General features: G+C 39.5%; 2 protein-coding genes across 2 annotated transcripts; both read left to right on the top strand.

Annotated features, from left to right (window-relative positions):
• Positions 1 to 11,398: 11,398 nt before the first annotated feature.
• Positions 11,399 to 41,230, top strand: LOC310631703 (cytosolic phospholipase A2 zeta-like; the record flags this gene model as incomplete). Its single annotated transcript, XM_083348370.1, has 20 exons — positions 11,399 to 11,509; positions 14,017 to 14,089; positions 16,452 to 16,588; positions 18,300 to 18,425; positions 19,076 to 19,116; positions 20,026 to 20,068; positions 21,184 to 21,247; positions 23,890 to 24,059; positions 24,141 to 24,254; positions 24,606 to 24,643; positions 26,292 to 26,427; positions 26,622 to 26,758; positions 28,199 to 28,421; positions 30,988 to 31,102; positions 31,339 to 31,476; positions 32,373 to 32,480; positions 36,802 to 36,996; positions 37,296 to 37,462; positions 38,828 to 39,014; positions 39,775 to 41,230. The coding sequence occupies 20 exons, from the start codon at positions 11,399 to 11,401 to the stop codon at positions 40,011 to 40,013; spliced, it is 2,562 nt and encodes an 853-aa protein (XP_083204496.1). The 3' UTR covers positions 40,014 to 41,230.
• A 7,014-nt stretch (positions 41,231 to 48,244) lies between these two features.
• On the top strand, positions 48,245 to 84,743 carry LOC310636164 (cytosolic phospholipase A2 zeta-like; the record flags this gene model as incomplete). Its single annotated transcript, XM_083355718.1, has 20 exons — positions 48,245 to 48,331; positions 52,637 to 52,709; positions 52,945 to 53,081; positions 54,234 to 54,371; positions 55,350 to 55,393; positions 55,761 to 55,803; positions 55,949 to 56,015; positions 57,456 to 57,628; positions 58,180 to 58,293; positions 58,981 to 59,033; positions 60,188 to 60,329; positions 61,396 to 61,532; positions 63,108 to 63,330; positions 64,456 to 64,570; positions 65,614 to 65,751; positions 75,338 to 75,445; positions 76,591 to 76,785; positions 80,713 to 80,879; positions 82,643 to 82,829; positions 84,329 to 84,743. The coding sequence occupies 20 exons, from the start codon at positions 48,245 to 48,247 to the stop codon at positions 84,544 to 84,546; spliced, it is 2,559 nt and encodes an 852-aa protein (XP_083211844.1). The 3' UTR covers positions 84,547 to 84,743.
• Positions 84,744 to 116,164: the final 31,421 nt, after the last annotated feature.

Here is a 116,164-nt window from a genome sequence, read left to right as displayed (position 1 = left end):
GAGAGAGAGAGAGAGAGAGAGAGAGAACATCACTGTGTTTTATTCTGTTAAAGTTCTCCTATAAGCTGCCCTATTCCTGACATGTTTCTGGAGCTGCTTTTCTTTAATTGCAGCACTTAGCTAAAAAGTGCTTTCTGCAAGTTAACAAGCTCAGCTCTGCTTCCTTAATTAGTTATTAGAATCCTGAAATTTATGGGCCTTACTTTGACTAGTTTCACATTGAAGGTTTTTATTGTCAGGCACATGAAATTTGATCCAATGCATTGTTTGGGAAATGTTTTTTTTTTAATTGTCATATTTGCAAATGATTGATCACCAAGGAACTGTAATTGCTAAATGAGAAACTTTGTCACAGTTTTTTCAAATCTTAAATTGAAGTTTATGAAGTTCAGTTTAAGTTTATTTGCCTTCATTTATGAAGTTCAGATTAACTTGTAGATAAGGTTTTGTTCAAGTTGATCCCAACTCCTGATGGTGTCATTGAAATGTCTGGCCTTTTTCCCCTCTGCAGGAATACGGAAGTGGTTTGCCGCTGTCACCTTTTGGGATGGTTTTCACCTTCTCAGTCTAATTTATAGCCCGATAATCTATAGCAAACTGAATATTGTTATACAGATAGGCACACATAAAACCTGTCCTTTCCAATCATTAACTAGACTTGATTCTGAACCCAGATAAGGATAGCTACAGTATTCAGTTTGTATTATCTATATTTTAAAGCATGGTTTTATTATCTTTTTAGAAAGATGTTATCTTTGAAAATAAATTCTTAAAGAAACATTCCCTTTACATTTTTTAAACTAGTTTTATCATAACATGAAAGAGAAGGAGAAAATAACATTCTAGGCAGCCTAATAATAATAATAATAATAATAATAATAATAATAATAATAAGAAGAAGAAGAAGAAGAAGAAGAAGAAGAAGAAGAAGTTGGAAGGGACCTTGGAGGTCATCTAGTCCAAACCCCTGCTCAGGCAGGAAACCTTATACCATTTCAGGCAAGTGGCTGTCCAGTCTCTTCTTAAAAACCTCCAGTGTTGGAGCATTCACCACCTCTGGAGGTAGGTTGTTCCACTGGTTAATTGTTCTAACTGTCAGGAAGTTTCTCCTTAGTTCTAGGTTGCTTCTCTCCTTGACTAGTTTCCATCCGTTGCTTCTTGTCCTGCTTTTAGGTGCTTTGGAGAATAGCTTGACTCCCTCTTCTTTGTGGTAGCCCCTGAGATATTGGAACACTGCTATCATGTCACCCCTCACTCTTCGTTAAACTACACATACCCAATTCCAGCAACCCTTCCCTATATGTTTTGGCCTCCAGCCCCCTAATCATCTTTGTTGCTCTTCTCTGTACCCTTTCTAGAGTCTCGACATCTTTTTTACATCGTGGTGACCAAAACTGGATACAGTATTCCAGGTGTGGCCTTACCAAAGCATTGTATTAATCTAGTGGATCTGTTAATTCAGGGGAAAATGAGCTGAGTTCTTCAGGCAAAATACTATGATTTCTGTTTTCATGTTCAGAGCATTTGATGTGCATAAATATAGTAAATGTGTCATTTCTCCCTGTACTAACCTTATGTTCTATATATAATATTTAAAAAAATGAAGATCAGACTCTGTTTTTAGAGACTGAGTATATGTTGAAAGTAAAATCAGTGAGCCATTTTGAGGCTGCCAGGAAATACAGATCGGACCCAGCCTATTCATACCTTGCAATGAAGTGAGCAAACGGGAGCTTTTCTTCACTTGAAAAGTGAGATCTCATTTTATTAATTATTTTGGTTCAGGATCACTTTATTTTCTTTCAGAGATTTCCCCCCCCCCTCCTTTGGGTTATAAGAAGCAACTCAGTTTCTACTTACAAATATATATATTTTAAAAAACAGCTGATTTATGTTTCCCAGTCACTTCCCTAAGCTTGGGATATGCTGACAAAGAGGTAGAAGTAGTCTTCAAGTAATGACGGCTCATTTAGTGATCATTTAAAGTTATGATTGCGTTGAAATAGGTGACTTAAGACAAGTCCTCTCGATGGGAACACACGTGGGCAAAGGGTTTAAAATTTACATTAAATTTTAACTTAAAATTTTTATAAAATGATGTCCCGTTGATATTTAACACCTCATAAATTTTCAAAGATGCATAATGTATGCTGGAAATGTAAAAGGGCCATTCTGCCATCTTTGGTGGACTTGTGTTAAAGCAAAGATATACCGGGGTGAGATTCATATTTTAATACAGAAGATTCTTAACATGAATATACAAATAAAACCAGAGACTTTTCTTCTAGGCTTAATGGACAAAAAACTTGAAAAAAACAGAACGCTGTTATTATACCTGTGGATAGCAGTAATAATGCTTTATGAGGACCCAGATTGTTTGGGGCAATTAAGCTGACTTTATAATAATGCCGCTTGGGGTGTGTGTGAAAGCCCTAATAAGCAGGCATATACATAGAATGAAGGCTACTGCTAAGTTTGTAAGCCGCCCTGAGTCTTTGGAGAAGGGCGGCATATAAATGGAATTAAAATAAATAAAAAAAATAAAATAAAAAATATGTTTAAAAATGGAAAGATACATTAATTTCTATAGTGGAAGAGTGGTTGGAAAAATTGATGGAACTAGTAAAGGTGACCAAATTAATATTTTTAATAAAAGAAAAGAATACCGGTAAATCTAATTTTGTTTCTATCTGGAAACCGCTTCTGAATTTTGTGCTTGAGATAAAAAAAAATGAAACTTTGACTTTGGGATTTACATATTAGACAAAGTAATTGTTATAGAAATGGTTAATATATACTAAATATGCAAAGTAAAAAGTTGAAGCTACAATGTTATGACCATAATAACATTGTAGTTACTGCTTCACTCCCCCCTCATCTTACATTTCTTTTTCCCCCTTTTCCATTTTTTCACTATTTTCATTTTCATTTGTATTTTATACTGGGATACATTTAATAAAATATTTTTTAAAAAGACCGGTCCTCCTAATTATCACAGCATCCCTGCAGTTACATGATCAAAATTTAAATCCTTGATGTACGCCAATAGACACAGTGTAATTGTTATGTGACCTTAACGTCTGTTAGTGGTTTAGCTGTTCCAGTTTTTTCTATCTAGTTGAGAAATAGATGCTTAGAAAGTAGTGCAATAAATAGCTTCAGAACAAACAGTTTCTTTGCAATTAATGCTCTTGCTAAAATTATCTCACAGTTAAGACTAACTACTGAGTGGCTATATTTATACCAAAATAACTTAGTAGCTTCAGATGCTATAGGTACCAGTGAAGAGTATCAAAACAATTTTTTTTCTTTGATTTCCTTGGTATGCTTATAAATGACTTTTTTCTGCCAATCTAATAGCTAATTGAAAACTAAAGTATACTGTGCATTATATAGTAAATGTATTTTTCTAGTTTACAAAAACAATATTAATATATTCACATTACACACTATTAGATCAATACATCATGCTGAGCCATGTTTTTTGTGTGTTTAGCTTTGATTATCTTAACTCAGCCATTGTGGTTTAAATAAAGCTTTATAGTTTACTGAATTATGGTAACCCAGCCAATTGTATTTTGTTCAATAAACTAGTTAGCAAACTATTATTTAATATAGTATGGGAATCCAGGCACTACTGACTTATCTCATCTCTAAAATTAATTGTACCTATTATTTAAATATACATGTGAAATACAGAGTTCTACAAATATCTAGTCAGTTATAAGCAACATTTCATTATTTAAATGTAATTTAAATAATGAGGTAATGATTGCTTAAGGCAGACATGTCAAACACAAGGACCGGGGGCCGGATCCGGCCCATGAAGTGGTTTCATGCGGCCCACGAAGCCATCTTGGAAACAGTGAAGGAACGGCCCCCACTGACTTGGCCCTGGCCCAGAAACCCTCCTTCTGCCAGAGACCCTCAGATCTGTCCCACTCCTGCCCAGGCCCCCATAGGCACCCTTGATGTGAACGATGTAGAGCTGCCCATGCCCACCCAGTAGGCCATACGCACTCTAGCCACGCCCACCCAGTAGGCCATGCCCACCCTGGCCACACCCACCTGGCCCCTTGAGGGCAGCCGCAATGCTTATCCAGCCCTCAATGAAATTGAGTTTGACACCCCTGGCTTAAGGCCAATGTTAATTTTAAGCATAACAGAAGTAGGCCAATATAAGTGAACTTGTATAAATTATTCAATATAGTTGTTAAAAAAAAATTCTTCAGAATGTATTGACTAACTTGGAGGGTCCATCTTGTAATGCATTTGTTGTAACTTCATAGTTTATCTAATGTTTAGCAATGCCATCCCTGAACTTATCCAATGATGTCATTGTTCTGTATAAGGTGGGGATTCATCATATTGCACTGACATGGTGCAAGAATTAATAAGTACTTCTGTTCCTATGTCACATGGGAAATTCTTGAGCGAGGTAACAGTATTCCCTTTGTCAGGACCCACCCCAAACCACGTCTTAGGAAGACAAAACTCTTGGAGCCAATTCTAGTCCAAAAAGAAATCTTTACTATGACATGCTTGGCTGTGGGAATACAAGACAGGATCTAATATTGTTCTACAAATTGAAACCTTATAAAGAGTTCCCTGTTCAACCCCCTTCCCTAACCCCATTTGGTCAGCCCCCCCATCATTTACCTCGTGTCATCCCTTTCTTGGGAAAAGGAACTTTGGATTTTATGGTTATTGCTCTTTTCCTTCAAAGGAGACACAAGCCAGATGCCTCCTATCCTAGCCCTCCCTTTTGTTCCCCCAGTTCAAAAGGCTTCTCTGAATCTCTGAAATGCCTAAGGCAGGCTGAATCCACATTCGTTCCTTCCTCCTTGGGAGATGGCAGAATCCATGGGATAATGTTTTAAACATACATTTATCAATATGATATAAATGGATTCTGACACCCTTTAGTATTTGTATTTGCATTTCTTTGCATAAATTTTAGTTGTGAAATTATATGATGGGGCAAATATTTTTCTGGATAAGACATAGTAATAATGTTCTTACTTGATTTAATGAGGTGGCAAAGCACGAAAGTCAGGATTCAAAACAAATACAACAGTTTGATAAGGAAAGTAGAGAATGGCTTCTGTATAAAAACACAGCTTTGTTTATCGGCTTCCCCACTGCATTTGTAAGGAAAAGATACACTCTTCATATTATCGTAATAGTGTAGAAATGAAATTGGATATACTTAAAAAATTAAAGTAACCTTTTGCAGTCTCTAGATTTTTATATAAAATCATTTTTTATGTAAGCAGCAATTATTGCTGTTCTGGAGCTAAGCCACCCAGAATCACTTCAGGTAGTAAGATGGGCAGCATATAAATGAAATGAATGAGTAAATAAATTAAACCCTGATTAATCTTCATTTCTGATGTTTGGATTTTATTGACTAAATCACTAACATTTTATTTTGCACATTACGTATATTCTGTTTTATGTTGCTTTTGCTAGTTTGGAGTTTATTTACAGATTTTTAAAATGTTTTGTAAACCACTCTGAAGAAATAGGCATGGGTGATTTACCAGGTTTAAGCGGCTTGACGAAAGCTCTCTTAAACATTATTGTGCCAAATCACTTGTTGCCACTAGCATGAGCTGAGAATCTTTCTTAACCTCAGCAACTTTTAAGACATGTGGACTTCAACTCAGAATTCCCCAGCCAGCCATGCTCTAGATACGCTCCTTTAGGAGGAATGCACCTCCGTTTTTCTGGATTCAGCTGGCTCACCTTCATACAGCTCATTACTGAGTTGAAACACCAGCAGAAGGAATCGCCTTCTTCCGAGTTCTGTGGCTAGGAATAGTATACATGTGAGATATGTGACCTGAATCCCTTGGTGTTTGAATTGTATCCAGTTATGAAATCTTCTCCAGGGAACTTCCAAAGAAATTAATTGTCAGTATCACTGAAGAGAGTACATTAAAAAAATTGCAGCAATAGAAAAATAGCTTTGAAAATGACTGTGACTCATGGTGTATAATATCCAGTTTCACAAGAATAATGTGAACCTGTATGCCCTTCCAAAAATCCCTGAAAAATCAGGGCAGTGAGTTCACTAAAGAGGTTATTACCAATCCCATCGCTTTTATGAATGGCTGACTGAATCCAATCGCTTTGGGTTTTAAACAGGAACCTAACATTCAAGTGAAATCATTTCCTAAGATCTTAAGATATTTGCTATTTATAAGCTGATTAAAAAATTGTCCCAGGAATCCAAATAATAACATATTCTCTCTTCATTACCACAAAAGCATATTCAAACCTTTTAATTTACTTTTGGTCAATGTTCTTGGAACTCATACAGGGGTGATAATGTTTGGCTTCAATTCAATTTGGATTAAAAACAAACATTCTCAAGGATTGGCTATTTGCAAAGTATGTTTAATTTCCAGGCTGTGCTGTTCACAACAGAATCAAATTTCTGGTTAATGAGCAAGTACAATGCCTATTTTCCCTCTTATGGTGTGCAGTTCTTAGTTTAAGTCCCATTGGCAAGGCTTGTACTTAACAGAGTATGGTTTTCATAAACCCAAAATGGTGATCAGTCTGGATCTAGATAATACAATAAATCCAGGTTAAAAATCTCTACACAATGGAAAAAGAAGATAGCAGTGAGTACATACTTGTTAACTGGATATTGTGTAAACATAGCCTTGATCAATAAATGAAGATAATTTTTTGTGCCTTCTATTTCAAATAGTTTTCTGATATTCCCTAGTTGATTAGGCATGGTCCCCCACTCTCTATCTTTTCTGTTATAAAAATGGCAATATGTGTAATTGTTATGTGGCATCATGTGCTACATTCTAAACAGAGCCCCTTTTGTAATTTGTTCTTCATGTGTTTCTGTTTTCCATGTGAATAAAAAGTCATGGAAGTTTAATATTAATAGTTGCCTATTCTTACTCATTGTTTGGGGAGATGACATTTTGAGCTACTGAATATATTTATTTACAAGTTACATTGTGGATTTGAGCTGATGTTTTCCTAAAATAGGAAAGATGCAGTTATTCTTTGAATTGCATTTGCTCAAAAAGAAAACATGGTAAGATAAGAGATAAGATAACCATACTATGAGCATCCTGGCCCACATTAAAAATAAAATTCTGTTGTCTGCTCTCAAAAGAAAGTTTATATCTACCCATAACATACATAACACACATATACTGTACATGTTATATACTACATACACATACCCACATACCTACATACATACATATCCTGTTGTTGTTAGTTGCGAAGTTGTGTCCAACCCATTGCGACCTTATGGACAACGTTCCTCCAGGCCTTCCTGTCCTCTACCATCTTCTGGAGTCCATTTAAGCTCACTCCTACTGCTTCAGTGACTCCATCCAGCCACCTCATTCTCTGTTGTATATATAGGATACATATTATATATCCCTCACTCGGTCCAGACTTCACTCATGTACTCATTTGTGTGTGTTTGTAAATTGCGGAAACAACAATAAATGTCCCTAGTCTAAAAGAAGAGATCTCCTTTCTTATTTTTTTCGTCCTCGTAGCAGATTTTTAGTGGACTTGCCATCAGGAGTTGGTATCCCAGTATTTCTGGTATTGTGGCATTCTTTCACTCATGGCTTTTAGGTAATTAACATTTTACACTGAATTTAATTTTATGTTTCTTTTTGTAAGCCTTAGATGTAAACATTGATTAATGTAATCAATTGTCACTTAATAATCTGCATTCAGATTCCTCTGCTTAGATAATGTATTGGTTCTCAAACAATGCAAATTTACATTTGAGAGTTGTTGAAATGCTTATTGCTAACTTCACACAATGCTGTTTTATATGCAGTTTTCTTTTAGCGTCTGATATCTGGGCTGGTCTAATTTCAAATGAGGTCACTCAGTGATCTTCATGCATCCAAGTTCTTAGACTGCTTTGTTGCTGTTTTTCTCAGGCTATTGTCTACCATGCTACTATATTCAGATGGAATGTATACATTTTATAATATCTGCAATGCCCTTTCACATTTTAGGAAAGAGTTAAAAGAACAGCATAGCTTCTAAAATCAAATCCAAATCCAAATCCAAATATTTCTTCTTTTAGAAATTAGGCAGTGGTTAAAAGTTAGCATGTAAAACCATAAGATTTTAAAAACTATTGATATTTGCTTGAATGGGTTCACACATTGTGTTTTATTCCATAGTTTAACCACATTCTATCAAATCATGATTAACTGGGGTGGTCAGGATTCAGCCTGCTCATAGGACAGAAATAGATTGGTAGCTTTGGAAAACCTCTGTTGGGAAAGTGTGCCCCTTCTGGTCCTATTATACCATTTAATAGCTTTTGATACTGTCAATCATGGTATCCTTTTGGATCAATAAGAAGAGTTGAGCGTTTCAGCAGTAGTTATTGCAGTAGCTCTATTTTTATCTGCATGGGATTCCAGCTGATAGGGGGAAAGAGTGATTGAGCACATGATTGCTACACTGTAGAATAATTTAGAGCTTAAATCTTTCCTTGTATTATGTAATATCTTTTTGAAAGCACTGTGAAAGATCATATGTTGGCTTGGGGTGAGGTAATATCAGTGTCTGATGATATTCAATTACCCATCATCATCCCATGCTGTGTTGAAGATTCTTTGGGGACCGAACTGATAAGAGGTTGGATAGCAAGAAACAAACTCATCTGAAGTCTTGGCTCATCCATAAATATTCTTGCATTCCAGAAATATCAGATCTGGTCATTATTTACTTCAGTTCTCAAATCCTTGCTACCTAATCTTCAAGTTTCAAAATTTGATTATAACAAATTGGATTATTAAAAACACAATAAAATGTATGCAATAAACAAAAATCACACAATACCCACAAGAACAACCAATAATATAATAGCTAATGTTCCTTAGATAAGGTGTAAGTTAAGGTGTAAGTTAATAAACATCCTCTTAAGGGAAACTAGACCTTAAAAACCTCATCTCAGGTTTTAAGGACTAGTTTTTAAGGACTAGGTCATCACAGAGAGGGATCAGTTTATTTTTTAGAAGGAAGTGAGTTTATAATATAAACATCATGACCGAAAAGCATCAGCCATCCCAATTGTCAGCCATTCCTCCCTATCAAAAAAGTGGGATACCATGAGCTGTTTTTCTTCCGAGAACTTTCTTGGATCAGTTAAATCCTGTTGTTATAACCTGGACTTTATGAATAAAAACTATTTTGATTGATAGGTCCTGCATTACAGGACCCATGAAATATTATCACAAAGATTAGTATCAAATCAACAAGCAATTGCTATATTTTGAACCAATCCCAGATTCTGAGAGGTCTTTATCACATGATGATAAGATTACTACAGATAAATAACTTGGGAATTTTTTTTGGACTCACTCCTGTTTGAACAACAGATAGAAGCTGTGGCCAAGGGTACTTTGTCCAACTATGGCTGTAAGTAAATCAAGAAGGATCAGTGATGGCAATTCATGCCTTCATCACCATGACTGGGCTACTGCTACACACTTTTTATGTGGCTGCCTTTAAGATAACTTGAATTGTATCAACTGGTACAGAATTCATTAACCAGACCTCAAATCAGGTTTCCAGGGGGCTTCCAAGCCTAATTTAAAGGGCTATTTATCCCTTGTAGCAGCCTATATAATGTAGTGCCCAATATATCAAGGGCTGCCTCGGGTAATCTCCCTTCCTTATTCAACAGCCTCAAATTCCATTTTATGAAAGGTAAAAAAAGCATTTGGGTCAGAAGGCAGGTCTTCTCTAAGGTGGCTCATTCTCAGATACACTTATCCAGTTCAGTTCTAGTCTTCTGGAAGGCCCTGAAAACCATCCCAACAATAAATAATAACCAAGCTTTTAATTTCCTTAATTCTATTTAGTTGAGGTTTTTTTTTTAATGAGGGTGTGAGAATGAGCCTTGATGGAGCAGTGGGCTAATGTAACACCAGCTGCCTGCAATTAGTGCAGGTTCGAGTCCCACCAGGCTCAAGGTTGACTCAGCCTTCAATCCTTCCGAGGTAGGTAAAATGAGGACCCAGATTGTTGGGGGCAATTAAGCTGACTTTGTAATAATGCCACTTAGGGGGTGTGTGTAAAAGCCCTAATAAGCAGGCATATACATAGAATGAAGGCTACTGCTTAGCTTGTAAGCCGCCCTGAGTCTTCGGAGAAGGGCGGGATATAAATGGAATTTAAATAAATAAATAAATAAATAAATAAATAAATAAATAAATAAATAAATAAATAAATAAATGCATGCATGCATGCTCCGTGAGCTGCATTGGTTGCCAGTTGTCTTCCGGGTGAGATTCAAGGTACTAGTAATGGTGTTTAAAGCCCTACATGGCAGGGGTCCGGAGTACCTTAGGGAACACCTGCTGCCGGCATCAACTTCCCTCCGCCCTGTGCGTTCCCACAGAGAGAGCCTCCTCAGGGTGCCACCGGTCAGAGAATGTAGATTGGTGGCCCCCAGGGGGAGATCTTTCTCTGTGGGCGCCCAAGAATTATGGAACCAGCTACCAGTTGAGCTCCGGACGGCGCCCAATCTCCGCTCCTTCCGCCGCGACCTAAAAACATACTTGTTCGAACAAGCCGGCCTGGCCTGAGGGGGGATTGGGGGGGGGTTATTATTATTTTATTGGGGTTATTTATTATGTATTAATTGTTCTTTTAACGGGCATGTATTTAATTACTTTTAACTTTTGTAATTTTGTATTTTATTCTTGCCCTGTACACCGCCCTGAGTCCTTCGGGAGAAGGGCGGTATAGAAATATTAATAAATTAAATTAAATTAAATTAAATTAAATTAAATGACGATTGATGCTGCGATTTATTGATGACGCATTGTACAACGTTCCGTTCAGAATCTGTTGATCCGGGAAGTTTGGAAAGATGGATTGATTGATTGCATGAATGAATGAATGAATGAATAAATAAATAAATAAATAAATAAATAAATAAATAAATAAATAAATGGCATTCTTCTTCGTGTGCGGGCGTTCGTGCGTGTGCCTACGATAACATCTCGCAAACGCTGCAAACGCTCCTGTCATCTTGAATTATAATCTCACGGCGCTCACGAATCCCAACTTCCGGGGAGTTGGCTGTTTTTCAGGAAAGGTGAAACACCGCCGCTACTAAGGAAAGTCGCCCAAACTGGAGGAACAGGCTTTACCCGAGAGGCGAGAAAGTGAAAGGGGCCTCCCGCCGCGCTCCGTCTTTCCGCGCGCTTCCCCGCCGAAGCCGAGCGGCCCGGCCAGAGCCGACCCGCACTTGCTCTGCTCGAAACCACGCCCCATCCCCCGCCTCCCACCTGTCCGTGCCTGGAGTCCGGCCGCCAAGTGGAGCGAGTTAATCGCAGCTCCCGAAGACGGAGACGACCCAAATCTCGTCATGTTCCGCCAAACGCTGTCGGGCCGGCTGTCGCCCCGAATGTTGCCCCTCGTGGCCGCAGCCCTCCTCGAAGGGAAGGAAAGGAAAGAAACTGGCCTCTATCACTGGCGGGTAATGTGGGCTGGGAAGCGACGGGCAGCTTTTCCCAAGCAGAAGTCCGCACGGGTGTAAGAAGTTGGCGGCCGCGTCAAATCTTCTTCCTTTTTTTTTTCTTCTCTTCCCCCCCCCCCACCGAAAGCCTTCGCCTTTAAAAAAAAAAAATCGAAGGAAGCGCATAAAACTGAGGTAGCTCGAGAGAAAGGCAATCAGCTTTTAGGTTTAGGTGTAAGCAAAGTTTTTTTTTATTAATATGGGAGAATGGATTATAACGCAGTCGGTCTCGAACTCACCTTGATAATAATAATGTTGGAAGGGACCTTGGAGGTCATCTAGTCCAACCCCCTGCTCAGGCAGGAAACCCTATACCATTTCAGGCAAATGGCTGTCCAGTCTCTTCTTAAAAAATTCCAGTGTTGGAGCATTCACCACCTCTGGAGGCAGGTTGTTCCACTGGTTAGTTGTTCTAACTGTCAGGAAGTTTCTCCTTTGTTCTAGGTTGTCTCTCTCTTTGACTAGTTTCCATCTGTTGCTTCTTGTCTTGCCTTCAGGTGCATTGGAGAATAGCTTGACTCCCTCTTCTTTGTGGTAGCCCCTGAGATATTGGAGCACTGCTATCATGTCACCCCTAGTCCTTCTCTTCCTTAAACTACACCTACCCAATTCCAGCAACCGTTCCCTATATGTTTGAGCCTCCAGTCCCCCAATCATCTTTGTTGCTCTTCTCTGTACCCATTCTAGAGTCTTGACATCTTTTTTACATCGTGGTGACCAAAACTGGATGCAGTATTCCAGGTGTGGCCTTACCAAAGCATTGTAAAGTGGAATTAGTACTTCACTTGGTCTTGATTCTATCCCTCTGTTAATGCAGCCTAGCACTGTGTTGGCTTTTTTGGCAGCTGCAGCACACTGCTGGCTCATATTGAAGTGATTGTCTACTAGGACTCCGAGATCCCTCTCACAGTTACTACTATTGAGCAAGGCACCACCTATACTATACCTGTGCATTTGATTTTTCCTGCCTAAATGTAGAACCTTACTTTTTTCACCACTGAATTTTCTTAGCCAAGGGTTGAGCCTTGAAGAAATTGGGCTAATCCCACTCCCCATTTTAGGTGAGCGACTCTTCACCCCAAAGAGATTGGTTGCTTCTTTAGTTGATCAGGTTTTGTTTGCTCCTAAAGATCACATCTTGAGAAGCAAACATTCTAAAGGTGTAACCTTTACATCTAAAGGTTGCATCTTTAGAATTTAGAAATACCTCTGAAGAATTACATCTGATACATGTTTTGCATGATGACTGCTGTTGAAGTCAGCATGTCCAAACCTGGCTTGGAGTCTTCCTACAGCACTACTTGTTCATATTTACAACCTGTGTACTGTGAATACTTCATTTTGTGCCCAGCATAGTTTTTGTTAGATAAATTGGGTAGCTTCATAATCCTTCATAATTCATAATGGTCAGTATAAATTTCCTTTTTTAATGCTGACTTCAATGAAAGCTACTACTAACCAATAGTTTTTAAGGCAGATTCCAACATAAATTGCTGCTGGCCTGCCAGTTTGGCCAGTGTCATCACTATTCTTCTCAGTGGATGGGTGGACACCAAAAGGGGGCCTTGGTGTATTTGGTATTCCCAATAATTGAAACATCTAACTGGGGTAAGGAGGCTTATCTTTTTTCAAACCTTGCCCAGGATCATAAAAACTTTACAAAAACAATGGAAAGATTTCCATCTACCATATCTGGTAGCGTTCAGTTTTGTTTCGGTAAAATGGTTGACTAATCGTAACTTTCATTATAACTAATCAATATATATAAATGGCAAAGTGTTCCTTAGCTTGAGATTGACTTTCAACGATTGTATGAATGGAAGTATCCTTGAAGTTTTCTTAACAGCAATATAGGACTGGTTTGCCAGTGACTTTTTCAATGTTCCTGTCTAGTTTCAAATTCTCCCATCCTCAGTGCTTTTTTTGTAAAACAAAAAGGTGCCGGAACTCACACATGTCATACAACCCGCCTTGCCTACCCTACAAGGTTCCATCCAAAAAAGGTGCCGGAACTCCATTCCGAGAGTTCTATGAGAAAAAAAGCCCTGCCCATCCTGATATCAATGTGGTCCAACTATTCTTACCTTTATGGGGGTGGAGGGGATTACTTAAATCTGGCAAGATATCGTTACCTGCTGCAGCAAATTCTTGAGAGAAGAAAAATAGATATGGGAAAATATAAATAGATTTAGTGACAGGAAAGTAAATGTTCATGACTATTATATACCATATAGATTTCCTTGCCTGGGAATTTAAATAACTGGATTTTAGAAACCTTTGAAGGATGTGTACACACTTGATCTATTTCTGCTCAGCATGAGTTTAAACTTCTGATGGTAGTAGGTAAAAATAGCAAGGGGTTGATATTGCCATGTGTGTTGTTTTCTACAGAGAGGTCGTTAAGATAATTAAGGTCACCAGATATAGTAGCCCTTGCATGTTAATATTTGGATGAATTATTTTTGCAGCGGGAAAAGCAGCCTTATTACAATCTCACTGTAAAAGTCCTCAGAGCCAGGAACATTAAGGGAACAGATTTATGTAAGTATCTGGAGATGTTTGCTTTCTCATTTGGATGCACCTTTATAATACATTTAGTAGAAAACCAACCGACACGTGATGAACAGTCCCTTAAACCAGTAGTCTGAGTTATAACTAATAGTAAGGGATAAGCATTTTCCTGGGATTTCACAGCTGTTGTGTGACCTCAGGAAAGGGTGAAGCTTTTTTAAGAAGGATTAAGAGGTGTTCCATGTTTGCCCGTGTGTGTGTGTGTGTGTGTGTGTGTGTGTGTGTGTGTGTGTGTGTGTATCTTTGAATCAGTTTTTAATTTCCTGCTAATTGCAAAAGTGACTGGCCCACATTCACCCAGCTGGCTTTGTGGCCAAGGCAGGATTAGAACTCATAGTCTCCCAGTTTCCTTAACCACTACAACCAAACTGGCTCTTTGTTTGTTTGTTTGATAGTCTATATTTGCTCTGAAAGCTTTCTTTTGGCATAAGATCTGAAGTATAGTATAGGAATAGGGAAGCATTTTTAGCCTGAGAGTTGGTTGAACATAAAGGACATCGGATACAGGATTAAGCATGGTTATTATTCCCTAAATGTAGTCTGGAACTTGAATATGGTGTAATCACCAAGAGTCAGCCTGGCTCAAGGCTATCTTTATCTTTACCTTTTAGAAAGAAGTGGAAGTCCTATACAGAGAATTCTTTTTCCCAATAATGATGAGGGGGCTGGCTATGGTCTTTCTTTTCTTTTAGGATGTTCACACATTGTATACTTTTTTAAAAAAATATTTTTTTAAGCTATGCCCTTTGCTGTAAGAATAATCTGACATTTAAATATTCCACAAATGTACCTAAATACAGAATAAAGTGAATAGGTAAAAAACAAAAAAATGTAAATGTGCTTTATATAAGTTTGATTACTTGAATATGCCTTTGTCTGATGCTCAGTATAAGCCATGGTGAATAAATGATAATTAGAGGTATTTTTTCTGTAACAGAGTCGCAGTATCAGAAGATATTTGTATTTGATTACTAACAATGAGAATTTCAAAGAATATATTTTAAATCTTTAAGAAAATTCCTCATCTCACTGTGGCCTAGAATATACAGAAAGCATAAAAACAAGTTTAATACTAATGAAAAGCAGTAGCAAAAGCAGGGAACTAAAATTATGAGTGATAATTTTAGTGATAATTTTTTAGTGATAATATAATCAATGCTTATTTAAGGAGAATTATTTTCAAATGTCAGTAGAATACAGCTGAAGGGGAAAAAAGATGGATTTAAAACTTTTGAAAGATCCACTAGAAGCAGGAGATAAGTAGAGTTCTCTCCTTTTCTAGCTCTAGAAAAAGATAATCTTACATGATTTGAAAACGAAACTTTCATCTAAATTGAACAAAATCCAGAAAGTGTGATATAGAAATTAATGAGAATTGAATCACCATCTACTTAAGCATCATTCGTTGATAGGGCTCGCAACTTGGGCGTCCTCCTGGACTCATGGCTCAATTTTGAAGACCATATAGGAGCCGTGACCAGGGGAGCTTTTGCCCAGGTTCGCCTGGTGCGCCAGTTGCGACCCTACATGGACCGAGATGCCCTACGCACAGTCACTCATGCGCTCGTGACCTCCCGTTTAGACTACTGCAACGCTCTCTACATGGGGCTGCCCTTGAGGACCACTCGGAGGCTTCAACTGGTGCAGAATGCGGCCGCGTGAGTTGTGATGGGGGTTTCCCGATACTCCCATGTAACACCTCTACTCTGCGAGCTGCATTGGCTTCCGGTTGCCCTCCGGGTGAGATTCAAGGTGCTGGTGATGACCTATAAAGCCCTGAATGCCTTGGGTCCGGGATATTTGAGGGAACACCTGCTGCTAGCATCAAGTTCCCTTCGTCCAGTGCGCTCACACAGGGAGTGTCTTTTCAGGGTGCCGCCGGTAAAAGATTGCCGGCGGATAACACCCAGGGGAAGGGCCTTCTCTGTGGGTGCGCCTGCCCTCTGGAACCAGCTGCCCGTGGAGCTTAGAACTGCCCCTGACCTTCGTTCATTCCTCCGGGACCTGAAGACCTGGCTCTTTGAGCTCTCCGGCCCAGGCTGAGAATTTTTAACTGGGGTTTTTATTTTTAGGGATAATTTAATCTTTTTAATTGTTTTTTAACTTTTGTATTTTGTATTGGTTTGATTTTAAATACCCTGTAAACCACCCTGAGTCCTTCGGGAAAGGGCGGTATATAAATCTAATAAAATAAAATAAATAAATCATTCACAAATAGAATGTGGCTGCAAGTTATTTAAAATGGGATTGTACAAGTTAGGAAGGACCAAATGTAAAAGTGGATGACTTTCCTAATTTAACAAACCTGTCCATATCTGTTCTTTCCATTTAGTGTCCAAAGCTGACTGTTACGTGGAATTGAGTCTGCCAACTGCATCACCTCTTGTTTATCAAACTCGAGTTATTGACAACTGTAGCAATCCGGAATGGAATGAAACTTTTCAGTACAGGATACACGATGCAGTCAAAGTAAAGGATTCCACTCTTGAAATGCAACAATAAGTAGCAAGAAAAAACTTACATTTTTGGAAACCAAAAAAGTCCTAATAGCAAATCATAAGTCAGTAAGCTCCAATACACTCCTCTGACTTTGGTCTCTTATGACTGTTTCTCACGTTCATTTTTCTACTACAAAGTTACTCTTGGTGCCTGTCATGAGTTGTTATAACTAAGTCAGACACTTAAGTCAGAGCTGTTCTTAAAATCAGAAGAAAGAGAATCAGAATCAGAATTTTGCCTGTTTATCCTGGCAAAATTAATCCTGTGTTACATACACTATTTGCAATCTCTTATTTGCCTAATTTGCCTTGTCAGCCTCAACTCTCAAACTGGACTATGACCAAGCAAAACAAACCTTGCATCAAAGGGTAAAGGACATCGAGAGGCAAGTGGACTTAGATATAGCTCTGCTGTTTCTGGCTCTAGATTCTATTAGATACATGGTTACACCTGTCAGGTATCTTAGTCAGTTGGAGTCAGTAAACCACCCGAAAGCATTCTCACTTGCACAGTGCCATGCGTTTCCATTGGCTGTCCTGTACGGCAAGTATAAAAAGATACCATTGGCTGAATGGCTCTGCTCCTGTGGCTCAGGAGAGGTGGAGACCATTGGACACATACTCCTTCAATTTTCCTTCTATCGAGCTATTCGGAATAACCATATCCTCCCCATAATTGATAGGTATCCTGGTCATTCGGAAAGTATTTATCTCCAGTGGCTGCTTAAGGAGGAGCAGGCAGTGATCACAGCACAGGTGGCTAGATTCTGTGCAGCAGCATTGGGGATTTGCCAGAAACATAAATAAACGTTTTAGATCTTTTTAATAATCTTTTATAATTAATTTTATTACATGTTTTTATCCAGCATTAGACTATACTCAATATATTTTTATTGTCAGGTTAGCATGATCCAGTTTTTCTGAAGCTAGCTGGTTTTTGTTATACTGTCTGTAAAACTAGGCAGACCTTGGTCACCCATTGATTACATCATTAATTGTAATATAATGCTATGTCTTCTATTTGCCTAATGATTTCTTCTTTCATCTAAGTCCAAGAGCAAAGCCACCTTACATAAGTGCAAAACCACCTAACATAAATGCAAACCCACCTTACATAAGTGTAAAACCACCTAGAATTAAACAAAGGAGAAGAATTTATAGTATATTGTGTGTCTTTTAGAAAAAAAATTAACAGAAAAGTTATTTAACACACATTTAAGTTCACATTCTGATAGCATCATATTCCATCATGATAAAATAAGCTAACAAAAAACTTCAAATTTTGCTACAAACCAGAAAAAACAAAAAGTTTTCCAAAGAATGACTTGCCTAGTTCATCTCTTTAAACATACCTTACTGCAGATAATCAACTTGCCATACAGTTAATATAGGAATGCTTGCCTACTTCTAAGTATGACCTGCAATGCAGAAGTGCAACAATTATGATTTAATTATTTTCTTATTTTTATCCACTCTTACTTATCAAATTCTGTTTCTGTGGAGTGGAATGGCATATTGAAATCTGTTCTATTAAAAAGCCCAAAACTATAATGGAGTAAGTAAAACTGGTAATTCGTATATTTTTAAAACAAAGCATTTTAATTTTTTTTTGTGGCGCATCCATACTGTACTTAATTCTTTCTCTACTTGTTAGCTTTTGTCTTTTTCCTGTTTTTTTTTAGAACACGCTTGAACTGAGACTGTTTGATGAAGATGTTCTTATAAGTGACGAGCTTACTTCTGTCGTGTTTGATGTTACAGGGATTCAGGCCGGCCATTCACTGAAAAACACTTTCAAGCTAAAAGAAGTTAGTTGTTTTGGTTTCTCCGTGCATTAAGAAGTCAGGTTTAAACTTGTTTTTGCTTTTGAATACTTACATTGGACATAAATAAAGAATATTTTAATCATTGCATTAACTGTCTTCCTCCTGTTGCAGGGAGCAATCTATAGCTGAATAATGTAATTTTTGATGAGTTTTGATGCTTGAAGAACCGAATGGAATCTCTCAATTTGGATGTTCATTTGCATTGTTTAGAAATTATGGAGCCCTACAGATTTTTTTCTAATCTCTCTATTGTTGGTAGCTCTTGGGTTGACTTAATTTTCAAGGAATGTAAAACTGGAAACAACACCTCCCTTATTATGTCAAGTTTATTTGCACTTTTTATTAACTTTGCAATTGATGGTGTACAATATATTTGGCAGACAATTGAAACTTCTGCTGGAATGTTTTTTACTGCAACCTTATTTTGTCAAATTTATTGTAATGTTTGGATCAGAGCAGCCTGTGAAAATTATACAAATATGTTCTGAATTACGTCTACTCCTTAATTTAATAATAATAATAATAATAATAATAATAATAATAATAATAATAATAATAATAATAATAATAATAATAATGATGATGATGATGCTCACAGATAATGTATTAATTTAATACCTATTTATTTCCAGGATAAGGAAGAATTGGATGTAGAATTTTTTATGGAGAAAAGGTAAGGACTGTTGTATTTTCTAGTCACATAATCTAGAGTTCTAGATTTAGGTCCTCTAATAAATTCATTTAAGACTTGCATCTAAAAGATGAGTAGGACTAATATATTTTGAGGTTTTTAAAAGTCTCCTATGGTTTCCCCTCATCCCCAAAAGGTGCTTAATTAAGCACACAACCTTTATAAAACAGAATTGTGAAGTGATGCCACACTTGAAAACAGAAAGACAGATGTGTTGCTTTATTGGATAGGAATAGTTTCTGTGCAGAAGAAGCTCCTATTATCAAACCAAAGTACCTTGTTGAAATAAATTGGGTTTGTTTTGATCTTTGCCAAAAAAAGATTGCTGAAGTAAATCCTGCCTGATATACGCAGGCATAGTTAAAATCCAGTGTTTGCCAAAGTAAAATAATAGGACACAAATGCTTATGAACAATATACCTTGATGTTGCCTGTGCGGATAAAACTTTGTCTGTGGAAAGAATGGAAAAAGAAATAATACTACCGTTCCTTCCTCTTCGGAGGCAAAAATAAGTATCTTAATTGCTTGCAAATAGCATATGACTGCTTGTGGGTCTCCCACCACCCCATGTTATTTTTTCTGGAGGAGAAGTAAATAGATGATTGGTCCATTCATAGAAAACAGTCTTAAGGTTTCATTTGTGCTGATCTTCAATATGCAATATCTGTAATTTTTTAAAAATTGTTAATGGCAAAACAACTGTAGGAAATGAAGGACTAGAATTTTGGACTACAATGTGTCATGTATGCTGGCTGGGACTTAATGGAGTTATCATTCATGGGAAACAACTATCGCAATCTTGAGATATAAACTAAAGAGCTCAAAAAGAAAGAGAATAATTAATGTAAAATATTTTGTTGCTGTTCATGGTAATACTTTTGTATTCATAGTTCTGATCCTCCTGGTGAAATTATCACAAATGGAGTCCTGGTGGTGAGTATTTAATAAATTGGAATAGTGCATACTTTATAATTATCATTTACTGTGGCATTGTAAAGTTAGAGCTTGTAGTCTTGAAAGTAGAATATTTCTCAAATTCAAAGCATTTTCATCTGCTGCTGCTATTAAAATCTTTTTGTCAAGGACTCTGAAATGTATAAAATTCATAGAATATTTATTGTCATCAACAAAGAAAAACTTGAAATTTTAATAAAGTATCACAGAATATTAAATTGATCCCAAAAATCCTCTCCAGTTGTTTTATATCTTCATATAACGTCTTCTAGATTGACTTCTCTGTTCTAGAAAACTTCTGTACTAATAAAAAACTCTGGGACATGATTTTTTTTTTAAAATTCCATTTATATCCCGCCCTTCTCCGAAGACTCAGGGCGGCTTACAAGCTTAGCAGTAGCCTTCATTCTAGGTATATGCCTGCTTATTAGGGCTTTCACAACACACCCCAAGCGGCATTTTTACAAAGTCAGCTTAATTGCCCCCAACAATCTGGGTCCTCATTTTACCTACCTCGGAAGGATGGAAGGCTGAGTCAACCTTGAGCCTGGTGGGATGCGAACCTGCACTAATTGCAGGCAGCTGGTGTTACTTAAGGAGGCATTAGCCCACTGCTCCACCAAGGCTCTTGGTATTTGAGTAGTCAGTTCACTTAGAATGGTAACCTCATTAAACTTCTCAACAAACTCAGCTGCCACAAAGCACAAGGTGAAAACCATTGCTCTATAAATGAATTTTCCAAGAAACTGAATTATATTTCATACAGACACAGAGGTAAATATCCCTTTCTCTGAAGTGAATGTTATTTTAGTAGGCTTTTTCCAAATGCAAGGCATTGCATCGTGTTACCTGTGCCTGATAGCTATATTTTTTTTGAAGTGCAAAAAACATGAGAACAGTATACACTATTTTTAAATGATCTTTAAATATAATTAATTAGCTAGCCAGTGGAAAAACACATGTACCATACTTTACATTCCCAAGCACGACAATTCAAACTATTTTTTTTCTGCATTAACTATTCCAGAACTTAATCGAACGGAGATCCAGTTTCCAAAACCAATATTTATTCCTGATTATTTCTTTCCATCTAGGCTTATCCTTGCCTTTACTTGCAAGGGACAATTAATGATCAGAATACAAAGATGAGAGAACAAGGTAGGTCTATTTTGTTATGTTTTCTCTTTCCTCATAATTTTATTTCATTACTCTACTTGCATCTAGGAACTCAGTGAATTAATAGAGGTGCAGCACTTTAAATGAAGTGAAATTCAAGTGAGGTGAATTTAAAAAGGAACAGTGGAATCAGACCAAATGAAGTATAATTTTATTGGTTACATAGTTTTCTCAGACTAAAAGAAAGCAGGGGTGTGAATGAATGAAAATTAGAAGTATGTGTAAGAAAGAGAAAACAACTTGTGCTCAGTTTTGTGGATATGTGAAATTTTCTTTTGAATCAAAATTATGTTTGTTTTGGTGGGCTTCTTCCCTGTTTGTATGATGTAACTGGGTGAATCTGCATGAATTTCTTCCCTAAAATTTGCATCATGTCGTTCTTCCCCCCAATCTATAAAACAGAGATAAACTTATTTTGCTATTTTGTTTTGCCTGGATGTGTGGTCTTCTTCAGGAATTTTCTTCCCTTTCCAGGTGATGTATTCCCCCTCCTCCACCATTTAGGAATTAATGAAATGCTATATAAACATGGAAGAGAGATGATAATCCATTTATTTTAGAGAAAATCTCAAAATTTATAAGTGTGATGCTATTTGTTTCTTGACTATAATACTCTTAGAAAGAAAAGTTAACAGAATTAGCTTCCAGATTTAATTAAATTTAAATGTTGTTTCTTTAATTCAAACACAATGAACATTTCAATTTAATAAATTGTCAGTTATATATTTTATGAATTAATGTTCTGCATAATGTAACAGGGTGCCTCAGGAAGCCTTTCTCAAAGTTTTTACCCTGAAGGTACACTTGGAATAATATTCAGGTCACAGCAAACCTCTGCATAAAAATTGCAAAAAAATACGAATACTTTGCAATACAATTCTTACCTCCTGTAGAATGTAATTTTTTTTTACAGTTACAAGAACTACAAAGTGGCAGGCCAGCAGCTGAGTTGTGGCATGTAAAAATTCCCAGCATTGTGAGTGCTAGCATTGTACATTGTGTGAAGTTCAATCCCCCCCCCAAATTACAATCTCATAGATCTCCTAGCCACATTTTGTTGAATCCCAGTTGAAAATGCTGCCTCAGGTGATCCACACACCTATTCCACTTTCAGTGGAAACGTTTAAACAGAGGCCAAATGACGTGTCAGGGGTGTGTATTAATTAGCGTAGACATTGGGCAGAATGTTAGACTAGGTCACAGGTCTGCAACCCGTGGCTCCGGAGCCACATGCGGCTCTTTCAGCCGTCTCCTGTGGCTCCCAGTCCTCTGCCATGTGCAGTCCCAAAAAAAAAGTGGGACTAAAAAATTTCAACCAATCAATTCAAATATGCAGGGTCAGTGTATATCTCACCTTGGCTCCACTCTTCAGTGAAACCCTGTTCTGCGCATATGCGCATGTACGCGCATGCACACATATTTTTTTGCGGCTCCCAGTTTTTCCTTTTGTGAGGGAACCGGTTCCAAGTGGCTCTTTCACTGTTTCACGTTGCTGACCCCTGGACTAGGTGATCTCCAAGGTCTCTTTCCACTCATACATCTATGATTCTATAGTCAATTAAGCAGAGGTTAAAATCAGTTAGTTTACTATAGAACTTGGAATAAATTTTATCAATGGCTAAGACAAACGAATTAGAGAGAAAGGAATGTGATACTTATTTTTGATCTTATTTTACTAAGAAAAATATTATAGATTGAAAATTTAACATTGTTTACTATAATTTGCTATATGTACTATTGTTATCAATCATTATTCTTACCACTTCTATAGGTATATATCAACCCAGAGAATACGCTATTTGCTAAATATTGAATATAATTGGGGGTAACCCCAGCCCCTCCCCCAACTTTCCCGCTATCCCAACCCCACACCCTATCCCTTCATTTTCCTCCCCACCCTTATAAAAACCAATAAAATTTACATTAAAAAAAGTCAGCTATACAATAGACAGTAAAAGTGTGCCATTTTGCTCTTCCTTCTTTGGATTCCCTCCGGTTTATAGTCTTATCTTTTTTATTTTATTTTATTTTTATTTTAATCCCATTTATATCCCGCCATTCTCCGAAGACTCAGGGCGGCTTACAATCTAAAGCACAAATCAAATGTGCTTAGCAATAGCCTTCATTCTATGTATATGCCTGCTTATTAGGGCTTCCCCCCCCCAAGCGGCATTATTACAAAGTCAGCTTATTGCCCCCAACAATCTGGGTCCTCATTTTACCTACCTCGGAAGGATGGAAGGCTGAGTCAACCTTGAGCCTGGTGGGATGTGAACCTGCACTAATTGCAGGCATCTGGTGTTACTTAAGGAGGCATTAGCCCACTGCTCCACCAAGGCTCATTCCATTTGGTGGAATGTAGTCTGGATTCCCAGGAGAGAGGGACTGCATTCCAGACGACCAATAGATACAAAGTTTAGATAGTTTGGTTGAGAGAAAGAGGTCAAGATAGCCCCTCCCTAGAAGTTCTTGGAGTATGTCTTTTAATGATGCAAGTAGTTGCCTTAGTTTGGCAAGATTTCTGTCAATAGGTGAGGGATGATAAACTACTCAGAAGAAACTTTGCATGTCTGTCTTGGTTTTGGAGTCTGACAATCCTGTTTTTATTCTTACTGTCTTTTTAGAAAGCAGTCAGTTCAGGCTTTCACTTCCTGGATCTTATGAGAAACAGTTAAGTGAGCCATGCAAGTCAAACCCCGATCAGGCCTGTGGGATCCCATTTGTCTTTCACGTAGGCAAACAGATGTGCTCACAATTGAGCGTGGAGCTGGAAAGAACTATTACAGTCCTTCAGGTGAGGAATGCATTGCACATTCAGCTTTTAGGATGCTTACAAATATGCTTTCCATATGAAATATGCTGTGTCTGTTTTCAGGATGGAGTGAGTCCTGAAGTGGAAGAACACAGTACTGTTCTTGGATCAGGGACTGTTCCATTGAATTTACTACCTCTGGGAAAGGAAGTTGATATAACTGTGCCACTTGGAAAGGTAACATTTTTTTCTACTATAAAATATTTCATAGATTGCATCACCTAGTCAGTGATTCATTTATTTATTCATTTATCAAATTTATGTGACTTTCCCCCTTAACCAATATATTCTGGATGGTGAACAGGAACAGGAAAAAAGACATAGCGAACAGACAAAAATCAATAAAAAGGTTATTTTTTTTTAAAAAAATATCCAACAGCATAAAGCATATGTAAGCTGAGGTTTGTTGAAATTTTGGCCCAGCCTCTGGGGGAAAGCCAGGTCAACAAGGTCTTTTGTAAAATTAATTACTGAATCAGTGTTTTTTTTCTTGTAACCTCTTTCAGAATATTTTGTTTTTCCTTTTAGGAACTAAGTGTGGATCTAAAGGTGAAAGCTGAAGAAATGTGAGTGAATCCTTCTTTGCAGATGGGGACTGGCTTGGGCTTATAAAATTTCCTTGGACATTGTTCTGGGACTTCATTTTCATTTTTTTCTATTTATACCTCCTAAGTCAAAGAAAGGTCACTAGGAGTCAAGTGACATTTAAATAATACTAATACTAATAATTTATTTATTTTATTTTTTATTTTTTATTTTTATTCCATTTATATCCCGCCCTTCTCCAAAGACTCAGGGCGGCTTACAAGCTTAGCAGTAGCCTTCATTCTATGTATATGCCTGCTTATTAGGGCTTTCACACACCCCCAAGCGGCATTATTACAAAGTCAGCTTAATTGCCCCCAACAATCTGGGTCCTCATTTTACCTACCTCGGAAGGATGGAAGGCTGAGTCAACCTTGAGCCTGGTGGGATGCGAACCTGCACTAATTGCAGGCATCTGGTGTTAATTTAATTAATTTAAATGTCACTTGACTCCTAGTGACCTTTCTTTGACTTAGGAGGTATAAATAGGAAAAAAAATGAAAATGAAGAAATAATACTAATACTAATAATAGGGATGCAGTGGCTCAGTGGGTTAGGACACTGAGCTTGTCGATCAGATGGTCAGCAGTTTGGCAGGTGGAATCCCGATTGCCGCGTAACAGAGTGAGCGCCTGTTACTCATCCCAGCTTCTGCCAACCTAGCAGTTCGAAAGCACATAAAAATGCAAGTAGAAAAATAGGGACTACGGTGGGAAGGTAACAGCATTCCGTGCACCTTTGGCGTCTAATCATGCCAGCCACATGACCACGGAGATGTCCTCGGACAAGTGCTGGCTCTTTGGCTTTGAAACGGAGATGAGCACCGGCCCCTAGAGTTGGAAACGACTAGCACACATGTGCAGGGGAACCATTACCTTTAATATTAATAACACTAATACTACTAATAATAATTGTATTTGTGTTGAAGCTGAACATTAAAGATTTTGCAACAAAATCTCCCAATGTCACTTCTTTGCTTGTCAGATAAAGATATTTTCCTTTAGATCGATAAATAGTTCAATAGACAAATGGATATCCTTTCTCTCTTCCCTCTTTTCTCTCTCTCTCAGTCTAATGTCCTGTCTATATGCTTTTCGCTTTGTTTTTCCCCTCCTTTTTGAACATTGCCATGATTAATTTTAGGATTTTTAAACTAAGCCTTTGGGTTTTTGTCTTCTACTAATTAACAACAAAATTTATTTCCCTTTTATTATTTACACCTGCTGATTAAGAATCTTATCCAAAATGGAATCTTATTTTTTATAGTTTTGTCCATGATTCAGCCCCCAATTTTTAAAGTTAGAATGATATATTGCAACATATTGAAAATATATGTGTATTGCTGTTACTTGGAATATTTGTTACTGATGTTCTTTTAGTAGTAAACTAAAAATGTTCATATGATTTCATTCGGTCTAGATTGGAGTGTATAAAATCAGACTTGCTTGATTCAGTTCACTATTGTATATCAGCTGGATTTAGGAACAAGGAATTTTTATTTATAACTCCCATTTTCTGAATTGAGAAATAATTGAGAGATTTTTCTCCAGTGGTATTGCATGGAGTATGAACTTTTAAAATGCACATTCTCATTTCCTTGCCTCTTTTCAACACTATTCTCTAAACCAGCACACAGGATCTTGATGTACGTCTTGGTTTTGATCTTTGTAAAGAAGAGCGAGAATTTTTGGAAAAAAGAAAGAAAATCGTATCTAAGGCACTAAAGAGCATACTCAAATTGAGAGAGGACCTCAGTAATAATGAGGTATGTCACTTAATCAAAATGAGTATGTATACTCATTTGTAATTAGACATAGTTTAAGTGAGACACTGACTCTCAAATATACTACCTTTTATGAAAATTCTTCAAATATACTAGCATAGTATGTTAATAAGTGGTGTCTTTATTGACTTTTTTCCATAACAATTTAAGCTCCCCCCCTCTTGTTTTTCCTTAAGGTGCCTGTTATAGCAGTCCTAGGATCTGGGGGAGGGATAAGAGCACTGTCATCATTTTATGGAAGTTTGCTTGGTCTTCAGCAGCTAAATCTCCTGGATTCCATTACATATCTTTCTGGAATTTCTGGTTCTACATGGTATGTATATATGGTAGGTATTTCTTATTGTGAAACTATAGTAACAAGATATTACTTTGATCTTTGGAGCATTTGCTAAAATCATGTTTCATTCTATTGCTCCAGCAAGTACATAATTATTCAAAAACATAGATTCTTACAAAAATAATGTTCCTTTTCTTGTCTAACTATTGTTTGGATGTGCTCTTTTGGATTGCACTGTCTACCTCTCCTTGAGTCTGGAAAAGTTATTAATTTTCTTTGTTTTTATGCCTGATCTATATGCAACTCTATGAGATCTTTTGAACAAAGCAGATTTTTCAAAATTTGGTTATTCTCCAATGATTCTGCTATTTTTATTTTCTCATTTTGGAGGCCAATGGTGTGACAGATAATATGGTACCCATATATATTATGCCGGATTGCATGACTGGAACAGCCCATAAATGGCATAAATCAGGGATGGGCAATTAATTTTCCCAAACGGCCACTTGAGAATCTGTGACTGCTGCCCTGTCCCCATTGCTGCCGCTTCTGCCACCTTGCCCCTCCCCCCCACTATGCCCCACTGCCTCTGCTGACATATCCCACTTCCTCTGCTGTCCTGTCCCTGTCGCTACCATTGCTCTCTCAGCGATGCCATGGGCCAGACTGGGATTGCCTGCAAGCTGTAAAATGCCCAGGTCTGTCATTAATATATAATGCGGTCAACCTCATGTTAGCCTTTCCTAGCCTATTTTCTTCTTAATACAACTATAGAATATGATTGCTTAGCATTTAATTAGAGGTTGATGAAATTGCCTTGAAATGATGCATGCCATGCCCTGGTCTAAAGCAAGGCTCACCTTGATCTTTGGTCTTGTAACCCTATCTGTTTACCACTGAACAAGTAAACATGTTTATTGTCTATTATTCAGAAAATAGAAAACAAGAAAAACTGCTTCTTGTATAAACAACTCAAATAAAACCAAAAATGTAAAGAGTCTCACTGCCACATCAAGACATGGGGATTTCCCCCCCCCTTATGAGACGTTTTGGACTTGGGAAACAGGTTTTGAACTATACTTAAATCATTTTCCTGCAATGTTTCAGAGTGTACCCATCTAATGCTAAAGACCTGAATCAAAATAAAAAATCCCTTAACATCAAACATACACAAGACCTGGCAAGGACATTGTTTTAATGCATAGTAAAAATTGAGTCTGAGATGTCACAGTTTTTCAGAAGCTCAATAATAAACAGAGCAAGTATAGGTATACCAACAAAAAGTTAAAATAGTTGTCTGGATTAATTTTATTTCCTCTTAAGAATCCTAGGAGTAGTTTTTCAGCTTGGACATTGTTCTTCACGAGTTTTTTTTTTTAAAGAAGACATTTGTATCTCTCCAGGATTTCTATTTTTATCTATTAAATAGTTAAGCTCAATGCTGTTGTACTGAATTTGTCATCAACATTTTTGTAGGTGTTTATCAGTATTGTATCAAGACCATGAATGGTCACAGAAGGACCTCAAGGATCCAATCAGCAATGCGCAGGATAAAATATCCAGCAGTAAAGTAGCAGCTTTCTCCTCAGAACATATGAAGTACTATTTCCAGGAACTGAATGCTATGGAAAATGCTGGGCGGAAAGTATCTTTCACCGATCTGTGGGGCCTCATTGTTGAGTACTTCCTGCAACAGAAGGTGAGACTTGTAGATTTGGAATCTTTATTATTTACCTTCTTAGAGAACTTCAAAATTTGTTCCTGCTTGAACCATACTAATACGCTTTTCTCTTTGAAATCCTAAAACAAACGGAGATTCTAGTAATTGCTTATTTTAAAAGTACTAATCTCAAATATCAATCCAATTCTGAATTGAATATTTAAATGATTGAAGGCAGGACATAGAACATGAATATGGAAAAAAACCCAGCTTTTGCCTTGGAGCATGTTTCTTCTTTTGAGACAAGACATTGTCACTACATGCCCAAAGAGGGTAAAATAAGTCAGGTGGAACAAGGCTTTCTTTTGAGAACTGCCTGTTGAAAAAGGGCAGATTTTCATTAGAATAATAATAATAATAATAATAATAATAATAATAATAATAATAATAATAATAAATAAAGTTGGAAGGGACCTTGGAGGTCATCTAGTCCAACCCCCTGCTAAGGCAGGAAACCCTATACCATTTCAGACAAATGGCTGTCCAGTCTCTTCTTAAAAACTTCCAGTATTGGAGCATTCACCACTTCTGGAGGCAGGTTGTTCCACTGGTTAGTTGTTCTAACTGTCAGGAAGTTTCTCCTTAGTTCTAGGTTGCTTCTCTCCTTGACTAGTTTCCATCCATTGCTTCTTGTCCTGCTTTCAGGTGCTTTGGAGAATAGCTTGGCTCCCTCTTCTTTGTGGCGGCCCCTGAGATATTGGAACACTGCTATCATGTCACCCCTCACCCTTCTCTTCATTAAACTACACATACCCAATTCCAGCAACCGTTCCCTATATGTTTTAGCCTCCAGTCCCCCAATCATTTTTGTTGCTCTTCTCTGTACTCTTTCTAGAGTCTCGACATCTTTTTTTTTACATCGTGGTGACCAAAACTGGATGCAGTATTCCAGGTGTGGCATTACCAAGGCATTGTAAAGTGGTATTAGTACTTCACGTGATTTTGATTCTATTACTCTGGTTTTTTTTTGTTTTTTTTAATTCCATTTATATCCCGCCCTTCTCCGAAGACTCAGGGCGGCTTACAAGCTTAGCGGTAGCTTAGCGGTAGCTTAGCGGTAGCTTATTAGGGCTTTCACACACACACACACACCCAAGCGGCATTTTTACAAAGTCAGCTTATTGCCCCCAACAATCTGGGTCCTCATTTTACCTACCTCGGAAGGATGGAAGGCTGAGTCAACCTTGAGCCTGGTGGGATTCGAACCTGCACTAATTGCAGGCAGCTGGTGTTACTTAAGGAGGCATTAGCCCACTGCTCCACCAAGGCAGCCTAGCACTGTGTTGGCTTTTTTGGCAGCTGTAGCACACTGCTGGCTCATATTTAAGCGATTGTCCACTAGGACTCCGAGATCCCTCTCACAGTTACTACTATCGAGCAAGGTACCACCTATACTATACCTGTGCATTTGATTTTTCCTGCCTAAATGCAGAACCTTACTTTTTTCACAATTGAATTTCATTTTGTTAGATAGTGCCCAGTGTTCGAGTCTGTCCGGATCCTCCTGTATCTTAAGCCTATCTTCTGGAGTATTGGCTATTCCTGCCAGCTTGGTGTCATCTGCAAATTTGATGAGTTCCCCATCTATCCCCTCATCCAAATCATTGATGAAGATGTTGAAGAGCACTGGGCCCAGAACAGAGCCCCGGGGCACCCCACTACACACTTCCTTCCATGTAGATGCAGTTCCATTGAGGACCACACGCTGAGTACGGCCTGTCAGCCAGCTACGAATCCATCTGGTGGTGATGCTATCTAACCCACATTTTGCTGCTTTACTTATAAATGCAGAGAATATTGCAAAGCCTAAATCTCCAGATATTTTTTTTCATCTAAAGGAATATTCATAGAGAACTGTGCTTTTCTGTCTAAATCCAAACAAATGTTGACCGTTAATTGAAAAGAGTCCTGTTCATAGGCATGATTAGCAATAAATCACTTTAATTGGACCTTCATGTGTGGACTTGATCTTTTATGCTTGACAACAGCCATCTAATCAGGAGGATTATATTGGGTGTGTCTTGTTCTCTCATTGAGATGGTAGGTGTCTAATATATCCCAAAGGTGCTTTTTCAGGAGGCAACTGGACTTTCTTGTTTTTCTTTGAAGACATTTCACTTCTCATCCAAGAAACCTTTTCAGCTCTGATTGGGTGGTGGGGAATGGAAGGATTTATATTCCTTGCAGACGGCTGGTCATTTGTATTCTTTTAGAGAGTTGTTGAGGCCACTTGGAGGTTTATCTGTGTCCTCAAGGTCACCAGTTGCCTCTTGAAAAGCACCTTTGGGACCATGACCTGGATGACTGAGAATCTCCATAGACATTTATCTATGCACAGAGCTGAAGAAGCTTCTTGGATGAGAAGCGAAATGTCCTCAAAGAAAAACAAGAAAGCCCAGTTGCCTCTTGAAAAACCACTTTGGGACAACCATGACCTGGATGACTAAGAATCTCCATAGACATGTTTCTAATATATATGCATAAGATAAGAGCTCTAACGTCACTGCAAAAATGATATATTCTGTGATTCATTTCTTTTGTTTAGGAAGACCAGTCAAAATTGTCTGACCAACAGGAAGCTGTGAAATATGGGCAGAATCCCTACCCAATCTATGCAGCTGTTAATGTGAGGCCCAATGTTCGTGGTGATGACTTTGCAGGTATAATAAGGCAGGTGTATTTCTTTCTTATAAAATCCGGGGCAGATTTCATCTTCTAATCTAGAATGTCTTTAGAATTAGCACTTTTGCAGCAGTTGCACAATATTGCAGAGTGGCCTTGTTGTGTGGTCTTTATTCTAATGATCATGTGAATGTAAAGACTGGACTTTTTGATTGAATTGGAACACAGTGATTTCGCTTAATGTTTTCACTATGCTGGGTGTTTTTCTTTTTAGAGTGGTGTGAGTTCACACCATATGAAGTTGGATTCCGAAAATATGGTGCTTTTATTCGAACAGAAGATTTTGATAGTGAGTTTTTCATGGGACGATTGATTAAGAAGCATCCTGAGCCCAGGATCTGCTATTTGCAGGGTATGTATTTCAGAGCTTATTGTACTTAATCCAAAGGCAAATACATAAATAAACCATGGGCTAGTATAATGTGTGGAAATAGCATGATATTAAAATCTGAAGGCTGAATTAATCCCATCTATAACCTCTGAATACTTTTAGCACTTTAGCAGCTATTATAAATGAACCTTCATCCACCCTTCTAAATTTAAACCAGGGAGCATTTTTTACATTCCACATTGTTTTATAACAGCACAACAATAGCCACATGTTTCTAATGGCCCGAATGGTAAATAGATGCTGTGTTTGAGAATAAAAACAATTTATTTGAAGTAGAAGTTTCATCTCACGCACTAGTGAAACTTGCACAAAGTATTTCTTAATTGATTTTAAAGCTGTCCTTTATTAAACAAAACAAAATCCAATATGTGAAGATGATGAGAGTTGTAATTCCAACATTTGGAGAATGAAATTGAGGAAAGGTATTAAAATTATACAGCTGTCAGAGGTAAATCTCAGATTGAGCCTAATTCTTTATATCACTTTTTAAAAAAGCTTGAATGTTTCACTTTTAATAATAATAGCTTCTGGCAGACTTTGCTATCTCTTAACTGATAAACAGTACAGCATATTTTAGACAGAAAGTGTAATTTTCATTTTTTTGAAGTGTAAATATGGTACACTAGGATACATAATCTTTTAAATTAACCAAGCAACTAGTTACATCTGGTGTCAGGCATTAACAGTATTTTTAAAGTCCATTACCGAAAGCACAAATGTGTTCTAATCTTTCTGTTATAACCTTGCATGCTAACTCATGGGGCCACTGAAGGACATGTATAAATTAAATTAAAGTCTAGTTCACAGCACCGCTTATAACATGCCCAGGTTCAAACTCTGTTTTGTGAACTCTATAGGGATGTGGGGAAGTGCCTTTGCTGCTAGTCTGGACGATGTCTGTCTGAAGGTAGTTGGCTCAGGATTCAGCTTTCTGGAATCATTGGGAGATGTAGTCAAAGTAATTGGTAAGTAAGGCCAATTTGCATACTAATTTATTTATTTATTATTTATTTATTAATTTAATTTATATACCGCCCTTCTCTCAAGAGACTCAGGGCGGTGAACAGGGCAATACATAAAAATAGGATACAAAAATTAAAATTATTAAAACATAATTAAACCATGCCCATAAATAATACAGATTTAAAATTGAAGTAGTAATAAAATCCCACCCCATCCCATCAGGCCAGGCCCGCTTGTTTAAAAAGATGGGTTTTAAGATCGCGCCGGAAGGAGCGGAGATCGGGCGCCATCCGGAGCTCTACCGGAAGATGGTTCCATAAATCCGGTGCACCCACAGAGAATGCTCTCCCCCTGGGGGCCACCAGTCGGCATTCTTTGACTGGCGGCACCCTGAGGAGGCCCTCTCTGTGGGATCGTACTGGGTGGAGGGAAGTTGACGCCGGCTGCAGGTGCTCCCCAAGGTATTCTGGACCCATGCCATGGAGGGCTTTGTAGGTCATAACCAACACCTTGAACCTCACCCGGAAGACAACTGGCAACCAATGCAGCTCGCGGAGCAAAGGTGTAACACGGGAGTATCGGGAAACCCCCGATACAACTCTCGCGGCTGCATTCTGTACCAGTTGGAGCCTCCGAGTGGTCTTCAAGGGTAGCCCCATGTAGAGAGCATTGCAGTAATCAAGACGAGAGGTCACGAGCGCATGAGTGACCGTGCGCAAGGCATCCCGGTCTAGATAGGGCCGCAACTGGCGCACCAGGCGAACCTGGGCGAACGCCCCCCTAGTCACAGCTACAATATGGTCTTCTAAGGAAAGTTGTGCATCCAGGAGGACTCCCAAGTTGCGAGCCCTATCTACAGGAGGTAATGACTCACCCCCCATAATGAGGGGTGGGATATCCTGAATATCACGGGATGCCGGTACGCACAGCCACTCCGTCTTGTCAGGGTTGAGACGAAGCCTGTTCCTCCCCATCCAGACCCGGACCGCCTCCAGGCACCGGGACATCACGTCGAGGGCATCACTGGGGTGGTTTGGGGTCGAAATGAAAAGTTGGGTATCATCAGCATACTGATGATACCCAACTCCAAAACCACGAATGATCTCACCCAGCGGTTTCATGTAGATGTTGAACAGAAGGGGCGAGAGGACCGACCCCTGAGGGACTCCACAAGCGAGAGGCCTCGTGGTCGACCTCTGCCCCCCTGCCAACACCGACTGCGAGCGTCCCAGGAGATAGGAGGAGAACCACTGAAGAACCGTGCCTCCCACTCCCAATCCCCTGAGACGCCGCAGCAAGATACCATGGTCGATGGTATCGAAAGCTGCTGAGAGGTCTAATAGGACTAGAACAGAGGAGTATCCTCTATCCCGAGCCCTCCAGAGATCATTCACCAGCGCGACCAATGCCGTCTCCGTGCTGTACCCGGGCCTGAAGCCCGATTGGTACGGGTCTAGATAATCCGCTTCATCCAGGACCAGAGGGAGCTGATGCGCCACCACACTCTCAACAACCTTCGCAAGAAAGCGAAGGTTGGAGACCGGACGAAAGTTATTTAAAACAGCCGGGTCCAAGGCAGGCTTCTTGAGGAGGGGTCTCACCACCGCCTCTTTCAGGGCGGCGGGAAAACTACCCTCGCTCAAAGAAGCAGATATAACCGCCTGGAACCAGCCTCGTGTCCCCTCCCGGGCTGCATAAACCAGCCAGGAAGGGCACGGGTCCAATAAACATGTGGTGGAGCTCAGCCTCCCCATGATCCTGTCCACTTCCTCCGGAGTCACAGGATCGAACTCCTCCCAGGTGACATTGACAAGATCGCTCGCGTCCTGATCGTCCGATACTGCCCAGTCGGAGTCCAAACCGGTCCGAATCCGAGCGATTTTGTCCGACAGATGTTGACTAAATTCCTCGGCACGCCCCTGCAAGGGTTCCCCACTAACCTCCTGGTTAAGGAGGGAGCGGGTCACCCTAAACAAGGCGGCCGGGCGATTATCTGCGGACGCGATGAGGGCAGCGAAATAGTTAGATCTCGCTACCCTCATCGCTGCGAGATAAGACCTAATATGGGTTCTTAGTCGCAATCGGTCGGAATCAGATCGGCTGGACCTCCAAACGCTCTCTAGGCCCCGTCTCCGACGCTTCATCTCCCGGAGCTCCGCGGAGAACCATGGAGCCCATTGGGATCTGCGCCGGGTCAGGGGCCGCAAGGGTACAACTCGGTCAAGTGCCTCCGTGGCCGTCCTTTCCCAGGCTTCCACTAAGGCATCTGCCGAGTTGTGAGCTGAGGAGGCAGGTGGGGGTCCCAGCGCTGCCTGAAACCTCTCAGGGTCCATTAAGCGCCTGGGGCGGAACCATCTAGTTGGCTCAACAACCCCACGGTGGGGAGTGGCAAAATGGAAGACCAGCCGCAGGAGATGATGATCGGTCCATGACAGGGGCATAACAATTGGGGAGCCCCCACCAAGATCATCTAACCACCGACCAGATAAGAAAACCAAGTCAAGGGTGTGACCTCCCTCATGGGTCGGTCCATGAATTACCTGCGTCAGGTCCATGGCCGTCATGGAAGCCATGAACTCCCGAGCTAACTCAGATACTCCTCCCAGGGATGGTAGATTGAAGTCTCCCAAAACCATAAGTTTGGGAAACTCAATCACCAGCCCTGAGAGGATATCGAGAAGCTCAGGCAGGGCTGCTGCTACGCGACTAGGCGAAAGGTACGCAAGCAGCAAGCCCAACTGCGCCCTAGGACCAAACCTCAATAAGAGAGATTCACACCCGACTATCTGAGGAACGGTGGCCTCCTGCGGACATAAGGTCTCCCTCATAACCACAGCCACTCCCCCACCCCTGCCCTGAGTCCGAGGCCGGTGTAGCACCCGGAAGCCTGGTGGGCAAAGATCAACCAGGGGGATACCACCCTCTGGGCCCAACCAGGTTTCCGTGATACTGTAATGCTAGATTTTCTTTTTAGGTATATGAACTTTTCCATAACCATGACTTTGCCATGGATATGGGCTGATGTGATCCAAGCAGAATGGAGGCATATATGCCTATGAGAGGGGTAGGCAACCTCGGCTCTTTTATGACTCATGGACCTCAACTCCCAGAATTCCTGAGTCAGCATAGCTGACTCAGGAATTCTGGGAGTTGAAGTCCATGAGTCATAAAAGAGCCGAGGTTGCCTACCCCTGGCCTATGACATATCTGACCCTTCCTTTCTAACAAGTAATCCAAAGGGAGCTTATTCCCACCTAAGCAGGTCTGGGCTTATGATTTTGAAAACAGAAATTCCATTCTAAATAATTACTCCCATGTTTGTTTTCTGACAACTATTTATTTTTTATCCTACCTTTATTATTTTTTATAAATAATTCAACACAATAATAACTCAAGACCATACCTAATACTCCTTCCTTCCTCCTCCTATTTTCCTCACAACAACATCCCTGTGAGGTGAGGTGGGCTGAGAAAGAGTGACTGGCCCAAAGGTACCCAGCTGGCTTTCATGCCCAAGGCAGGACTCCTATAGTACTCCTGGTTTCTAGCCTTAACTGGTGCCTTAACTGCTGGGATGAAACCGTGAATTTTGTTTCTCTTTATTTAATATCTTTCTTGAAAAACTGCTCCCTTTTACCTCTAAATCCCTCACCACCCCTCATGCTCCCAAATACATAGCTGAAACATGACATTTTCATTGTGTATTCTTCACTATTTTTGAGGAGAACTTTTTTGTTTTTGAATTTTGGTGTTATAATTTTGGGTCATGTTTTTCCTCCCATTTTAACTGCCAGAGGACTTTTACTCCTATTTTTTTACAACTGGCCAAAATATGTGTCTGTGTGTGTGTGTGTGCGTGTGTGTGTGTGTGTATGTCTGTGTATGTTTGGGGCAAAAGTTTGAAAATTTGATTCCAACTCAAGTTGGTTGGGGAAAGATGTTGCCTTCATAAACCCAGAAATTGCTGATCCCTGCTATGCTGAAATCCAGTTGTTGCAATCCCTCATAAAAATCTTCACATTAGCTCAGCATAAATGTTTGTAAGATATCCAGGAATATGGATTTTATATCCCAGAGTAGCCTTTAGTCTTGCTTCTGTCTTGGAATCAGATCCAAGCTTAGAGGGTCTGCTAAGCTTCCATGTCCAGATGAGATCAGAAAATGATTTGCTCACCAAAATCATTATAAAGGACGAGAAAATGCAAATAGTGTTCATAATAGTTGAAATACCTGATTACTCCAAAGCTGTTAATATCTCACAAGGTAGATTCAATAAGTAGATTTGAACTGTTTAACCATATTTAGTATTGTCCGTGATTGCAGATGACAGTCGACGATTCCATTTCCGGGATCCTATGAGGTTGAAGACACGTCTGGTTATACCAGGTGGACCCTTACTACAGATTTTCCAGGACTTCTTCAAGTCTCGTGTAACTGCTGGTGAAACATTTAATTTCATGCAAGGTTTATACCTCCACAGAGATTATATTAGTTTCAAAAAGTTTGTCATCTCAAAAGGTAATTTTGGATTAGTGAGCCTCTGTCAGTTTGTAGTGTAAAAATTACGTTTTGGGATATGTGTGTATAAATGGGAGGAAGAGAGCAATCTGAATAACACAAGGTTTTCAAATTAAATATGAAATACATGCACATTAGGCAAATCAACCTATTAATGAGATAATTAGATCTAAAATTTAGCCAGTTACTCCATCCCAATATAAATAAATTTCAGTTCTAAAATATTTTTCATTATATAGAGGGTTGTAGTTTTTGTGCCACTTCATTGGTAAGAATGAAATATATTGCTTTTTTTTCAGAAACACACTTAGATGCTTTTCCTAACATGTTGACTCCGATGGAAGAGAGTCTTTACTTAGTAGATGGTGGCTTTTCTATAAATTCTCCCTTTCCATTGCTAATTCAGCCAGAAAGAGATGTTGATGTGATTTTATCATTTAATTATTCTTGGGAAGCACCATTTGAGGTAAGACTCATAAGTACAAAGTGAATTGTTCTTTGCTTTAGTCTATGTGTTTCCAATGTACATCCATCCCAAGGTACTTTTATCTCAAAGACCAACTTCCTTCAATATGCTAATTTTATTTTATGCATATATTAAGTTGGGTTAAAGTTAGTATATGTATGTATGTATGTATGTATATATATATAAAACATTTTGAATTGCACTTATTTGGGGGGAATAGGATGAGCATTTTTATTGTTTTAAAAACCTGAAAATCACTATTAAACTGTAATCATAATACAAGAATCAGGAGCAACGGATGATAAATTATGCCCATACTAATTTTAATCTTTTTTATAATGAATACTACTTATAATATACTTTTAGTTTAATTTTTCTAATTTGGGTCCCATAAAACCAAAATATTAAGACTTTTCTGGAGAGGAGCCCAAATTTTGAATGTGGTACAAATTCATATATTAAATGGTGCATAAAATATGTTTGTAGCGCTACAAATGTATGTAGCCAGTTCAGTATATTTTATAGGAATATATGATTTAATGAAACTTATTAAGAATATTGCAGATTTGAAAAGTATGTTCAGTTTTTATGATTACTTTTATTTTAGTATTAATTATTCTTCAGTACTGTTGAGCTTGGTGTACCGTTGTTTTGTGCTTCCTTTCTTGCTTAGATTTATAGGAGGTATTCAAAAAATAATTTATATTCTAGTTGTATTGTAGTTTAGGAGAATAATATTGGTTGCCTCCTCTTTACAGACAGTCATTAATATTGAAATCATCACTTTGGAAGCTAGATGATTGTGGAAAGGACACATAGTTATCAATAGGCGAATTGAAGTCCTTTTTAAAAATTCTGTCCCATTACTTTCTTTGGATATTATTTATTTATTATATTTTTTTTATACCACCCTTCTCCCGAAGGACTCAGGGTGGTGTACAGGGCAATAAATACGAAAACAGGATACAAAAGTTAAAAGCGATTAAATAAATGCCCAAGGTTAAAACAATAATTAAAATGTATTAAAACCCCAACCCTAACCCATCAGATCAGGTCAGACTGCTCAAATAGATACGTTTTTAGATCGCGCCGGAAGGAGCAAAGGTCGGGGGCCGTCCAGAGCTCAACCGGCAAGCGGTTCCATAGGTCTGGCGCGCCCACAGAGAACGCTCTCCCTCTGGGGGACACCAATCGACATTCTTTGATCGGAGGCACCCTGAGGAGGCCCTCTCTGTGGGAGCGCACTGGACGGGGGGAAGTTGACGCCGGCCGCACGTGTTGCCGTAGGTAATCCGGTTAGCTTGGTATTATGGTCAGATATGGGGAAAAAACTCTAATGATTGCTTAAAAACTCTGTGACTACAGATCTTGGAGTTAACTGAAAAATACTGTAGAGAACGAGACATTCCTTTCCCACAAATAATTTTTAATAAAGAAGATGAAGAAAGTCCTAAGGAATGTTATATGTTTATGGATGCTGAGAACCCAAAGGCTCCCATAGTCCTTCACTTCCCTCTGGTTAATGATACATTCCGTAAATATAAAATGCCAGGTATGAATTCTTTAAATTTTTAATGTATCTTGCTATCAATTACAGTAAAATTCTGGATTGGTTGAATATTTTGAAGTTACACCCTGATATTGTAACAAATTTGTTGTACAAAACATCAAAAGCTGTTTATTTGGATGAACTGGAATAAACGGGAATAGAAGATGATCATGGAAGCGTCTTTGGACAATGCTGTCTCCCTCAGTTAAGAAATGGAGATGAACACCGCCCCCTAGAGTCGGACATGACATAATTTGCCTTTTTAAATTAATTAATGAGATGTTCCAAAATAACATTTTCCAAACTTTAGCGTTCTATTGATATTGCACTACAGCCCCCCATGATCCCATCTTCCCTGTGGCATGCTGATTGGAAATAAAATTGTAGTTCAATATTTGGGGTACTGAGGTGATGAAAGGCTGTTGTAAAAGCAGCAATATTTGCACATTATACAGAATTTATCCCATGTGCCTTTTAACATTGTGAACAAATTTGTTTTATAAAGCAGAAACACGTATGGGAGACAGGGAAATTACTTCCTGACAAAGAATGATGTTAAGAGATTTTTCACAGGGGTGTTTTATAAATGAGGTGTACTTGTATTGTGCTTTTATCAGGCACATCATTGTCTTGTTCCACTTGGAGTAAACATGGTTGTGCATTGAGGTATAGATCTACGTAAGCACTGATAATAGCCACCTCTCAGAGAAAAGCTAATATTTAAGGCTCACAGAATATATGTTCTTCCCTCCACTATTTACAGGAATAGAACGTGAATCAGAAGAGGATAAGACTTTTGCTGATTTTCAAATTGAAGGAAAAGATTCACCATACAGGACATTTAATTTTACCTACACAGCTGATGAATTTGACAGACTTGTACAATTGAATTGCTATAATGTCCTTAATAACATGGATGCTATTTTGAAAGCATTACGACTAGGTTTAAGCAAACGAAAGGAAAAAGCAGGATCCAAGTGCTTCCTTGAAAACTTATTATGAAGGAATTTCAGTATTTTATGGAAGATTTAAGAAGGCTTAACAAACTTATAAAATACCCTTTTATGGAGATTACAGATTTATTTATTCCACTGGTGTAAGGGGTCCTTATATATATTTAAGAAAATCCAGAGACATACTATGTCAGTTGCAGCTGGGTAGATGTACAGTATATTATTCAGCCATAGTTTATTTTAAAGTCTCCTAGAATATTTCTTTACTCATGTGATCTATAGAGTTTTATTTTCTAATGAATTGGTAGTTAAACTCTAATGAAAAAGTTTCTAGTTTCCTGAACTTCCCATGATCAAAATGTGAAGAAAACTAGATGCTGAATTAAATTTATTTTTGATTTTATACATGAAATGGGTTCTTCCAAAAGATATTCTTCCCCTCCTACCAAGATGACAAGGACAGTCTCCTAGCTGAACTTTGCAGCTTATGTTTTTTAATTAAGAAAAGAGTAGAATTTTATTTTGATTTATTTATCTCAGAAATTATTACTTTCAAGGAATTAATTTGGTATTAAGCTTTATTTACAAAAAATTAGCTCTCAGTGCCCACTCTTACACAGGCAGACATCTCCCGAGACAATGATATGACATAGGGCGGGGGAGAAGAAAAATTTGCAGTCTAAATCTGAACAAACCAACCTAAATGATTTGATTCCAGAACAGGACTGTGTGCCAGTAAGGACAAAGAGAAAATGGATTGGCAAGACCAAATTTGGAAAACATGAAGGCTATGCTGAAGATTGCATGGATTTCTGTTATTTTTCCTGTGGGGGGGAAAAGTAATTCTTTAGTAGGAAAAAGAAAAAAAAATGTTATTTGAATTACATACATTACTCTTTATTATATATTTTGTTTAAGGCAGTTTTAATGGTTAGCAAATTCTGTGTAACTCTGAACAATCAAATTATGGTTGTGATTTGTGGTGATGTTATTTGTGTTGGATTAAGGAGTACAATTAGTACTCTTTGAAGACTGAAATCATTAAAGAAGCATTCATCCTATCAAATGTAACTTTACAGATGGTTAGTTTAAGCAATTCATTGATTCTTAAGCCATTGGGAGAGAAATCTTAACACTTTTCTTGAAATCACAGGAATTGATGATTTTGCTTTTTATAAGAAGCCTTAATTCATGTTTTCCACAATGATTTACTCATTTTGTTACAAAAACAGTACTTTTTCTACATAATAAAATTATTTTTTTATGTGCCAATTGTAGTTGTGAACATTTGATGAAGTTGAATTTTCATTCAATGGATTTATGTCAGAGTTGTACAGTTCTGAAGCCTTAATCCCGCAAGTGGTTTGAGGGCAATGTGTTAAATACTTCTGGAGTGTGATTATGTGAATTATATTTAATTTTAATTAAATGTAAATCAGATTTTGTTTGGGTTCCACCCAATACATTTTGGAATATGGCTCCTAGCAAACCAATCAAACCCAAGTGAAGTTTTTTTTCACTCAGAAAAAACTGAGCATCCTTGATTTATTCCAACTGCAGCTTTTAATGCTTGTATTAATCTTTGTCAATAACGGACATTACTGTTCAGATATGCTGGCCTGCGACCCTGTGAGATTTGGCAGCTGAGGCTGGGAGCAAATACCTTTCTACAGTAGTCAATCAGTGATTTGACTTGGTGAATCTTAAATTGGAGCAAGCAGAGAGTCAGCACAAAAAAACAACAACAAAAATTGTAAAATCAAGTTTAATTACTAATACTGGGGAGCGGGGGAGACACTTTTTACACCATTAAGCTAAACATTTCTTCATCCATTCACAAGTTAGCAGAAAACTATAGCAGCATGAATTCACTGCTTGTGTTGCCAGTTCTGTCCTGCCTATATTGTTTTTATTCTAATACAGCCCTGCCTCTTGCCTGCTACCTAAGTCTGTTCCATGCTCCAGGGACTTGTAATTCAAGATCCAGTTTCCCTTCAGTCAGGAGGAACATGGCCTGTATTGAATCTCACTGCCCAGTGACCTGTGAGTGAATTTAATAGGTGTGGCAACTCCTAACAACAAGAGAACAACAGCAAAATAATATGTTCTCAGATGCCATCATATGTTTTACTTGCTCCAGCCCACTGCTTTGCTTTCTGGGGTGTGAATTAATTCATTTTTATACATTTAAATATTCATACTGTCTTTTGGTCTTTATGCAGTTTTATTTATACAGTTCTTTGTTGCTTACCCTTTTCAACAAAAGATACAAATTGATTTACTGTCAGAAGACTTCGTCAAGTCCCAGCCTTTCCCACCTCTTGCAGAGTACGGATACCTGTCTTCATTGGATGGAGTAGGTAAAAAGCTGAGTGGGAAAGGTGTTCCCATAGAAACTCTGGCACCCATTCATTCAGGGCTTTAAAAGTGATTAGATTGCTTTATGGTAATAACTGTCATAAAATGTTTTATAATATTTGCCAAATTTCAATTCTAAGCAAGTCATGAGTCACAGATTTTGAACACGTTCCATAAGGGTAGCCCATTTGAGGTACTTGGTTCAAAATATTTTGCTCTATGATAGATTGTTTTGCCCAATTAAAGATTACAAGAATCAGTGTATTAATAATATATAGTTTATCAGCATCTTGAATTAGACTGGGAATCGGAGTCTATCAATGCAGGAACTTCATTATGTAACACTGCTGAATCTGTTAATTCTAGTTAACAGACAACCTTGCATTTTGGGCTTATTTAAGTTCCAAGTCATCTTCAAGGGGAGTCCCCACGGAAAGTAATTACTGTCAGTTTTGCGAAGTAATCCAGACAGGCAGCTTGCCCAGATGAACTAATTCTATTTTATTGTAAAGTTGTATTAACAAAATCTGAAAATACATTTCCCCCCCCATCACCTTTCTACCCAAGAGACTAGGGAGGAACTTTTATGAAACATTTGCCAAGCTGACATTCCGGCTAGTGTTAATCTGCCTTTTATCTGAGGTTCCCATGGCTCTGGCTCTTTCGTCTGTCTCCCAAGTTCATTCCTACATATCTTTACAATTACTGTATAGTGGTGTGTACAGGAGGGGTCAAGGGCAGGAATTCCTGTTGCCAGGGCATCTCAGGTAAAAAAGGCTGCAATTATTGCATCAACTGGAGCTGGAAAAGCCTCTTGGCCATGGCTTCCACCTGCTGTTTTTGTAAGGGTTTAAGTGAGAGTGGAATCCCATCCAGAGACAAAGTTAGAACCAGGATCAGGTCAGACTGATTATTTTAATGACAAAGAATTAAAATGTCTTGTATTTAATGGGATTTAATGTGAGCTTGTTTCAATCAACCCAGGTTATTCCTGTTCAGTGATCTGGGCCAGGACTTTCACAGTGTCCCCAATCCAGCCCTGTGGTGAAATTATATACCAGGCTATTATCAGCATAAGAACTTCTAACTGGAGTAACAAGATCAGCTAGAAGTGTCTCATATTCCAACTCTTGCTGGTAGTCCAGAAGGATATTATGGTGGATAGCACTGAAAGCCACGAAGAGGTCTAATTATATTGTAAGGGCCTTAAGGCATTTCATTAGGCACCTTAAACCATTTAATAGTAAACATCTATTCTAAAATTACAAAGAGAAATACCATATTAAATACTAGCCTCAAAAAGCACTCCAATCATAAGATAAAAGTTGAGAGTGACAGTTATGGTGACAGTGGGAACCAAATAATTTTGAGTGGAATGTAGTTTTACAGAGAGCACCAATAATGCTGCACTTGCCTTCCAGGAACAGAGCAGTGTCAGGCTCCTTCACTGGCATTACAGTGCAGAAGAAAAGATGTTAAGCAGAGTTACTCATGGTGCAATTTCAATCCAAATCTGATATGAGGATTGCATTTAGCTGCAGTTAATTGGAATATATGAAGGTTTCATACCACCTTGGGTGGGCCTGTCAGAGAGCACTGATTGAAAGTAAGTGGCGCATAGCAGATCCTGGGGAGTATTGGGCCTACCCCATTCTTCACAATGCGAGGTGGTCTTTTGGAATGGCACTGGTGGCATGAGGGCTGAAGCCAAGGCTGGGCCTTTAGTTCAGGCCCAGCCTAATAAATGCCACTGTTCAGGATTACCCAGATGATGGTGGTGGGTGAATAGAGAATTAGTGGTGGGATAATAATAACAATAACAATAACAATAACAATAACAATAACAATAATAATAATAATAATAATAATAATAATAATAATAATAATAATAAAAATGTTGGAAGGGACCTTGAAGGTCATCCAGTCCAACCTCCTGCTCAGGCAGGAAACCCTATACCATTTCAGACAAATATCTGTCCCGTCTCTTCTTAAAAACTTCCAATGTTGGAACATTCACAGCTTCTGAAGGTAGGTTTTTCCACTGATCAATTGTTCTAACTTCAAGTTGGGGCATGAAAACTAATTTGGGGCAGGAATAATTTCCACAGAATATTCATTCATTCATTCATTCATTCATTCCAATTTCTATAACCGCCCTGATGGGCTGGCTGCCAAAACAAAGCAAGGTTATGGCATACACATGAAAAGAGACTGGGAAGCCTGTAATTGGGGAGTTTGTCTGGCAAGAACAAAGAATGCTTATTCACAGTAAACATGCACGTGTAAAACTTGTAACAAATCTGGGTAGTTAGAAACCTGATAACAGTAACAAAGAGTCAGGCATCTTGCAGACCTCAGCTAAAAGTTAGGAATAGAGATGGCCTGGAGCAAATAGAATGCGTATTAGATAACTCCTGAAGCATTCATTAGCCAAGGCTTAGGAACAGGGAGGGCTACAGACCAATAGAATAATTGTTAGATCATTATTAAAATGTATGTTAGATATTTCGTACATATCCCACTTTATCCTGCCTTTTGCTCTAGTGAAAATGAATAAGGCTTCCTTAATTCTGTGGTTTAAGGTTAAATGTCAATAAATATTGTAATTACAAATATGACCAGTAGAGGACAACCAACAAATAGTATTTATTTTTTAATATAGAAAATGGCAACATTCATTGTTACAATCTACTACTTGATCTAGTGTAAAGATCCCTGGGTTCATCAAAAAAGTTCATCTCATTTTAATTTATTTTGAGTTGGTTTTTAGGAAACAAAAAAGAACAAAATGCAATTTTGCAGAAATAATATACCACAGTTCTTAAAGCTATATAATAGTAACAGGACATATAATTAATACATTTTATTTTGGATTCCCAATAGTCCAATTGAATAAAGGTGATGCATATGATTATTATTCCAAATAGTCCAGGAAGGAGAATTTGTAGCATATGAAGATATCCAAAATTTGGTACTAGTGAAAAGGTATTAATAATAATGGTATAATTCAAGATTTAAAAACTGAAATCCCCATCCTTAAGTGACAATTTCATCTTTTTAAAAGATATTTTTGGAACTGAAGAATCTATAGGAATCTATGAAAGGGTATACTGAATTATTAGGATCATGACTGGGAAAGAAAGAGTTACATTCTTCCTCTTACTGTAATGCAGTAGAAATTGTCTTATAACTATAACCTAGCTTTAATACTTCCTGATTGGTCTGTATTTTTACAATTGGGATAACAACAATAACAAGTTGTAGTTTCAAGGTCTTAAAATTGAACAATATTTGCTCTATACACAGGGCCACCAATGCAGGGACCACAGAATTACTTTGCAAACAGTTCAACCATTTTATAATAAATCACTTTTACGACCAAATCAGTTTCATATGGGAATGGCAATCTGGTCTGGGAAGCAACAAATTATGAGGGCACCTACAGGATAGGAAAAGTGGGGCAAATGACCACATGTGCTTGATGATTTCATCACTGAAAGGCAGTGACCAATATAGTTAGATCAGATATAATGATATAGGTATACAATTGTTATATTTGCATGATGACAATTTCCCCTCATAAAGTCTTTTAGGTTACATTGCAATTTGTTATGGATGATTTACCAAAGAGTTGGCTACACACAGTGATTTGGTTGACTTTGCCTATGTGGTCCTTTGAAGCTTATCCAAATTATTAAGAGTAGGATATGTTTATTATTTATGCTTTTCATAACCATAGCCAATGTTCCATTATTCCATTGACATTTGAACAATGGCAGTTAGAATTTCTCGTAAAGGTAGTATTCTATTAGAACTATCTATTGAAAATCCCTTTCACTTTCAGTTAAGGAACTGAGCCAGCCCAGTTCCAACACATCTCTCTTAAGGTCTGTTGTTTTGCTTTGTGGTCTAAACCAGGTTTACCCAATAAGAAGTGTACTAACAATACTGATATTGTAAGGAAACTATTCATGATAAACAATTCGAATAGTGGTTTTTATTCAACTCAGTTTTTGTGATTGCAAAGTATTCTCTCTCTTCAAACCAGGATTGTTGGTTTTTTTGCTGATGCCTGTCTCCCACTTATTGTAAACCTGCATGCCAAAGCCCAGACTGCAGGAACTCCTTTTGAATTTAATGGGGATAGAACTGAGTAGGAGAAACAGGAACCTTCCATTGTAAAAGTAGATTGTTTTCCATTACTACAGAAGCACACTCAGTTATGAGGCTCCTCATTTGAACAATGACTATAGTAAGCTCCATTAGAAATTTTTGTGAATGGTCAAGTCACTGTTGGAAGTCATGGGAAAATTCAGTTTATCTTAACGAAAGTGACTCATTGAATAAAATACTTGAAACCAGCTAGTGCAGCTCTGAAAAGTCTGAGAGTCCAACAGAATTTCAAACTGGTGGTTCTCAAATTTTAATTCTGTCTGTACCAAATCTTTTTAATTTCAGAACTATAGTAAGAAGATTCCACAAGAAACTAGTCTATCTCCATGAAAAAGTCTGGCTTAACCTATCAGAAATAGATATTAAAGTGGCCCTGTGTCCACATTAATTGGTATTCTACAATTTAATTGTATCTTAGCTTAATTTTGATTTCTGGCTTGCTGTGGAATATATATTATAGTTTTATCTTCTTATGTATCCTATTTTTATAAGCAAAAATATAGCCTTTGCTCCAAAACACAGCCATTAAGAGTTTGATCTTAATATACATGTAATTTATATACTTTTAAAAATTGTAATAGTGAGTTTACTTATGTTGAATATAAAGGCATGTGAAAAGATTCAGTTAGATATATTTCAGTCTATTTGTTCAATAATAACACACACACTTCTTGTGAACAGAATGTCACCGATTCCTTCCTTTTCGCAGTTTTCAGTTCCCTTCCACTGAATGATCATATTGATTGAAAAAAGGGTCTGTTGGATTATTGATTGAGTCACATGATACCAACACAAGGAAGTTGTGCATCTGGCTGGGAGAAGGAATGGCCCAAACAGCAACGTCATATGAACATGACTAACATGTCTTACTTTCTAGTTTTCTCCTATTCCTCTTAAATAGGACTACAGTACTAGATTAAGTTTTTAGTTTTTTGCACATGCTTGCACACTGATTGTGGTTTATTTACACATGAGAAACAAGCCTGCTCCTCAAGGCACTCTTGAAAATAAATGTACTTTTCTAATATCTGAATCAGTTCTAATTTTAATTCTTGAAGGATGACTAGCAACATGCTCTGCACATATATTTTAAATATCATAACTCATACCATGCAGGAAATTCACAGGTTTTCCTTCCCTCCTTGATACCAATAGTTATTAATTGTAGCAGGAAATAATGGGTGGAATGTTTTGAGACAGGTGAGGCTCTAAATCTGTAAGAGAAATATAAGTAACTTGGAGATTTCTCTGTACCAGTATATTTACAATAGAGAAATATGTGTGCATTGTGACATTGTTTTGCACTATACTTTTGTAGTTTAAGTCTGCTGTTACTGTTTCAATTTGGAGACTAAAACTGATTTTTTTCTTCTTTCAGAATTACAACAGTTATTTCCTGTTGATATAGAAAATAGCTTATATGGAGTAAATTGTGTCCTAATTTAAAAAGACAGTCTTTAGTCATTCTCTGACTAAAGAATGTAGGATTAAACTGGCATTTTCGGGTTCAGAACACAAATATTTCACTCAAGTCCTTAAAGCAAAGCTACAGATCTCTGTAGGTCATTTTCATAATTACTGTGTTTTTATTTTTAGAGAGGCAGGAGTAAGAGCAAGCTGCATAAGGTAACTTAAATGATGGGATAGGACATAATGAGATAGCTACTGTTTGGTGGCATCAAAAGCCTTTGTGTTTTCACTGTGTTTTTACCACAGGCTCAGCATGCTCCTCATCCTGGTCTCTTGTTGATGTTGCTTTCAGCAATGCTCGGCAGGCTATCGACTCGAATGCTGCCACTTCTGGCTGTTAACATTATCAAGAAAAAAGACATGGAAGTATGTGAATATAAATGTACTTAATATCCTTAATAAATCCTTAGGCAAGTATTGACTTAGACAAAATAATATGTTTCCTATTATAATAAGCAGATAACTAAACGCATCTCTAGAATCAAGAGTTCGATGGGGTCATGTGACTCATCTCAGCCAACTCCTTATTCGATGCAAGAATCCAAATTTATTCTTTCATGACAGATAGATATTCATATTTTCTTGAACACAACCAGTGAAGTGGAGCTCACTATCTCCAATTCCACGGCCAGATTACCCTTAAAGAGCTTAAAGAGCCCTGGTGCCGCTGTGGTTAGAATGTAGTACTGCAAGCTAACTAACTACTCACTCCAGGTGTTCGATTCTGACTGACTCAGGGTTGAGTCAGCCTTTCATCCTTCTGAAGTCAGTAAAATGAAGACCCAGATTATTGGGGGCAGTATGCTGAGAGAGGGCTGTAAGCCCTGTGTAGCAGTATATAAGTCTAAGTGCTGTTGTGCTGCTAACTGCTTTTTTTACATCTTCATTGTAGCATTTACAGCAGGGCTAGCTCTTAGCTGACCTTGGTTGATCTAAGAAACTTAGAATGGTTGGGTCTAGTTAGTGGCTGGATAGAAAATCCCAATGGTGCAGTTAGAAAACCATTTCTATTTTGTTAACAACCCTACAAATGACATTTCTCTGACCAAATGCTAAACTTTACTATAATATTACTACTGTACTATTCATACCTAATGAAATTAAGGATCTTCAATGATCTGTTCCAGTATTTTTAACATTATAAAATAATGAATTTAATTAGTTTAAAGTACCTAGGAATAGACCCAGATGTATTTCAGATATTTTGAACTAGCACTCTCACAGTTCTTTGCCATTGGCCTTGATGATGGGGATCAGGTCAGAGTTATCTGGAGGATATCAGATTGTCTACTCTATACCTTCTTTACACAATACTGTAACCAGCAGTGCTTTTTTTCTAAAAAAAGTGCTGGAACTCTCATCTTGGCGGGTGCAGGAGGTGGGGGTGAGTCGGGTGGGGCGGTGCTGCTATGGTCACGGGTGCGAGGGGTTTTGGCGGCAGGCTCCCCCTGGGGCCAGAGCCGGCACAGCTGGTGCTGTGGGAGCAGCAGGGCCTGCTCTATATGGTGGGGCTATGCGGGGCGGGCAGTGGAGGCAGTGCAGGCCAGGCGATGCAGGGCGGCCACTTATGCACACAGGGCAAGGCAACAGTGGGGCAGGTCCAGCACCAGGTAGGCCACCAGCCTGGCTGACATGGGTGAGCACAAGGATGGAGTGCACATGGACTCCGTAGAACCCACCTTCCACTCCTTGTCCTCTCTTACTTACCTAGTTGAGATGGTGTAGTTGGGCAGCAGAGAGGGATGCAAAGTTCCTGCCTACTTGCTTTCACTAGCTGGTGCAACGTTTGCTAGCCAGGTCTTTTGGTGCGCTCAGCAGCAATTCCTATTGGCTTTCGAAAGCCAATAGGCTTTTGAAAGCCAATAGAGGGAGTAGCATAGCTTGTGGAAAAGCTTTTTTTTTGTGTGCAAAAAAAGGTGCCGGAACGCCATTCTGAGTGTTCTATGAGAAAAAAAGCCCTGCTTTTATGTTTTAATCTTATGATTTTAAATATATATATATTTTTCTATTGTAAATTGCCCCAATATGTAGTTCCCATATTCAAAAAAGGGAAAAAAATAGATCCAGGAAACTACAGACCTATCAGCCTGACCTCAATACCTGGGAAGATTCTGGAAAAGATAATCAAACAACAAATCAGCGAACACCTTGATGCAAACAAAGTTATCACTAAAAGCCAACATGGGTTTGTCAAAAACAGAACATGCCAGACAAATCTTATTGCATTCTTTGACCAAGTGACAAAACTAGTGGACCAGAGGAATGCTGTAGATATAATTTACTTGGACTTCAGTAAGGCATTTGATAAAGTAGATCACAACCTACTACTTGATAAGATAGAAAAATGTGGGTTAGATAGCATCACCACCAGATGGATTTGTAGCTGGCTGACAGGCCGTACTCAGCGTGTGGTCCTCAATGGAACTGCATCTTTCAAGGTTGACTCAGCCTTCCATCCTTCCGAGGTAGGTAAAATGAGGACCCAGATTGTTGGGGGCAATTCAGCTGACTTTGTAATAATGCCGCTTGGGGTGTGTGTGAAAGCCCTAATAAGCAGGCATATACATAGAATGAAGGCTACTGCTAAGCTTGTAAGCCGCCCTGAGTCTTCGGAGAAGGGCGGGATATAAATGGAATAAAAAAAAATAAATAAAAATAAAAATCTACATGGAAGGAAGTGTGTAGTGGGGTGCCCCAGGGCTCTGTTCTGGGCCCAGTGCTCTTCAACATCTTCATCAACGATTTGGATGAGGGGATAGATGGGGAACTCATCAAATTTGCAGATGACACCAAGCTGGCAGGAATAGCCAATACTCCAGAAGATAGGCTTAAGATACAGGAATATATGGACAGACTTGAACACTGGGCGCTATCTAACAAAATGAAATTCAGTTGTGAAAAAAGTAAGGTTCTACATTTAGGCAGGAAAAATCAAATGCACAGGTATAGTATAGGTGGTACCTTGCTCAATAGTAGTAACTGTGAGAGAGATCTCAGAGTCCTAGTGGACAATCACTTAAATATGAACCAGCAGTGTGATGCAGCTGCCAAAAAAGCCAACACAGTGCTAGGCTGCATTAACAGAGGGATAGAATCAAGATCACGTGAAGTACTAATACCACTTTACAATGCCACACCTGGAATAAGGCCACACCTGGAATACTGCATCCAGTTTTGGTTACCACGATGTAAAAAAGATGTCGAGATTCTAGAAAGAGTACAGAGAAGAGCAACAAAGATGATTGGGGGACTGGAGACTAAAACATATAGGGAATGGTTGCTGGAATTGGGTATGTGTAGTTTAATGAAGAGAAGGGTGAGGGATGTCATGATAGCAGTGTTCCAATATCTCAGGGGCTGCCACAAAGAAGAGGGAGTCAAGCTATTCTCCAAAGCACCTGAAAGCTGGACAAGAAGCAATAGATGGAAACTAGTCAAGGAGAGAAGCAACCTAGAACTAAGGAGAAACTTCCTGACAGTTAGAACAATTAACCAGTGGAACAACCTGCCTCCAGAAGTGGTGAATGCTCCAACACTGGAAGTTTTTAAGAAGAGACTGGCCAGCCATTTGTCTGAAATGGTATAGGTTTTCCTGCCTGAGCAGGGGGTTGGACTAGATGACGTCCAAGGTCCCTTCCAACTTATTATTATTATTATTAAACCTCGCCATGTGGATTGCATACAAATATTATATAATTGGTAAATAAAGGTAGAACATACGTTAAATATACATCAAATGATTATATGCTTCCCTACAAAGTCAATTCTTGCTCAATGACAGACTTGGAAAGGCAAGAGGAAAATCTAGAAGAGATCTGTGCAACTTGTAGAAGGGAAAGGCCCACACTGATAAATTAAAAATCTTTGTGGTCTGCAAAGGAATGCTGGTGGGCTAATCAATGATTTGGTGACTAGAGGAGCATCTACAGTGTTGGAGCTTGTGGTCATGGTAAGCCATGGAGGCACTAGGCAACATGACTTTCAGGGCAGTGGTGGTGATTTTATTACTTTTTTTAAAGTCTGTGCTCTGTCCAAGGTTGCTTGGTAGGCTGCATGTACAGGCCTGGTCTAGAATTTATTTTGGAGCATTCAACTATCAAGAGCAGGCATGTCAAACTCATTTTGTTTGAGGCAACTTCTTATAAAAGAATTGCTGTTAATTTGTTTTAATAAAATAATTTAAATCAATTTTTCACTTGATTTCAAATTAAATGAATTATATTGGTTGACAATGAGATTTTTTTTAGTACAATTGCCAAATGCAATAAACTGGTTTTAGGTATATGTTACTGGAAGGAAAAAGCAACCCTGCTGCGTTACTGATCCCAGAGAAGCATTTGCATGTATGCAGGTATCCTTAGGGTGCCATAGTTATGGATGAGAAATATTGGTTGCAAAGTTGGCATTTCTGGATGTAATACAGATATTTTGGACTTATTTTTGTTTCTTTGCATGTTTGATATTTTTAAAAAGGCATATGCTACTGACTACGCTTATGCACATATGTAACATCTTTTGCTAGGATACATGATCACTGCTTGTCCAAAATTTTAATATACAGATAATATCACCAGAAATTATTTTAGCCTTTTTAATAAATGTTGTTATTGATGTTTAGCTCACCAGGGAAAACATCATATAAATTAAAATAAATTATTTATCTTGTTTCAGTTTGAGGTGCATCCTTACTATAATCTCACAGTAAAAATCTTGAGAGCCAGAAACATCCATGGCCTAGATATATGTAAGTAATCTATTTAAATTGGTTGTGGATTATGTTGTTCAAGATATAAATGATAATTATTCTTCACAGCACACCAATTCATTACGGTATTGGTTGTATTGTAGTTTAGGATTTTGGCCTTGATCTCTCTTCGTAACTACTGAGTTGAAAGAGGCTACAAAATACTGTTGATAGATGAAGAAAAATAGCTTTTTTAGGCTTTTTCTATCCTTGCATTTTTTTCTGATTACTATAGTGTCTAAATCAGATTGTTATGTGGCCTTGAAACTTCCTACGGCATCTCCATTAATAAAAAGAACTCCAGTTGTCTATAACAGCAGTGATCCTGAATGGAATGAAACTTTCCAATACCGAATCCATAGTGCTGTAAAGGTGAGCTTGTTCTTTTTCACTCCCATTATTTATATCAGCCCAGAGGAGCAAAGCTTTGTCACACAAGGTCTACTCAGCTATATCATACGACAAAAATGTGGCAAAAATGTTTTTTTTCAAACTCTTCAAACTCTGCTACAAAACTATGATGAACAAGGTAGCCAGCTGAGATTTTCACTTCTGCGTAACATTCTGAATGAAAATACAGAAAACATAGCACTGAAAAATCGGATAATATTTAGATTAGAACTAATTCACAAGCACCTTTGCTTTAATGACTGATTTGAACACCAGTGTTTAGGGAAATGACAAACTTTCACTGCCCAGTCCATCAAATTTGCCCATGGTCACTAACCCAGCTGGATGTATCTTTTGAATAGCTTTCTGTCAGACTATCTGTTACGTGCAGTGGTAGTTGGTCACCATGTGATAATCATGCTCCTGTTCCTTTCACCACTAATAAGGATGAAAGTTTGATATTAATCCAAGGTGTACTTAAAATCATTTTTCTTCAGTTGGAGAAGAATTTTGATGCATTTACTGTAGGTCTATGTGTGGGTAAAGGTGTAGCAAACTGAAAGACAAATGAGCTGATGAACCACCAGCTCTGTCTGCCAGTGTCAAAAATGACTAACTGCTAAGTTGAAAGAGTTCAATATACAATGAAACAGCTATGAATAAATGTTACCAGGTGCCTAAACTCATCAGATGTTTCATAGCATATGATTTGGCTCTGTCACTCTTTTACTTTTAAGCAAATTGACTCTTTTCCTGAAAGGCAGATATTGCAAAAGAAAGGCTTTAAAAAGAGTGAAAAAGTATGATGTGTAGGCAGTGGTGGGATTCAGATATGTGAACAGCCGGTTCTCTGTGTGGATGCCACTTCTGGAAGTCCATTCTGGGCCTGAGCAACAAAAAAAAATTAGCTACTGGTTCTGCCGAACTGGTGCGAACTGGCTGAATCCCACCACTGTGTGTAGGAAAAGGTATCTTTACTGAGAAAATCTCCGTAGCTTGCATGTGTTTGAAATGTGATAACAGCAACACTAACAGAGCCTCTGAGCAAGGACAGGAAAGGAGTACAATGGACAATGGTTTAAACATGAATACATTTGTTACTTGTTAAAATAGGCTCTCATTTGCACTTTGCAGAATATTCTGGAGTTATCATTCTACAACAGAGGCATTTTGCTGAGCAGTCTGAACAGTTATGATACTTCTGTTGCTTTTGACCTAAGCAATATTGCCCCAGGACAGAATCTGACACATACATTTGTGCTAAATTCTGAGGTGAGATATTCTTTTATATAGGTATTTAGCCTTCTCATTTGGTAATGACTTGAGTTTCGTTTTAACTTGATATTAAAATACTAGAGAGTGGTAACCAGGTAATGTCTTCTAAAGTAGAGGTCCCCAACCTTTTGGGCACCGGGAACTGGTTATGTGGAGAGAGGTTTTCCACGGACCAGAGGGGGTGTGGTTTTGTGTGCTGCCTGCATTCTGTGGATGGGTTTTTCCTTGTTTGTGTGGACCGGTTGCTGGCATTCCGCAGCCCTAGTCCACGGACTGGGGGTTGGGGACCCCTGTTCTAAAGTATCTCAGATATTGATATTTCTATAGTACAGACTTTCCATATATTCCTTCCACATTTGTTCTTGAAATCAGTTACTATCTGTCCGTTGTCATTCTTAATATGTTAATTTGAGGTTAGGACTTCCTTCTGAGTGAGGTTAAATAAAAAAGGGTAGTAATGCTACATTTTTCAGATTCCCGGGATCTATGCTTTTATAGATCACAACATGGTAACCCATTTTATACCTATAATGAACCCATTTTCACTATAATGAAACATCATTCTAAATAGCTGAACTCTTATTTGTGAGCCAGACAAGTTTAATTTGTCAACCTGGTGTTCTTGAGGAGTGTTGGAGCACATTATTCACTTATTGCAACATCTGGAAAAACACTCAATATTTTCAATAGAAGATGATGTGATTTTTCTTTTTTTGTTTTTGTTTTGAAATAAGCTATATGGTATGAATTAGTCACAAGATGCTAATTAAGTAGTGTAGTGTATGACAGCACAAGAAATTAAGTTGTGAACAACTACATTGATAGAATAAATACCTATTTATTTGATTTAGTTAACACTGATATAGACAGAACTATAGTAAAAATTAATTAAGGAAGCAGAGACATGCATAAGCATTTGTGTAGCTGTGAATATCTTGACACTGTTTTAACTTAACTTTTGTCTCACCGTTCAAGGAGCAAAGAGCAGAACTGGATGTTGAATTTTCATTGGAAAAATGGTGAGGTGTTTCCTTTCCTCCATCATGATGTAATAATATGCAGACATATTCTTTAATTCATGTTCCATTTAAACCTAAGCTATTATTGGAGCACCACAGTTATTTGTCAGCTCTTCATGGTAGCCAGATTGAGAAACAGACATTACAGGAATTTCATGAATGCTTTTTTTGTAAAGTTTATTAACAGAATCTTGAAAACCTCTCCAAAGCCTTTCTAATGTAATACCATTTATTCCGACTATTTTTATATTTTTGGACTAGAACTGCAATTTTTACAGTTTATGTACTTATGGAATGTTATTATTTTAATTGTACTGTTTTTTATTTATATAATCAGAAAATTAAGCAAGTATTTTTATTTCAACAGCAAGCATCCTTCCTCTAGGGTCATTACTAATGGAGTTCTTGTGGTGAGTAAAGAGAATAATAATGGTTATTGAGACTCTTAATAGATAAATGATTTTTAAATATATTTTTAACCCTAAAAATAAAAGAATAATTAACACATTTGCATGGCCATTTCCCATTTTTTGTTTTTTTGTTTTTTTCATGTAGGCACAACCTTGTCTGTGTATTAAAGGATCTATCAATAAAAGTAAGATGGCCCCATGGATGATAAAGGGTAGGTCCTTTGTTAACCACAGATCTTGGAAAGAAGGCAATCCCAACTTCCCCTGTCTCATAAACCTAGTGCTAATATGAGTGAAACAAATATGGTTAATCAAGTACATATTTTTCACATGTACTAATCTCTGAAGGTACAGAGGTATATATGGTACAGATACACTGTGGTATTGCACAATAATTATTACAGAAAGTTTTATCTCTAGAAAGTCAATTATTAAGCTGTGTCTTTGCTCCAGGCCCCATAACCAATGGAAAGCAAACCTGCAAGACTTAAACTGGTCTTCTTTAGGGCTCCTAGATCTGGGTGGCAAAAATTTGCTTCTTTGCTGTTATGTTGCTGGGATTTTTGCTGCCCTGTTCTGGAGTTTTTACTTTGTTGTTTGTGCCACAGTGACGTTTCCCAGGCTGGCATTCTTAGCTAAAATTCTGAAAATCCTAAACTAAATTCCCAAAGAGTGTCTTTAGCCAGGAACTTTGTTTCTTAAGAAGAGACTCTACAGATTGTGTTTGATGGGCTGCTGCTCTTGTTCCCCCCCCAGTTCTTTGACTTCTGATTTTCTGATTTATTTCATATTATACTAATCAGCCGAAGTCTCTGCTGCCTTATAGTTTTGAAAGGGAAAATATTTGCTTACTGTAACAGGGTACAGTTTGCTTAGAATTGTTTCAGGTGATACAGTACAATTTTTCGAGAGAGATAGATTTTCTTTAAAAATGTTGAAAATAGGCTCATGTATGGGAAAAATAATAGTCTGGATTTTCTTAATACCCTGCTTTTGCTTAGTATTGTTCAGTTCTTATGTTCAGGTTACTTCAATAAGGAATTATTTCTTCAGCAGAAAATGTATTTGTTGGCTAGAACTTAAATGCCTGTCCAGTCCCCAAAGGTGTCTGAGTACCTTAACTCTTGTTATAACCAATCAAAGGAACATAACAACAAAGCAATAATTCATTAAACTTGCATTACATTGTAAACACAATACCTTTGGCACTCGAGGAACACTCATTATTTACACACACACACACACACACACACACACACACACACACACACACACACACCACTACCACCACCACCATCTCCTCTATCACCAGACAAGACGGTTGACTTATAAACATTCTGTTTCTAAGGTTCTGTGGAAAAGTCATGTTTTTATGTCTATGGAGATTCTCAGTCATCCAGGTCATGGTTGTCCCAAAGTTGCTTTTTCAAGAGGCAGCTGGACTTTCTTGTTTCTCTTTGAAGATGTGTTGCTTCTCATCCCAGAGCTGTCAGAGCAGTCAGAGCTGAAGAAGCTTCTTGGATGAAAAGCAAAACATCTTCAAAGAAAAATAGGAAAGTTCAGTTGCCTCTTGAAAAAACACCTTTGGGACTACCATGTTTTTATGGTGTTCCTAAAAGCCAGTTGGTTTAAATGCTTCTTTTCACTTTTAGACAATTGCCAAATTAACTTATCAGTACCAGGGTCCTTTGAAAATCAGTTAACGACGTTCTGTGGAGTAAATTTAGAAGAAAATCAGGAGGAGATTCCATTTATCTTTCATGTGAACAAAGAAGTGTCTTCTCACCTGAACCTGAAATTGTTACAAACCATAGCAATACTAGAGGTAAGATGGTGCATTTGCTTGCTAGAGCCTCAGTTATTAGAGCAAGCATCCCCATTTCAACAAATGGGCATATATAATGGCCACATAATAATTAAACATAAATTTGATACAGATTCATAAGGGGAAAATAAGTAAATTGATCTGCCAGCAGTGGCTTTTAAAAGATACCTATTAACTCTGCCTTAAACATGCAATTTTATTTCACTGAGTCCTGAAAATATTTTTAAATGAACCCATAATAAAGTTAAGTGGTGTAACCCCATAACTGAGAACTAGTTATCATTATTTCTCAGTGGTCCCTGATCCACCTGGAATAATTTTAAAGAAACCAAAAAATCCCCTGCATCTGTAAAAATTTTGGATGGGCAGTAGAAGCAGTAGCTCATGAGAAGAACCAATGCTTGTGTTCTAGGCATCCCAGGCATTTTGCTGCTGACATTGGCCTTCTGCTAAAGTTTGCATTCCCATTTTCCTCTTTTTGGATGGACTTCCTGCTGGCATGTATGTAACTTTGTATAATATGATTTACAGCAACTTTGCTTGGTTCCTAGGAAGGATGGAGTGAGGATTTAGAGGTGAAGACGTCAATGGTTGGGAATGCAATTATTCCAGTCTCCGAACTCCCTCTTGGAAAGGAAATTGAACTGACTGTACCTCTAGGAAGGGTAAATGTTTAAGTCTTTGTGTCAAAATGATAGGCATGACATAAAAGCTGGTGCTGACTGTAGTGTACAATGTTGCTGGGAAAAGTACTTTTTTATATCACATATTCTCAGACTTCAGCATCTCAGAGAGAGGACATTCCTCCATTATATTTCATCTCATTCCAGTAAACAAACTTTGGTTCTTTTTACTTAGCATTCTATTCATTTTATATTGATATCTTTGTAATATGTGCAATCAAACATTTATTCAAGAGGTTTGTATATATTTTCTCTTTCAGTCCATTTCCCCCCTTCTATTCAATTATATCTGATTCTCAGAAACTGCCTGGATAAGCCCCCAAAGCCTTCATCACAAGGTTTTACAGGAATGGCTTGCTATTGCCGCCTTCCCAGGGTTGAAAGAAAGTGACTGGCCCAAGGTCACCTAGCTGGCTTTATGTCTCAGATGGGACTAGAACTCACCATCTCCTGGCTTCTACCCTGATACCTTAACTACCACACTAAACTGGCTCTCTATTTTTTCTTATTATTGCATACTTATTGTCTTACTTTATTAATTGGTAATTAATTGATAACAAAGTTTAATTTTTTATTTTTGTTCTCCTTTTTTTCTCTCTACGCAGCTTGGAATTCCATATTATTGTTATCACTAGGGGGTTTTTTTAATCATGCTTTTTATAATTTTAGCCAATTCAAAGCAGCAAACATATTCCTGCCTCTGGCTTTCCCCACAACAATAGGTAAAGGTAAAGGTTCCCCCGCACATGCGTGCTAGTCGTTTCCAACTCTAGGGGTCGGTGCTCATCTCCGTTTCAAAGCCGAAGAGCCAGCGCTTGTCCGAGGACGTCTCCGTGGTCATGTGGCCGGCATGACTAGACACCAAAGGCGCACTGAACGCTGTTACCTTCCCACCGTAGTGGTCCCTATTTTTCTACTTGCATTTTTATGTACTTTCGAACTGCTAGGTTGGCAGAAGCTGGGACGAGTAACAGGCGCTCACTCTGCTATGCGGCACTCAGGATTCGACCCGCCAAACTGCCGACCTTCTGATCGACAAGCTCAGCGTCCTAACCCACTGAGCCACCGCGTCCCTTTCCACAACAATAATGTACCTCTATTATATTGGCCAGCTCTTGACTCTGGAATGGTGGTAAATGAGGACAAGTGATTTGTACCAATAATTGTATTATGAGATGTTAAAGAATTAAAGTGTTGTCTATGTGAAAGTCTATAGACCCTTTTTAGCAAACAATGTAAAGAAAAGGAATATTTTCACTTAATGCTTCCTGTTTTAACAAACACATTAGTATGAAGGTTTGGATCATAACAGAGTTAGAAAAAGAGCAAGGGAGTTTTCTTAATACCAAAATAAAGTTAAACATTATATTTTGCATTAGTAAATTTAGTAGGATTCTACTTCTTCCAGGGTCACGTTTTGGATCTGACTGTGAAAGCTGAAGAAAGGTGTGTACAACAGACAATATTTCTGAAAATCAAGATTCACTATTATACATAAGATCAAGTACCAATTAAAATATCTGTGTTGAAGAAAGGGATACCAGGGTTGTAAGTTAGAGCGGGAAATTGAAAAAAAAAATATTCCAGAAGAAGGATGTGGTAAAACATTTCCAGGAAAGCCACATGGATGTATTCATGAAGACACCAGGAGTGAGTTTGACCTGAAGGAGATTTTATATTACCTTAATTTACATTATAATGGAATATATAATGGAATAAGCTGACTTTCAATATTATGGATTTAGGGAAAAAATATGCGCCTGCTGGTTAAAACAAAGAATAATGATGTGCAGTTGATTTTTCACTATACACTAAAGTCAATTAAATGGAAGGGTAAAATCTGGATTCTTTTATTCTTTCCCCCCCTCCTTTCTAGGAACCATCCTATTGATATGGATGTACGTATTGGCTTTAAACTTTCTAAGGGAGAGCAAGAATTTTTGGCAAGGAGAAAGACTATTGTTTCTCGTGCTTTAAAGAAGGTATTAAAACTGAGGGTGCCACCCTGGAAAGAAGAGGTACAAAACCCATTTGTCTGAAATGGTATAGGGTTTCCTGCCTGAGCAGGGGGGTGGACTACTGGTATATGAGCTCTAAGTTCCCTTCCAACATCATCATCATTATCATCATCATCATTATTTAGTTTTATTCTCTATGATGCAGTTCTTGTTCAGGGGTCAACAAAGCTTTCTTTTTATCCTCTCAAAGTTTTAACTTGAGGAACGGAGAACATGTTCAATTTTGGAAAAAAAAACACAAGTCTGATCTTTTTCCTTGATTAGCTGGAATTGACATCCTCAGGCAATGTTTTGTTAAATTTGGCAACTTTAAAATCTGTTGATCCAAAACCCAGGATTTCTCAGGCAGCATTGGGAGCAATGGGAGCACAAAGAGAAACTGAATCCCTCCTTGACTAGTTAAATTAGCTGAGCCCAAGAAATCCTAGCTAAATTCACAGTTATTTTAACAATGCAAAATTTATTTTTAAGGAAGAAAATGCTGTGGAACAAATGCTTTCTTCTTGTTCTCATTTTATTTTTTTTTGTCCCCCCCCTGTAAGATAACATTAGAAAAGATACATCCAGGTACTCCTTGACTTATCACAATGGGGACTGGTACTTCCATTGCTAAGCCATATGGTAATTAAGTGAGTCACATCTGATTTTATGACTTTTTTGCCATGATTGTTAAGCAAATCACATAGGGGTTTCCCTCATTGCTTGATGCACAATACCCATGTGATTTGCTTCTCAGTAGTCTCCTGGTAGGGTCACAAATGGCAATCACATAATCCCGAGACACTGCAACTGTCATTTATTTATTTATGCCTATCTCATATCCATTAATACATATTAGTTGCCAAGTGCTCAAAGTTTGCTCATGTCATCAAGACGATGTTACAACAGTAGGCAGACTGCAAGAACCAGGCATAAGTCTCTTTTTTCAGCACTGTCGTAACTTTGAATGATTGTTAAACAAATGGTTGTAAATCAAAGACTACCTGTAAATGTATCATCTAAAGAAAAAAGAGAGAGACAAAGGACCACTTCTCCCTGTCTTAAGAACATCTCTTCATTTTTCTAGGTTCCTATAGTGGCTGTAGTAGCTTCTGGAGGAGGGATGAGAGCAATGACCAGTTGTTTTGGCAGCCTGTCTGGTCTACAACAGCTGGGTCTCTTAGATATCCTCACTTATTTTAGTGGCATTTCGGGGTCTACATGGTATGTAACCCAAAATCTCTGTCCCTTCCAACCTGGGTTAAATGTCTGTTTAGATAAGATTTGCTATCATAGTTTGATGTTGACACCTTCATGGTTACAATAGGAAGAGATGACCTTGATTCTTGTCACTTAGTAATTGGCTTAACTGTTATGACGTAGCCTGTTAGACATGGTGTAGCACTTAAGCTATTGGAAAATGTAAAGACTGTATCTGGCAAGTGTGAACAGAATAAGGTTGAACTTGGCAAGAATGCTGCTGAGATGTACAACACCAAAACAGAACGAGGATGGGCCTTCTTTGAATGGAGGTTATAACTGCATGCAGAAACAAATCCTCTCTTAATCACTTTATAAGGCCTTGGTAAGTCTGTGCTTGGAATATTGCATCCAGTTTTGGTTGCCACGATATGAAAAAGATGTTGAAACTCTAAAAAGAGGGCAGAGAAGAACAACAAAGACGATCAGGGGACTAGAGGCTAAAACCTATGAAGAACGGTTGCAGGTATTAAGCATGGCTAGTCCAGTGAAGCAAAGGACCAGGGGTGACATGACAGCAGTGTTCCAATATCTAAGGGGCTGCCACAAAAAAGAGGGGGTCAACCTATTTTCCAAAGCACTAGAAGGCAAGACAAGAAGCAATGGATGGAAACTAATCAAGGACAGAATCAACATAGAACTTAAGGAGAAATTTCCTGACAGACAGAACAATTAATCAGTGGAACAACTTGCCTCCAGAAATTGTGGGTGCTCCAACACTGGAGGTTTTTAAGAAGAGAGTAGACAAACATTTATCTGAAATGTTATAGTTATTCCTGCCGGAACAGGAGGATGGACTAGAAGACTTCCAAGGTCCCTTCCAACTTTGTTATTCTTTTGTTTTGTCAAGTGAGCCATGTGGATAGGCTTAAACTATGAAGATTTTTATATGGAATTACAATAAAATTGTAATAAATGGGGGGATTGCAATTCTGGGAGGCCTCTTTAAACTGTGAGATTTAGGCAGTGTTTCCCAACTTTGACAAGTTTAAGATGTATGAATTTCAACTTCTAGAATTCCCAGCAAGCACAATCCCTAAATCTGCTTTTATTTTTGAGGTATGTGACAGAGGAGCCATAATAAATAGTCCAACTGATCATGAAGTTGGCATTCTACAATAGAGGAACTGTATTTGGTAATTTCATGTGGTTTGTTTAGTACTGGAAGAAAGAGTTTAAAATATAAACTCTACAGAGAAAACAATTATTTTGTTCTTCTCTAGATTTTAGTGAGAATGTTTCATTGAAAAAAACTTTTTATCATAATAGGCTTAAACCACACTCCTTACTATTACAATGGCTTAAATGAGCTTAGAATTTATCCTAACCCAATTCTTTTCCTAACATATTTCTCTTTCTTGCAGTATAGCACTAAAATCAGAGGTGCAGTATTTGACCTTACTCCAGTCATAATGGAATATGTTGTGCAAGAGAAACTATGCCAGGCAATTCACTTACTGCCTATTAAATATTGGAATTAGTTGTAGATATTCCATGTCTTATTTTTTTTACTGATATTCAAAATTATGATTTTGGTAGGTGTATGTCCATGCTCTACAAAGACACTTACTGGTCCCAAAGAAATCTCCAGAATACGATTGACAATGCTCAGAAAATTGTAACAAGTGGAAAAGTTGGGGCATTTTCTGCTGAACAACTAGCATACTATTTTCAGGAGTTAATTGCCTTGGAGAAAATAGGAAGGAAAGCCACCCTTGTGGATTTATGGGGCCTTATCATAGAGTACATCCTAAACAACAAGGTAAAAATTTGAACCCTAAAATTTGTGAGTTACAATATTAGGAGGTAGCTTGTTTCTAACTTTAAGACTAGAAATAAATGCAATACTGCAGTAATAACTAAAATGTTTTATACTAAGAGAGGTAGTGGTGATAGTGGTGTAGTGATTAAGAATAGCAGGGTAAAACAAGGAGATGTGAATTCTACTCCTGCCTTAGGCACAAAGCCACCTGGGTGAATTTGAGTCTCTCTCTCTCTTTCTCTCTCAGAGGTAATGGCAAACCACTTCTGAAAATCTTGCCAAGAAACTGCCTGAACTAGTCCAAGTAGCTGGCAGATGTCACTAATGGCTCAAAGGCACTATAGATTAAAAAAAATACTGAAGTATTATTATAAATAGAATAAATATAGTGGTTATAATTTCTTGATTGAATAATACTTTTTGAATATGTCCCAAGTTGCAGAGAAAACATGAAAGTATGTCATTGTGTATTGCTTAATAGGATGGGGTTGAATGTTTAATTTTATAGTATTAATCCTGTAGGGGATTGATGGACTAATTATGTGATGTTTGAAGGTTATGATGGCTGAGAACACATTAGCTATCCAATAAACTAAATGACCAAAATATGAACAGTATTTATTTTCTATAGGAATGATACGTCTTAGATACTAGTGGGAATTGCTGTTAAAGGTGAAGGAGATGTAAATCTAGGCAATTTAAATGGGCAGAACTATGGATTAACTTTTAGTATGGTAACACGATTCTTAATATTTAACAAAAATTAGGGTTTGTTTAATGGGTACTTATTTATTCATTTCTAGCCAGGTGCTACAGTATTATTCATTCTTAGCATCCCCGAATGCAGTATTTCTCAACTATGGCAACTTTCAGATGAGGACTTCAATTCCCAGAATTATCCAGCTGGCATGCTGGCTGGGGAATTCTGGAAATTGAAGTCCACTCAATTTAAACTTGCCAATGTTGAGAAACACTACCCTAATGTGTTGAACTGAAACTTCTATAATTATCAGAGGGCAGCAAGATTGAGGAAGGTATAGCAGAGTATAACGCTGTTAAGAATTTCACTTGCAAAACTTAAGCGTGCATCAACCGACTGTGATGTTTTACTTTGTTTCTACCCAGATGGACCCAACAAAGCTATCTGACCAACAGAAAGCAGTCATAAAGGGACAAAACCCCTATCCTATTTATGCAGCTCAAAATGTGAGGATGAATATTAAAACCAGCGAATTTACAGGTCAGAGGATTGGATTGAAACTGGATTGCAAGGTAGCGAAAATCAAAAGTAGTCTGAAACCACACAAAGGTGATTTTTCTCCATCTGGATAAAGCAAAGGTGGAAATGAAGTCAGAGGCAAAAAGATATTCTCTAAGTTTTTGCTTTGGGGAAAATGGGAGGCGGGAGTACATCAAGCTGAGCTCCTGAACAAAAGGTGGGAATAATAATAATAATAATAATAATAATAATAATAATAATAATAATAATAATAATAATAATAATGGTGGTGATGATGATGATGATAATAATAATAATTTAATTTCTATACTGCCCTTCTCCTGAAGGACTCAGGGCGGTGTACAGGGCAAATACAATAAAAATACAATGTACAAAAGTTAAAAAAGAATTAAATAATACAGCCCAATTCCAATAAAAATTAATACAGATAATATTAAAATACCCATCAGACCAGGCCAGCTTGTAATAATAATAATGATGATGATGATGATGATGATGATGATGATGATGATGATGATGATGATGATGTTGGAAGGGACCTTGGAGGTCATCTAGTTCAACCCCCTGCTCAGGCAGGAAACCCTATATCATTTCAGACAAATGGCTGTCCAGTCTCTTCTTAAAAACCTCCAGTGTTGGAGCATTCACCACTTCTGGAGGCAGGTTGTTCCACTGGTTAATTGTTCTAACTGTCAGGAAGTTTCTCCTTAGTTCTAGGTTGCTTCTCTCCTTGATTAGTTTCCATCCATTGCTTCTTGTCCTGCCTTTGTGCGCTTTGGAGAATAGCTTGACTCCCTCTTCTTTGTGGCAGCCCCTGAGATATTGGAACACCGCTATCATGTCACTCCTAGTCCTTTTCTTCATTAAACTAGACATACCCAATTCCAGCAGCCGTTCCTTATATGTTTTATCCTCCAGACCTCTAATCATTTTTGTTGCTTTTCTCTGTACTCTTTCTAGAAAGGTATATATGGTCCCGGAGAAGAAAATAGTAGTGTGACTAAGAACTTTAAGAACTAATGTTCTTTCATTCCTTTCTTTAGAATGGGTTGAATATACACCCTATGAATTTGGTATTCATAAATATGGGGCTTTTATACACATGGAAGACTATGGCAGTAAATATTTCATGGGACTGTTGCTTGAGAAACATGAAGAGCCCAGAATCTGTTTCCTCCAAGGTAAGATCAGATGTTTAAGCTGGTGATGAGGTGGTTATTTTTTTTTTTACTAACTAACTGAAAAAAATGTTACCTATGTAACATTTTGTTTATAGGGATTATATGCATTGTAACTTGTTTAAATTTATTGTACAGTGTTTTAAAGTGCTGTTTCTGTACTTTGAGGTTTTTTATTAATAAAAATGGGCTGTTGTTGTTAGCTGCGAAGTCGTGTCCGACCTATCGCGACCCTATGGACAACATTCCTCCAGGCCTTCCTGTCCTCTACCATCATCTGGAGTCCATTTAAGCTCACGCCTACTGCTTCAGTGACTCCATCCAGCCACCTCATTCTCTGTCGTCCCCTTCTTCTATTGCCCTCGATCTTTCCCAGCATTAGGCTCTTCTCCAGTGAGTCCTTCCTTCTCATTAGGTGGCCAAAGTATTTGAGTTTTAGCTTCAGGATCTGGCCTTCTAAAGAGCAGTCAGGATTGATCTGCTCTAGGACTGACCTGTTTGATCGCCTTGCAGTCCAAGGGACTCGCAGGAGTCTTCTCCAGCACCAGAGTTCAAAGGCCTCAATTCTTTGGCGCTCAGCCTTTCTTATGGTCCAACTTTCACTGCCATACATTGCAACTGGGAAGACCATAGCCTTGACTATACGCACTTTTGTTGACAGGGTGATGTCTCTGCTTTTTAGTGTGCTGTCTAGATTTGCCATGGCTTTCCTCCCCAGGAGCAAGCGTCTTTTAATTTCTTGGCTGCAGTCTCTGTCTGCAGTGATCTTGGAGCCCAGGAAAATAAAATCTGTCACTACCTCCATTTCTTCCTCATCTATTTGCCAGGAATTGAGAGGGCCAGATGCCATGATCTTGGTTTTCTTAATGTTAAGTTTCAACCCAAGTTTTGCACTCTCCTTCTTCACCCGCAACAAGAGGCTCTTTAGTTCTTCTTCACTTTCTGCCATTAGAGTGGTATAATCTGCGTATCTTAGGTTGTTGATATTTCTTCCGGCAATCTTAATTCCAACTTTTGATTCATCTAGCCCTGCCTTTCTCATGATGTGCTCTGCATATAAGTTAAATAGGCAGGGCGACAGTATACAGCCTTGCCGGACTCCTTTCCCAATTTTGAACCAATCAGTGGTTCCGTGTCCAGTTCTCACTGTTGCTTCTTGACCCGCATATAGGTTTCTTAAGAGACAAATAAGATGGTCTGGTACTCCCATCTCTTTAAGAACTTGCCACAGTTTGTTATGATCCACACAATCAAAGGCTTTAGCATAGTCAATGAAGCAGAAGTAGATGTTTTTCTGGAACTCCCTAGCTTTCTCCATGATCCAGCGTATGTTGGCAATTTGATCTCTAGTTCCTCTGCCTCTGCCTCTTCGAAATCCTGCCTGTACTTCTGGTAGTTCTCGATCCACATACTGCTGAAGTCTAGCTTGTAGGATTTTAAGCATGACTTTACTAGCATGAGAAATGAGTGCAATGGTGCGATAGTTTGAACATTCTTTGGCACTGCCTTTCTTTGGAATTGGAATGTAAACTGATCTTTTCCCATCCTGTGGCCACTGTTGAGCTTTCCAAATTTGTTGGCAAATTGAGTGTAGCACTTTTACTGCATCATCTTTTAAGATTTTGAATAGCTCAGCTGGAATACTGTCACCTCCACTAGCTTTGTTGTTGCTCAGCTTTTCTAAGGCCCACTTCACTTCACATTCTAGGATGTCTGGCTCGAGGTCAGTGACCACCTCATTGTGATTATCTGGGACGTTAAGCTCATTCTTGTATAGTTCTTCTGTGTAATTTTTCCACCTCTTCTTAATCTCTTCTGCCTCTGTTAGGTCCCTGCCATTTTGGTCCTTTATCATGCCCATTTTTGCATTAAACGTTCCCTTCATCTCTCCAATTTTCTTGAAAAGATCTCTGGTCCTCCCTATTCTATTGTTTTCTTCTATTTCTTTGCACTGTTCATTTAAGAAGGCATTCTTATCTCTTCTAGCTATTCTCTGGAATTCTGCATTCAATTGGGCATATCTATGTTTTTCTCCCTTGCCTTTCGCTTCCCTCCTTTCCTCAGCTATTTGCAAAGCTTCCTCAGACAGCCATTTTGCTTTCTTGCATTTCTTTTTCTTTGGGACGGTTTTGGTTGCTACCTGTTGTACAATGTCGTGAACCTCTGTCCATAGTTCTTCAGGCACTCTGTCTATCAGATCTAATTACTTAAATCTATTTGTCACCTCTACTGTATATTCAACAGGGATATGATTTAATTCATATCTGAGTGGCCTAGTGCTTTTCCCTACTTTCTTCAGTTTAAGCCTAAACTTTGCAAGGAGAAGCTCATGGTCTGAGCCACAGTCAGCTCCTGGTCTTGTTTTTACTGACTGTATAGAGCTTCTCCATCTTTGGCTGCAGAGCATATAGTCAATCTGATTTCTGTGTTGACCATCTGGTGATGTCTATGTGTAGAGCCGTCTCTTGGGTTGTTGGAAAAGAGTGTTTGCTATGACCATCGTATTCTCTTGACAAAATTCTATCAGCCTGTGCCCTGCTTAATTTTGTACTCCAAGGCCAAACTTGCCTGTTATTCCAGTTATCTTTTGGCTTCCTACTTTAGCATTCCAATCCCCCATGATGATAAGGACATCATTTTTTGGTGTTAGTTCTATAAGGTGCTGTAGGGCTTCATAGAACCGGTCAATTTCATCCTCTTCAGCACTGGTGGTTGGGGCATAGACTTGGACTACTGTGATATTGAATGGTTTGCCTTGGATTCGAACTGAGATCATTCTGTCATTTTGGGGATTGTATCCCAGTATTGCTTTTCCTACTCTTTTATTGACTATGAAGGCTACTCCATTTCTTCTGAGGGATTCTTGTCCGCAGTAGTATACCTGATGGTCATCTGAATTAAATTCACCCATTCCTGTCCATTTTAGTTCGCTGATACCTAAGATGTCGATGTTCAGTCTTGTCATCTCTTGTTTGACCACGTCCAGCTTTCCTTGATTCATGGATCTTACATTCCAGGTTCCTATGGAGAAAAAATCTTTACAGCATTGGACTTTCCTTTCACCACCAGACACATCCACAGCTGAGCGTCCTTTCGGCTTTGGCCCAGTCGCTTCATTCTTTCTGGCGCTACTAGTACTAGCCCTCTGCTCTTCCCCAGTAGCATATTGGACGCCTTCCGACCTGAGGGGCTCATCTTCCAGCATCATATCGTTTTGCCTTTTGGTACTGTCCATAGGGTTTTCATGGCAAAGATACTGGAGTGGGTTGTGTTGTGTATGTAAATAGTTAGCAATAAGCCATGGAAGAGATTGCAAACACAGTGCAGCTTTGCAAGGTTTAAAGCGGGAAAATAAGGTGCAATCATTGGACGCCACAACCAAGGAGCGGGAAAACAGACTGCTTGTATTGGTTACAGTTCAAACGCTTTCTCTATAAAAGGGTTGCAACATTTGACAGTTGACAGTTGACTTTGTGTATTCAATAAACTCGTTCTGTGTTAACCACTCTGAGTCCTCGTCAATTCGAACCAAACAACTGGCGACGAAGGTGGGATTGACAGAAGACCAGAGATTAGGAAGAATTGTCGTGAAGGCGGCAAATTCAGAGCGAGTCACAGTCAACCGAGCGGCCGCGGCAGAATAGGAAAAAAATTCTCCGAATGGCGCAAATCGGGTCACTGAAGGAATTCGACCCTAACTTCCCCGAAGATTGGGAAGAATACATCGGTCAGGTCGAAGGATTCCTGTTAGTGAACGGAATCACTGACGACCGAAAAAAAGCGGCGGCACTTTTGACAATTTGCGGCACTCTGGTCTACAGAGTTGCTGTCGGGCTGTGCCAGCCACAACCAGTCTCCAGCGTGCCCTATGCCGACCTCCTCGCAAAATTAAAGGTTCACTTTACTCCCCGAAGGTCCGAACTCTTTTGGCGGCGCATCTTCGAGAAGAGAAATCAGAGACCGGGGGAGTCCATACAGAAATTCGTCGCTGCCGTCAGGGAAGCCGCAGTACGTTGCAAATACGATAATTTAGAAATTAGAATTCGGGACAGAGTCGTGCTGGGCTTACGTGATGAACAATTACAAAATAGAATAATCGCCAAACCTACCGGCGATTTACAGGAAGTGCTCGACGAACTCCTAACGTATGAGTCAACCGGGTATCGCGACCCCCCCCGCAGTAGCATGGCGGCAGCACCCGAAATTAACCAAGAGGGCTATGTGGACTGCGGGGAGGTGGATCAGCAGTGGGAGGAAGAGATCGCCGAAGTCTCCAGGCGATTCGGAAAGATGGCACCAAGACAACTCAGAAGCGAGGGGCCTGAACCTGGCCGCCGGCAACAACCCGCAACACCGCAAAGACCACCGACCGGGGCACAACGACCGTGGCGGGACACCGCAACCAGACCGTGCGACAACGACACCCAGAACCGATGTGGCAGCTGCGGCGGCAACCATCCCCGCGCTTCCTGCCGATTCCGCACCGCCAAGTGCAGGGCTTGCGGCAAGACCGGCCACATCCAGGCCATCTGCAGAAACCGCGTTCAGGACACCCGTCTGAACGAAGTCGATGTGTGGCCAGAGGGTAAGGTAACCCCCAATGCTAGTGGCAAGGAGACCCCTAGAACCCGGGTGAAATTTCCAAACCTAAGGGAGGTGGCCCGAGTCAATCGGAGACGGCGGGGAAGGGGGCACAATTTTCCGGACGGAAAATTAAAAATCACAGTCCTTCTGCAAGGGGTCCCTTGCAGAATGGAAATCGACTCAGGGGCTTCAGTGTCGATAATTTCCACTGAAACCCTTGAGAAAATTGAACAACTAAGCGGAAAAAGAATTCCACTTAGTCCAACAAATATTCAATTAATGGACTTCCAAAAAAGTCCAATAATCGTAAAAGGAAAGACCAGCCTTAGAGTAAACTTTAAGGGGTTTAAGGGGGTCTTAGATTTGATAGTTACGGAGGGGAATAGGACCAGCTTAATAGGGCTTAATTGGTTTCCTGCCCTGGGAATTTGGATAGGGGGAATAAATTCAGTGATTAGAAATAAGACCCTCGAATCCGTCTGCAAAGAATTTGCAGACGTATTCGATGGATCTCTAGGCAAGTACAAAGGGCCCCCCATTAATTTTAACCTAGACCCCTCAGTAAATCCAATCAGGCTAAAGGCCCGGAGGGTACCTTTTGCCTTAAAAGAAAAAATCGAGGCCGAGCTCGACCGGCTTGTAGGCCTCGGAGTTTTAGAACCTGTTGAGGGCGGTTTGTGGGAGACGCCGATTGTCACACCCCTCAAACCCAATGGGGATGTGAGAATCTGCGCCGACTACAAGGCGACCCTCAACATTGGAATGAAAAAGCATGCTTACCCGGTCCCGACGGTGAAGCAGGTCCTCGCCACGATCCAGGACGCCGCCATCTTCGCCAAGCTCGACTTGGCGCATGCGTACTTACAGTTGACTGTTTCCAAAGAGGCTGTAGAGGCACAGACAATTGTTACCCACAAGGGGGCGTTCCGAGTCCACAGACTGCAATTTGGAATTGCAGCAGCTCCAGGCATCTTCCAAGAAGTGATGGAGAGGACCTTAAAGGGCATACCTGGAGTATGTCCTTACTTTGATGATGTCCTAATAGCTGGAAAAGATGAAGGAATGTTAGTAGAGCGGCTGGAACAGGTACTGGGTAGATTTAGAAAGGCTGGATTAAAATTAAAAAAGGAAAAATGTAGCATAGGGGTTAAATCCACTGATTTTTTGGGGTTCAGGATTGACAAAAGCGGAGTCCACCCTACCCCTGAAAAAATTAAAGCAATAAAAGGGGCTCCTGAACCAAGGAACAAGGCTGAGCTACAGGCCTTCCTAGGCTTGGTAAATTTTTATCACACTTTTGTGCCACATAAGGCTGCCATTGCAGAACCACTGCACAGGCTTTTAGATAAGAAGACCCCTTGGCATTGGCAAGACAAGCACAAAGCGAGTTTCCAGACCTTAAAAGACATCCTTTCCAGTAGCTCAACTGTAACCCACTTTATAGAAAACAGACCAATCTACCTGGCGTGCGATGCTTCGCCTTATGGCGTTGGGGCAGTAATCAGCCATTTAGACACCCAGGGAATGCAAAGACCCATTGCTTACTACTCCCGCACACTAACCAAGGCAGAGCGGAACTATGCTCAAATAGACCGGGAAGCTTTAGCCATAGTGGCAGGAGTTAAAAAGTTCCACGACTACCTGTATGGCAGGAACTTTACAATACTGACAGACCACAAACCCCTGCTGGGACTGTTTACCACAGATAAACAGACTCCCCAAATTATGTCTCCCAGGATGCTGAGATGGTCCATTTTCCTCTCAGCATATTCATTTTCCCTCCAATACCGACCAGGTAAGGACATGGGTCACGCAGACGCTCTTAGCAGATTGCCCCTTAGCACAACAGAGGAGGACCCTGCCCCAGTGGGACAAGTAATGTCCCTACAAGATATTCCTGATCTGCCCCTAACTGCTAAAGACATAGCTGAGGCAACCAATAAGGACCTCATCTTAAGGAGAGTAATGGCCTGGGTCATGAGCGGTTGGCCCAACGCCAACCCGGACGTAAAATACAGTCCATTTTTCAGAAGGAAAGATGAACTATCAGTTCATATGGGTTGCTTACTCTGGGGAACTCGTGTAGTAATTCCAGAAATCCACAAATCAGCTATTCTATTTGAATTGCATGAGGGACACCCCGGAATAGTAAGGATGAAGGCCCTGGCTAGGAGTCACTTGTGGTGGCCAGGATTGGACCACAACATTGAGGAATGCGTTGCCAATTGCCATCTGTGCCAACGTTCCACGCCTGAACAACAACACATCCGCACACATAAATGGGAGCTAGCTAGGAATCCTTGGTCCAGGATTCATATTGACTTCGCTGGACCTTTCCAGGGGTTAACGTTCCTTGTAGTGGTCGACAGCTACTCTAGATGGCTAGAAGTAGTACCGGTCAGTTCAGTAACGGCAGGCAGAACAATACAGGCATTAAGGGGCCTCTTTGCCACTCATGGGTTGCCGGATTTAATAGTGTCTGATAACGGGCCACAATTCACATCTATTGAATTTCAGGATTTCCTCAAGGCCAACTCGATTAAGCATAAGACTTCTGCACCCTTCCACCCCTCCACCAACGGATTGGCTGAAAGGAATGTGAGGACCACGAAGGACGCGCTTAAAAGAATCATTCGAGGTGACTGGCATCAGAGACTAGCTGAGTTCTTGTTGGCTCAGCACACAACCCCTTGTTCGGTTACAGGGAAAAGTCCAGCGGAAATGAGGTGGGGCAGGAAAATTTTGACCAAGTTGGACAGACTACACCCTGACAGACTCGAACCAAACATTGAATTAGACATTCCTAACAGAACATTTGAAGTGGGGGACTTGATTTGGGCCAGGAACTACGCCCAAGGGGACAAATGGATTCCAGGGGTGGTAACTGAAATCTTAGGTCCCCTATCATACATCATTGAGGGGGAAGGGAATAGGATCTGTAAAAGACACATAGACCAGCTGAGGAAAAGATCTAGTGGGTGTGTGCCTGTTGAGGGGGACCAAAGCTCAGTAAGGGGAAACAGTACAGACAACATTAGGCCAGAAAGCGGTGTAGGGGTTGGGCAAGATGACACATTCCCTGATGCCCAACAACAACAATTCAGTCCAATTGATTGGGAAATACCCCTGCGAAGTAGGCCAGTGACCACTGAATCCCAAACACAACCTAATACACAAGGCAGTACATCTGAAGCCAGTAACCCAGAGCCCAGGTCTAGTAGTAACCAGCATAGTAACCAGCAGCCAAGCAGTCAACCAGGAAGAAGGGTCCCTAATAGCCAAAGTAACAGATACCCGTCCAGAATACATAGGCCACCAAAATACCTAATGGATTTTGTAAAGAAATGACACCAACTGGGGGGTAAGGGGTGTTGTGTATGTAAATAGTTAGCAATAAGCCATGGAAGAGATTGCAAACACAGTGCAGCTTTGCAAGGTTTAAAGCGGGAAAATAAGGTGCAATCATTGGACGCCACAACCAAGGAGCGGGAAAACAGACTGCTTGTATTGGTTACAGTTCAAACGCTTTCTCTATAAAAGGGTTGCAACATTTGACAGTTGACAGTTGACTTTGTGTATTCAATAAACTCGTTCTGTGTTAACCACTCTGAGTCCTCGTCAATTCGAACCAAACAGGTTGCCATTTCCTTCTCCAGTGGATCACATTTTGTCAGAACTCTCGGCTATGACCTGTCCGTCTTGGGTGGCCCTGCACGGCATAGCTCATAGCTTCATTGAATTACGCAAGCCCCTTCGCCACGACAAGGCAGTAATCCATGAAGGGGAAAAATGGGCTAGACATCTTATAAATGGGGACAGATGGAGGTGAATCCAATCAAGTGGCTGATTTGCTGGCGTGGTTGCTGCCATGGAGGGCTTTTTAATGGGTTCTTATTAGATGGTGGATTTTTAAAATTTTGTAAGTTGCCTGGAATCACCTATGTGTGAGTTGGGCAGCTGTATAAATTAATTTAATCAATAAAAGAAATAAATGAAGTGATTTTTGGATAAAGACCTATATAAAAGGACACAAATTCTGCATTCCTTAGCTCCCAACTATTCTCTTAAATCAAACTTACCAGCACTGGTCTTCATCACTGCTGATTTAGAAATCCAGAGTGCATGCTATGATCACCCTATCCAACAGGTGGGTTAAAAAAATGTCCAGTCATCACTCAATTGCTAGTCTATAATTATCACAAATTTATTACTTTATAGGTAAGCCTCTGATGCAATGTGTTATTCCAATACACAGTTATTAAGTGCAGTGAAATTGTGCAATCAAGATATACCTGATCCACTTCTTTATTTCAAATAATGCTTGTTTTGCTTTTCATTGTGAGTTTGAATGCTTGGCAATTGGATAGCTGATTCGATTCAGTTATCTGATAATGATTATATTTTGAAGAGTGTTGTATGGCATGGCTATAACTGTTTTGCCCGTATTACCATTTTCGATCCTGTGATCTGTACTCAAATGTCAAGAGGTGTAAGCCCTACATATTCCACAATAAGAAAACTCACACCAGGTATTAATGAATCAAAGCAAATCTTCTTAATTTGCTTCATCCTGTGCCTTAAAGTTTGACTACTGACTTTGTCAGAAGGTCGCAAAACATGATCACATGATCCCAGGACACTGCAACCATCATAGATATGAATCAGTTGCCAAGCATGCAAACTTTGATCGTGTAACCATGGGGATGCTCTAATGGTAATAAGTGTGAAAAATGGTCATAAGTCAATTTTTCAGTGCCATTGTAACTCTGAACAGTCACTAAATGAATGGCTATAAGTTGAGGACTACCTATATAGTAGTTGGATCTTGGTGTCATTACTGTGAATCAATCTTTGCTGCCTCTTGACTTCACAGTAGTGTGCAGGGATGGGAAAATGCATAAACTAGTAATAATAGGGATCCATAAATGATGCTCAGCTGAATCCTCAGAAAGTAGTTGTACTTTCTAATGATCTGAAAAATCTCTTCACTTCACTTCTATTGCAGGAATTTGGGCCAGCGCCTTTGCAGGCAATATAGATGACATGTGGGAAGATGCAGAGATTTCTCAGCTGAAATTCACAGAATCTGTGAAAGATGCCATCAGAATTGTAGGTAAAGAATATTATTTTCAGCATTTTTTTAAAAAAAATGTCTGTGAAGCATTTTCCTAATTAGGATTTCTCTTTTTTTACTGACCAAAAAGATACTGCCTGTTGCAATTATTATTTACTGTTACAAGCTCCTTTCCTGTGTTTATATAATATACAATGGAAGCTGTTCCTGTAAACATTTGGGGTTTGTTCCTACCACGGTCAAAAGTTGCTCAGGATAAAAGTCCTTTATTCAATATATACTGGAAAATGGATCTCTAGAACAATTCTAAATAACAGAACTAAGAGTATGCATTACAAAATGCATTACAATACTGGAATATTTAAAAAAGCATTTATAGAAACTGCTTGCATAAAGCCAATATTTTGCATTCCAGAAATAATCCAATATTTACTGCCATTTAACTTGTTTAATCTAAGGGGTGCACATTTTCTAACAGGTCAATGTGATTCTGTGATTTTGAAACCAAAAATAATTATAGTTTGTCTGCCTGCTATAAACATACATGATCTTATTTTTGAACTAGAGTATGATCAATATGAGACTGATACAATGACATACATATATTAAACATTTCACATATAATTTGGATGTGAAGTGTGGTAATTAATGAGAACCTTGATGGTTACCTTCTAGTACTTCCTGCAAAATGCATTGTATAGCTATTCCATCTTTCCAGATTGTCTTTGGTAAGAAAAATGGTAGTAGAAACTATTTCTTTACAACTAAAACATGATTTCCATAAAAAGTGCATGAATGCAGAAAGGAGATTGCTTGGAATATTTTTTTCCTACTGTTACATTTTTTAATGTTCATTCAAAATTTAAAAAAATCTGTCATTTAAATTTGTGTAGGTTTCCAGCCTTGTGTATACTTACTGAAAAATTTTAACTGAAGTTTTTTCTGAGATTCTTGAAAAAAGAACCATGTTTTCTTGAAAACATATAAATTTCAAATATAGCTTCTTAGTATCTCTTTTTCATTAACTTTGGTTCCATGAGGTTAAGTTGGTATATCTGCACGGCTAGCACAGTTTCAAGCTAATGTAGTTTATTCTACTCACAAGTGATGAAATTGGCTGTGTGTAATGGAATAATGTAACAGAGGTGACTTCAACTATGCAACCTTTTGTCTTCATTTTGCAGATGAACTGTTGGGTTCTCAGTCTCTTGACCCTTCACTGAAACAATCTCAAGGTATCATGCCAGGAGGAGTCTTTACACATTTATTTAGCAATTTAGTTAAATCACGAATCACCACAGGGGAAAATTTTAACTTTCTTCATGGACTGCGTCTTCATCGAAACTATGTGAATGATCAAGAATTTGTAGCATGGAAAGGTAATGCTGTGCATATGAATTTTTGCTGTAACGTGACTTTTGGGTCACAGAATTTCAAATATGAAATAGATGCTACCCAGGTTTATGCTGCTTTATAAGGACAAGTAAGGTAGTTTGTATTCTGCAACCATTGTAGGAAAAATTCTAAGATTAGAATCTAAAGAGGCTTTAACTTTATTGTACTTTGGATAGAGTGAATTGAAGTAGTAGCGATACAAGAATTCTGATTAATTCTATTTTCCAACTGAGAAACCTATATATAGACAAATCATGGCATTTTATTATTGAACTGGTTCTTTTGATGTAAGGGGGAGGATGTCCACAATCATCACAGTCAGTACAATCTACCTGTGAGTTACTGATGAAATCCTAGAAGGAGAAATACTTCCCTGGCTTTTAGTAGCTCCTAATCAAGAAAGAAAAGGAGTGGGGAATTATGAAACAGGTGGAAATCCAGACAAGGAAGAAAAGCAGATGGAAGCTGTGAGTTTGGAGGTGGGAAGAGTTCAGACATGGAGAAAGGATGGAAAAGAGAACCAGAAGAAGGGAATGGAAGAAGCACCTGAGTGTTCCAGAGAAGAGAGGAAGATAGGAAATGGACAAGGGGTTGGTGTGAGGGTTAACATGTGAACCAGTGATTCCCAGGCCAGAGATGCCCATTATGTAAGCCACCAAACATTGCATCAGGGAGCAGTTTAATCAGAAGACTGGGCAGAAGAATTAAGTTTAAATCCTTGATGTTTGAAATCCATTTATATCTTCTCACTGGCTGTGGGAAATATGACATCATTCTAGATTAATCACGGCTCAGGTGGCTAGATTCTGCTCATCAGCATTGGGGATTCGCCAGAAACAGAAATAAACATTTTAGATCTTTTTAATAATCTTTTAACTCAAGAAAATAGGGAAAAGCACTAGGCCACTTAGGTATGAATTAAATCATATCCCTGTTGAATATACAGTAGAGGTGACAAATAGATTTAAGGAATTAGATATGATAGACAGAGTGCCTGAAGATCTACGGACAGAGGTTCGCAACATTGTACAAGAGGTAGCAACTAAAACTGTCCCAAAGAAAAAGAAATGCAAGAAAGCAAAATGGCTGTCTGAGGAAGCTTTGCAAATAGCTGACGAAAGGAGGGAAGCGAAAGGCAAGGGAGAAAAAGAAAGATACGCCCAATTGAATGCAGAATTCCAGAGAAAAGCTAGAAGAGGTAAGAATGCCTTCTTAAATGAACAGTGCAAAGAAATAGAAGAAAACAATAGAATAGGGAGGACTAGAGATCTCTTCAAGAAAATTGGAGAGATGAAGGGAACATTTCATGCAAAAATGGGCATGATAAAGGACCAAAATGGCAGGGACCTAACAGAGGCAGGATTAAGAAGAGGTGGCAAAATTACACAGAAGAACTATACAAGAATGATCTTATTGTCCCTGATAACCACAATGAGGTGGTCACTGACCTCGAGCCAGACATCCTAGAATGTGAAGTAAAATGGGCCTTAGAAAAGCTGAGCAACAACAAAGCTAGTGGAGGTGACAATATTCCAGCTGAGCTATTCAAAATCTTAAAAGATGATGCAGTAAAAGTGCTACACTCAATTTGCCAACAAATTTGGAAAGCTCAACAGTGGCCACAGGATGGGAAAAGATCAGTTTACATTCCAATTCCAAAGAAAGGCAGTGCCAAAGAATGTTCAAACTATCGCACCATTGCACTCATTTCACATGCTAGTAAAGTTATGCTTAAAATTCTACAAGCTAGACTCCAGCAGCATGTGGATCGAGAACTACCAGAAGTACAAGCAGGATTTCGAAGAGGCAGAGGAACTAGAGATCAAATTGCCAACATACGCTGGATCATGGAGAAAGCTAGGGAGTTCCAGAAAAACATCTACTTCTGCTTCATTGACTATGATAAAGCCTTTGATTGTGTGGATCACAACAAATTATGGCAAGTTCTTAAAGAGATGGGAGTACCAGACCATCTTATTTCTCTCTTGAGAAACCTATATGCGGGTCAAGAAGCAACAGTGAGAACTTGACACGGAACCACTGATTGGTTCAAAATTGGGAAAGGAGTCTGGCAAGGCTGTATACTGTCGCCCTGCCTATTTAACTTATATGCAGAGCACATCATGAAAAAGCCAGGGCTAGATGAATCAAAAGTTGGAATTAAGATTGCTGGGAGAAATATCAACAACCTAAGATAAGCAGATGATACCACTCTAATGGCAGAAAGTGAAGAACTAAAGAGCCTCTTGTTGCGGGTGAAGGAGGAGAGTGCAAAAGTTGGGTTGAAACTCAACATTAAGAAAACCAAGATCATGGCATCTGGCCCTCTCAATTCCTGGCAAATTGATGGGGAAGAAATGGAGGTAGTGACAGATTTTATTTTCCTGGGCTCCAAGATTACCGCAGACAGAGACTGCAGCCAAGAAATTAAAAGACGCTTGCTCCTGGAAAGCAATGGCAAATCTAGACAGCACACTAAAAAGCAGAGACATCACCCTGTCAAGAAAAGTGCGTATAGTCAAGGCTATGGTCTTCTCAGTTGCAATGTATGGCAGAGAAAGTTGGACCATAAGAAAGGCTGAGCACCAAAGAATTGAAGCCTTTGAACTGTGGTGCTGGAGAAGACTCCTGCAAGTCCTTTGGACTGCAAGGAGATCAAATCGGTCAGTCCTAGAGGAGATCAACCCTGACTGCTCTTTAGAAGGCCAGATCCTGAAGCTAAAACTCAAATACTTTGGCCACCTAATGAGAAGGAAGGACTCACTGGAGAAGAGCCTAATGCTGGGAAAGATTGAGGGCAATAGAAGAAGGGGACGACAGAGAATGAGGTGGCTGGATGGAGTCACTGAAGCAGTAGGCATGAGCTTAAATGGACTCCAGAAGATGGTAGAGGACAGGAAGGCCTTGAGGAACATTGTCCATGGGATCGCGATGGGTCGGACACGACTTCACAGCTAACAACAACAATCTTTTATAATTAATTTTATTACATGTTTTTATCCAGCATTAGACTATACTCAATGTATTTCTATTGTCAGGTCAGTATGACTTAGTCTCTGAAGGTAGCTAAGTAAAACTAAGTAGACCTTGGTCACCCATTGATTACATCATTAATTGTAATATATTGCTATGTCTTCTTGTGTTTGGTTCTGTTTAGTTTTATTTGAATGTTTAATTTATGTGTTGGCCTTTGGCTGTAATAATAAATTGATTGATTCTAGATTAAAGATTCTAATCTGTTTGAACCATGCCTAAGGGTTGAGCTAATTAACTGAACCATGCCTCTTGCCAAGCCACCAGTTCAAAAGCATGCAAATGTGAGTAGATAAATAAATAAGATTTTGGTGGGAAGGCAACAGCATTCTGTGCACCTTCTAATCTGTTTGAACCATGCCTAAGGGTTGAGCTAATTAACTGAACCATGCCTCTTGCCAACCCACCAGTTCAAAAGCATGCAAATGTGAGTAGATAAATAAATAAGATTTTGGTGGGAAGGCAACAGCATTCTGTGCACCTTGGCATATAGAATTGTCATGCTAGCCACATGACCACAGAAGTGTCTTTGGAAAGCACTGGTTCCCTTGGTTAAGAAACAGAGAGATGTACTGCCCACTAGAGTTGGAAACAACTGGGCAGATGAAACCTTTACCTTTATGTCTTAGGGTTGAACTAATTAGCTGTTCCATACCTTAGGATTAAGCTAAAGTGCAACTCAGCAAAGCTGTGATTAACACCTGAGTACTGGTTGAGAATCCTAATAAACCCAATCTAACAAGGAGCAGCCTGACTTCCGGGCAAAACTGTTTCCAATCAGTTTTCATTTTTCATATGAACACACAGCACATTGATTTTCTTTTTCAGTTATCCTTTGACAAATCTGTTTCAATAATAATGATTTTGGGATATTTCAGGGACACATCTGGATGCTGTACCCAATCAACTGACGCCTGAAGAAAGCAGTCTGCATCTAGTGGATGGAGGATTTGCTATCAATTCCCCCTTTCCATTGGTGCTTCAGCCAGAGAGAGATGTGGATGTGATCTTCTCATTCAATTACTCTTGGCAAGCTCCTTTTGAAGTGAGCATTATAAATAAACTTAAAAGTAATGGCTTAGAATCCTCTGAATCTGCTATACCATATGTGAATATTGCTCTTTAATTCTAGTTTATGACAAGGCTTTATTACGGGACCATTGATAATTTCTGGGTCAATGCTCGAGTAACCCAAGTGCAATGACAAATATAGTAATTATTTATTAATTAATTTGTGATGCCAAGGATTGTGCCTGAGACTTTATATATACAAAACAGATATCCACTGAGCTATGGCTTTCTTCTTTTAAAGTTTTATTAAAGTTGCTTTAGCTTGGCTAGTTAGGTCTTACAATAGTTCCAGTTTGGGGTAACTTTAATAGAATTATAGAGTTGGGAAGGGTTAATTAAGCATCAAGTCTAATACTCTATTGATTGCAAGAATAGGTGAGAGAACCCACACCTTTCATGGTAGTTAATTCCACTGTCAGATATGCACTTTCTGTTAGGGTTTCTTGCTTTTGTTTTAAAAATCAGTCAGAATCTGCCTTCCTGTATGATAATCTGTGTAATATCCTTTTAAAATTAGATTTCCTTTCAGTCTTCTCAAGGCTAAACATTCTCAGTTCCTACAACCTTCAAAGCTTTTAGACCCTTGATTATCCTAAGTTCTCCAGATTTTCTGTATTATTATTGAAGTTTTGCACGCTGGATGAATTAATCAGGAGTCTGAAACATAGTGGAATATTATTACTTGTTATTTAGGAACTGTATTTGCTTTGATACAGTTCAAAATTGCATTTGCCTTTTTTGCTACTGTATCACACTGCTGAGTGATATTTGGTTTATTTATTTCTTTATATTTATTTTTTCACATTTTTGAACCGCCCATCTCCTGCAGTGCTATCTGCTATGTCACATTATTTTTCATACTGCCACGCCTAACATCCTTCATCACGCAGGTAGTCCTCTGTTAATGATGACAATTGGGATCACAATTGCCATTGTTAAGTAACAATGTAAAGTGCAATGTCATGTGATTGCACTGCTTACAGATTATAATTCCAGCACTGTAGGCTAGGGATCTGCAGTCTTGACAATCCTGGGAGCTGAAGTCCACATGTCTTAAAGTTGTCAAGGTTGCAGACCACTGCGGCAAAGAAGGTTACAGATGGGAATCACTTGACTCTGTGGACTCTGTGATGGCTGGTTGTTAAGAACCACTTGTTCAGCACTGTTGCATGGTAGCTGAAATGAGTAGTTATTGACTAAGGACCACTTCTGTTCCCTGCAACTGGTTTGTTTCCTAAATAAAGAACTCCGCATTTGTTTCTGTTATTTTTGAATCCTTCTTTCTTTTTTTTAGGGTATTAGCCACGGTGCTCAATTTTCTCTCATATGAAAAGTTACAGATTAACTGATATTCACTGCTTGGGACTGTACTACACCAAGACTGTACTACTTATGCTACAGTGACATATTGAGTGAACACTAAAGTAGTATCTGCTTCATTCTGTGAATAGTTCTCAGTTCATTCTCAGTCTTACCCTGGAAATGGTCTCTTCGGCAACTCTTTCTGCTGATGCTCATTACCTGAGTTCACTTTCTCAAAGAATTGTGGCAGTTACAAATACTTGGTTAATACAGTATTGGTTCAACATAATGTATTATTTCTTCCGCCAACTGGGAGTTTATTGTATTGGAAACTGTCCTGCTAAGATAAAACTCAATTGTGTTCATTTTCAAAATGTCAGCATAGCTGATTTTTAATTTAGTATATATTTGGAACTTTTCCTTATCTCATATCAGGTCTTGCATCAAGCACAGAGATATTGTGAAGAAAGAGGCATTCCTTTCCCACACATTGCTGTGACTGATAGTGATAAAAAGCAACCAAAGGAGTGTTACATGTTTTTGAATGCTACAGATCCCAGGGCCCCCATTATTCTTCATTTCCCCTTGGTGAACGAAACTTTTAAAAAATACAAAGCACCAGGTAAGTAATGCCTTGATTGACTGATTGATTGATTGATTATGTGCCATCAAACTGCTATCAAATTGTGGTGGCTTCACAAATTGATAGGACGATCTGTCCCCAACCTGCCTGTTCAGGTCTTCCAATGGTGCACTCACTCATCACTGCTATAATTGAGTCCATCCAATTTACTACTGGCTGTCCTCTTCTGTTTTTTTTTTTTTCTAGAAAAGTTGGGACTCTGAATAATGTGTTTAAATATGATAGTTTTAGCCTGGTCACGTGGGTCTTGAGTGAAAACTCTAGATTTGTTTTGTGCTCTGTTTTCTTGGCTATCTATGACATTCTCAAGTGTGTTTTCTAACACCAATGTTCAAAAGTGTCAATTATCTTGTTTTTTCAAAGTCCAAATTTTACTTCCATAGAGTATCACTGGGAAACCATTGCTTGCACAATTCTGTATGATTCTGGTCTTGTAAATTGATTATGAGCTATCAAGCCCTTTTTGATTCCTAGCATCCACATAGATAGAGATTCACCCTGATGGTCTAACTTGAACTTTATGGTACACTCATTACTACTGCAAGTGAACCCATCTATCTTGTTGTTGATCATTGCCTTTTTCTGTTTCCTTCCATCTTTCTCACCATTAGAGGTTTTTCCAGAGAGCTACGTCTTTGCATAGTGTATCAGAAGCATAATAAATTGAGCCTGGTGATTTGTTCCTTGAATAAGAACTGGTTGATTTATTCAATGACACACAGTATTCTCATGGGTCTTCTGAGCTCAAGTTTAAAAGTGTTAATACTCTTGTATTGTCTTATAGGCCATAGGAGGAACAAAATTACAATGAATGGCACAATTATTTCCAGTTTACTAAAATCACGGAAGGTCCAAGTTATTGATGTATTAAATTACATTGATTAATTAGAGGTATTAAGTAAAATGCCATACTACATTATAAATTACTTTTCATTAATTCTAATATCTTTATACATAAAATATTTTTATACATAAAAATAAGATGGAACTAAAAATGCAAGATTACTTTGTGTTGTTTTCATGTTTTGAAAAGTATAAGGAATACTCACCGGTTTTCTTTATCTATTTTCACAGAATGTGCAAATCCAATTCTATGTTATTTTAAGGGGTATTGGTGTACTGTATCTGCAGTATATATATGTTTATACAAGTTAGTGTATAAGGCCTCCATGAGAGAGGTAAAAAAAGTCAGGAATGGCAAATGTAACACTGAAGATTTGTCCCTTGTTATATATGCCACATGTAAGGTGCAATTAAAAGAAAGGCATACGGCTCTGATTGTACAGTCAACCATCTTTTTTGACTCTCTGTTCATCCCTGTATGAAAATGTGTGTTATGCATTCCTTTTTCTAAAATACTTTTAGAATCTTGCAACTTTCTTAATTGCTATTTTTCAACTTGCTTCTGAGTTAACAAAAGTAATGATTCAGTGGCAAATCTAGGCAAACTGCTCACTTTTCTTCTTCTCTTGTTCAAGGAATAAAACGTGAGACTGAAGAGGAAAAATCCTTTGGTGACTTTCAAATATATACAGAAGATAGTCCTTATAGTTCCACGAACCTCACCTATGACCCAATACAATTTGATAGATTGCTGCAATTAAACTGTTACAATATTATCAACAACAAGGATACGATTTTAAAAGCTCTCACTATGGCCATGATGCGAAAGAAGTTCAAGAAAAAGAGAAAATGACACACACACACACACATACAAACACATATAATTAGACTTGTTGGTAAAAGATGGATGACTAAGCACCAAAATGCTTAAGTAGTTGAGAAGACATATGGAGCTTATACTTTTCTAAGAAAGTTTAAAATGTGGAGTTTTTGCCCTGATGGCAGAGGCAAGTCAACTGTATGAGCAAGACTGATCAGGTGCAATTTTAATAGTCGCAATATTAAAATGTGTATTAATTTGTGTCTACTTTTCTTGTAAGTATCCTGTTTTGACTCCTCAGTTTTGTGTCAAAGAGAATTCCTTCCTGAAAAAAAGAGAGCAAAAGATAGCAGTATTTCTCAAATGTTTGCCATGGTGACACACACCTTGGCATGTTGTTTCTGATTTTGGCACCTATATTGTGCAGTACTACCCAGCTATATTGTCGAAGTAAAGGAGTTGGGAACTGTATGTGCCTGCCATTTGTTCTAGCACTGATGATGTTACCTAGTTTGGTAATGAAATGTCTGCAGGAAAACAACCAAGATCAGAGAGCACAAGGACCTCTCATTTCAATCCTGAGCTACAGATATTCTCTTCTATTTGCTCCAATAGCTGTGTAGGCGATTTGAATTAATCAGCATTGTGGATTGCTCTTGCTGCATGAGCAACAATTGCTTGCAAAAGGAGGTTTTCCATCTGCATGAACTCTCCTGACTGCAGCAGAGAGAATGGGTCGAAGCACAATAGTGAGAGGTGAGTTCTGGCACTGACTGGTGTGAGACTCAATCTCTAATAGAGCAGAAGGGTACAGAAGTGTATAATGTAATTTTACAAAGCTATGAGATTTTATTACCAGTGCCCACACATCATACTGAAGCTGTGCTTTTTAACTCTGGTTTATTGAATACAGGTAGCTCTCAACCTAAGACCACAATTGAGCTCACAATTTCTGTTGCTAACCGAGACAGTTGTTGAGTTTTGCTCTAATTAACCAATATCAATATATTCAATCACAAACGCACAATAGAAGAGCGAGTCCATATTATATATGTCAGTGTCTTCTTTGTAGTGCCATTACTGACTTCTTGTAGTCAATGTGTAACTTGGTAAGATAGGATGCTAATGCATAAGGAGTGACAGAGCAAGCAATAAAACACTTCATGCAAAGGCTTGTTTCAATCATTCACTTATCCACTTTAAAGCATCCTTCTCTCTTCATTTGACTTCTTCCTAAAAATGCTCAAACTTTTTACAAGTAAAGTAAATGTTATCACTAGGGACTTATTGGAGGAGTCTACTTAGATAGACATTTAGTCTATCTTTGTGAGAGACTAAAACATTAAAAATTCCTTTGAATGGCAGCATCATAATGAACAACTAGGACTCATTGTGCAAAAAGTATAGGGATTCTCAAAGGCTAGATCACTTCCTGTGGGAACAAAAATTCAAACCATGTAATCAATCCATCTTCTCCATTCCAAGATATATCTTTGTTGCGAATGATCTTTCAAATATGCTGAAATTTTTGCCATTTCTGTCAGGTTTGAAACTTTTAAAGTCCATTCTTCTATAGTAGGCAAATCCTCCTTCTTCCAATATTGCGCTACCAAAAGTCTTGCTGCCGTTATTAAATTCAACATCAGTTTAGTTTCTATAGCAGTACAGTCTATAGTAACACCCAGCAAAAATAATTGTGGAGAAAACTTTATCTTTTTCTTAAATATCTTCTGCATATTCCACCAAATTTTAATCCAAAAGCTTTAACCTTTTTACAAGTCCACCATATATGATAATACGTTGCATCATCACAACCACACCTCCAGCATTTAGGCTGATAATTTAGATACATACATACATGCCAATTTCTTAGGATCTAAATGCCTTCTATAAAACATCTTATAAAAATTTTCTCTTAAATTTTGTGCCTGTGTAAATTTTACATTTCTGATCCAGATTGTTTCCTAAGTATCCATTGTTATTGATTCTTGAATATTCTGGGCCCATTTTATCATACAATCTTTAACAAGTTCCGTTTCTGAGTCTATTTCTATCAATGCATTATATATCCTTCTTATATGTGCAGGACTTTGATCTCTAATTTGTTTAACTAAATTTTCATCTACTATAGAAATACCAATTTTCTGATCCTGTTTCCATCTAGCTTGTAACTGCCCATACTGAAACCAAGTTTGTACTATCTTTTCTTCTTTTAAAATATTAAATGGCTTTAATTGCCATACATTTCTTTCCAATCTAAGAATTTCTTTATATGTAATCACATCATGCTTAAATCCCACATTTATATTTTCTATCGCATGTTTAGGTATTGCCCAAATTGGAATTTTAAAATTCAACTTATAACGATATTTTTTCCAAACTCGCAACATAGCATATCTTAATATATGTGTCTTAAAAACATTATCCCCTTTTTTGTCATACAATAAATAAGCATGCCAACCATATAACAAATCATATCCTTCAATATTCAATAATCTCCCTTGTGTTAAGTTAAACCAATTACTAATTGATGATAATGCCGCAGCCTCATAATTTAAAATTGGGCATTTTAAGACCACCTCTTTCACGTACATCTTGCATTATCTTAAGTTTAACTCTTGGTCTCTTCCCTGCCCAAATAAATTTATTAATACCTCTCTGACATTTCTCCAAATTTGAGTCTTTTTTAAGTATAGGTATCATTTGAAACAAGAATAAGAATTTAGGTAAAACATTCATTTTCACAGCTGCAATTCTTCCCAATAAAGACGTTGTAAATTTTTCCAACTATCTAATTCTTTTTGTATTTTTAACCATAACAATTCATAATTATTTTTATATAATTTTGCATTTGAAGCTGAAAGATATACCCCCAAGTATTTAATCTTCTTAACTATTTCAAATCCTATTAATTTTCCTAAAACTTCCTTTTGTTCTTTAGTCATATTTTTAGACAATATTTTAGTTTTTTGCCTATTTACCTTAAATCCAGAAACTTGTCCATATTGTAAAATTATTTCCATTAAATCTATAACCGATTGAGTTGGTTGACTTAATGTGATAACCAAGTCATCCGCAAAGGCTTTCAATCTATAATCTTGATCTTTAATTTCAATTCCCTTTATTTTCTTTGAATCACGTATCTTGATCAGCAATATTTCCAATGTTAAAACAAACAATAATGGAGACAGCGGACAACCCTGTCTTGTACCCTTTTCAATTTTACAAGCTTCTGTTAAACTACCATTGATTATTATTTGAGCTGTTTGTTTTTGATATATTGCCCTAATAGGTTGTAAAAACTTATCACCAAACTCCATCTTCTTCAAAACTTTAAATAAAAATTGCCAATTCAATTGATCAAATGCTTTTTCAGCATCCAAAAAAAATCAGCGCTGCAGGGACTTGATTATTTCTTTCCAAATATTCTAATAAATTTACAATATGTCTCACATTAATTTTCATTTGCCTACCACTTATAAATCCTGTTTGATCAGAGTAAATCATTTGCTGCATAACCCCCATTAATCTATTTGTTAAAATCTTTGCAAATATTTTATAATCATTATTTAAACCGATATAGGCCTATAATTTTTAAGTTGAACAAGATCTTGATCTTCCTTCGGGATCAAAGTTATAAATGCTGTTTTCCATGATGGAGGCACTTCTCCTCCAGATTGAATTGTTCTAAATAATTCTTTTAAAGGCTCCACCATTTCTGATTGTAAATTTTTATAATAAATAGCTGTTAAACCATCTGTACCAGGTGCCTTACCCACTTTTAATTGTTTAATTGCTAAAATAATTTCTTCAGCAGTTATCAATCGATTCATCCCTTCCCATTGCTCTTGTGTAAGTATTGGGATATTCACATCTTGTAAATAACTATCCATATCTAAACCTTGCTTTATATCCCTAGCATATAATTTGGAATAAAATTCAACAAAGGCTTTTTAATAAGATTTTGCTGAAACACCTCTTTACCCTTATATTCTATCTTATCAATATTACGTGATCTTTGTTTTTTCCTTAATAAATAAGCTAACCACCTACCCGGCTTATTAGCATTGTTAAAAGTATTATGTTTGGCATATTGTAAATTAGTTGCTACTTGATCTGCCATTAACATATCAAACTGTCCTTTTAGCAAATTAATTACTTCTTTCAACCTCTTATCAGATGGGTTCAAAATAAGAGCTTTCTCTTTCAACTTTATTTCCTCCTCTATTTCTTTACGCTTATATTTATTTATTTATTTATTTTATTGCATTTATATACCGCCCTTTCCCTAAGGACTCAGGGCGGTTTACAGGGAGTTAAAAATCAAGCATACAAAAGTTAAAAACCAATTTAAAAAATATTAAATCAACCCTGTATTATTAAAAACCCCAATTAAAATAATTTACTCCTCAGCCTGGGCCCGAGAGCTCAAAGAGCCAGGTCTTCAGGCCCCGGCGGAATAATCGGAGGTCGGGGGCAGTCCTCAGCTCCACCGGCAGCTGGTTCCAGAGGGCAGGCGCTCCCACCGAGAAGGCCCTATCCCTGGGTGTCACCCACCGGCAATCTCTTACTGGCGGAACCCTGAGCAGACTCTCTCTGTGGGAGCGCACTGGGCGAAGGGCGTTTGATGCCGGCAGCAGGTGTTCCCTCAAATACCCCGGACCCAGGCCATGTAGGGCTTTATAGGTAATAACCAGCACCTTGAATTTCACCTGGAGGGCAACCGGAAGCCAATGCAGCTCGCGGAGTAGAGGTGTTACATGGGAGTATCGGGAAACCCCCATTACAACTCGCGCGGCCGCATTCTGCACCAGTTGAAGCCTCCGAGTGGTCTTCAAGGGCAGCCCCATGTAGAGAGCGTTACAGTAGTCCAAACGGGAGGTCACAAGTGCATGAGTAACTGTGCGTAGGGCGTCTCGGTCCAGATAGGGACGCAACTGGCGCACCAGGCGAACCTGTGCAAAAGCCCTGGTCACGGCTCCTATGTGATCTTCAAAATTGAGCCGTGAATCCAGGAGGACGCCCAAGTTGCGAGCCCTATCGACGGGGGGTAACACCTCACCTCCCATCGTTAGAGGTGGAATAACTTGGTTAACCCGAGACGCCGATATGCACAGCCACTCAGTCTTGGCGGGATTGAGACGAAGCCTGTTTCTCCCCATCCAGACCTGAACCGCCTCCAGGCACCGGGACATCACGTCGAGGGCATCACTGGGGTGGTTCGGGGTGGAAAGAAAAAGTTGGGTATCATCAGCGTACTGGTGATACCCCACCCCGAAACCACGAATGATCTCGCCCAGCGGCTTCATATAGATGTTGAACAGGAGAGGCGAGAGAACCGACCCCTGAGGAACTCCACAAATGAGAGGCCTCGGGGCGGATCTCTGCCCTCCCGTCAACACCGATTGCGAGTGGCCCTGGAGGTAGGAGGAGAACCACCGTAGAACGGTGCCTCCCACTCCCAACCCCCTGAGACGCCGCAACAGGATACCATGGTCGATGGTATCAAAAGCCGCTGAGAGATCTAATAGGACCAGGACAGAGGAGCAACCCCTGTCCCTTGCCCTCCAGAGATCATTCACCAGCGCGACCAATGCCGTCTCCGTGCTGTGTCCGGGCCTGAAGCCCAATTGGTACGGGTCCAGATAATCAGTTTCCTCCAGGAACAGAGGGAGCTGATGCGCCACCACACTCTCAACAACCTTCGCCAGAAAGCGAAGGTTGGAGACTGGACGATAGTTGTTTAAAGCAGCCTTCAAGGTGGCAGGGAAGACACCCTCCTTCAAAGAAGCAGTTATTACTGCATGGAACCAGCCTCGTGTTCCCTCCCGAGCCGCATAAGCTAGCCAGGAGGGGCACGGATCCAACAAACAGGTGGTGGTGCTCAGTCTCCCCATAATCCTGTCCACATCATCAGGGGAAACAGGGTCGAACTCAGTCCAGATAACGTGCTCAAGACCGCCTGATTCCTCCACATCAGACTCTGCCCAGTCAGAGTCCAGGCCGGTCCGGATCTGAGCGATTTTGTCCGTCAGATGTTGACTAAACTCCTCGGCTCGTCCCTGCAAGGGATCCTCTCTCACCTCCTGGTTAAGGAGGGAGCGAGTCACCCTAAACAGGGCGGCCGGGCGATTATCTGCGGACGCGATAAGGGCGGCAAAGTAGTTAGACTTCGCCGTCCTTATCGTCGCAAGATAAGACCTTATAAAGGTTCTTAACTGCAATCGGTCGGATTCGGATCGGCTGGATCTCCAACCGCTCTCTAGACCTCGTCTCCGACGCTTCATCTCCCGGAGCTCCATAGAGAACCATGGGGCCCAACGGGATCTGCGCCGGGTCAGAGGTCGCATGGGTACAACGCAGTCAAGTGCCCTGGTGGCAGCCGTTTCCCAGGCCTCCACCAGAGCATCGACTGGGCTGTGGGTAAGGGTGATAGATATAGGCCCAAGCGCCCTCTGGAACCGATCCGGGTCCATTAGGCGCCTGGGGCGGAACCACCTGGTCGGTTCTGCCGCCCAGCGGCGGGGGGTGGCATGACGGAAAACCAGCCTCAGGAGGTGGTGATCTGACCATGACAGAGGGGTGATGGACGGGGAACCCCCTCCCAGATCATCCAACCACTGTCCAGACAGGAACACCAGGTCGAGAGTATGATCCCCCACATGAGTTGGGCCCTCAATAACCTGGGTCAGGCCCATGGCTGTCATGGAAGCCATGAACTCCCGAGCTAACTTCGACGACCCTCCCAGTGACGGCAGGTTGAAGTCACCCAGGACTATAAGCCTGGGGAACTCCACCGCCAACCCTGAGAGGGTGTCGAGCAGCTCAGGCAGCGCTGTTGCCACACAGCTGGGCACCAGGTATGTAAGCAACAAGCCCAACTGAACCCGAGGACTGCATCTCAAGAGGAGGGATTCACTCCCGGCCATCTGGACAATGGTGGCCTCCCGGGGACACAAAGTCTCCTGAATAACCACTGCCACCCCACCACCCCTGCCCTGAGCCCGTGGCTGGTGCAGCACCCGGAAACCTGGCGGGCATAACTTGGTGAGAGGCACCCCTCCCTCCGAACCCAACCAAGTTTCTGTGATGCACGCTAGATCCGCACATTCCTCCTTGATCAGATCATGGATGAGGGGAGCTTTGTTGACTACGGATCTAGCGTTAAAATAGACCAACCGGAGCTCAGGGGCCTGATCACCCTCATCCCCGGGTAAGAGGGTGCTAACCGGAGGGTCGGAGCGCGCCACCGCTCGGAGATAGCGGGGGCGCGATCCCAGGTGTCGATATGGCCCTCCGCGCAAACACCTGCTACCATTCCAATCTATATCTATGTTTATTATTCAAATATATTAACACTCCTCTCATATAAGCTTTACTTGCATCCCAGACCATTTCAATGGGAGTACCCTTATGCATATTCATAATAAAAAATTCTCACATATGCTTTTTACATTCTACCACATTTTCTTCATATCTAAACAAATTTTCATTTAACCTCCATGATCTTCTATCCCCCTTGCCCTTGTCCAATTCCATCCAAACTGGACTATGATCTGATAGAGTTCTTGGGCATATCGTAATCTTCTTAATCCTAGAAAAGAAATCATTAGTAGTTAATACAAAATCAATCCTAGAAAAAGATTGATGTCTATCAGAAAAAAAAAGTAAAATCCTTTTCTTCCAAATTTCATTCTCTCCAGACATCTCTCAATTCCAATTCATATTTCAAATCAAAAAAAGATTTTGGCAATCTAGCGTGGCTTGGAGTATTTTTGAAAGATCCTTTTTTATCTTTCTGAGTATCCAACACTCCATTCCAATCTCCCATTAAAATACACGATTTATAATCCCACTGAATTATTTTGTTATTTAACAGTTTATAAAATTCCTTGCTGTTGATTAGGTGCATATACTCCAATTAAAAGTGTTTTCTTCCCTTCTATTAATAGTTTAATTATAATATATCTTCCTTGTTTATCTGCTTCAATTAAATTAGCTGTTAAGTCTTTCTTTACATAAATAACTATTCCATTTTTCTTCTCTGGAGCAGATGCAATAAATTGTATACCCAGTCTAGAATTTATCAAATATTTTTGATCAGATGCGTGAATATGCGTTTCTTGCAAACATGTAACATCATTTTTAAATTGTTTCAAATACTGAAATACTTTATTTCTCTTTTGTGGTGAATTTAATCCATTAACATTCCAAGTTAGAAACTTTGTCACCATCTTTTGCGACTTGAAGCTTCTTGCAGATCCACAAGCATCTGGCTCTTTGGCCTAGCTCCTCCCACTGCTTCACTAAAAGTAGATTCCTGACTTGTATTTATAGAACACTGCTTCTGTTGTTGTTGTTGTTGTTGTTGTTGTTCCTTACATCTAGATGCAGCCCATGTCACTCTTTGAGTCTTAGATTCTTGTAATAAAACCAGGGGTTGCACAGTTTCTGAAATTTGCTGTATTTCTTGTAACTGTCGCTCTCCTTCTTCTTTTCCTCTTTTAACTTCAGAAGATGGCGGTGAATCTGCTTTCAATACATTAGAATAAAAATCACATGCCTTCAGGACTGTATTAAGATGATATCTTACTCCAGCATAATTCACCACAATCCCCATTGGTATCTCCCATCTGAACTGAAGCTGTTGTTTTTTTAATTCATCTGCCAGAAAAACAAAATCTTTCCTTTTTCTCAAAATTCTTGGGGGAATCTCTTTCAGAATCAAAACCTCTTGATTAGCCACTTTAAATCTATTATTATAAAAAGCTTGAATGATCTCATTTCTGAGCTTTCTCTTTGTAAAATACACAACCACATCTCTTAGCAGGACCCACCTCAATCCACATCTTAGGAAATAAGAACTCTTGGATGCAAGTTTAGTCCAAAAGGAAAATGTTTACTAGGATGGAATCGATTGTGGCAATACAAGACGGAATCTAACAAAGTTACATTTCAATCCTATATAAAGCATTCCCATTTCAGCCCCTCCCCTCATCCATTTGGTCAGATGTCAGGCCCTTCCATGGGAAAGGGAACTCTCCTTGGTTTTATGGTTATTGCTTCCTTTTGTTGTAAATGAAGATGCAATCCAGATCTGTCTCTCCCCCCCCCAGTTCAAATGTTCCCTGTTGTTTGAAGATGCCTAAAGTCTATCCACTCCCCCCCCCTTCGGAGAGATGGCAGAATCCCCAGAATAAGCACATTGTTCTACCTATACATTTATGAAATGTGATATAAATGGATTCTGACAGTTTCCTTTGCCTAGCAATCCAAGAATTAACACGGAATACTTTATCTATCTCCACAAAAAAATCTTCCGGTTGAATTCCCAAAATAGGCGCCAGAGCATCTACCAACATCTCCTCCAGATTTTCCTGTGGTTTTTCTTTTAAACCTCTTATCCTCAGGGCAAACTACATGTCTCTATATTTTGTCATCACCACTTCATCACCAGTTTTATCCATTTTATTCTCAACTTCACATATTTTAGCCTCCAACATCAAATTATTTTGTTTCACTTCTTCCATACTCTCAATACAACCTTAGAGCCCCTGAAATGCCAAAAAATATCCTCCCATATTTCCTTATTTTTCTCTTCAATAAGTTCTGCCACCTGCTCAGATATTTTTTCAGACTGAAGTTTTAAAGCATCTTTTAAAGAATCTTGTAAGTCTTTTAAAGTCACTACAGGTGCAGCAACTGCAGAAGATGACGTCAAAGATTGAATTCCAGATTGTTGAAGAGTGGATGCCCCTGGACTTTTAGAAACGGGAATTCTAGGTGGTTTGGAAGCCATTTTAACAACTTTCGTTACACTCTTTCACTTTTCCGCCCCACTTGCTATTTTAGTTTAACTGTTAAATATCCAAGTTTTATAATCACTTTTAAACAGCTCCAAAATTTAACAAAATCTTTTAAAATTTTGAGAATCCACTTTGCATATTCCTCCTCAATGTCCGAACAATCACTTTCACTTTGAGAAAAAAAACACCAGCCAAACACTTTCAATACTTGTTACAAAAAATCACTCAGGCGCCATCTTCCCCTTCTTTTTTAAAACAATCATTAAAACAGGAAAAAAGTTGAAGTTCCAGAGTTAAAGTCTTATACTTGCTGTTTATGTTGCTCCCGCATCTGCTCTGCCTGCATCAATTACTCAAGATAACAATCAAGTCCAGCAGGAGTGGATTCAGCATCTTGTTCTGCTAGATCCAGAGTATTTCTGGGCTTCGGGGGAGCTCTCACCCTTCAAGCACCAGAATAAACATTCTGGGGCTCTAGGGGAGCTCTACCCCTACCCAGAATCTCCCCTTCCCCTCTTCACCTGAGGAGAAGGGTTTTCAAGCTGTGGAACAGCTGATTGTTGGCTGCTCATTGGCTGCTCATTGGCTTTACGAAATCGGAAGGCTGGCAGTCGATCCCGACCGTCCGCACCGCTGAAGTGCCACCTGGAAGTCTTTGTTGCTTGTTTCTTGTATTGCCTTGCGCTGCTGGCTTCTGCGTAGGCCCTAGGATGGATCCTTAGGGCGTGGTGGTCTCCAGCATGGTTTGCTCCACCCCTCTCCAGATCTAGAAATTAAACTACTTTCCACTTTCCACCCTAAGCCCTAATAAACCACAACCAAAAGGTGGTGCAGCTCCCTTGTATGCTTCTTTAAATAGTAGAAAGCAAGGGGTGGTACATAACATTGTAAAAACTTTCTCAACTTTTTTTCCAACATGGTTCTTTCATAATGGATGACTTAAAGCTGCTTCAAGGTATGTGTGTCTGTGTGTCTGTGTGTTCTTTAATGGGAAGTGGCATACAATTACCAGTATTAAATAAAATCAAGACACAAGAAAACACTACAATCCAAAGTGTTCCCCATTAAGAATTGGCATCCCCTTACTGTAGCTAAGCAACGTGCTGCTTCTGATAAAACCTACAAATCTTGAATGAAAATGCTGGAGAAATGGGAAGAGGCAAGCCACACCCTAGGATGTCCTTTCTCAAAGTCAAGGTATGGCACTTTGGTCCCAATCCCCTATGGCTTCCTCCTCCTCAGGCAGGCAGCTTTGCAACATCCCTGATTAAGAGCTAGTTGCTGTTGTTGTTCTCAACAGCAATGACTCTTTGTCTTCAGTATGAAAAGCAAACACACTGAAGGAAGAAGTAGGAAGCATTTCAGCTATCTGATGTTTTTAGCATTTCCTCATTGGTTAATTAGAATAGGGGCCCTCAACCTATGGGCCGCGACCTGGGAGCAGGCCATGGGCTCTTCACCAGCAGGACACAGAAATGGCTGTCTGGTGCACACACACGTGGGCATGCATTTCCCCCCCACTCGCGGTAGCATCTGTGGTCCCATTTTGCATGCATGCTAGCAGGGGCCAGGTGTCTGTGGCCCATTTGTGCATGCACAAATGGGGCCGCTAGCCCGGGTGAGTGTTGTGGCCCATCTGCGCATGAACAAATGGACCTGCTAGCCACCATGATGGATGCGTGGCCATTCACACATGCATACGGACGGCGCCAGTGCATGCCACATGCATGAATGAGGTTGCTAGTGTTTATTGGACCCGTGCAACCCTGAAAATATACCGTATTTTTCGGACCATAAGACGCACTTTTCCCCCCCAAAAGTGTGGGGGGGGAAACGAGGGTGCGTCTTATGGTCCGAATGTGATCCGTACGGCCAGCCCCAACCTCCGCAAGTGGAGCACGAATCGGCACGTGCTGAGAAACGCCAATCTCACGCTCCTGCACTCTCCCTCGCTCGGTTTCAGCTTCCTTTGCTACAAGAGAAAGCAGGCTGAAACCGAAAGAGGCAGATTGCCAGGAATGCGAATCGGCTGATCTCGCGCTGCTGCAATCTGCCTCGGTTCAGCCTGCTTTCTCTTTTAGCAAGGGAAGCTGAAACCGAGCAAGGGAGTTTGCAGAAGCGCGAGATCGGCCGATTCGCATTTCTGGCAATCTCCCTCACTCCGTTTCACACACGGACCATTTCCTATTGCACAAAGACCAGCAAGGTGAGTGGCTCAGATTTTCAGTGGGAAAATGAGTGAAAGCAAACAGAGGGCCAGCTGCATTTCTGAGAAGAGAGCCTGTTTAACATCTGGTAAACAATCTGGAACTGCAATTCAGAGAGAAGGAAGTCTGCACATCACAAGGAGCCACAAGTTTGTTTTAAGTGACAAGCAAAACAAATGAGCCTCAGTAAGTTGGGCCTGACTGGTAAAAAGTTCCCAAACTGTCCCTAATCTAGTTAGCTAAGTTTCATGTTCTTTTCTCTGCTGGGAAGAGTATGGAAGAAAGCTGTCAACCAAGTGAACTTTAAAAAGGGATCCATGGTTTTGTTTTGTTTCTTTAATTCCAGACAAAGTGAAAATTCTCAGGTTACATCTGCAATGGTGACAAACCACAAGCCATGCTTGCTTATAAACATGTTAGCGGCCCAGCCATAGTTTTTGTCTGTACAAGACCCCCGCTGCAATCCTCTCTCGTAATTTCTCTGGGATGCAAAATAAAGAGTTGCTGGTACCCCATCTTGCGGGATTAGTGAAGGATAATTCAAACAATAACCCATGTAAAATATTTCGAGTAACGCTCAGCATTGCCTGAAGTCCAATCCATTTAATGGTGACTGGAAGGAAGGAAGGAAGGGACAATGGGAGAGGGAGAGAGAGAGAAGGAGAAAGAATTTTTTTTCTTCTTTTCCTGCTCTACAAACTGGGTGCGTCTTATGGTCCGGTGCGTCTTATGGTCCGAAAAATACGGTGGCTTGAAATATATGGTCATTAGACAGCAAAAGTCATCAATGAGCTAAAATTCATTCCAATTCAGAGCTCACCTCCTCTTAAGTCCTTGCTTGTTCTACATCCGTGTGGAGGTTGATGCTTTCAAGGTTGGTGCTGTTGCTGAGGGAAAGACTGAAGGAAAGAAAGGTAGGACGGGTGTGTGCAATTGTCTCAAGCAGCTTTGCTCTTCCAATTTTGACCCTAAGGAATACTTTAACAATGAACCAATAAGCAAATATCTCTTTAAAAAGTTTCCTATGATAAATCCACCCATTGTTATATTGGCTCAAAACAGGGCAAGCAAGACAGCCAAGGAAGGTTAAGGGAGAGAAATGTGTATTACGTTTTAAGGTAGTTTCCTTCATCAGTGGTGATCTCCATAGTTGCTAAGTGAATTACACTGCCTTTGAAGAGAATCCAGCTTCCTCCATTGACTTTGCTTGGTGGAAACTGACTCAGAAGGTTGCAATTGGCAATCACATGACCCCAGGATGCTGCAAACATTGTAAACACATGCTGGTTGCCAAGTGCCCGAACCACAATCATGTGGCCTTGGGGATACTGTAATGGTCACTCTCTCTCAGCCCAACCCACCTCACAGGGTGGTTGTTGTGGGGAAAATAGGAGGAGGAAGAAGTATTATGTATGTTTGTTGCCTTGAGTATTATGTATGTTTGTTGCCTTGAGTTACTTATAAAGTAATAAAGGTGGGATAAAAATCAAATAAATAGATATGTCACTTTTTCAGTGCCATTGTAACTTTGATCAATTGCTTGGTTGTAAGCTGAGGATTGCCTATGTATATAGTAATGTAGGATTATACAGTATATACTATAAACTGACAGATCAGATAACAGTACAGTACATAATGTCAAGAGCGCTTCTTGTGATCCTGACTCTTTCTGTTGATGCAACCCAAAATTGCATTAGCTCTTTTGGCACTGCAGTATATTGCCACCTCATACTGAATCTCTGGTCTGTCAGGATGCCAGTTCTTTTTCATAAGCATGACACCAATCCAGCTATTGTCTAACTTGTACCTGTGCATCAGGTTTTTCCTACTTAACTGCATAGTCCTACATTTTTTTTTAATCAGTGAATTTAATTTTTCTAGGTATGGTCCAATGTTCATCAAGGCTCATTGAACATTCAGTCTATTTGACACTTTAGTAATCATCTTCTTTCCCAACTTTGATATTCTGCAAATGAGATGAACAACCCTTTTATCCTATCATCTGTGTCACATTTATTAAATGGAATGCATCTGATGAGAATTACACTTCCTGTTAAATAAGGTTTCTTCTTATGATTCTTGTGCAATTGATCCCCCGTGGTTTGCTTTGAATATAATGGACACATCTTTTGCGCAGAGTTCTAACAAACAAGAGAGAAGATAATTGAAGAAATGTGAAGAAAGACTAAAGGAAATGAATTTATTTGCTTAAAATAAAAAAAAGACATTTCAGGTAGATGGGTTGAATGTCAGGGCCAATTGGCTCTAGGCTGGGAGAATAAATGCTAGAAGCTAAATTCAGGATAAATTGGCCTGTATTTTCCTCCATAAAGCCAATTATTCAAGGGCATTCTTGAGGTAGCTAATTTTCTGCTTTTTTAATACAGAAAATGGTCACTCAGCAATTGGTTTTGATTTCTGTGATTTAAGATCCATAGAACAAATATATTGAAGAGCATTCAGTTATAATTCATTGGTTTGTTAATATCTTAAAATATGCATATATTTCACGTAGAATGAAACTGTAAACAATCAATTTAACTTTACCATTAACAAAATTCCACAGATTATATGCTCCTAATCAACAGCAAGGAAAGTTTTACAAGTTTTTACATGATAAGCTAACTCAATTGGATTATAAATCTGTTATCTTGATGGGTGATTGGAATGGTGTTTTGGACTCAAATAAGGACAAGAAGAGGTCATCTAAAGACTCTCCTATCTATTCTAGACTGCCTAAAAGTTTTTTTGATTTGAAAGAAGACTTGGAACTAAGAGATATCTGGCGGGAGCGAAACTTGGAGGATAGAGATTTTACTTTCTTTTCAGATAGGCATCAATCGTTTTCTAGAATTGATTTTTTTTTAGTTACTGGTGATCTTATTTCCAGGGTCAAGAATGTCAAGATTTTTCCTAGAACGTTATCGGACCATAGTCCCATATGGATGGAATTATTTAGTGAAGATGGAATAAGAAGATCTTGTAGATTGAATGAAAATTTATTTAGATATGATGTACTTTCAGAAAAATGTAAAGATTATTTGAAAGAGTTTTTTGTTCTGAATATGCATAAAGGAACACCGATTGATATGGTTTGGGATGCCAGTAAAGCTTATATGAGGGGGATTTTGATTCATATGAACAATGGTTATAGGCGTAAGCAGATGCAAAAACGTAAAGAATTGGAAGAAGAGATTAAATTGAAGGAGAAAGCTTTTATTTTGAATCCATTAGATAAGAGATTAAGGACTTCAATAAATTTGTTGAAGGAGCAATTTAATATGATAATGGTGGATCAGGTTGCAACTAATTTGAGATATGCGAAGCATAATACTTTTTGTAATGCAAATAAGCCTGGTAGGTGGTTAGCTTATCAATTAAGGAAAAAACAGAGGTTACATACAATAGAGAAAATAGAATATGAGGGCAAAGAAACATATCAACAAAATTTGATTAAAAAGGGTTTTTTGGATTTTTATCAAAAGTTATATGCTAGTGAGAATGTACAAACTTTAGATATAGATAAATATTTACAGGAAGCGAATATTCCTAAGCTCTCACATGAACAAAGTGTAGGGATGAATTGTTTAATTACTTCTGAAGAAATTATTTCAGCAATTAAAAAGTTAAAAGCAGGTAAGGCTCCGGGTACAGATGGTTTAACAGCAATTTATTATAAAACTTTACTTACAGAGATGGTAGAATCTTTAAAGGAACTATTTAATAATATCCAGGTTGGAGGAGAGGTGCCTCCATCTTGGAGAAGGGCTTTTATATCGTTGATCCCAAAGGAGGATCAAGATCTTACTCAGCCTAAGAATTATAGACCTATATCGCTTTTAAATACAGATTATAAGATTTTTGCGAAAATATTGGCAAATAGTTTAATGTCAGTTTTGAAACAGATGGTTCATACAGATCAGTCTGGATTTATAACTGGAAGATATATGAAATATAATGTAAGACAATTAGTTAACTTAATTGAGTATTTGGATAATACCCTGCGGCATTGATATTCTTGGATGCTGAAAAAGCCTTTGATCAATTGAATTGGCAATTTTTATTGAAAGTTGTGGAAAAGATGAACTTTGGGAATGAATTTTTCCAATCTATTAAGGCTATATATCAACAACAATCAGCGCAAATTATAATTAATGGGGGATTAACAGATGCTTTTAAAATTGAAAAAGGTACAAGACAAGGGTGTCCTTTGTCACTATTATTGTTTGTTTTAACATTGGAGATTTTATTGATTAAAATTCCGGAATCAACTAAAATTCAGGGAATAAAAATAAAACAGAATGATTATAGATTAAGAGCGTTTGCAGATGACTTGGTTGTTACATTATCTCAACCGATTCAATCGGTTATAGATTTGATGGAAATTATAAAACAATATGGGAAAGTTTTGGGTTTTAAGGTGAATAATAATAAGACTAAAATATTATCTAAAAATATGACTATGAATGAGAAGGATACGTTAGTAATACTGACAGGTTATGAAATCGTGAAAAAGGTTAAATATTTGGGGGTATATATTACAGCTTCTAATGCGAAATTATATAAGAATAATTATGAGACGTTATGGTTAAAAGTACAAAAGGATTTAAATAATTGGAAAAAACTACAATTATCCTTCTTGGGAAAAATTGCAGCTATTAAAATGAATGTTTTACCAAAGTTTCTTTTTCTGTTTCAAATGATACCTGTTTTGAAAAAAGATGCTAATTTGGATGAGTGGCAGACGGGTATTAATAAATTTATTTGGGCAGGGAAAAAACCGAGAGTTAAACTTAAGATTTTACAAGACGCTCGGGAAAGAGGAGGACTTAAGGTGCCTAATTTGAAATTATATTATGATGCAGTGGTTTTAACATTGGTTAGTGATTGGCTTAATTTAACTAATAAAAGTATACTTTACCTTGAGGGATGGGATTTATTATATGGGTGGCATGCATATTTGATTTATGAAAAAAGTTGATAAGACTTTTAAATCTCACATCTTAAGAAGTGCCTTATTGCGTGTTTGGAAAAAGTATTATTATAAGTTAAATTATAAAATACCAATTTGGGGGATTCCTGGACACGCAATAGAGGGGATATCTATGGGTGTGAATTTGGATATGATTTCTTATAAGCAATTACTTAGATTGGAAGGGAGTGACTGGCAATTAAGGTCGTTAGTCGAGTTAAAACAAGAAAATATTGTACAATCTTGGTTTCAGTATACTCAATTGCAAGCCAGGTGGAAGTTAGACCAGAAGGTTGGTTTGACGCTGATGGATGAAAATTTGGTAAAACAGATTAAAGATCAAACTCGACGGCACATAAAGAGAATTTATAATGCTTTAATAGAATTGGACTCGGAAATGGAATTGGTGAAAGATTGCATGGTAAAGTGGGCTCAAAATATTCAAGAACCGATTCCATTGGATGTGTGGGAGGTAATTTGGGTTAGAAATGTAAAATTTACTCAAGCCCAAAATTTAAGAGAAAATTTTTATAAAATGTTTTATAGATGGCATTTGGACCCTAAAAAGCTGTCTTGTATGTATTCTAATTTACAGCCCAAATGTTGGAGATGTGGTAGTTTGGATGCTACCTACTTTCATATTTGGTGGACTTGTAGAAATATAAAAGCTTTTTGGATTAAAATTTGGTGGAACATTCAAAAAATTTTTAAGAGAAGGATAAAGTTTACCCCACAATTATTTTTATTGGGTGTTATTACAGATAGTGATACTAAAGAAATTAACTTGATGTTGAATTTGATAACAGCTGTGAGGTTATTGGTAGGGTAATATTGGAAGAAGGATTGCCTGCCTTCTATAGAGGAATGGACGCTTACAGTGTCAAATTTAGCAGAAATGGCTAAGATTTCTGCTTACTTGAAGGATCATTCACAAGAAAGATACATTTCGGTTTGGAGAAGATGGATAGATTATATTCAGAAAAAATATGGGACCAAAAAGGTCCATTTAGCTTATGAGTAAATTCTAGATTGTTAAGTCTTTTTTTATTATTATTATTAGTGTTATGTCAGTAACTTTGTTGCAAATATGTCAGTAGCTTGTTGCAAAGAAGGTTCCTTTGAAGCGGGAGATTCTGGTGCAATTATTGGTTAATGTTGTAAAGGCGGGAAAACCCGGGCTTGTGATTGGATACAGTTTAAACAGCTCGAGTATAAAAGCCAGAGTTATTTTGACAGTTGTCAGTTGACATATGTGTATTGAATAAACCTTTTTGCTGTTAAACCTCACTGAGTCATTCGTCTGTTTGAACCAAACAACTGGCGACGAGGGTGGGATAGACGGCGGACTAGTGAAGGATCGGCGACAAGCAGCTGCGCGTAAAGCGGCAAATTTAAAAATTCACAGTCAACCGCAAGCGGCCGCAGCGGAATCCTCAAACCTCCGAATGGCGCAAATTGGTTCTTTAAAAGAATTCGATCCCAACTTCCCAGAGGACTGGGAAGAATATGTGGGACAGGTCGAAGGATTTTTGCTAGTGAACGGCATAACCGACTACCGGAAAAAGGCGGCTGCCTTACTGACTATCTGTGGCACACCTGTGTACCGGGTTGCCATGGGACTTTGTCAACCATTGCCAGTATCAAGCGTTTCGTACGCCGACTTACTGGCCAAATTAAAGGTACATTTTACACCAAGAAGATCAGAACTCTTTTGGCGGCGCATCTTTGAAAAACGAAATCAGAGACCGGGCGAGTCAATAACAAAATTCGTTGCGGCAGTCAGAGAAGCAGCGGTACGTTTTAAATATGATAACTTAGAAATAAGAATCCGGGACAGAGTGGTGCTCGGGTTACGCGACGAGGAGTTACAAAATAGAATTATCGCTAAGCCCACCGGCGACTTGCAAGAAGTCCTTGATGAACTTTTGACTTATGAATCCACTGGGTATCGCGACCCCCCCCGCAATAGCATGGCTGCTGCTGCCGAAATAAACCAAGAAGGCCCTGTGGACTGCGGGGGGGTGGACCCACAATGGGAAGCCGACATAGCCGAAGTCACCAGGCGGTTTGGCAAAATGGCGGCAAAACCATTCCGCAGTGAAGGACCAGAACCGAGTCACCGATTCCAAGCAACAACACCACAACGACAACCAACAACACCGCAACGACAACCGAGAGAAGTTCCAGCTAGACAGCGCGACAGCGACAACCGATGTGGAAGCTGCGGGGGAAATCATGCCCGAGCAACATGCAGATTCCGCTCTGCCAGATGCAGATTGTGCGGAAAGACTGGCCACATTCAAGCCATTTGCAGGGGTCGTGCACGCAACAATCGTCTACACGAAATCGACGTTTGGCCCGAAGGTAAGGTAACCCCTCACTATAGTGGCAAGGAGACCCCTAGACCTTGGGCACAATACCCCAACCACGGGGAGGTGGCGCGAGTTAATCACATAGGGAAGAGAAAAATAAATCACATTTTGGGATCAAATTAAAAATTGTAGTCCAGTTGCAAGGAATTCCTTGCAAAATGGAAATTGATTCTGGGGCCTCAGTGTCCATAATTTCATGTGAGACCCTTAAAAAGATTGAACTTAAAAGTGGTCGCAAAATTCCACTTAGTTCAACCAAAATTCAATTGGCAGACTTCCAAAAAAACCCAATAAAAATTAAGGGAAAAGTTACCCTTAGAGTTAAATATAAGGGGTTTAATGGAATACTAGACTTAATAGTTACAGAAGGCCATAGAACTAGTTTAATAGGCCTTAACTGGTTTCCTGCCCTGGGAATTTGGGTCGGGGGAATAAACACCGTTATTAATAATAAGACCCTCAAATCTGTCTGCGATGAATTCGCAGACGTATTTGATGGGTCTTTGGGTAAATATAAAGGACCCCCAATTAATTTTAATTTAGACCCATCGGTTAAACCCATCAGGCTTAAGGCCCGACGGGTGCCTTTCGCCCTTAAGCAAAAAATCGAGGCCGAGCTCGATAAGCTTGTAGGCCAAGGCGTTCTAGAACCGGTCGAGGGTGGTTTGTGGGAGACGCCGATCGTCACACCCCTTAAACCTAATGGGGATGTGAGGATCTGCGCTGATTACAAAGCCACCCTGAACCTAGGAATGAAAAAGCATGCTTACCCGGTCCCGACGGTGAAACAGGTCCTCGCCACGATACAGGACGGCACCATATTTGCCAAGTTAGACTTGGCACAGGCGTATTTGCAACTTACTGTTTCCAGGGAGGCTGCTGAAGCTCAAACTATTGTTACCCACAAGGGGGCGTTCCGAGTCCACAGACTGCAATTTGGTATTGCAGCAGCTCCAGGTATCTTCCAGGAGGTGATGGAGAGGACCTTAAAGGGCATACCTGCTGTATGCCCTTACTTTGATGATGTTCTAATAGCTGGAAGAAATGAAGAAATATTAGCTGAGCATCTGGAACAGGTACTGGGAAGATTTAGGGGGGCTGGACTTAAATTAAAAAAGGAAAAGTGCTGTATTGGAGTTAAATCCACAGAATTTTTAGGATTTAGGATAGATAAAAATGGAATTCACCCTAAACCTGATAAAATTAAGGCAATCAAATTGGCACCAGAACCAAAAAACAAAGCGGAATTACAAGCCTTTTTAGGATTAGTCAATTTTTATCATACATTCTTGCCACATAAAGCTGCCATCGCGGAACCACTACATAGACTATTAGATAGAAAAACCCCATGGCAGTGGCAAGATAAACATAGAGCCAGTTTTCAAACATTAAAAGATATTCTTTCAAGCCAATCCACAGTTACTCATTTTATTGAGAATAAACCAATTTATTTAGCTTGTGATGCTTCACCTTATGGTGTGGGGGCTGTTATCAGTCACATGGATAGTCAGGGCATTCAAAAGCCAATTGCATACTATTCCAGGACGCTTACCAAAGCTGAACGGAATTATGCACAGATTGATAGAGAAGCATTAGCAATCGTGGCAGGAGTAAAAAAGTTCCATGATTACCTTTATGGTAGGAACTTTACCATACTCACTGATCACAAACCATTATTGGGACTGTTTACCACTGATAAACAGACACCCCAAATAATGTCTCCCAGAATGCTGAGGTGGTCAATTTTCCTCTCAGCATATTCATTCTCACTGCAACATAGACTTGGTAAGGAAATGGGCCATGCAGATGCCCTTAGTAGACTGCCTTTAACCAACACAGAGGAGGACCCTGCCCCAGTAGGACAAATTATGTCATTACAGGAAATTCCTGAATGCCCCTTAACTGCTAAAGAAATAGCTGAGGTTACTAAAAAAGACCATATTCTCAAAAGGATTATGACCTGGGTTCTTGGTGGTTGGCCTAGTACTAACCCTGATGCCAAGTACATCCCATATTTTAGGAGGAAGAATGAACTATCATCCCATTTGGGATGTATATTGTGGGGCAACCGTGTTGTTATTCCTGAACTTCACAGAACTACAGTTTTAACGGAATTACATGAGGGTCACCCTGGAATTGTGCGAATGAAGGCATTAGCTAGAAGTCATTTGTGGTGGCCTGGGCTAGATAAAGATATTGAAGAATGCGTTTCAGGATGTTATTTGTGTCAGCGATCTAGACCAGAGCTGCCACACACACACACACATAAGTGGGAATTGGCCAGGAATCCTTGGTCTAGGATTCACATTGATTTTGCAGGGCCATTTCAAGGCTTAACCTTCCTTGTTGTGGTGGACAGCTTCTCTCGGTGGCTGGAGGTAGTGCCTGTTAATTCAATGACATCTAGTAGAACAATACAGGTTCTAAGGGGCCTCTTTGCCACTCATGGGTTACCTGATGTGATTGTATCGGATAATGGACCCCAATTCACCTCTGTTGAATTTCAGGATTTCCTCAGGGCCAACTCGATTAGACATGCAACATCAGCACCCTTCCACCCGTCCACCAATGGCTTGGCTGAACGCAACGTGAGAACCACCAAAGATGCCTTGAAGCGAATCATCCGTGGCGACTGGCACCAAAGACTTGCAGACTTTTTGCTGACCCAACACACAACCCCTTGCACAGCTACCGGAAAAAGCCCTGCGGAAATGAGGTGGGGCAAACGGCTAACCACCAAACTGGACAGGTTACATCCTGACAAACTACCCTCAAGTGCTGAACCTGACATCCCAAACAGGTCCTTCAAAATTGGAGACTTAGTCTGGGCCAGAAACTATGGACAGGGGGACAAATGGGTTCCTGGGGTAGTCACTGACATAATGGGGCTGTTGTCTTACACCATTGAGGGGGAAGGGAATAGAATAAGTAAAAGACATATCGATCAATTAAGGAAGAGAGCTGCCGGAAGTATGCCAGTCGATGGGGGTCAAAACGTACACGGGGGTGATACTGCATCTTGGCTTAATCAAAACAACTTGCCAGTTAGCGGGGAAGCGGAAATTCAAACCAGTGTGACTACAGCTAACACACAACATTGTCAAATTGACTGGGAGCTGTCCCCTTTGAACAGGCCAGCAGTACCTGAGCAACAACAACAAACACAACTGCAATCACAATCTGTTAGTAGGGAATCTTCAGAGCCTGTAATTCAAAATTCCAGACCCATAAATATAAGCCAGCCAATCAGACAGTCAGTTAACAATGACTTAAGTAACCAAACCAATAGATACCCATCGAGGGTCCATAGGCCACCCAAATACTTGAGAGATTACGTCAACAAATAACATCAACTGGGGGGGAAGGGGTGTTATGTCAGTAGCTTTGTTGCAAATATGTCAGTAGCTTGTTGCAAAGAAGGTTCCTTTGAAGCGGGAGATTCTGGTGCAATTATTGGTTAATGTAAAGGCGGGAAAACCCGGGCTTGTGATTGGATACAGTTTAAACAGCTCGAGTATAAAAGCCAGAGTTATTTTGACAGTTGTCAGTTGACATATGTTTATTGAATAAACCTTTTTGCTGTTAAACCTCACTGAGTCATTCGTCTGTCTGAACCAGACAATTACCATATATACTTGAGTATAAGCCGAATTTTTCAGCCCACTTTTTGGGCTGAAAAATTCCACTTCGGCTTATACTCCAGTCAACAAAAAAAACTTACCGAGGACTTGTGCACGGCCGAGGCTTTGGTGCTTCCGGGATTGCGCGCACCTCTCCCAAGCAGCCGCCGTCCGGAGACCTGCCGAAGTTTGGGGAGGTTTGGGGAGGTGCGCGCGCACCTCCCCAAACCTCCCCAAACGTCGGCAGGTCTCCGGATCTCCGTGCCTTGCCTGCCTGCTTCTTTCCGCTGCGGAAAGAAGCAGGCAGGCAGGTCACGGAGATCCGGAGACCTGCTGACGTTTGGGGAGGTTTGGGCACCTCCCCAAACTTCCCCAAATGTCGGCAGGTCTCCGGATCTCCGTGCCTTGCCTGCCTGCTTCTTTCCGCTGCGGAAAGAAGCAGGCAGGCAAGGCACGGAGATCCGGAGACCTGCTGACGTTTGGGGAGGTTTGGGCACTTCCCCAAACCTCCCCAAACGTCGGCAGGTCTCCGGATCTCCGTGCCTTGCCTGCCTGCTTCTTTCCGCAGCGGAAAGAAGCAGGCAGGCAAGGCACGGAGATCCGGAGACCTGCCGACGTTTGGGGAGGTTTGGGGAGGAGATCCGGAGACCTGCTGACGTTTGGGGAGGTTTGGGCACCTCCCCAAACCTCCCCAAACGTCGGCAGGTCTCCGGATCTCCGTGCCTTGCCTGCCTGTTTTATAGATGGTTTTTAGATCCTAAAAAGTTAAGTATGTTTGAATTATTAGCCTAAATGTTGGAGGTGGTGAAGACGCAATATATTTTTATATATGGTGGACTTGTAAATAGGTTGAGGCTTTTTGGATAAAAGTTTGGTGGAACATACAGAAGATTTTTAAATGGAGGTTAAAGTTTCGTTCGCAACCTTTTTTGTTTGGAATAATTACAGATGTTACAGTTGTGGACATTAAGTTGATGTTGAATTTAATTACGGCAGCAAGACCTTTGATAGCTTAGTACTGAAAGAGGAACTGCCGACTACAGAAGAGTGGATTTTAAAGTTTTCCGACCTGGCTGAGGTGGTGAAGATTTTGGTCAATTTGAAAGATTATTTGTAAGAATGTTATATTATGAGAATGGTTTGAGTTTATCTAGAACAAGTATAGGGTTAAGAAGTATTAGGTAGTATTTGAATAACTCTTTTTTTTCTTCTCTTTGTATCTTGGGTTTTTTTTGTGTTTTTTTTGTTTTTTTATATATATTTAATATTACTAAGGATTGTTTTATCCTATATAAGCTAGAGAGTGATAGATTTCAGAGTTTATGGTTGTTAGCATATGGTTGTTTATGTTTGCTTTTTTTATATATACCTTGTATTTAGCTCTGGGAAGTGGGGGGGGAAGGGGGGGAGGGAGAAGGGAGGGGGAGGGGGGATTTGTAAGGAGGAAAAATTGTATGTTAAAACTTTTTAATAAAAAAAAATGTACCTAATTATTCTTTGGGAGTCAGGCAGTATATAAATTTAATAAGTGGCAATTGTAACATCACATGGTTGTGAACAGATAATAATACTACCCAATGGGCTTTCTTATTATCTGGAAATAATGAATTTATCAGATCTCACTCTCATTTTACAAAGGACACACTATCTTGGCACTGCCTATATTCTAAGCTGTCAGCGCTGCAACAACTAAAAACTGTAGCCATTTTACCTTTTGCCTTCATTGCTTTTTTTTGTTGTTTAGAAATTGCAGATGGAGAAGCAGGGAGGGGGGAATGTTTGAGTTGTTTCAGTTAGCCATAACAATTGCAGCTGTGTGAGAATCAAGGTCAATTTCAAAGTTTTTGCGCTTTGAAAAGTTGGGAGGAGAACCCGTGTTTTAGAACTATGGGTGAATGTCATTTATGACAGGCTTTCTGGCGTGGGAATTGCAACTTGTTACTTTGGAGCCAGAGGGAAGGAACTTTAGTCTTGAGTTCACCTATGTATGTGCAGATATCTTGTTTCCTAAATAAAATGTTCTTTAAGGAAGAAATCCTTTCCTTGAAGTTCTTTTAAATGGTTTCATCTATCGGAACCATGACATAAGTATTACCTTAATAATTAATGATTTTGGGTTTGAATGATTACATTTCCACCAGTGTTAGACTGCAAAACTAATTGTGGATCAGCCACATATAATAGTTCTGTAATTCTGTCTCTGGTGAGTACAGGATAAGACTGCAAGGAACCTCTGATACCGTCTGGCTATTATGATGATTCTGGTACAACTCATGCAGCTTTTTGCTTCCTGAAGAGTGACACAGCGTCAGGCATCATAACAGTCAATTAACTACTACCTGCTGATGATTATGAAGAGTCTTAACTAACATGCATGTAGTTTGCAGGAAACCTGCATCATCTGAGTGATAGGGATATGCACAGTGTGTGGGAGACAGACTTCATGTGGCAGATGCACATTTTAAAAGGCCCGAATGAGGCCTCAAGAAACAGATATCTCTACAACAGCTAATCAAAATGTTTTTTTAAAAAAAATTTAGGGTTATATCCCACCCTTTTCTAGGAGCTCAAAGCAGCTCGAATTTCATTTTATTCCTACAAAAGTCCTATCAGGACTGTTGAGCTGAGGGAGTACTTGGGTAAATGTCATCAGGTGAGTTGCCATAACTAAAAGTGGATTTGAACACAGGCAACTCCAACTTCTACTCATATTTTAATCAGTCTGCACTACATGGGCTGCTGAATCAGAATCAATATCAGAAAACTGTGGTGTCTCTGTCTCTGTTTCATTTGGGAGATTACCTTCCTATTCTGATCACTTAGTTCTTATGATCCTTTTATCAGTAAGTTCCTGGATTGGAGCAATTGTCTCTATAAATAATTGGGAATTTCCAGTGACAGTGAATCTTAAAGAAGGAGCTCTTATGTAACATAAACAAGATTATAGAACCTATTTACTAGGAAATCTGGTTCTCCTATAACTCTATTAATTTAGCATAATAGCACTGGAGACTGGTGATTTTAAGATGTTAGCTGGAAAATTCTGGGTGTTGAAATCCATACAAATTAAAGCTACCAAGGTTAAGAAATACTGCTGTGGGATATTGTAATCAATTTCCTATTTTTATGCAAATAATGTCAAACTAGTGTATGAAGACATTTTCACAGTCATGTGGCCAGCATGATGTCACAGAGCCATGTTATCTTCCCATCAAAGTGATACCTATTTATCTACTCAAATTTGCATACTTCAGAACTGCTAGGTTAGCAGGAGCTGGGGTAAGAATGGGAGCTCATCCCATCATGCAGTGCTCGGGTCTCAAACCTGGGTTGCTGGCTTTCCAGCTGATTATCCCAGTGTCTTAGTTGCTGAACTACTGTTCCTTCTAGCTCAAAGGTCTCCAACCTTTCTGGGCTCACGGACTGGAGGGAAGGAGAGCTGCTTCAAAATTGGTATGTGCGTGTGTGTGCGCATGGGCCATGCACACTGGCACGGCACTAAGTTTAAGTTTAAGTTTAAGTTTATTATATTTGTATACCGCCCTTCTCCCGAAGGACTCAGGGCAGTGAACAGGGCACATATAAAATGCAAAATACAAAAGTTAAAAGAGAATTAAATAGGAGCCCGAGCTAAAACAATAAATAATAGTATAAAAAACCCGCAATAAAAACCCCAACACATCCCCCATCAGGCCAGGCCGGCTTGTTCAAATAAATATGTCTTCAGATCGCGTCAGAAGGAGCGAAGGTCAGGCGCCGTCCGGAGCTCAACCGGCAACTGATTCCATAAGTCCGGGGCGCCCACAGAGAAGGCCCTCCCCCTGGGGGCCACCAGCCGACATTCTCTGACCGGTGGCACCCTGAGGACGCCCTCTCTGTGGGAGCGCACAGGGCGGACGGAAGTTGACGCCGGCAGTAGGTGATCCCCGAGGTACTCCGGACCCATGCCATGTAGGGCCTTGAAAACCATAACCAAAACCTTGAATCTCACTCGGAAGACAACTGGTAACCAATGCAGCTCGTGGAGCAGAGGTGTAACATGGGAGTATCAGGAAACTCCCAAGACAACTCTCGCAGCTGTATTCTGTACCAGTTGGAGCCTCTGAGTGGTCTTCAAGGGAAGCCCCATGTAGAGAGTGTTGCAGTAGTCCAGACGAGAGGTCACGAGCGCATGAGTGACCGTACACAGGGCATCCCGGTCTAGATAGGGCCGCAACTGGCGCACCAGGTAAACCTGGGTGAAGGCCCCCCTAGTCACAGCCACTATATGGTCTTCCAAAGTAAGCTGCGAATCTAGGAGGACTCCCAAGTTGCGAGCCCTATCTACGGGGGGTAAAAGCTCACCCCCCATGGAAAGAGGTGGGATATTCTGAATATCCCGGTATGCCGGTATGCACAGCCACTCAGTCTTGTCGGGGTTGAGTTGAAGTCTGTTCCTCCCCATCCAGACCCGAACCGCTTCCAGGCAATGGGACATCACGTCGAGGGCATCACTGGGGTGGTTTGGGGTCGAAATGAAAAGCTGAGTATCATCAGCATACTGATGATACCCAACTTCAAAACCACAAATGATCTCACCCAGCGGTTTCATATAGATGTTGAACAGGAGAGGCGAGAGGACCGACCCCTGAGGAACTCCACAAACGAGAGACCTCGAGGTTGACCTCTGCCCCCCTGCCAACACCGACTGCGAACGTCCCATGAGATAGGAGGAGAACCACCGAAAAACTGTGCCTCCCACTCCCAATCCCCTGAGACGCCGCAGCAGGATACCATGGTCGATGGTATCAAAAGCCGCTGAGAGGTCTAATAGGACTAGGACAGAGGAATATCCCCTGTCCTGGGCCCTCCAGAGATCATTCACCAGAGCGACCAATGCCATCTCCGTGCTATACCTGGGCCTGAAACCCGATTGGCACGGGTCTAGATAATCCGCTTCATCCAGGACTAGAGGGAGCTGATGCGCCACCACACTCTCAACAACCTTCGCAAGGAAGCGAAGGTTGGAGACCGGATGAAAGTTATTTAACACAGCTGGGTCCAAGGCAGGCTTCTTGAGGAGAGGTCTCACCACCGCCTCCTTCAAGACGGCGGGGAAACTACCCTCACTCAAAGAGGCAGATATAACCACCTGGAACCAGCCTCGTGTCCCCTCCCGGGCTGCATAAACCAGCCAGGAAGGGCACGGGTCCAATAAACACTAGCAACCTCATTCATGCATGTGGCATGCACTGGCGCCGTCCGTATGCATGTGTGAATGGCCACGCATCCATCATGGTGGCTAGCAGGTCCATTTGTTCATGCGCAGATGGGCCACAACACTCACCCGGGCTAGCGGCCCCATTTGTTCATGCACAAATGGGCCACAGACACCTGGCCCCTGCTAGCATGCATGCAAAATGGGACCACAGATGCTACCGCGAGTGGGGGGGAAATGCATGCCCACGTGTGTGTGCACCAGACAGCCATTTCTGTGTCCTGCTGGTGAAGAGCCCATGGCCTGCTCCCAGGTCGCGGCCCATAGGTTGAGGGCCCCTATTCTAATTAACCAATGAGGAAATGCTAAAAACATCAGATAGCTGAAATGCTTCCTACTTCTTCCTTCAGTGTGTTTGCTTTTCATACTGAAGACAAAGAGTCATTGCTGTTGAGAACAACAACAGCAACTAGCTCTTAATCAGGGATGTTGCAAAGCTGCCTGCCTGAGGAGGAGGAAGCCATAGGGGATTGGGACCAAAGTGCCATACCTTGACTTTGAGAAAGGACATCCTAGGGTGTGGCTTGCCTCTTCCCATTTCTCCAGCATTTTCATTCAAGATTTGTAGGTTTTATCAGAAGCAGCACGTTGCTTAGCTACAGTAAGGGGATGCCAATTCTTAATGGGGAACACTTTGGATTGTAGTGTTTTCTTGTGTCTTGATTTTATTTAATACTGGTAATTGTATGCCACTTCCCATTAAAGAACACACAGACACACAGACACACATACCTTGAAGCAGCTTTAAGTCATCCATTATGAAAGAACCATGTTGGAAAAAAAGTTGAGAAAGTTTTTACAATGTTATGTACCACCCCTTGCTTTCTACTATTTAAAGAAGCATACAAGGGAGCTGCACCACCTTTTGGTTGTGGTTTATTAGGGCTTAGGGTGGAAAGTGGAAAGTAGTTTAATTTCTAGATCTGGAGAGGGGTGGAGCACGGAGTCAATTATGATTCACCTGCTTGCCTTCCTAAACTTGTTCCAAGTTTTAGTTATGCTGTAGGAATGGTTGGCAATGTCAGATTATATCACTAAAGCACTACTCGTGACATCTGAAGTGTATGTGCCAGCAATACATATGAATTCCTCAGTATTTATTGGTCAGGTAAGAATATTTTTTCATGCCAACTTGCATATTTTGAACAGAGTACTGAAGGGGTATTTTTAAAGTTTTGACTGGATGAATTTGTGGTGGTATAAGGGTTTTGCAATTTATATATAGCAATTTTCATATAAGGATGGTATCTGGCAGGCATTCCAGTGAGGACCACTATAGATAATAGTCTATTGTTCTATTGGTTTAAACTAATATGTAGCTAAAATATTTGAAACAATTTGCTTATTAGATCCTGAAGCTTCTTTCCCCCCTACTTCCCAGGTCTTCCAAACTAAAAGAAATCAATATGAAAATGAAGAAATGAAAAGAAACTACCATGGTACTGAAATTCCATATAGGACTGAATGTCAGGTAGTACATAATGCAAGTGTATATTGTTGGACTCTCCAGTTAACAATGTTTATTAAGACCTAGGAGTTGTATTTCTGAGTAATTTCTCAGACTGCAGGCTGGATTCAACATTTTTATTCTGCCACTGAGAATTCCTCTTGTGCAGAGATAAGTTGAAAAATATATCACAGGGAGAAAAGGGCAGGAAGTGATGGCATTATAATGATTCTTTCCTTTCTCCCCCTCCCCTTCTTTTGAAGTCCCATGTTTGCAATTTTTGGACTGGATTTTGAGGAAGAAAAGTGGATGGCATGAATAGATGACAATTAGTTCTTCGTTCTACTAATGGAAAAATCCCCTGGATTTTTAATCTCCAGTTAACTAAAGGGGATTTTTTTTATTTGTAGAAGGCTTTTGTAACCAGAACAACCAGTTGCCTGTTTCTGTTGATGAACATCAAAGGTTTTCCTCACTTACTCCATTCTTTTAGCATTCCATTTTTTAAGATGGTGCTCTCTAGCCAACAATGGCCCTGCTGGATGGGGAGGATGGAAAGGGTGATTCAACACAATTGGATGACAGTTAATTGGAGAAGACAGTAATGGAGGAAATACAATGGTACAAGGAACACAAATGGCAAGTGCTGCATGCATTCCAGTTCATGTTCCAGGTTACAAACCATGCTGTTCCCATAGGTTTTATGTGTTGTGATTATAACTCTGGTATTTATACCAGGAGGCATGTTAGATATCACATTTCTTCCTTAGATTTTCACAAAGATCTTTCCAAACCTAAAATTATTGCCAGCGAACATAAAGAAGGGGAACACTGCTATAATCCTAACACCTTGAATATTCTTATGTGCATGTAGACTAAGCAGATATGAGGTACTTCACCCATTAAAAGTGGCATTTTAATATTAGCGAATTCAAATAGAATTGAAGAGACTTATGTCTAAAACTGGAGAGCTGTTTCCTGTCAATACGGTCTAGATTCTCAAGCAAATTTGCCAAAAATTGGCTTTTGAGCATACGGACATAGCTCATATACAAGTTACTTACACTAGGTTCTCTGCCCATTCCATGTTTAAACTTAAGGGTGGTGGTAAATACTGTTAAATTTATTTATGCCATTATTTGGGAAATCTTTAGGACAAAACACCAACAGATGAAGAAAACACAAGAAGTGTTGAATGTAACACAACAGAGAGCTGCTTTTGTGATGAAGTTTCATTGCGGGTTAGTATAATTCTTGATTTTTTTTCTGGTAACATAAAGAATGTTTAGTTCTCCCCATAGGACAATGGTAAATATTTATGTTATTATTTGGGAAAACTTTAGGTCGAAACACCATCAGATAAAGACAACACAGGAAATGTTGAATGCAACAGAAGGGAGAGCCATCCTTCCTTTGAAGCCTCAGTGCAGGTTAGTATAATTCTTGATGATATTATGAAAAGATTTTCTGGTAACATTAAGGAAGTTTAATTATTCCTTCTTATATACTTCATAGAATTCTCCATTCTTCATCATATGCAAAATATCTCGATTAAATAGTAAATAGGGGGAAAAGAATGATTGTTTAGAGACAAATGATACACTGCATTCCTTCTCATGTGTCAACAATGGAATGTAGATTTTCCTCAAACAGCCCTCCCCTGTTTCAAAAGCTACCCTGTTTGAGAATGCTGGCAGTTATAATCCAACATAACATAACATGAGCCAGCAGTGTGCTGCAGCTGCCAAAAAAGCCAACACAGTGCTAGGCTGCATTAACAGAGGGATAGAATCAAGATCAAGTGAAGTACTAATACCACTTTACAATGCTTTGGTAAGGCCACACCTGGAATACTGCATCCAGTTTTGGTCACCACGATGTAAAAAAGATGTCGAGACTCTAGAAAGGGTACAGAGAAGAGCAACAAAGATGATTAGGGGGCTGGAGGCTAAAACATATAGGGAACGGTT

This window comes from Vipera ursinii, assembly GCF_947247035.1.
Source record: "Vipera ursinii genome assembly, chromosome: 1".
Lineage (NCBI taxonomy): Eukaryota > Metazoa > Chordata > Lepidosauria > Squamata > Viperidae > Vipera > Vipera ursinii.
The sequence above is the reverse complement of the archived record's forward strand: the minus strand, read 5'-3'. Positions and strand labels throughout refer to the sequence as shown.